Genomic DNA, 144,179 nt, shown 5'->3' with positions numbered 1-144,179 from the left:
AAATGGTGATGAAGCCAGGTATTGTGGGACTATTGAAGGATACTAAAGGTTAGTTTTAGAACCTTTCATACCTTCATCTTTGAGTGCAAGTGGTTTGAAAATGTGTCTAGATGACATGAGAATGGGCTCTACATGGTGGAATCTAGTGTGTACACGGGGAGATATGACGACTTAGTTTTGCCACGCAATTGTGAGCAGGTGAGTTTTTGCCACTAATGAAGTGGAGACCGTCTTCGACCCTCTTCCACCTACTACTTTGGATTAGGGTGAAACAAGGGACAGAGAGATCGATGATTCAAGTCCCAACGCCTCCAATCTCCGTGAGGATGATTTCCATGATGACAATGATGAGATGGAGGATGATGAGTTCAAGGATGATGAAGCCAGCGAATCCACAAACAAAAGTTCAATTTCTCTCTTTATTGATTTAGGAGCCATGGGTAGATTTAGATCAAGCTACTTGTAGAGGTCTTTTGAAAGAGGATTTATAAACATTTTGTATATCTTATTCTATAGAAATTTTTGTCTTGTCACCCATTCATGGATCTCTCTCTCTCTCTCTCTCTCTCTCTCTCTCTCTCTCTCTCTCTCTCTCTCTCTCTCTCTCTCTCTCATTCATTTTGTTAAGCAGAATGAAGAAGGTTCTTGCAAAAGTACAGGACACTTGCACATTGTTGCAAGATAGAGATTGAAGAAACTAACATAGGTGCTACCATCTGGTAATGTGGGTACACTTTACGCTATCATGGTGAAAATTGAAAAATGTGGGCTCCGAAGGGGCATTGAGCAAGCAGTGCCATGATTACCTTCAAGGTGAGGATGCTTTGTTGAACAGGGGGCTTTTTGGTTCATCACAAAAGCAGGCCATCCCCAATCCACTTGTAAAACAGGCTTGTCCGTGTTTTGCTATAACGAGATGAATCAATTGCCTCAGTTTGTGAGAGCCAATCCAAACCATGATGGATGGATTTTGTGGAGATCGAACCTTTGGGCACACATATACGAATTCCAAGAAAGTAGTGCCCATGCCGTCCATGTTTGGCTTCTCATCTCTGAGGGTGCTTGCTTTACATGCACGTGCATGCATAACTCTAGGGTGGAGTTTCCTCTTGTAGTTTCATGCTTATACACATAGCCATTGTTCCATATTTTAATATCTTTTTTTATATTTAACTTTAAAAAATGTGATTTACTTTTTATTCACAAGAAAAATAGAGGGAATTTCCAAAACTTGAATGTTTAAGCGCTAAAGCGAGGTTCAATAATAAGCGTGGCAATTTTAGCAGCAATCACTGTGGTAATAAATGTAGTAATTTAAGAGTTAATAAATATGATAATATTTGAAATACAAAGAAATGTCATCCCGCCCCCCTCTCTCTTCTTTGGCCAAACCATTTTGGACTTCTCTCTCTACAAAACGCAATAAAAGATCACGGTAAATGTCTTGAGATTTTCAAAAGTGAGTGTTTGGCTAGCCACTTAGGGCTAGCTTCTTAGGCTTAGCGGATTTTGGTTTTTCCGCTACAAGTTTTACAGTTTAAGAGGGTTGGGGTCTTTTGGCTTGGCCGCTCTAAATTGGCTTAGGATTTGATCGCTCTTAACCGACTTAGTGTTAGAACCACCAGCGATAGAATCTAACCCACAAATAGTCAACTTAGTTAATCAACGAACCGCCCTGTTAGAAGCAGCTTTAAATCTCCTTAGCTGATCAACAAACCGACTCGTTTAGGTTTTGGTTAGGCCTCTTGGAGTTTTAGGTTAGAGTGTCAAAGCATTAGGGCTTGTCCTTTACATGCATTGTCATGTAGACATCGATGCTTATGTTGCACCCACAAGTATATGCATTGACCAATAAAGACGAAACTATAACTTGGTGGTCCTGATCTCCGTGCACCTCTAGACCAAGGTTTGCAGGATCGGGCATGGCTAGAGAATGTGAGGTAGTTTACATTGTGCCAATGTAGAAACTATAAAGGGCTAGTGGCTTTTGGTTTGGCCGCTTAGGGTTGGTTGTGCTTGGCCGTTTAGGATTAGCCACTTATGGTTGGTGTCTTTTGGTTTGGCCACTCTAAAATGTCTTAAAATTTGAGGGTTCTAAATCAACTTAGTGTTAGCGGCGTTAAATCACGATATTTACTTTGGCCACTCTAAATCGCAGTTGGCTTAGGGATTGGCAGTTTCAAGCCGCTTAGGGCTAGCAAACTGTTTGTTCAAACTTATGTGTGAAATGTTATATATTGTAATAACAATCCGCACTCACTATTACTATTAATTTTTTGTTTGATATCTAGATTAATTAAGGATGATAGGATGGTGGGCATGCCCTTGTATGTTATGTAAGCATGAAACATTTTGAAAACAAAAGATATATGATCAGCATATACAAAACAACGATTTTTTTCCTATAGAGCAATGAGAAGATATGTGTTATCAATCTCATGGTCAGGAGACAAAATGACAATCCCAGTCTTAGATATTTCCACATGAAAATATTTTTACATTAAGTCTCTAATATTTGTTTTATGTGTTTGTAGTATTGAAAATACAGAGCATTGTGGTCACATGGGCGACACTTTAGAGTGCAACAGATAGAAAAACGAAGGGTCACCTTTGACAATGGTGTTAGGGCAAGATCTATTCAAGAAAGTCACAGTAGTTCTTGCTAGGGATGACAATACATAGATTAGCCAACTTGAATACTTTTGGCTACATCCAAGACATCTAGAAAGTTTGGTATTTTTATTTTTGATGTGAAGTGGTTCAAGGTTATTACTAGTGATCCGAATACAATTGTGTGCAAAGATAGGAGTGGACTAATTCAAGTGAACTCTAGGCGGGTGTGGACAGATGATTGGGATACATTTGTTCTTTTGCAGCACGGATTGTGAACAGGTTGTGTTTATCATAGATCCACTATGAAAGTAAAAAGATGAATAAGATTTGACTAATTTGCGATGGCTTGTTGTTGTCCAAGCTTCTCCACGGAGTAAACAAGTTTGTGAAAGATTGGACGTTGAGGACAAAGAGACACATGAGCAGCATGCATGGATTGTCAATGATCATGATGAGGATGTTGAGCTTGAAGTCGGTGCTCTTGGTGAGTAGATGCCTGAATGTGAAGATAAGCAATCAAATAATGAGATAGATGCAAAAATGGATGAAGCCGTGGAGTTTGATGGCAAAGATGCAGAAGTTCAGATAGAGATATACGTCTTTGGTGCATCATCTCTCATAGAAGATGAGAGATTGACTAATGATTTTTGTTAAGAACTCTCTTTTAATGTCTAACTTTGATTAATGGATTTTAATTAATGTTCAACAGTGAAAAGATAGTGATTTGTGTTACTTAAGCTGATTATTTATGATTAAATAAACTAACGTATTGTATGTATGTTTTAACTTAGGTTTTGTAGCCATGGCAAATAACAAGGAGACATACTCTTTGAGCATTTAGTTTTCAAGTTACTTCAGCCAGCATGTGACTGTAGCAAATGGCTACATTTTTCTCATAATTTTTCACTGCATACGGACAGTAGTTTTGGAGAGCTGGTCCTTTCAAACCATATATACGACTGCTCCAATCTCTAAAACTAGTGTTCTAGTCACATCAACTGGTAGTGCCACATCTTCAACGAGCATCCCAATTACACCGATGGTCGAGCTACATCAAAGACTACACTCTCTTGTTCTTCTTTGAGGTGACGTAGGTCTCGTCATTCAGGTGGTGGTGGTGGTGGTGGTGGTGGTGGCGCTACAAATGCATCCACACCATCAAGAGAGCATCCATCTCTCTCTTGAGTAGAGAGTACACCACTTAGCACACCATGTACACCTTGAGGATCACATGAGTTTGATCCTAGCAAGGTGTACAAGACCAGGGATGGATGCCAGTTATGAATAGGGTCGGAAAGGCCATGCGACAGAGGGTTTGTCAGCTCTATATGGTGCAATTTGGACACTCCGTGGTGGAGCATTAGGATACTCAAGATCATGAGAGGAATAATTAAATCATTGATTCCATTCACAAAGAGTACATGCTAGCAAATGTGTATGATCCAGTGTCCAATGATTGGATCCTAATCGTGGTTATTATGATGATTCCACATCATCAATCAGAGGTAAGATATCAATATAAAAATAATGAGTCAAAGTCAGAATGGTTGGACGCAGAGGAGTAGGCGAGGATCATGCAAGAGGTGCAGGAGCATCATCCTGACAGGTTTTAGGAGCATAGAGATGGAGCTAGAGTACACGTGGAGTCTGTAGGATCATATCATCTTGGGAGTGGAGGCTATGAGACTCTTCAACATGAGTTTTTAAGTGACATACACTATTTAAATAGTGTATGTGCATATATTTTGTTAATACTTATCTTATGGTTAAGTGTTTACCAAACAGGATCTTGTCATGAAGCGTCCTCCGACACGTCGAGAAGGAAATAATGGATTCAAGCATGGATTGTAGACTCTACAGTTCCAGACAGGATACATATATTTTGTTAATACTTATCTTATGGTTAAGTGTTTACCAAATAGGATCTTGTCATGAAGCGTCCTCCGACACGTCGAGAAGGAAAATATGGATTCAAGCATGGATTGTAGACTCTACAGTTCCAGCTTCAGGATGAGGGAGAGGTCGTCAACTAGGAGGCATTACCTTGACGAGTATAGTTATGTATATGTTTTCATTGAGTATATTTCATGAGAGTTAGTTATGGTTATGCTTTTGGTTCATGTGTATACTTAGATGTTAGTTATGGCTTTGGTTATATCCATGTATACTCAGTTTTGGTTTTGGTTATGATTATGAACTTTGTTATGGTTATGGTTACGATTTTGTTCATGTCCATGGTTATGGAATTCTTGTTTGGTTATGGAATTGTTGTTTGATTATGGTTCTGAAAATTTTTTATGATTATGGTCATGGTTTTAGAATCTTGTGGTGGTTATGGTTATGGTTTTGAAATCATGTTATAGTTATGGTTATGGTTTGGAAATTGAACTATAGTTATGCTTTTGGAATCCGCTTAAGGTTATGGATATGATTTTGGAGTCATCATGTTATGGTCATAGTTATGGAATTGCTCTCTATTTATGGTTTTGGAATCATGTTATGGTTATGGTTATGGTTATGGTTATGGTTATGGTTATGGTTATGGTTATGGTTATGGTTATGGAATCATGTTATTGTCATGGATATGGAATTGTCTTTGCTTATGGTTTTGAAATCATGCTATGGTTATGATTATGGTTTCAAAAGCTTGTGATAGTTATGGTTATGGTTTTGGAATCATGTTATGGTCATGGTTATAGTTTAAGAATCTACACATTATGTCAAAAAAAATTGCAGGTTTTGGCATCGGTATAGGCGTCTGTATAGGCATCAATATACACGTTTGTATAGATTCCAGTATACATGTCGATATATTTCAATGCATATGCCGATGCTTAATATACCGACGGTATGGTACCGATACCTATTAAGGTTCTTATACCAATACTCTAAAATTTTATAAGCTGTTTATTTTTGTCAGCATAGTCATCGTATCTGTGCGACGTGTTGTAGTGATTTTTGGACAATAAAAGTACATCTCTACTCCCTTTACGAGTATCTTGAATCCCTCTATGTCCTACACAAGGAGAAGCATGAGATTCATACATAATTTTTTCATGAAAACCATGTGTAACACATAACCTATTGTTTCCATAGAGAAGATGACCGTCTTGGACATTGTATGGTTTCTATTTCTTCTCGTGCAATCCTTGGCGTTACATCTTTGAAGTCTACATCCGTAGCATACTCATATATCATTGAGGATAGATCATTATGAGTAGCTATTGATATAGCATTCACACTTGGTCTATATGAAAGAGCATCGACTGCTTAGTTGTGCTTATTAGCTATGTGCACAACATGAAAATTAAACTTTGAAAGAGAATTTTCCTACCTCATTTTCTTGTCACTCAATTTAGTTTGCACCATAAAGCACTTAAGACTTTGATGATCTGTGTGCAAATAAATGGAGTGCCTAGGAGATAATGCTTCTATGCATGTAAGGCATGTAAGATAGCTAGTAGCTCTTTTTCATATATGCATACATTCTTTTCATGTTCATTCAATCTCCTAATCTCATATGCTATGGTGTGGCCTTCTTGAAGTAGCAGAACCCCCAAAGCAATGTCCACAAACATTACATTGGACTTCAAAAGATGTTGAGAGTTCTGGGTAATATTTATACGAGTTGAGAGATAAGCTTTGCTTTAAGGTTTTTAAAAGATTCATTTTCTTTTGCAATCCATACAAATTAAACATTCGTTTTAGTTAAATCATATAATGGTATTGCTATGAGTGACAATTTTTATATCAAGCATCTATAGTATGCACACATTCCTATAAAGCTTCTTAATTCATGCAGATTGTTGGTATAGCCATCCTTTTATTACCTCCAACTTTTGAGTGTCCATACAGGTCTCTGCTTGGGAGATATTAATATGACCTAGATATTGAATCTCTTTTAAGAAAAAATCACTTTTCTTTTTATTAACATAAAGCTTATTATCTCTCAAAACTTGAAATATTACTTGAAGATGCTATTGATGTTCTTCAATAGCATCTTCAATAGACTTGTAGATGATGATTTCATCAAAGAACAATTTTGTGAAGCTTCAATGAGGTCTAAAGTGCTTCTCCATCATTCAATTAAAGATGGTTGGTGCTTTAGTAAGCACAAAAGGGAGTACTAGATATTCATATAGGCCAAATATTGTACGAAAGGTTGTCTTATGAATATATTCAAGCACAATCCTATGATTTGATGATAACCACTTTTGAGATATATTCTACTAAAGTAGGTAGAACCTTGTAGCGTGTTGAATAGATTCTCTATCGGGGTGCCCTTAGGATAACATCTTCATGTTTGAGTAGGGAGAGAAAGAAATCTTCTTTATCTAAATTTCTTTGCACATGGAGCCTTAGCAAGTCAACCAATGGAGTGACTTGGCCTTGCCCCTAAAAGCTCCATTTGCTTTCACAACATCCCCCATCTCAAAGTCATGGATTCTTAGCTTAGTAGCTAGCTCGATAGAGATAAAATTGTAGGTGGCGTCAGGATCAAAAAGTATGAAAGCATCTTTGTCTCTTACAGGAGGGTCATTATGTTCGTTTCTCTTAGGACATACACGTGAAACATGTGTTTGCTCCCCACACTTGAAACACTTGTTATCCTTATGATAATGCTCTACCTCTTCATGTGAAAGTTTCTTTTTACCTTAGTAGCCTTATTCCTTCGCCTTTACTTTGTTGTTGTTGCCATTATCCTTGGGAGAATTTTGCATCGCATTGTTCTTCCCCTTTTTCTCAATTGGTTCCTTAGCTTTCATATTCTTGGGGCCCTTCTTACTCCCTTGTTGGAAGTGAATCTTCGGGGCCACCATCATGTGATATACAACCCTTGAGATAGTTTTGGGCCTTTCTAAGTTCACTTACTCACTCATCTCCTCAGATAGACCGGCATAAACTTGTTCGTTTTTGTTTCATAAAGTTTATTTTCTTGTAGACACTGGCTTTGAGATGTAACTCCCAAAACTTATCCACATACATTTGAATAGACCCACATGTGCCATATTGAGGGGGTTACTATATTTAAAACCTAAATATCATGTCTGTTCAAGCACTATTTATAAAACACCTTGATTGAGAATTTCTCACCAATAAAAGGAACCCTTTCTCTATTCAATCTGTAAAAAAATTTCAACAAAATTTTTTCAACACCTTTTTCTATCTAAAAATGTGAAAAATAATAGAATAAAATAATGTTGAACCCATGTGATAGTCATTTTTTTCTTCAAGATTCACCATTCTGTAAGGACTTTGTGTTTGGCATCGCTGGAGAGGAACTGCTTCATGATAACAATCCTCAAGGTATTCCATTTCTTTGGAGCTTCACCTTGAGCACAAAGACTTGCCCACCATGACAGGTCGATTTTCATAGAGATGTTATGTAGTTTTGAAGATTCCGACTCCTGAGAAATATTCATCACCAAAAGCCACGTCAAATTTTTGTGGATAAAAGCAAACACTTTATCAATTTCTCCAAAGTTTTCATTGTATGTAAGGAAAGTGATGTTCTTTCTTCCCTCTGTAAATCATGTGTGACCTCTTTCATGCCATGTAGTACCTCCGTTTACCTCTCCTCTTTGCTTTCTTGGGTGATGAGTCACTACTCTCCTCATAGGAAGATGGTGAAAATGAAGAGGAGGAACAAGAAGAAGGTGACGATGGTGACCGCTTTCTCTGCTTCCTCCTTCTTGGGTTGTTTTCTTCCTTCTTAGGATGGGCATGAGAGGAAGTACCTGATGACTCCCTCTTCTTCGGAGGACTTGGTGACCGCATTGCACGCCACCTTCTTGGGGCTGCCTCACTTTTAGAGGTAATGAAAGTATCACTTCTATACCTCTCTCTCTTGAAATTTCTTGACATGTACATCTTCTTGGACAAATTGCCAATGGAGGTCAATCCCGCATTTCCCCTTCATTACCCAAAGAGGTTCCTGATTTGGAGGTCTCAATAGGATGCCTCATAGGAGATCTCTCTTCTTGGGAACTTGGAGAAACTTGAAGAACATGTAGTTGGCTTTGAACCTCCGCTTGTAGGGTAGGATTACCCATTGCTTCTTGAAGCTTCCCAAAAAAGAAGTTGACAATTCTTCATCCATCATTAATGGTTACATCATGTGTTAAATTCACGCTAACAATATTAATCATATTCTCTTTATTATGATTGTGCCATGAATAGAGTTCCTTGTATGTGGATGCTAGCTTTTTCTTTGGCACTTTCAAAACCTTAGTTGCTACTCCTTTTAGCCCTTGAAAATAAGCACTCAAAGTATCCACACACTTGGTTTAGAATCTTGTTAATTGCAAAGAGTAGTAGAGTGGGTCTAATGTTGCTAAGCTGACATCAGTTCCTATCGAGCTTGCTAATAGCTCAATAATGGTTAATCCATAGGTAAGTCTAAAAAGACTCCATTATTAAGTCCATAGTTCCCGTCGATGGTGCACCCCAAACCCTACGAAGCATGCATGCCAACAAAGATAATAAATCCTAGTTCCACTTACCATATTGTAGTGAGCAACTCCAACCTTTAATAGATTACTCGAGGACCTCTCTTCTTAGGCAAGAAAAGGAAAACCTTGGCTCTGATACCAATGTCAAAGTATCTAGTATTTTTCATTCAATCACATCAGAATGGTTTTTTTATCGACACACAAGAGGGCCCACTGGGGGAGGGCTTATCCCTTCCAAATATTAGCCATGTTACATGGTCGGGTGGCAAGGGCCATGTACCATCAGGCAAGAGCCACATGTAGGTATCACCATGGCCACCATTAAGAGAAACTTGGACTCAATTTTGGGCCCTGTAAGAAACGCCAACTCAACATAGAAAGAGAGGTAATTTTGAAAAATGCAAAAGTAGTTTTTTGGAATTCTATTTCTCATAGTATATACGTAAAAGTTTCTCGATCACTTAAATGCATGCTCGTACAAAACGATTTTCAAGAGCCCAACTTAAGTGTACACAAAAATCCATGTCTATGAATTTTAATGAGTGATGTGATATGCGATAAGAGAAAACACATAAGAGATGTTTTCAAAATACAAAAAGAATACCACACATAACACAATAAGGGCCTCTATTCGCTGGGTACTGACCTCATGAGGCCCTATGCTTTAAAATGCTATATCTTGAGCTAGAGACGTCAGATTTCAACGTTTTAAAGTGCTACCCTAAGGTTTTGGACATTCCGGATGCATCCATGGGCTTAAAAATGCTAAATCTTAAGCTTAGGACCTCATGAGGTCAGAACCAAGCTAATAGAGGTCCCAGAGGCCCCTCAAGGGCCTCTATTCGCTTGGTTCTAACTCCTTCGTAGTCTTAAATAGTACCTATCAATCGCTATCAAGTACGATCAGTTTGAATTTCAATTGCGAGTACTTCATAAAAAGGTGATTGATGTTTGTGCAAGATGCACAAGTACAAGTACTTCACTTTATAGGATAGCAACAGCGGCTCATAAAAAGGCGTTCGGTGCTTGTGCAAGATGTCACTATCAAGTGCCTTACTTTTATGATGATAGTGACAATATTACCAAAATGGTTTTCACGTATATTTTCAAAATAAGAAAAAATGCTTTTTTTACGTACCGTTAGCCTTCTTCCTATTGGCTAAGGAGCATTCTCTCACTAGAGCTAAAAAAATGAGTCCATTTATTTCCTAATGCTAATTGATACACCACGTGCTGGGAACGGCAAAGAGAACTTGTAGCAACGAGCTAGGCACCTCCTCCTTGGGAGACTCACCCCAAGAGGAGGATGCACTCGAGTGTCCAAGGGCAAGACCCCTAGAAACGTGAACACTAGGTGAGCACAAGGTATCCCTCTATCGCGTCACCCAACGGGAGATTTGAACACATAACTCGTAGGTTGAGAGGCCATAGCCGTACCGTTAAACCAACTCTTTGGGGACTGATATAGAGGAGAACCGTAGGTAGTGCAGGGCCAATTTCACTACATCTTTTAAACATTAAAACATCAAATCGTGAAACATAAGTTGTAAAGAAAAACACATTAAGATTGACAACTTGTTGAGGACCAGATTTGCTTGGAGCCCCCCCTCCCCCCCAAAAGGACTTTTGTAAATTCTCTCAAGGAGATCTCTGATTACAATATAAGCTTGTGCTCTTGTGGAGCTTCTTTGAACCAATGAAGATGGTAAACTTCATGGTTCAATTAATCACACATGGTGTAACCCTCCTTCCCAAGCCCTAAATACCCCAGCTAGGAGAAATAACTGCGAGGATAGAGGTAGATGAGGGTGAAGAGAAGTAAATTCCAAGAAAAGGAGTAATCTTTTGTAGTATGCTTATTGCATGAGCAAGCTTTTAGAATAGCTTAAATAATAGAGAATAAGAAGACAATGAGCTTTCATGTATCTACTTGCTTGGATTTGCATCCATAGCCAAGACCTTGAGCTCCCATATGAGAGAGAGAGAGAGAGAGAGAGAGAGAATGAGAGAGAATGCACCAAAAATCCCATAAGTCCTCTCTTTTTTTCCTTCCCTCAAGTCTTGCCAAAAATCCCAAAAGGGAATACCAGGTACATGGACCAATCATAAGAAAGGGCTTAACAAGAAACTAAGTGCATGTGATAACACTTGTCTCCCTCTTTCTATTCTTGAAAAAAATATCTCTCTCTCTCTCTCTCTCTCTCTCTCTCTCTCTCTCTCTCTCTCTCTCTCTCTCTCTCCTTCCTTGACTTGACTTGACTTTGGATAAGGTACACAAGCACACACTTGCCCAATTCCCATTAAGCTTGTGTGAGCTACTTTGGACATGTGGCCTAGCCAAACTTGGAAGAGAAGAACTAAAGTCAACTTTCCAAAAATGTGAGGACAGATATAATCTTAGTGTTGGAATTAGGGTTGCAGAGAAACACACACAGCTTGGAGAAGACGAAGGAAGCTCGAGGCACACAATAGAGAGTGTGTTACTTAGTGTGCAATGGAAAGATAGATAGCCCTAGAGTGATGGGCGTATATATAATGCACGGGGGGAAAAACCTCCTAAAGAGGGAAAAAATGCCCCGGCGGTCCTAGTGTGTTCACACACATCACTACCACATGTATATGGTAACAAATCCCCCCTGGAGTGATGCGGTGAACGAGAGCTGGCACATGAGTAAAGGGAAGTGCCATGCCCTGAGGACAGGATCAGTCCACAAAGGGGAGTAAGCCCAAAGCTTTGCGAAAAGCTTCAAGCTTCTCACGAGACAATGCCTTTGTGAAAAGATCTGCAAGGTTGTCCTGTGTTGGCACATAAGCCAAGCTGATCTCTCCTGCTGAGAGCCTCTCCCTGACATAGTGGTAATGCACCTCAATGTGCTTTGTGCGAGCATGAAAAACTGGGTTCCTCGCAACTGCCAATGCGCTCTGACTGTCAGTGTAGATAGTGTTGGCAGTGTCCTGTCCAACACCCAAGTCAGCCATAAGGCGTCTGAAGCCATACACACTCAACCGTAGCTGTGAAGACTGCCCTGTACTCAGCCTCACAACTCGAAGTGGCCACAGTAGGTTGCTTCTTGCTCAACCATGATATACATGAACTGCCAAGCATGAAACAAAAACCACTTGTGGACACTCGCGTGTCAAAACAACCAGCCCAATCTGAGTCCGAAAAAGCATGTAAGTCTGGCGGCAATGATCCCCCTTGGGATAAAACAAGCCAAGATGTAAAGTGCCACTAAGGTAGCGGAAAATCCTCTTGACAGCCTGCCAATGCTTAGACCCTGGGCTATGCATAAATCTGCTGACCTGCGAGACTGCAAACTGAATATCTGGCCTCGTGTTGCATACATAAATGAGGCAGCCAACAGCAGTTTGGTAAAGAGTGACATCAACAGGATCGCCAGCATCATGTAGACTCAACTTCAAACCTGTTTCCATGGGAGTGGCAATAGGTTTGCAATCCTCAAGTCCAAACTTACATAGCAATGTCTCTATGTAACTTTTCTGACACAAGGCAATACCACCATCACACTGCTTAAACTGTATACCCAAGTAATGATGCAACAACCCCAAATCTTTCATCTTGAAAGTAGCATTCAAATCAGCCTTAAATTCAGCAATATGTCTCTCATTTGGTCCAGTGATCAGCAAATCATCAACATAAAGAACCACAATGAGAAATACATCATCCTCACGCTTTACATACAATGTGCTTTCTGTTGGACTGTTACGAAAGCCTCGTTTAACCAAATGAGTGTCAGCTTTCTCATACCAAGCACGAGGAGATTGCTTCAACCCATACAAAACCTTCTTACATTTGCACACTTTGTCCTCTTGTCCTTTTATGACAAAACCGCGAGGCTGCGTTACATAAACTTCCTCAAATATGTCACCATTCAAGAAAGCAGTAACAATGTCTGATTGATGTACATCCCAACCAAAATGAGCTGCCAATGCACATAGAAAACGCACAGTAGTCATACGACAAGTGGGAGCAAAAGTCTCTTCATAATCTATGCCTTTTTGTTGTGCATAACCCTTTGCAACAAGTCGAGCCTTATGGCGATCGATCTCACCATCCGGCTTGCGTTTCAACTTGTAAACCCACTTCGTACCAATGGCCTTTTTGCCAGGAGGCAAATCACATAAAGTCCATGTGTCATTCTCTATAAGTGCATCATATTCTGATTTCATGGCAGCAATCCAATTTTCTGAATTCTTTGCTTCATCAAAAGACAGAGGCTCCTCAACATCATGTAAACTAGACACAGCCAAAGCATAACAATCTGATGCATAAGATGCATGGCGAGAGCCTGAACGAGTACGACTAGATAAAGGTGCATCCAATTTACTGTCACGCAAAGTGTGCACCAGCCATTTTGGCATACCTCTAGCCTGCTCATTTTCAGCCCTTTCCTCATCAAGTACATCATGTACATCTGCATCAGTGATAGGCTGTTCTAAAACATTTTCAGAAACCCCCATAGGCTGTACATTTGCCTCATTGGAACTTACATTCGTATTTCCACCACTGAAAAGAGGCAACAAAGTGTCATAAATGTCCTGTGAGCTTACATTACTGTCTCTAGTACATGACAGCAAGGGCTGAACAGAGTCTTCCACAAACACTACATCCCGTGAAACCAGAATACGTTTTGTTTGCGGATGATACAACCTGTAACCTTTGCTTTCAGCACTATAACCAACAAAAATACATTTGACAGCCTTATCATCCAATTTTCTGCGCTGCACTTGTGGCACCAAAGCATATGCCAAACAGCCAAAAACACGCATGTGCTCAATAGAAGGTTTTCTATCATGCCATGCTTCATATGGAGTAATAGACTGCAAAGCTTTCGTAGGACACCTGTTAAGTACATAAGTGGCACACATGATGGCCTCAAGCCAAAAAGAATGCGGCAAAGCTTGACTTTTGACCATACATCGTGCCATTTCCATTAGTGACCTGTTTTTCCTCTCAGCAACACCATTTTGCTGAGGTGTATAAGGCACTGTACATTGGTGTTTTATCCCACGACTAGCCAGAAATGCATTAAATTCATGAGACATATACTCCCCCCCTCGATCGGAACGGAGGGTGCCCATAGTACATTTTGAGACATTTTCAGCCATAGCCAAAAATTGTTTGAAGCACATAAAAACTTCGGACTTCGCTTTAAGCGGAAATACCCATGCATGCCTGGAGTAATCATCAATGAAAGTCACGAAGTACAGGTAATTGCCCAAGGACGGAGTTTGCATGGGCCCACAAACATCACTATGCACAAGCTGCAACCTGCATGTGGCCCTAACTGAACCATCCTTTGGAAACTTAGAACGCTGCATTTTACCCAGAATACAGCCTTCACAAACATGTTTGATAGGTGCTTCAAGAGGCGGCAAAGAAGCAACCATATCAGATTTCTGCAAACGCAGCAAACTGGCAAAATTCAGATGACCAAAACGTGCATGCCAAAGTTTTGCATCTGAAATAGCCCTTGAATCTGCAACAGCATTTGCAAAATTTTGTCCACACTTGTCATACAAAGTGAGCTTATACAGCCCACGGCACAAAAGCCCAGATGCAACAATTTCATCACCAAAACTGAGATCATGAACTGTACATCTGTCATCCACAAATTTGACTACAAGTCCAAGTCTAGCAAGTGCGGATACAGACAATAGATTCTTCTTGATCCCAGGTACATAAAGTGCATCAACAAGTGTGAAGGAACTGCCATTAGCAGCAGTGAGCACAATCTTTCCAACTCCGTGAACTGGATAAGAGGCGTTGTTGGCACAAGTGACTGAATTCCCATGAGGGACAGACTCGAGAGAGGTAAACAATTCACGATGTGAGGTAATGTGCTTTGTAGCACCACTGTCGAAATACCACACATGTGAATCTGCAGCAACTGACAAGCATGCATCATGGACAGCAGGATTGTAGGTGCACTCTGCGCTAAAAGCCCATTCTGCATCAACATCAGCATCACAATCTCCTTTCACAGAAGACTCAACAATGGCTGCATTTGTAGTGGAACCAGCATTTGCAGTGGAACCACCCTCTTTTTTCTTAGCCTCTTTGGCCTTCAACTTAGGACACGACTTGATCAAGTGATCATTGGCTTTACAATAATGGCAACGCATCTTCTTTTTGCCCTTATCACCAAAATTGCCAGACGAAGTGCTGCCAGAAAAAGCATTAGGAACAGAATTTTTGCCACTCGCAGCAGAACCATAAGAAGTGGCTGCATTACTGTTACCACCCTTTCTTTGAGAAGCAATAAAAGCCTGTTCAACTGCACGCTGCCTAGTCCTATTTTTTCTAGAAAGTGACTCTTGCAACAGCAATGTGCATAATGCATCAAACTTGACAACTTCACGATTTCCTTGGGTCATCAGTCTCCAAGTACTAGCAAAAGTCTGGTAGGAATCTGGTAAGGCATCAAGAACAGTCTGCACAAGGGAACTGTCCGAAATGACTTCACCTGCAGAAATGAGTTGCTCATTGATATCCTTGACACTAGCAAGGAAAGTGTCCATATCATCTTCCTCATGCATAATCTTCGACTCTAGCTCTTTACGCAGCAAAGCAATTTTAGCCTCATTGCGGCTTGCATAAAGACCTGCTAGAATATCCCAAGCCTGTTTTGTCGACCTGCGAACGCTTGCCAAAGCTCACTGAAATCGGAGAAAGTGAGCAGGCGTGTGCTGGAGCAGCTGGCGACTAAGCCCGGTAGGACGTGACCTGCCTTGATACCAATTGTTGGAATTAGGGTTGCAGAGAAACACACACAGCTTGGAGAAGACGAAGGAAGCTCGAGGCACACAATAGAGAGTGTGTTACTTAGTGTGCAATGGAAAGATAGATAGCCCTAGAGTGATGGGCGTATATACAATGCACGGGGGAAAAAACCTCCTAAAGAGGGAAAAAATGCCCCGGCGGTCCTAGTGTGTTCACACACATCACTACCACATGTATATGGTAACACTTAGTATTTTTCTTTTTCTTTCATTATTTAAAAACCATAGTCTTACCTTCAATTTAACTAGCTCATGTGCAAAACCTTTGCACTATCCTTTGGAGGCTCTGTAAAGCTGACTTGGGCTCTCCTTGGGCTAGAGTCTTACCTTTAATTTACCTAGCTCATGCGCAAAACCTTTGCCCTATCCTTTGGAGACTCTTTGAAGCTAACTAATCTTTACCAAAGTTCGTCTTAATTTTAGCAAGTTCTAAATCAGTAGATAGACTCTAGCGCAACATTTACTCGTAGGCTTTGGAGCTTCACCTCCTTTGTAAACCTTAGCACAATCCTTTGGAGGTATTAAAAGCTGGTCCTGCAACCTGCTAAATTTAGACCTACCAAATTTAAACTATCACTTATATGTTCTAATTTTACTCTACGGCTTCACGGATTTCATACTTAGAGCCGGATTTCATACTCAGACTCTAATTAGTGAATTTGATTACTTAAAATTTACACAATTAATTTTTATTGTTTTGAAACTCCTATAATTGCTCTAATTAACCCTCTTTGTCATGTACCTTTGATTAAGGTTACTCGGGCTAAATTTATCCTTTCTTGACATATAGCTTTGACCAAGATAAATTAAATAGCAATTATTTTTGCTCTTTTATAGACTTCTTTCCTTTGGTCCCAAGCTTTTAAGCGAACCAAACCTATAAGTACTTTAATCCATTTCGCTTGTTCTCTTTTATTTTCATTAAACTTAAGTGACCAATTTAAAATGCAAAATAATTTTAGAAAGTTAAAAATTAATTTTCATGAGATACATTGGACATAAATCAAAGTTAAAACGAGGTATATTAAAGATAAAACCAAAGAATTGAGATAAATCAACGTTTAAAGGAGGTATAGGAAAGATAAGACCAACGAATTGACATAAGAACACACAATAAACTAGACAAAGAGAATATGAAAAAATCTCAAATTAAGAAAATTAAAATGATAATTTCAACACAAAATTCAACAAAGCGAGTCTATGAGAAAAGTGAACAAAGGTTGAAGAGATTTGGATCACCTAGTATTTTTTAAAAACTAAATTATATGACTCAATTGGTAGGATTGTATTATTGAATTTTATGGAGTAGGGTGGACCACATGGTTTATTAACGGGTATCTACAAAGATACCAAGCAAGTTTTGGAACTGAAAGAACAAGTGAAAATTTCACGAGGCCTGCCAATTAAAGGTGATATAAGTATAATTGTTTAGCATGCCGATAGCAAATGAAGTTAACTTAAGAAGCCCTTAAGCATGATAAGAAGTGGTACATTGTAATCGAGATCAGCTTTTGAGGTTCTTGAGAACAATGAATACGGTTCTACCAACCGAGCAAAGAATGCAATTTCACATATATCATAGACATAGCTTTGAAGCCCAAAAAATTACATAACCTATCAAATAGCCTTAAAAATTTGTATAACAGCACAAAGCTAGCCTAAAAATTATGCAAGCTTTCAAGAGACCTTGAAACATCTTTAAACATGTGGTATAGTGGAAGTGGAAAACTGCTTGGTGGACTCAATCGAGCATTCAAAATGTTGACACTTCTTTGATAAACACAATAGTACTACACTACTAGTGTAGAACCTCCTAAAGGTTGAAACTTATATTTAAAGTTAAGTATATGTCAATGAGTGTACTAGCGGAGGGTGCTAAGTGGGTGGCAATGGCAGGCCCGTGTGCAAATCTTCTGGTGGAGAGTGAACGCCCATCTCTGCTTTTCTCCCCTTGCAATCTTGTTAAACAACATCTCTTAGACAGTGCCAATATCGTGTATCTACATCAACCAGAGCTCCAAGTTGTTCAATGATATCCTTTCACTTTAGAGGAGGCCATCTTTAGAGTAAGCGAGACATGTCAGCAAGAGAAGCTTATTATTGATCTCATGTAAAGCATGATCTATGTTGTAAAGTAGGCTTCCTAAAGTGCTCTGGCACAAAGTACGTATGAGTCAATGCTTGAATCTGATGTAAGAAAAGCCCTCCAATATGCAAGGAGTCGACATACATGCAGCATTAGCTGAAGTCCAAAGAAAAAGAACTCTTGGAAACAAAATTTTCTAGCAGCTAGAGAGGTTGCACTCATGAGAGAACAAAATTAATGTGTCCGTTGGGTTGGGTGTTGATCTTTAGAGCACAAAGAACATCACCACATCCACCATTCTGCATTGTGTGCTGCTATTGACTGATCTGTCCCTCAAGGCAAGGAATAAAAAAATTATGGGTAAGCAAGCAACATTGGCAACTCCATCTTTGCTTTTTCTTCTCCTACACACATCTCACAAGCTTCCATTTCATTCACCATCGCTACCCGACCGTTCAGTCGAATGCAACTGCAAGATGTATTGGATCCACTGTCAAGGAGGAACAGGGTGTGGTAAAGCGGAAGCATGTACGAAACTCGGTAAGATTCAAGAGCCTTTGATCCCTCTTGGCTTCATGTCTTCCATAGGTCGAAAACACACAGACTTGTCCTCTCACTGGCCGACTCCAACACCCCAAAGGGAAAACCTTGCAATGCTCTCGCTAGCTGGATGTAGGCCAACTCCTCCTTTCATAATCAAGGCAGCTCTCACTTTGCTAGCCCCCCCATGCATGACTGCTTTGTTGGAATTAGGGTTGCAGAGAAACACACACAGCTTGGAGAAGACGAAGGAAGCTCAAGGCACACAATAGAGAGTATATTACTTTGTGTGCAATGGAAAGATAGATAGCCCTAGAGTGATGGGCGTATATACAATGCACGGGGGAAAAAACCTCCTAAAGAGGGAAAAAATGCCCCGGCGGTCCTAGTGTGTTCACACACATCACTACCACATGTATATGGTAACAAATCCCCCCTGGAGTGATGCGGTGAACGAGAGCTGGCACATGAGTAAAGGGAAGTGCCATGCCCTGAGGACAGGATCAGTCCACAAAGGGGAGTAAGCCCAAAGCTTTGCGGAAAGCTTCAAGCTTCTCACGAGACAATGCCTTTGTGAAAAGATCTGCAAGGTTGTCCTGTGTTGGCACATAAGCCAAGCTGATCTCTCCTGCTGAGAGCCTCTCCCTGACATAGTGGTAATGCACCTCAATGTGCTTTGTGCGAGCATGAAAAACTGGGTTCCTCGCAACTGCCAATGCGCTCTGACTGTCAGTGTAGATAGTGTTGGCAGTGTCCTGTCCAACACCCAAGTCAGCCATAAGGCGTCTGAGCCATACACACTCAACCGTAGCTGTGAAGACTGCCCTGTACTCAGCCTCACAACTCGAAGTGGCCACAGTAGGTTGCTTCTTGCTCAACCATGATATACATGAACTGCCAAGCATGAAACAAAAACCACTTGTGGACACTCGCGTGTCAAAACAACCAGCCCAATCTGAGTCCGAAAAAGCATGTAAGTCTGGCGGCAATGATCCCCCCTTGGGATAAAACAAGCCAAGATGTAAAGTGCCACTAAGGTAGCGGAAAATCCTCTTGACAGCCTGCCAATGCTCAGACCCTGGGCTATGCATAAATCTGCTGACCTGCGAGACTGCAAACTGAATATCTGGCCTCGTGTTGCATACATAAATGAGGCAGCCAACAGCAGTTTGGTAAAGAGTGACATCAGCAGGATCGCCAGCATCATGTAGACTCAACTTCAAACCTGTTTCCATGGGAGTGGCAATAGGTTTGCAATCCTCAAGTCCAAACTTACATAGCAATGTCTCTATGTAACTTTTCTGACACAAAGCAATACCACCATCACACTGCTTAAACTGTATACCCAAGTAATGATGCAACAACCCCAAATCTTTCATCTTGAAAGTAGCATTCAAATCAGCCTTAAATTCAACAATATGTCTCTCATTTGGTCCACAAATCATCAACATAAAGAACCACAATGAGAAATACATCATCCTCACGCTTTACATACAATGTGCTTTCTGTTGGACTGTTACGAAAGCTTCGTTTAACCAAATAAGTGTCAGCTTTCTCATACCAAGCACGAGGAGATTGCTTCAACCCATACAAAGCCTTCTTACATTTGCACACTTTGTCCTCTTGTCCTTTTATGACAAAATCGCGAGGCTGCGTTACATAAACTTCCTCAAATATGTCACCATTCAAGAAAGCAGTAACAATGTCTGATTGATGTACATCCCAACCAAAATGAGCTGCCAATGCACATAGAAAACGCACAGTAGTCATACGACAAGTGGGAGCAAAAGTCTCTTCATAATCTATGCCTTTTTGTTGTGCATAACCCTTTGCAACAAGTCGAGCCTTATGGCGATCGATCTCACCATCCGGCTTGCGTTTCAACTTGTAAACCCACTTCGTACCAATGGCCTTTTTGCCAGGAGGCAAATCACATAAATTCCATGTGTCATTCTCTATAAGTGCATCATATTCTGATTTCATGGCAGCAATCCAATTTTCTGAATTCTGTGCTTCATCAAAAGACAGAGGCTCCTCAACATCATGTAAACTAGACACAGCCAAAGCATAACAATCTGATGCATAAGATGCATGGCGAGAGCCTGAACGAGTACGACTAGATAAAGGTGCATCCAATTTACTGTCACGCAAAGTGTGCACCAGCCATTTTGGCATACCTCTAGCCTGCTCATTTTCAGCCCTTTCCTCATCAAGTACATCATGTACATCTGCATCAGTGATAGGCTGTTCTAAAACATTTTCAAAAACCCCCATAGGCTGTACATTTGCCTCATTGGAACTTACATTCGTATTTCCACCACTGAAAAGAGGCAACAAAGTGTCATAAATGTCCTGTGAGCTTACATTACTGTCTCTAGTACATGACAGCAAGGGCTGAACAGAGTCTTCCACAAACACTACATCCCGTGAAACCAGAATACGTTTTGTTTGCGGATGATACAATCTGTAACCTTTGCTTTCAGCACTATAACCAACAAAAATACATTTGACAGCCTTATCATCCAATTTTGTGCGCTGCACTTGTGGCACCAAAGCATATGCCAAACAGCCAAAAACACGCATGTGCTCAATAGAAGGTTTTCTATCATGCCATGCTTCATATGGAGTAATAGACTGCAAAGCTTTCGTAGGACACCTGTTAAGTACATAAGTGGCACACATGATGGCCTCAAGCCAAAAAGAATGCGGCAAAGCTTGACTTTTGACCATACATCGTGCCATTTCCATTAGTGACCTGTTTTTCCTCTCAGCAACACCATTTTGCTGAGGTGTATAAGGCACTGTACATTGGTGTTTTATCCCACGACTAGCCAGAAATGCATTAAATTCATGAGACATATACTCCCCCCCTCGATCGGAACGGAGGGTGCCCATAGTACATTTTGAGACATTTTCAGCCATAGCCAAAAATTGTTTGAAGCACATAAAAACTTCGGACTTCGCTTTAAGCGGAAATACCTATGCATGCCTGGAGTAATCATCAATGAAAGTCACGAAGTACAGGTAATTGCCCAAAGACGGAGTTTGCATGGGCCCACAAACGTCACTATGCACAAGCTGCAACCTGCATGTGGCCCTAACTGAACCATCCTTTGGAAACTTAGAACGCTGCATTTTACCCAGAATACAGCCTTCACAAACATGTTTGATAGGTGCTTCAAGAGGCGGCAAAGAAGCAACCATATCAGATTTCTGCAAACGCAGCAAACTGGCAAAATTCAGATGACCAAAACGTGCATGCCAAAGTTTTGCATCTGAAATAGCCCTTGAATCTGCAACAGCATTTGCAAAATTTTGTCCACACTTGTCATACAAAGTGAGCTTATACAGCCCACGGCACAAAAGCCCAGATGCAACAATTTCATCACCAAAACTGAGATCATGAACTGTACATCTGTCATCCACAAATTTGACTACAAGTCCAAGTCTAGCAAGTGCGGATACAGACAATAGATTCTTCTTGATCCCAGGTACATAAAGTGCATCAACAAGTGTGAAGGAACTGCCATTAGCAGCAGTGAGCACAATCTTTCCAACTCCGTGAACTGGATAAGAGGCGTTGTTGGCACAAGTGACTGAATTCCCATGAGGGACAGACTCGAGAGAGGTAAACAATTCACGATGTGAGGTAATGTGCTTTGTAGCACCACTGTCGAAATACCACACATGTGAATCTGCAGCAACTGACAAGCATGCATCATGGACAGCAGGATTGTAAGTGCACTCTGCGCTAAAATCCCATTCTGCATCAACATCAGCATCACAATCTCCTTTCACAGAAGACTCAACAATGGCTGCATTTGTAGTGGAACCAGCATTTGCAGTGGAACCACCCTCTTTCTTCTTAGCCTCTTTGGCCTTCAACTTAGGACACGACTTGATCAAGTGATCATTGGCTTTACAATAATGGCAACGCATCTTCTTTTTGCCCTTATCACCAAAATTGCCAGACGAAGTGCTGCCAGAAAAAGCATTAGGAACAGAATTTTTGCCACTCGCAGCAGAACCATAAGAAGTGGCTGCATTACTGTTACCACCCTTTCTTTGAGAAGCAATAAAAGCCTGTTCAACTGCACGCTGCCTAGTCCTGTTTTTTCTAGAAAGTGACTCTTGCAACAGCAATGTGCATAATGCATCAAACTTGACAACTTCAGGATTTCCTTGGGTCATCAGTTTCCAAGTACTAGCAAAAGTCTGGTAGGAATCTGGTAAGGCATCAAGAACAGTCTGCACAAGGGAATTGTCAGAAATGACTTCACCTGCAGAAATGAGTTGCTCATTGATATCCTTGACACTGGCAAGGAAAGTGTCCATATCATCTTCCTCATGCATAATCTTCGACTCTAGCTCTTTACGCAGCAAAGCAATTTTAGCCTCATTGCGGCTTGCATAAAGACCTGCTAGAATATCCCAAGCCTGTTTTGCAGATTTTACTGAACGGATGTGAGGAATAATGGTGCGCTTCACAGACAACGCAATCAATGCATGAGCCTGCGCATCCTTAACATCCCAACGAGCTTGTTCTGCTGTAGGCAAAACAACTCTAACAGCTGCAATCCTTGCAGCAAGACCTGCAACATCCTCAATATCGCCTACATCTTCAGAACCAGGACGTACATCAATGCCCTGCACAATGTTCCAGACACCTTTTGACACAAGAACGTGTTGCATCATATAAGCCCACATAGGGTAGTTGTCCCCATCCAACCTGTCCTCAGCAGCAAACATCTTGAACACATCTATGTTGTTGTTGTCAGCCATGGTAAATGCTGCACCTGATGTGAAAACTGTCCAAAAATAGGAGAAATGGAGCGGGAACAACTTGTGCTATATAGCACAAACCGTAGAAGACTATAAGGCACCTGTTATGCAGAAAACGGCACTGACAGAAAATCTGCACAGAACGACGAAATAGCCTGTGCAATACTGCCTGTAGTGGAAACGGAGGCCGAAATGAGCCCAAATCAAAATTCTGAGCAGACCAAGCTCCTCGAGCTTCCCCAAAATATTTGTCGACCTGCGAACGCTTGCCAAAGCTCACTGAAATCGGAGAAAGTGAGCAGGCGTGTGCTGGAGCAGCTGGCGACTAAGCCCGGGAGGACGTGACCTGCTCTGATACCAATTGTTGGAATTAGGGTTGCAGAGAAACACACACAGGTTGGAGAAGACGAAGGAAGCTCAAGGCACACAATAGAGAGTATATTACTTTGTGTGCAATGGAAAGATAGATAGCCCTAGAGTGATGGGCGTATATACAATGCACGGGGGAAAAAACCTCCTAAAGAAGGAAAAAATGCCCCGACGGTCCTAGTGTGTTCACACACATCACTACCACATGTATATGGTAACATGCTTTCTCTACTAGTGATATTTCCTCTAATTTTAGTCCTACTTTGCACGCTTGCTAGCCCCCCATGCATGACTAGTTTCTCTACTAGTGATATTTCCTCTAATTTTAGTCCTACTTTGCACGCTTGCTAGCCCCCCATGCATGACTGGTTTCTCTACTAGTGATATTTCCTCTAATTTTAGTCCTACTTTGCACGCTTTGCTCCCAATTTTGTCCCATCTCCAAGCTCCACATTTCCTTGTGGTGGCAACCCTGGACAGTGCGGGCTGGCAGGAATGCTCTTCATAATAGTCTCACTTATACAAAGACGTGGCCGACTCGCAGTTAATGATCTATCTTGCCCCTCTTCCATGGCACCTATATCGTGCACTGAGCAAATTCCCTCGCATCGTGCTCAATGCCACCACAATAGTCACGTCCTTTCACAATCTCACTTGCTAAAGAAACAATGCTCAATCGCCAAGCTGAAGGGACACGGACAGACATGTAGTTGCTAGACACATCACAAAGGAGCAATTGACTCCTTGAAGCTTGTTATAGAAGAGCTTCAGAAATCCTATGATTCTGAGATGGATTAAACTCATGGGGATGGCACCCACCAGCAAGTCGAGCCCCATGCTCAACATCATTAGGGCAGTGAGATAATCATATCTTCGGGTATGTCGCCCTCCAATTCATTGCAGGAGAGATCCAATACCTATGTGGTACTAAGGTCTGCATCATTGTTTAAGAGGTCCTACGTAGTCCGGAGGAGTCACAAGAATTCATCATTGGAGTTGGAGCGAGAGTTTTTGGTGTTACGCCTGCAAACTGCCCAGTTCTCTACTACAACCACTGCCCTGGATTGATCTATTAAATGCGAACCCTTGACCATGGAGGCAATCTTCGGGCAAGAGGAGCAGGGAGCTCCAAATCCCCCTTGGCCTGTATCCTTTCTCTTGCAACGCCACCCTGTCAGCTTGCTTCAGTGGGCCCGCGTTGCTATTGTTGCAATAGCCCATCACCGCATCATAGCTGTAGTTACATGAGTTGCTCTACTATCGAGGCTACTGAATGCCACACCAACGACCTTCAATGAACTTTGGTTCTTTAAGACCCTAAATTGCTGACAAAAATGGAGAAACCTGTGGTTGACCAGGCCCTCTCAGCTTCTTGTACACATAGGTGTGTGCAGTTTCAAGAGACCACAAGCAAAGGAGCAGGAGAGATGGGCCGAGGCTCTCAGATCACCCTTGTTCCAATGGATGCCCAGCCCACTGCCGTTCCTGCTACACTTGCTAAGCTTCAGGTCAAGAAGGACTTCTTCCGATGCCCCCAAAAGCTTGACGATGAAGACCATCTTTGTAAATGACCAGTACAGGAGCCCTTCCCCAAGAGCTTCTCACACTGCCCTTGACTATGGCAACCTCGCTTATATTATCTCTGGAATGGCGACCCCTTCTTTTCGCCCAGAGATATATAGCCCAAGATGCCCATTGACGTCGAGATCAATAACTAGAAATCTGGTGGTATGAAATAGGGTATTGATTGGGGGTGCAGATGACTCGTCATCCCCATAATTCTATAAAGTTTATGCTTTGGGAGTTCGGTCGCAAGCTATTGGTCGAATTCGGGCGCAGCAAGAGACCAGGCTGGAGGTGGACTGGATAGAGAGACAGAGGCATGCAGATCAGATCGTGACAGCGGACAACAAGCGAGACCTCTGAATGAGAAGGAATCTAGCAAGGCTCAAGGCATGTGGCTCATGGGGTGGGTGGTTAGTGCTATGGCGTGTATGATCAGAGCAGGCCCGCAGGGCAGAGAGAGAGAGAGAGAGAGAGAGAGAGAGAGAGCATTGTGTGGGAGTTTGGTAAAGAGAGAGGTTATAAAATATTCGTTCCCTCCTCATCTGTCTGGGCTCGTGCTCCTCAACCCCCATTCCCTCCTTCGCCATGTTTGCTCCATCCACCTTCTCCGGTTCCCGCTCAATCCTTTCTTCACTACCATGCTCAGGCTCGACTCTCTCTCCTTGCTCGCTTCTACGGCTGCTTGAAAGTCCTTGCAAGAGCGCAAACTTTCTCTGGTTGTAGGAGCTCGATTATAGAAAGCAACCATAGAGCTTTGCAGCCATTAGAGATGGTTAAGAAAAACACTTGCTGCAGGTTCATCAGTGCTTAGGTAGAGATAGAAATGGGCACGTAGCCGCCAGTCTGATGCGCAGAGAGAGAGAGAGAGAGGCTGTTGAATATGACTGATACGCGGAGAGAGAGACAGAGAGACTGACTGTTGAATATGACAGCATCTCTACAAAATATTCTCGATCATAGTGACCAGTTTCTCGACTTCATCACTTATTTAATGTGAAAAATCGTGATACAACAAACTCCACGCTATGGAGTCCTTAAAATGAGTGTCTTTTCTCTCTCTCTCTCTCTCTCTCTCTATATATATATATATATATATATATATAGCGACCAATCAAAAAATCTCACCCTTTTGGACAGTCAAAAATCACTATGGCCTCAGCCTTTTGGACGGTCAAAAACATCTAAAATAAAATGTTATATTTTTTAAAAAATAATCTTCTCTTTTTCATTAGCAAAAAAGAAAACCATCACTAAAGCTTTCCCCCTTTGGGACAGGCCAAAAAGGGAAGATAAAGATGGGAGCATTGCGGCCAACTGAAGCTGAGGGATGGCCAACCGAAGCTGAGGGATAACTAAGCAAGCTTTGAAGGTGGGCAGGGCAGTTGGAAGGAAGAGAGAGGGAGAGAAAAAGATATTATCATCAATAAGTGTAAAGGTCGGAGAGCCTCATTCATAAAGCACACGGGGTGCACTCGAGGGATTAACGGCCCGAGTGCATCCTACCGTTGGATCTCAATTGGGTGGATTAAAAAAAACGCGCTATCGTCCCACTCCCTGCTCGAGCTCCAACCTCCTCCCACACACTCGCGCACCTCATCCATCCCACCTATCACGTGTCCATGCAGGCATTGTGCCTTTAAGCGTATAAAAACTTGCCCCCTCTGGACGCGTAGGGGAGGGCACGATATGGGACGGACGGGGTGAGTGTATGCAGGCCGATGCAAGTGCTGATAGTTGCGGAGGACATAGAGTCGACCGGACATACTGCCTATCATAGAGCTGGATGGGATAGTGCCTAGGCTAGCGAGTGGCAGCATGGCACCACAATACGAGACAGAGGGGTAGGGGTCTCTCTCTCTCTCTCTCTCTCTCTCTCTCTCTCTCTCTCTCTCTCTCTCTCTCTCTCTCTCTCTCTCTCTCTCTCTCTCTCTCATAGACTGCGCATGAGCACAGTAAGGCATCCATCTCTTACTGCCATACTTTTTGTCGACCATTGAGGAGTCCTGAGAGTCAGAAGGCAGTAGCAAGTTGGACGTCATGGCCACTATAAGATGCCAAATTGACTAAATTAGTTAAACCAAGGGAGAATCCAAAGTCATCTTGGAGCTACCAAAATGTATTGGACTTTTTTTTTCCGGCATACCTAAGATTTTGGGGGAAAAAAAGTGGGAAATTTTGCATGGCATTCAAACTCTTTGTCTCCCTACGAGTAGTATGCAAAGAAAAAAAAAAGGGGGGGGGGGGGGGGGGGGTTGGGGGAGCTCCATCTTCTTCATCATGGTTCTTTGGCTTGGTTCCAAAGAGTTTTTCCACGAATTTCCAAGCTTGTATGGTTGAGGTACACCTTCATGCAAACAGTGGATGAATTTCTAATCCAATGATTTAAGGATGATCCCAAAGCTTGGTCATCCTTGGCTTGCATTTGGGTTGCATCAGTTGAAGTAGCTACAGTGCCATATTCTTGAGATGATGGATTTCACAATGCTCTAGGGATCTCTATTCATAACATTCCCCTTTGGATTTGGCTTACTAAGTGTGAAATCCAACTCCTTCGAAATTATCAAGGAAAATTTTATCCTTTGTGCTTCAACTTTGCTACGTAGAAGAGGTCTAACCAAGACTCACTCGTCTCCTATCAGTAAGGCTAATATTATCCTTTGTGATTCAGCTTTGTGCCGAGAGAGGTCTCCTCACATAAAAATGGCTTGATAATTTAATTATCTGCATAGAATGATAAAACCTGTTTTTGGTGGTTGGTGGTCAAGAGACTTCAAAGAGAGTTAATGAAGTGCTCAGCTGAACTTTTACAACTTTATGAAAACGACAGCATTATCCAAAATAGAGATAGTTGGCCTTGGAAACAACTCTGCCAAGACAATAATCCTCTACTTTCGCCTGAAGAGCTCCTCTTGTGATCAAAATCAACCCCATTGATCTTGGTTAACTTCAAGGAGACCTCGATGATGCTTTGAGAGTGCTTAACAATACAATGATAAGTCAACTGGAAACACCTTTTACTATAACAACATTGCGATTCTCATGCTTCTACCATGGTCACCAAAGGTGTGCAGCAAGTATTCAAAGGATTGACTATGATGTAGATTCAATTGAAGTGATTGAAGGCCTCCACTTTGCGCTACCCAAGAAGTAAGGTAAGGAGAAAACTAAAGTTATCACCAATTAATGAAGGTGACAATAAAAAAGCATAGTCATGGACTCAAAAATGTACTAGATGAGGGTGATGTTAAAGAATCCACTAGACTTCATAGGCCCTCTTTTCAATGATTGTTGTGATGACAAAAGCTAGGAGAGGGTTTTATCAGTAGAGAGCAAGTCACTGCTTAATACAAATACAAGAGTGGCATGGAAACAATCCATCTACCAACCAATCCTTTTTATTAGTCATTAATCAACTCCATTGCTTGAAAAGTTTACAAAACACGTCTTTATTGACTGTTTCATACTCGATCATAGTTTCACATTACTTTCACGGGTGCTATTGGTGCAGGTTTTGATACAAACAGAACGAGCTTTCAAAATTAACAAGCATATTTTGTGGACGGACAGCTGTTTATCTTCAATAGCATCACTTATAGTTACTTTTAACATTAGCTGATGCAAACTCCAAGCCGCGAACATGCCCATAGATCTTCTTGACATAGTTAACCATTTTCAAACTTCTGTTCCCCATTTCCATCCCAACTTCCCATTCTGAATCCCCATTCCGTGTTTTAGACGCGAGTATCCATAACACAATGGAAATTCATGTTCATTCTGCATTCTGCATTCTGATTTTCCCTTCCTGATAGCTATGCTTCTTGAGGACTCCGAGGTAATCTTTACTACAAGGATGAACATGAAAAAACGCACATAATACTAAAAAGAACATAAAATGTAGTAACAATTATTAACGAGCTACTTCGTACACAACAACCAGAGATGCTCTACCTGAGGCAGTCACGTATCAAAAGTTACCTACACCTTGTGCGTTCGAGAGACCACTATACATATGTTAGAATGGGAAGGAATTCCCTTTACCATCAGACGTTCCAATTGCACCATAGCATATGGTCTAGTTTTAGTAAAGAAACCACCCTTGGATGATCCCATGAGAATTCTTACATCCATGCCCCCCTGCAGGTCTTCTTCAAGTTGGATCTGACATATATATGCAACAGTAGCATTGCTTGTTGTTGCACTATGCTCATGGTGTACACATCGTAGATGACCTTGTTAATGTTAGGGAAGGCAATATCTAACATCCAATCTCAATCTAACCACAAACAAAATCCTTGAATAGAAGGCTACATATCAGATGTAAAAGACACCAGGTCTTAGCTCCAACTTGCTAGAGCCTTGCATTTGAATTGAGACTAGCAATTAATGTCATTGCACACCAGGCATTGTTTAGTGTTGACAAACTATGGGGGAGGGTAGTGTGGTTTTCCATTTACCATGCCTAACCTGTCCAGATGTGTAATTATTGAACACTGCTTTCATGGAAGGGTTTCATAAATGGCCCATAAGAATAGGCTCACCTTGAGATGTACCTAGGGCTTGCACTCCAGGTCTTTCACTCCCACATTCAAGTGTACCAACTAGTGTTGATATTTCGTCCTCGGCATTCCTTGTTGGACATGTACGAGATGTGCCCTTGGTCTTCACACTTAAATACCGATTCTCAAAATACCTCTTGAAAGAGCGATAACTAATTTTTACCATTGAACCTTTGTATTCCTTTATACACCTCAAAAATCCTTGGCAGACAATCACAAACAGAGAAGGTTGCAGCACCATTCCCACTCCAGCTCCTCTTCGGAAAAGTTCAGTTGACCCCCCTTGCTGCTGGAGCAAGCTTGCTCATGCAAAAAAGCAGCAATGCAAAACACAGGGCTGCAATCAAAGTTCTCATACAATTAAAAATTTGAAGAAATATTCACTCCAATCATGATAGCACAGATGATGCTCACCAAGATATGCAACTGTTGCACCAGAAGTTGCTCTGCCAAGGGCTGAGAAGAAATACAACGAGACGGCCACCTGTCAAACAACATTCTCAGACACGCCCAAAAAAAAAAAGACAGCCTTTGCGTTGTCTGAGAAATGACCTAAAACAACATTCTTAAAGAAACTAAAGCAACCATGTATTCAACATAGACCGTACTGCTTAGCCAAGGTAATCGAGAAGATAAAGATGTAGAAATGAAACATTTAATTGTTTTAGTCGCATGATAGTGGTGTAATTGTGAAAGATTATGCTAACAAAACTGTTCACTATATGTAAGGAAAAGCCCCCAACATGAAATGACATGACCAGAAAAGGATCAAAACTCTTCACATGGATGTTACGTGCTCGGTGGCTCTATATGCCACATGGATACTTAGGATTTTGTCAGTCTGAACCCTCGTTGCATAAATGGTTTGTACACGTGCTTAACAGGTGTTGTTACACTTTGGTGGGCATCCGGCATAGCCTAGGATATTTGGAATCCCATGGTCAAGTTCCCCAGTCAAATGCATCACTAGATCAGGAGATTCAAGGAAAACAGTACCCTGAAACTTACTGTGTGTAAGTGACCAAGGGTGTTCCGGCAAAGATCTGACATGGCCTCGATGGATAAACCCCTGGTACACACAACTCCAACTGCTACTGCTACTGCTCTACTCCTATACACAAGACCACCGACTCGGCCTCCACAGGGGTACCAACTCTAACATGCTCTGAGAGCATATAGATGTGGTGCACCTCCTGCTGGCAAAAGAATAGATCCACAGGGAGAGAGACATGTCGCAAGGCTGCCTCAGAGTGTGGCTGCCCTATAAAGATCAACAGCATCTCCTCTCCATGGCTTGCACCTCAGGTGTAGTGCTCTGCATCTGGATAATCACATCGCCTTTGTCTAGATGCCCTGAGAAGAAAAACGCAAGGAGGGTCTGCCCATTGACAATCATCTCCTCTCCACGGCTTGCATCTCAGGTGTAGTGCTCTGCATCTGGATAATCACATCGCCTTTGTGTAGATCAGTGTTACCGGGGAACACAAGCCTGGAACGTCGGAACAGCGTTCCGACAGAGCTTGGTGATGTGGAACGGCTCGGAACGTCTGGGTGTTCCGGATGGGGATCTGGTACCGGTACGGCGCGGTCAGAATGCTGGGGAACTGGCCGGAACGGCTCCAACGGGCAAAAATGGGCAGCTTGCAATGGGCAGAAACGGGCAATTTTTTAAAGTTTAACCATGGGACGGGAGCAAAGCTTATAAAATGCAACCCCCCTCACCCCTTTCCTTCACTCAAGCTCTCAAGCTCTCAACCAAAGCTCACACGTGTTTTTTATGCGTCCCATTACACGCCGTTCCCATTTTGGACCCCTCCCTTCCGTAAGTAAAAGGAACCTTGAGCACAGTTCGGAGCACTCATCTTGAGCAAAGTTCAACATTCATTCCGCTGCACCTTACAATACGGGTGAAGATCCGGGACTCTAGTTTTGTAACTTTACCCTCTAAAGGAATAAAGAAATACCGAAAGGGGCGCCAATTTTTGGGGCCTACAGTTTGTCGACGTCTGCTCGGAGCATTCTAGCTTCAAAGCCGTGTGTGCTTTGAAGTGTTAATTCCCGTTACAGGTTCCTTCTGCAAGGTTTCTTTGGGTGTAGCTTAAAGTAAACTTTCGGGTGAAAGCCAAAGTCTATCGCCCTACGGGCCAGTATTATGGTTTCTTGCCGGGACAAAATCACTTTTTCCCCAAGAAGTGAGCCTCCGTTGGTTTGGTGAAGACACAGAGTACAAGAACGCGGGATTACACTATGGCCGACAAAGGGAGGGGTATTATGGAAGAGGGTTCCTCTTCGAAGGACAGGCAGGAATTTCCTACAGTATTTGAGGTTGGTGAGAGTTCACGGTCGCCCTGATCTGTACCTCCTGTTGATGTGAATGTTCCCCCAGTGCAGGGCTTTATGACTGGGCAACTTGAAGATGATGCGTTCAGGACTTAGTTGCCGCTATGAACGTGTTTTCTCAACTTGTGCAAAACCCAAGGTTTATGAAGTTTTTGCAAGTGCCACAGCACTCAAGGCAACTCACACAGCCCGTGGAGCCTGTTGAGGCTCAAGCCCAAGTACTTCATGCATCTCAGCAGGAGAGGGAGCACTCGCATGTTGCGGAGTCACGGGCTCCAAAACAGGTTCCTTCCATCCATGAATAGGTGGTTAGAATGCCTACTCTACACGCTTTGCCAATTCAGCCCACCACCTTTCCAAGCCTGCATGTTGCGTTACAAGGACAAGAAACCAGTTTCCAGGCAATGCATTAGGTTTTTCCACCACCCACCGTACATCCTAGGTATTTCAGAGGTGGATCAGTGTTCCAGAGTATGGCTGGTTATGCGCCTGGAAACCAACATTATATGCCAGGAACAGTGTTTGGGGGTATGCAAGGCATGATGCCAAACCCCATGTATGGTAGCACGGCATGCAGTAAGGCTTTCAGAGCAACCAGGGCCAGTTTGGGGTGCCACAAGGTATTTGGCATGGCTGGTTTTTCTGGACAGCAGCCAGATATGGCAGCTATGACGCAAAATGTCAATGACCAAGACGCTCCGATGATCCCTATCACAGTGCCCATGTTGCAAGCAATTCCCTATGACAATTTGGGGGCACTGGAGAAACCAAAAGTATACAAACAAGGTGGTGCAACTGTTAAGTTTGAAACTTCCAACGGCTTTGAGGATAAGACGAAAGCTCTCACTTTCCTCCAGTAGTCTGATACAACTTATGCGGGGGGAATTTTACAGAGGCCTCCAAGGTTAGGAAAGTTGCCACCTTCTTGAAAGGCAATGCGCTTACATGGTGGACAACCCTCTCGATGCAAAGACAGGCACCCGCCACATGGGTATACTTCAAGCAAATGTTTGCATCTACGTGGCTGTCAAATGAATTTGAAGCCGACATCATGACGGATTGGCACCAACTCACTACGACTACTTGCAGAGCCTACAGGAGTACAATCGGTGTAAATCATTGCTCTCAGTAACCTCCTACACGTTCGTGCCATTGACAGAGCAGATAGAGAAGTATTGTTGTGGGTTTCCTAAAGGGCTTCAAGATTACTGTACAAAGAACAAAGTGGCTACCCTCACTCGGCTTATGGAAGTTGCCAACACTGGTCTTGCCTTGTTGAAGGGAGAGGATAGTGGATTTCCAGCCAACGTGAAAGGGGGGCAGCAAAAGAAAAATTCAACAAAGAAGCTCTTTGCAAAAGCGGCTCTTGAAGCATCACAGGGGTCAGAAAAGGACAACAAGGATAAGGACTCAGCCGAGACTTCTAGAGCGCATGCAAATAAGCCAAAAAGGAAGCCTTTTGTGTGCGAGTCGCTCGAGGAAAAGAAGGTCTTGATGGCTGAAAATAAAAGCTTTATATGTGAGCAACCTGGTCACTTTGCTGCAGATTGTCCAATGTCCACAAAGGAAAAGGCCAGCTGATTCAGATGATAAAGAAGATAAGAAAAGAAAGAAGCCTAAGCACACGACAGTTTTGGTGCCAGATATGGTGGGTGACAGGCCAAGCACAGATGCCAGCGAGTTATGCAGAGCATGGGATAAAGTCAAAGATCAGACGGCACTCATCTTCTTTGATCCAAATGCCAAAGCAAACTTTATCTCACCAGAGTTAGCTATGAAGTTGGGCATCAGAGCTGAAGAGATGGGGTACACGGCAAAGGCAGGGTTGGCATGTCCTGCCACTCAGAGTGTGTTACTCCCATCATTGGAAAGTTGTGTTTGCATGTTCAGTCGTATGTGGACACAAAAGAATTTTATATCATGCCGCTGGAAGGGTGCGATGCGCTACTCGGAATTCCGTGGATGTTCCAAACACATGGCGTGTTGTATGTTTGCAACAAGACGATCACCCTTCAACATAGGGACAAAACTCATGTTTTGGATGTAAAGCTTAAAGGGGAGTCTGTCCCTATTGTATTTGCTTTAGCTATAACTTCTGTAATTAAAAATCATCTTTCTGTGTACCCGTTTGCTGAACCTGCAAATAATGGTCCATATACCATCATTCCTTGTTGGCGTTCTGGGAAGATCAAAGATAAAGTCCACAGCAATGCTTTCCCATGGCTTATCCGGAATCGGCAGTGACTGTAACAACCCCGGTGCCTTTTGCCTGTCAAACTTGACCTTTTGGCAAATCACACATGCTCGCACAAAGGTACCCACATCTCTCCTCAAAGTAGGCCAATAAAAGAATGTCTCTACTGCTTGAACTATCGCATCAATACCACGATGCCCTGTATACGGTGGGACATGACTTTCTACCCTGACCTTAGGTCGCAATGGCCTAGTGACATAAAGTCTGCCATGCATCATGATAAAACCGTCTCTGAGGAGGTAGTGCTCATGATGTTGCCCCTCTTGCAACTGTTCAAAAATTCTTGCGAAGTCTTCATCTGTAGCATATTGTTCCTTCATGTCATCAAGTTCATGATGATAAGGAATTGACACAACTGGAATCTGTGGCGTTTCTTGATAATGCATCAGCACAACATTCTTCTTGCCTTCCACATGCATAATCTGGAAGTGGAACATAGAAAGAATGTTTGCCCATCGCATATGCTTTTCGGATAGCTTTGACTGTGTCAAGAAGAATCGCAAGGTCTGATAATTTGTCTGGACAACAAAAGCAGCACCTAATAGGTAGTGCTTCCAACTAGAGAGCGCATGAATGACGGCCAATAACTCTTTCTCATAGATTTGCATAGTCTTTTGGGGCCCTTGCAAGATTCTGCTCTCATAAGCTATTGCCCGTCCATCTTGCATCAGCACCGCTCCGATGCTATTGCCACATGCATCACATTGGACCACAAATGACTTCTTGAGATCAGGTAAAACAATCACGGGATCTGAAGTCAATTTTTCCTTTAAGAGACTAATAGCTGAAATCTCTTTTTGGTTCCATCTGAAAGTGATCTCTTTCTTTTGCAAAGAGCGAAGAGGTGAAGCTATCTCTGCAAAATTCCTGGTAAACCTTCTATAGTATGAGCACAATCCCAAGAAGCTTCGGACATCATACAGTCTTCAAGTCTGGCCATGTCTTAATAGCTTCAACCTTTGCGGGATCCATTCAGACACCATCCTTTGACACTATGTGGCCAAGAAAGGGGATCTCTTCCAAGAAGAATTTACTTTTCTTAGGATTGACAAGTAACTTGTGACTTCGCAGCTCTTCGAACACAATGGTCAGGTGACGCCTATGCTCCTCTTCATTCTTCGAGTAGACTATCATGTCGTCAAAGAATGTGCCAACAAACTTCTGATGCGAGCGGAAAGTCACTCTACTGAACGTGGTAGGAGCATTTGTAAGACCAAATGGCATCACTAAGAACTCATACTGACCAAATGTCGTTCTACATGCAGTCTTGTGCACATCCTCTGGCCTTTTACGAATCTGATGGTAACCACTCTTAAGGTCTATCCTGCTTAAAATTGGAGCACCCTCTAAACGGTCAAGAATATCATCTATCCTTGGAATAGGAAACCTGCTCTTGATGGTATTCTTATTCAATGCACGGTAATCAATACACATGCGCCAAGACTGGGGAGCAGAAAGGTGAAGAACCAGGCTGAATCAGCCCCTTCTCTAAAAGCTTCTCTACCTAGCCCATAATCTCTTTCTGCTGCGCCGCAATAACCCTGTAGGGAGGTCTGTTCGGTGGGCTACACCCTGGCTTCAAATCTATCGAATGGTCCTCAGGTCTCTCCAGCGGCAATTGCGACAGTAATGAATCAGAAAAACAATCATTAAACTCTCCCAAACAAGCTGACCTTTCTTTATCTAATATAGATAAATTTGACTGACAATTATCTGAAACATCACGTGCAAAGATCTTTCTCAAAAAGCATCCGTTTTTCCTCAAAGTTTCCTCTGAACCCATCTTCATTCAAGTGCTTGCCTTTCCTTGTGAACAATTCTAACACAGTTAGGAATTTCCTCCCGACTATGGATATTCCCTTTCCGATGCACCCATCACCCACCTTGTGACGCATCAGGAATACCCATCACCTAGTCCTTTCGTACCGAACTTACGGTACAATCTCTTTCACGATGCTCTATGTCACCCATCCTGTGACGCATCAGAGATGTCCATTCCCGGATGGTCGGATACTTCTTTACAATGCTCCCTGTCACCCATCCGATGTGACGCATCAGAAGTACCCGTTCCTGGTGGCCTTACAGATATTCTTCTTCTCAGTGTTCCCGTCATTACTTTAAATGACGCACTAGGAATACTCTGTACTCCGATGTCTCCAGTGAGAAAAGCCCTCTCACTTAAAATTCCAATAATTCATTTAGAATTATCCCTATCAGGATGAAGATTAAATCTAATCAGATGGCACGATTATTTATGTACAATGTGTTCAAGTACCATGGTATGCCACAATCGATTGTCAGTGATCGTAATCCTCCCATGACAAGTTTGTTTCGGAGAGGATTGTTTGAGAACATGGGCACTACGCTCAAGTTCTCGTCTTCGTTTCATCCACAAACTGATGGACAGTCAGAAGAGGCTAATTCTACTGTCTTGGATCTGCTGAAATGTTGTGTGTCAGATAATAAGGGCAAGTGGGAACAATATTTGCCTATGCTTGAGTATGCATACAACAATACGATGCATTCGTCAACTGGCAAGGCACCTTCTGAGATTGTTGAAGGCGGCAAGAAAGTTCCTCCTATTTTGCATACAAAGGACAAGATCTTTGAGGCATATCGGTATGTCGAGAGCATGGATGAAAAGAAAATTAAAGTTGCCCTGGAGAAGACTCCGGCAAAACAGAAAAGGGTTGCTGATCAACACCGTCGTGAACTGTTGTTCCCACCTAGTGATTGGGTACTTTTGCGATTTGAAAAGGCAAGGTTGAAGAAAATGAAGGGCAAGGAACGGTTGTTTCCGAAGCTCAACATGCATTACTATGGGCCTTTTCAAGTACTTGATAAGACCAACGATGTTGCTTACAAGCTGAAATTGCCTGACGCTTGGAAGATTCATAATGCGTTTAACCTGAGTCTTCTAAGACCCTTCGTGGGTGATGTGTCAAAAGATATGCCAGATAAGGACCAGCCAGAAGTTGAGGAACTTGATGAAATTTTGGTTCCTGAGAAAATTTTCGCACATAAGGAAAGAAAAGTTAAGGCACAGGTTGCAAGACGCTATTTCGTGAAGTTCAAGAACTATCCACCTATGGATGTAAAGTGGATGGAAGAGCAGGAACTGTCAGAGTCACCAAATGAATTGTAGCTTTACCTTGAGGCCTTTGGGTTACAACCTACGTATACCCCAACACAACGTGTGCAAAGGAGAGGTAAAGACAGAGCTAGTACATCAAATATACATATGGATTCAGTGTAATAGAAGTGTGCATTGCTCTTTAAGTGTTAAACGTATAATGTTCACTTCTATCATAGATGGAAATGACAAAAGTATGAAGGTCTCATTAAGTCATTTCTATCTATGGATACATGCGATGCTAAAAGAGTGCTAACAACACAAGATCATCAATGGAGTGTATTTATGGTATGCAATCGAGGACGTTTGCAATTTCAAGAGGGAGGTATGTCACGAGAACGTGGCAACTGCTAACCTTAGTTGTTGGTTTCTTTCCGATGACTTTCATTTAATTTTTGAGACCCTCTTTTTGAAGTTGCAAATGGCCGGACATTGTATGGCCAGTGTGAAACAATGGTTTCACCCGCGGACGTGAAGTTGGTCGACACTAGAATTCCAGTAGTAAAAGGGTGTCTAGGCTTAGTTCGAAGTCATCCACGTCCCCTCCCCGCACTTAATAAGTTGGTGGATACTAGGAAACTAACTCAATGGAGGCACAGTGCCAAGGTGGGGTCACCAAGAGAAAATCACCCGAGAACTGGGCTACATCGCATTTTTGGACGTGGTCCCAGTGATGAAAGATGGTCAGATGACTAGTGAGAGTCCAATGGAAGCATCTCCTAAAATTTAGGGAACTGCTATTTTAGGCCACGAAATCTGTTCGCGTCATTAGCTTCAAAATGACAAGGGAAACATTTTATTACTCTGCCGCTAAGTCAACTCAGCAATCGGTTGAGATATTTTTAGACCGGAAGGCACAAAACGGGAAAACCATGCATGAGTGCCACTTGGCACATTTTTGGGCATTTTCCACCTTAAGAGAGAGAGAAGCGTTGAAATAAACGTGGGGGCTGCATTTTTCATCCGCATGGTGGATTGTTGCAAGTACCAAAGCTATTGTGTGCAAACTTTCCCTCTCATGTACAGTGTAGTGCAAGAAGTGATGTCCTGCACCTCTCTTTCTCCCCCCTACGTGCAGTAACGTGATGCCCCACAAGAGGGCTCTTCATTTGCCCTATGAACAGTTGTGTGGTCTTATGCTTCTGCGCCCAAGCAAGAGCCTCTTTGAGCAGGAACAGGAGTAGCTAACTGCTACTCCAAAATAGGCACAGATGAAGGTGATAACCTCATCTTACAGGTGCATTTTCAACGCTGGTTATGCACTGTTTTTGGACTGTTTTGCAGCCGTATGGATGCCGAAAACATTGGGAACAATGCCCCACTGTTAGAGGACAATTCTGGGACTGTTTAGGGCTGAAAACAGGGTAAAAACCAGTAAATACAGCGAGCTGTAATTGCTGTTTTTGGGTTGAAAACAGAGGGTTTATATCTTTGGAAGCGAGTTCCAACAGGGGAATTTGTTCAGGGCGAGTTTTGGGGCCGTTATGTTGCCGAAATTTTGTCAGAACACGTGTGATCTAGTCGGATACAGGTGAAGATCCCCAGGACTCTAGTCTTGTAACTTTACCCTCTAAAGGAATAAAGAAATACCGAAAGGGGCGCCAGTTTTTGGGACCTACAGGTTGTCGGCGTCTGCTCAGAGCATTCTAGCTAGCTTCCGAGCCGTGTGTGCTTTGAAGTGTTAATTCCCATTACAGGTTCCTTCTGCAAGGTTTCTCTATATATTAAAGCTTACAGGTTCCTTCTGCAAGGTTTCTCTATATTACAGGTTCCTTCTGCAAGGTTTCTCTATATGTTAAAGCTTAAAGTAAAGTTTCGGGTGAAAGCCAAAGTCTTCCGCCCTACGGGCCGGTTTCACCAGATGTGTGCCTTTAGTGAGAGAGAAGAAGCTTGCTGTTTTTCTTGATTTTTCTCCGGTTTCGGGCTGGTTTGGGTATGTGAAGGGCTTGGATCCTTGTCTACGACTTCCCCGTCTTTACCCCTATTTACCCCGACCTCGCTTCACCGAGGGGAACCCGATAGAGGTGTCAAGATTTCTAAGAGTTGGATTGCTTAGGTCTTCCCAAATGGAGTCATGTTGCCATTCCTTGTCCCAAGGGGAGCAACCATATGGTTGTTCATTTCCAGCTGCTTTTTCAAAGAGAAGAGTTTGGATTGTGCTAAATTGGCTTTATCTGACTAGAAAAATAATTCTAAATGAATTATTGGATTTATAAGTGAGAGGGTTTTCTCGCATGGAACACCAAGGAAAAATAATTATAAATGAATTATTGGAATTTTAAGTGAGAGGGTTTTTCTCGCTGGAGACATCCGAGTACAGAGTATTCCTAGTGCGTCATTCAAAGTAATGACGGGAGCACTGTGAACGGGAATATCTGTAAGGCCACCGGGAACGGGTACTTCTGATGCGTCACATCGGATGGGTGACAAGGAGCATCAGTAAGAAGTATCCGACCATCCAGGAACAAACATCTCTGATGCGTCATAGGATGGGTCACATAGAGTATCGTGAAGGGGATTGTACCATAAGTTCGGTAGGAAAGGACTAGGTGATGGGTATTCCTGATGCGTCACAAGGAGGGTGACGGGTGCATTGGAAAGGGGATATCCATAGTCGAGAGGAAATCCGAACTGAAAAGAGGAATACGCGTAAAGACGCAAGCATAAGAATAAAGATGGGTTCTGAGAAGCTTTTCTTAAAAAGCGGAATATTTTAACGAGTTTTCCGGGAAGAGCATACGCTTTCCCACGAGGAATCTATGTTTGCATTGCATTCGTGCATGTGGTTGCATCCAAGGACACCTGGGAAGTGTTGTGAAAAGCATTGTTTTAAACTTAAAAGGTTTTATTGAGTTTTTGGGCAGGTTCATACCAATTTTAAAATATGCCGCCCGCCCACTTAATAAGTGGGCAGCCACTTGGAAAATAAAGCAACAAAACCAGCCAACGAATTCTCTCTCCCTATTTTGGGTAGAACAACAGCACACACAAAAAAAAAAAAACGGCCGCGAACTCTATGCGAGCAGCTATTCGTGCCGTGGCCAAGGAGCTATAAAAACACCACATGCCCTCATGAAAAGGAGTTACCAACGTCAGCAAGAGAAGACTCTGCCGCCAGATAACGCAAGAGATCGCGAGACTACGAAGCACGGAAGTCGCTTTTCGCGCGCAAGAGCGACAGGTATCAATTGTGGATTCGCCATACGAATTGTTGTCGCGTGTTTGCGTGTGTGTTTGCAGGTACTTCATCGCGAAGGAGAAGCGAGAAGGCTTCGGCCTACGCTTGGGAATTCCGGAAACGAAATTCGGAAATTGCTTACGGAGTCTCAACTCCAAGTACATACGGAAAAAGGATTGAGAGCTTGTCTCTCGGATTTCCCTTATGGGAAGGAACGACCATCGAGTCAGAGAATTAGAACGGAGGGGTTTTCTCCGGTTCTTGTGCTTGTAAAAAGATTCTCCCTAATAAAGGATTCTCTTTAAGGGGGGAGACCAACCCATCTTCTGGTCCCCAGTACTATGTCGATCTTCTCTCTCTCTCTCTCTCTCTCTCTCTCTCTCTCTCTCTCTCTCTCTCTCTCTCTCTCTCTCTCTCTCTCTCTCTCTCTCTCTCTCTCTCTATATATATATATATATATATATATATATATATATATATATTTCTCTCTATATCCTTTGGCTTCAATATTAAGTGATAAATTCTATTTATCCGAGTATATTTTATATTGTTATGCGCTCCCATTTGTGACAGTGGTATCAAAGCATGGTCTCCTCTCTTTCTTTGTAAAGGAGGACGACTCTGGGAAGATGTGGGAAGAAGCCATGACAAGCCAGGAGAGAAATAAGCAGGCGGAACCCTAAGTCCTGCAAGAAAAAGCTCGCAGAATTGGGAAAATTTTTCTCTCTGCAAGAAGTCGACACAAGACTTGGGATTCTCTGCGAAGGTGACAAGAGAATGATGCTCAAGAACCTAGAGAATCCAAGGAGCGGAATGCTCAAGATACTTCAAAACCCAAAAGATATCCATGAATATCAATCCAGAACCATAGCCAAGAAATCCAGTCATTTCGGGAAGGATAGGAAGGTCTCTAGACCTAGGAACACTCCAGTCAAGTTTGATACTTTTGACGGAAGGAAAGATGTCCTGAAAGCTACCGCTTTCATTCGAGAGTTTGAAGTTACCTTTGCCAATGGCAATTTCTAAAAAGCGTCGAAGGTGAGGCATGTGGGCAAACACCTCAAGGGGATTGCAAGTACTTGGTGGTATACCAAAGCTCTGCAAGGAACTTACAACAAGACTTGGATTCAATTCAAGGCTGAATCTTCTAACAAATTTTTTTCCTCTATGCTTTGAGGAAGGCATCCAAGAAGATTGGGATCGGTTTGCCCAATAGGAACACGAGCGAGTCAAAGCAAGTAGTGGTTCACTCTTGCCAAGGTAACTCCACTCTTGATCCTCTCTGAGGAAGGAAAGATGAACAAATTTAACAAAGGACTTTTGCCCGAATTTTGTAAACCCATTTGCAAGATACTTTGCAGCAAATGGTGGAGTCACCAATAAAAGCTGAAAGTGTACACCTTAGTGTACATAGAATACAATCCCCGCAGTGGGACGAGAACCATTGAACACAAAAAAAAACGAATTTTTGTTACCTCTCCTCGAAGGATACATTGCTATCCGGAGAAAGTTTGAAGTAAGGGAATTCAATCTAACTCCTGAGTTTTTGAATAGAAGACCCTCAAAACTTTAAGTGAGAGGGCAGGTCTTTGATCAAAGTTAAATCTTTGAGGAACTCATCAACTGCGTATTGCTTTTATGCACGAGATATGCACGTGTCTAACCAAGACAATCACTCTCGAGTGTTTATGAGAGTAAGGTTGAGTTAGAACATTGTTTTATACGATGAACTGCTTTGCTTAACCATCTGGAAGGTCCATGATTGATCTAGTATCCGGTAGTTCTCCAACAAATTACCTGCTACTGCGGGTAGGAAATTATGAAGGAACCATTCTGAGCTTTCAAGCAAAGAAAAGCTTTCATGAAGCTTGAGTACTCTTTAAGCCCACACCCCTTACCCGGTAAGGGAAGATATAGTAGTGCTTTTCGCACAAATGAAGGAATACTCTCTTTACGAGGGAAGGAACAAGCGACGACTACGGCCTATGATCAAGGAATCCAAGGAATAAAATCGTAAGTTTATTTGATGAGCGGGTTTTGCTCTGAGATTGAGCCAAGGGATCGTCAGGTTGAGCATCTTCGCTCTAAGGATCTTACGAAGGGAAGGTAATTTCCCAGGCTCACTGAAACTTAGGTACACCTTTGGGTACATGGATAACACACGAAGATGCAGACCTGTGCTAAGGTGGGTCATCTACCAAACGAATTTTTTCTTGCTGAACGGAATGAGATGAACCAACTTACTTTTCACAAACGGGACGGGAGTTTGTTATACTCTCTTGAGCGCCTTTTTGCGCGCAAGGATATTCCGATACGAAAATATCTATTTGAGATGTGTTCCGTAGAAGGACTTTGAGTCTCTTCGGAGAAGAGGTTTTCTGATGATCGTTGATCATTGAGTACGCTTTTACCATTACAGAAGCAACTTTTGGTTGCGGTATATGTTTCTCCATGAGCAGGTCAAGTAGCATTTACACGCTGCTGGAATAAATTCGAACTATTAAGTTCGTAAGAATATAGTTTGCCAACCGTTTCAAAATGGTAAGAATTACAATTGGGAGAACATCCATGAGAATCAAAGAGGGTTCGCTATATTGTGAACCGGGTTTGAACGTACATTCAGAAAATGCTATGGCTGGAATCCTATCTGCCTGAGATTTGGCAAGGCGTCGTTGATGCTCGCAAGGTGAATCAGTTTTTTTTTTTTTGAAATGTAAGGAAGAGACTCTAATGGGCGTCTAGAAAACACTGTTGGTGGTAATAACTCGCAGGAGGAAAAGATTGGAAGGAAGTGCACAAGGAATCTTCGGATTGGAACCGTTGTAAGATGGCACACTTTGTCTACCACAGGAAGATTCACATGAGCTTAATGCTCTTGACATACCCTATGCGAGAGGACAGAAGAGGTTTAATATCCTCAGGACTAATAGACAAGGTTATGCGCAAGGACATAGACCTAAATTGATTTTTAGGAGGATTATTCTTCTCAGGATTGAGAAGGTGGAATTGAGTTAACAGATTCTCGGAAAGACGCGAATAACGAGTTCTTACATGGCTCGTAAGTTTGATGAATGGTGAAGGATATCCTCGAGGTACTAGAGGAACGACATGAACCGGTAAGGTAAGTATTGAATTATTGAACTTTTGCTTAATTTAATTTTTAAAAAAGGACCCGCTCAACTCACCATTGAGCAAGATTTGGAATCTTTCCGATTTCTCCCCGGCAGTTCAGTTGGACCTCTACAGTTGAGGACAATTGTTTATAAGTGAGAGGGATGTTGCTAAATTGGCTTTATCTGACAGAAAAATAATTCTAAATGAATTATTGGATTTATAAGTGAGAGGGTTTTCTCCGTTGGAACACCAAGGAAAAATAATTCTAAATGAATTATTGGAATTTTAAGAGGGTTTTTGTCACTGAAGACATCCGAGTACAAAGTATTCCAAGTGCGTCATTCAAAGTAATGACGGGAGCACTGTGAACGGGAATATTTGTAAGGCCACCAAGAACAGGTACTTCTGATGCGTCACATCGGATGGGTGACAGGGAGCATCAGTAAGAAGTATCCAACCATCCGGGAACGGACATCTCTGATGTGTCATAGGATGGGTGACATAGAGCATCATGAAGGGGATTGTACCGTAAGTTCGGTAGGAAAGGACTAGGTGATGGGTATTCCTGATGCGTCACAAGGTGGGTGACGGGTGCATCGGAAAGGGGATATCCATAGTCGAGAGGAAATCCGAACTGGAAAGAGGAATACGCGTAAAGACGCAAGCATAAGAATAAAGATGGGTTCTGAGAAGCTTTTCTTAAAAAGCGGAATATTTTAACAAGTTTTCCGGGAAGAACATACGCTTTCCCACGAGGAATCTATGTTTGCATTGCATTCGTGTATGTGGTTGCATCCGGGGACGCCTAAAAGTGTTGTGAAAAGCATTGTTTTAAACTTAAAAGGTTTTATTGAGTTTTTGGGCAGGTTCATACCAATTTTAAAATATGCCGCCCGCCCACTTAATAAGTGGGCAGCCGCTTAGAAAATAAAGCAACAAAACCAGCCAATGAATTCTCTCTCCCTATTTCGGATAGAACAGCAGCACAAAAAAAAAAAGAACGGCCGCGATCTCTACGCAAGCAACTATTCGTGCCGTGGCCAAGGAGCTATAAAAGCACCACATGCCCTCACTAAAAAGGAGTTACCAACGTCAGCAAGAGAAGACTCTGCCACCAGATAACGCAAGAGATCGCGAGACTACGAAGCACAAAAGTCGCTTTTCTTGCGCAAGAGCGGTATCTATTGTAGATTCGCCATACGAATTGTTGTCGCGTGTCCCCCTGTTCCCGCTCAAGGAGGCTCTTGCCTCAGCACAAAAGCATGAACCCACACAGCTGTACCTCAGTCAAATGAAGAGCCCTCTTGTGGGGCATCACATAACTGCACGTAAGGGGGAGAGAGAGCACTGTGTAGTGTGCAGGGCATCACTCCTAGCACCACATTTTACATGAGAGGGAAAGAAAGCACTCCGTAGCTCTAAACCTGTGACAGGTTCTCAATGAAGCATCCCCCGAGCATAAATCGAGCGCACCCTCTTCTACCCTTGACCTGTAATGCATCTGTGAACAAATAGATGCAAAAGGGGAAGATTTCCATGGCTGCCAAAACCTGCGTATCGTTGAAAACGTAGCAAAACAGCCCTGCAAACATGCATCTGATGCCTTCCAATGCTGAAAATGAGCTCATTGGACCTAGGTAAAGTCACGGGAAGCTCAAAAATGGAGAGAAATGGCTGAAAATCAAAGTTATCAGCCTCAAAAACTGCTCCAAAAAGTCAGTTACGAGTTTTGTTCTCCCAAACTTGGTAAATTGGCCAAAAAGTGCCACTTGGCACTCATGCATACAATTTCCCCGCATTGGGCTTCCTGCTTAAAACTCTCTCAACTGCTGCATCAGTTGACTTTGCAACAAAGTAATAAAGTCATACCGGAGGTAATGACGCGAACACATTTCACGACCCAAAATAGTAATCCCCTAGTTTTTAGGAGATGCTTCCGTTGGGCTCCCATTGGTCATCTCACCATCTATCCTCATTGTAACCCCATCCAAAAGTGCAATGTGGCCCAACTATCGGATTTCTGTTGGTGATCCCACCTTGACTTTATGCCTTTATTGAATTCACTTCCTAGTATCCACCAACTTGCTAAGTGCGACGAGGGTACCTACATGATCTTGAACTGAGCCTAGACGTCCTCTTACTATACGAATTCCAGTGCCGACCAACTTCCCGTCTGCGGGCGAAACTACCGTTCACATTGGCCATACAATGTCCGACCATTTGCAACTTCAAAAAGAGGGTCCCAAAAATTAAACAAAAATCATCGAAAAGAAACCAACAAGTAAGGTTAGCAATTGCCACGTCCTCGTGACATACCCCCCTCTCGAAATCGCAAACGTCCTCGATTGCGTACCATATATACATGCCATAGATGATCTTGTGTGGTAAGCACCCTTTTATCATCGCATGTATCCGCAAGAAAGATTGTCAAAACATGTGGACAAATGACTTAATGAGACCTTCATACTTTTGTCAAACTGTACACTGCTATTGCACTGAATCCATTAGTACATTTGATGTGCTAGCTCTATCATTACCCCTCCTCTGCAGACATTGGGTTGGGGCATACGTAGGCTGTAACCCAAAGGCCTCAAGGTAAAGATGCAATACATTTGGTGACTCTGACTGTTCATCCACTTTCCATCCATAGGTGGATAGTTCTTGAACTTCACCACATAGCATCTTGCAACCTGTCCCCTCATGCTCTTCATCCACTTTCCATCCATAGGTGGATAGTTCTTGAACTTCACCACATAGCATCTTGCAACCTGTCCCTTAACTTTTTAACTGTAAAAGAGGCTCTTGCCTTTGCAAACGAGCATAATTCCGCAACACTATAGCGTACTAACCACGACCAAGTAAGCTCAAATTTCAAGATGATTTAACAATGCGTCAAAGAATCCAAGCAATCGCCTCAGAGAATCGGTAAGCAACGTGCCACTTGGCAGACCCACATCACTCCCGCAGGAGATCTAGTGGCCAATCTACCACCATGAGACCTCTCCCTATCTCATCTTGGTTCATACTTGCAAACCATAAAAACGCAGCAGAAAATCAGCCCTAATTTGACCACTTTTTGGCAAGGCGTACATGCGGAATTTCCTGTCTGTCCTGTCAAGAGGAACCCTCTTCCATAATTCCCTTCCCTTTGTTGGCCATAGTATAATCCTACGTTCATGTACTCTGTGTCTTTACCCAAAACAATCGAAGCTCACTTCTTGAGAAAAAAGTGATTGGTATCCCAGCAATGGAACCTTGAAACCGGCCCATGGGGCGGTAGGCGTTGGCTTTCACCCAAAATTCTTTACTTTAGACACACACACAAAGCACTTTGCAAAGGGAACCTGCGACGGGAATTAATACTTAAACACACACGACTCGGAAGCTAGAATGCTCCGAGCAGACGCCGATAACCTGTAGGCCCCAAAATTGGCGCCCCTTTCGGTATTTCTTTATTCTTTGAGAGGGTGAATTACAAAGTAGAGTCCTAGGAATCCTTTACCTCTATCCCGCTAGATTCTACCTGATTTGGCCAAATTTCGGCAACATAACAACCCCAAAACTTGCACGAAATCAATTCCCCTGCTGGATCTCACTTGCACTAGCGTAAAAACCCTCTGATTCCTGCCCAAAAACAGTAAATTCAAATCGATATATTTACTGGTTTTTGCCCTGTTTCCAACCCTAAACAGTCCCCGAACTGTTCTCTACCAGTGGGGCATGATTCCCAAAGGTTCTGGCATTGGTATGGCTGAAAAACAGTCAATTTTCTGCGCATACACAGTGCTGAATTTTCACATGTATGGTGAGGTTATGACCCTCACCGGTGCCTGCTTTGAACATGGCTACAAAGGACCTATCGGACATGGCCAGAGTGGTCGGAGAAAACCCTCCAGGTTTGTAAAAATGGTTAATGTTAAATTGTTCTCTTTAGCAATGCATGCAAGATATATTTAATCATATGTTAGGCATACAGATATGCATGTAGAGTAGAGCCATGCCACCTTGCAGTGCATGCTTGTAACAGACTTGGACACTCCAAGTCAAGAATCAAGAATCAAGAATCAACCGCGACAGCACCAAATAACCACTTCAAAACAATTCACAGATCACAATAGATTTGCACTGGCCCGGCGGAGTTCCGTGCCTAGAGATATTGGCCCCAAAGACTGGCACCCCTTTCGGTATTTCTTTTTATATTAATCAATCATCAAAGTACAAGAGAGCGGTTAGGGTTTCACTCTCAGACTCTGCGTCCAGATGCTCTGAGAAGTGAGGCCCTCACCACTAATTTAAAGGTTACAAGGGATGCCCAAAAGCAGAGCCCCAAAAGCTTCAAATCAAAAGCAATTGCTCTCTCTCTCTCACAGAGAGTCAAAACATGAAAGCAAAAGCATTCTCTCTCTCTTTCTCATTTAAGTAGAGAAAAAGCGAAATTTGCGTCGCTCGTCTTTTTTTTTTTTTTTTTAAATCTAAATTTCAACCTCTGAGATTTCCGGAAATTAGGGTTTTTGGCAGAAATTAGGGTTTGCAGGAATATTTGGGTTTCTGGCAGAAATTAGGGTTTCTGCTGTCCGCCACGTCGTCACTTTGTGACATACCCCCCTCTTGAAAGCATTGTAATCGACCGCGATTACGCCTGCAAAACCGACAAAAGCCATAAACCGTCTTAGCAGACACTGACTGTTAGTACCTACGTACTAGGAACACACATCTAGCACATGTACAAAATCGACAGTCACATCACACGACATCACAGTACATCACCAAACATCACAGGACATCACATGACATTCAACATTCATTCGGATCTTAGACCATGATTTATCAGCAATGTAGCTAGCAATCACATCTAGGTCCAATCGGAACCTCAACGATGTCCGATTGACTAACCCCTATTGCAACCATGTCTATTCGAGATCAATCAGACCAAAATGCTGCAGTCATTTCGGCTATCAGTTCCTGCACTCACAAGAAGTCAAGAACAAATCAATATCATAATCAGGAATTCCATTTCATAAAGTCATCCAGCAGAATACTGTCAGCTCTCAGTATCCCTGAAGCTCAAAGAGACATCAGTGACTTTAGTATCAAAATCGAGGCATCTGTTGACAAAGGAGCGGAGTGTTAGGGAATAAAGGCCTAAGTGCCTTGTACTTATTAACTTATAAGTTAAAAGACTTATAAGTGAGGGGGCCCAAGTGTGAATGGCCCCCTAGTCACTTACTCATATACTCAAAGGTCAAGCCCAAAATGGAACTATCGTGACTTTTCCCAAAACTTCTACGAGTTCTCTCTCTCTCTCACGTATTCTTCTCTGCGTGTGCTTCTTCTGCGCCACTCTCCTCTTCTCCTTCACTCTCATTGCATAGAGTAGCAAGTGGGCTCTCTCTCCTGCTCCCCCACACATGGTATCAGAGCTTTAGGGTTTCCAAGAGAGCCATTTTCGCAACACAGATCAGAATTCTGTTCTTGCTTGCTGCGGGAAGGATATTCAACCGTTTTCGATCAACTCTGTCGCGAAGGGATCCTCTCACCGTGTAAAATCGACCTCCGGTGACAGTTTCCCCAAAATTAGGGTTTCAAAAACTGGCGAACAGCAGCCTATTTCTGCTGAAATTGACCAATTTCGGGGTCAATTTGATGCAATTTCATTAGGGCAAGTCTCACAGGTCAATCTTACAGGTGTTTCCACCAACGAGGTTCTGAAAATTCAGCAAAACAGGTGTTTACAGGTCTGATTTTTGCCCTAAAACAGGGAATTTCAGCAAGCAAATGATGTATACACCTTGTGGAAACCTTTGGTAAGGGTTTGGTAGTGAATGTACGCCGTTTTGGGGTGATTTCGCGTGAAATTTGCTCGCTGTTTTTCTGTAACAGCAAGCTGTTTTCTACCCGATTGCGCACAATTGGACGTGTTTAAGTCGGCAAAACAGGGTTTCAGTGTTTGCAATCACTCAGAATGGCTTCTAGCAATGAAAGTGGCAATTTGTTGCACATTCGCAAGCTTGAAGGGGCCCATAACTTTGCTATATGGAAGAAGCAATGTTATAATGTGATGTTGCAGAAGAAACAGGCGAAACCTATTAAGTTACAGGGTGTGAAACCGGATGATATGGAGGTTGAAGAATGGGAAGAAGTGGACGAGTTGGCTCGCTCCACGATCATGCTTTCGGTGTCTGACAATTTACTCTTCAATGTAGAGAATGAGCAGACAGCATGGGGCATGTGGAAGCGTTTAGACGAGTTGTATGCACAGCAGAGTGCTGCCAGTAAAGTGTATTGGCTTAAGAAGCTTATGGATCTCCGCATGAAGGAGGGCATGCACATGTCAGTGCACCTCAATGAATTCAATTCTATTTTCAGCCAACTGACAGAGCTGAAATTCACGATTGATGAGGAGTTCAAAGCTACTTTTCTGCTATGCACATTGCCCGAGAGTTGGGATGTATTCCGGACAGCTCTTAGTAACTCAAGTGCGTCACTTAAGTATGCAGATGTAGAGAGTTCTCTCTTGATGGAAGAGATGAACAGGAAGAACACCACAGGTGGGTCTTCTAATGCATTGCACTTGAGAGGCAGGTCTCAACAGAGGGAGAAATCTGACAGTAAGGACAGGGCACGCAGCAAATCTCGTAGGAAAGATGTTGTGTGTCATCATTGTGGAAAGAAAGGGCATTATAAACGGGAATGCTATGAGTGGAAGAAAGAGAAGAACAAGGGTGCTGAAACTGATGCAAAGGACAAGGGAAATGCCAAGAAGAGCACTGTGTTGATTGAGGAAATCAATGTTGCTAGTAGTTGTGACAGTGACAGCAGCACTGATGGACTCAATGTCTCTTCTGTGGATGCACATACCCTTGCTATGGGTTCTGATGTGGACATGCATACTTGGATTCTTGATTCAGGTGCCTCCTTTCATGTAACACCTCATAGGGATTGGTTTACACAGTACTCAGGTGAGGTGCAGGGCACTGTTTATTTGGGAGATAACTATGCATGTGACATTGCAGGTATTGGCAGTGTCCAGTTTTCCTTTGCTGATGGTATGACTTTTGTTTTGCACAAAGTGCGCCATGTGCCACAACTCAAGAAGAGTTTGATTAGTACAGGGCAGCTAGATGATGCAGGCTATCACACCACTTTTGGTGATAGCAAGTGGAAAATTTGTAAAGGGGCCCGGATTGTAGCCAAGGGTTGTAAATCGGACACTTTGTATCCTTTGCATGTATCTAGTGTGCGTGACCATGTTGTCGCCGTAACCGAGCAGCCAAGTGTTTCTTTGTGGCATGGCCGGTTGGGACACATGAGTAAAAGAGGAATGGAAACTCTGTCTCGTTGTGGTTATTTGCCATGTTTGAGGTATGCTGATTTTTCTCATTGTGAGCATTGTATTTATGGTAAGCACAGTCAAACACTGCACAAAAGGTCTCTTTCTTTGAAGTCTGACAGGTTAGACTTAGTGCATTCCGATGTATGTGAAATGCCACAGTTGTCCTTAGGGGGAAAGAAATATTTTGTCTCGTTTATCGATGATGCTACACGTAAGGTGTAGGTGTATCCAATACGTGCTAAAAGCGATGTTTTGGATACTTTCAAGAAGTTTCTTGCGTTTGTTGAGAATCAAACTGACAAGAAGCTTAGGTCTTTGCGCTCAGACAATGGGGGGGAGTATGTATCAAAAGCATTTATTGACTTTTGTGCTACTAAAGGTATTAAAAGAGAGCTCACGGCTCCTTTTAATCCCTCTCAGAATGGAGTTGCAGAGAGGTTGAACCGGACTATCCAAGAGAAAGTTCGGAGTATGTTGTCACATGCTGCATTACCTCATGGTTTTTGGGCAGAAGCTGTGCAAACAGCTATTCACTTGATTAATCGCTCACCTAGCAAGGCTTTGGGTGGAAAGGTGCCTGAGGAGGTGTGGTCTGGCAAGCCACCCTCATATGCACATTTAAGAGTGTTTGGTTGTGAGGCCTATGTTCACATCCGGAGTGAACTGCGCACCAAACTAGAACCAAAGTCTCATAAATGCATTTTCCTAGGATATGGTGAGGATGGTGAAATGGGGTATAGATTATGGGATCCCGCATTACGGAAAATCATACGCAGCAATGATGTCATCTTCAATGAGAATTGCATGCACAAACAGCCCACAAAGGTCGAGGAAGTGCGCCGGGTTGTTTTTCGTGAAGATGTTACATATGGACAGCCAAGAAGGCCCAATGTTCAACAGCCTTTACATGCTGAAAATGGTGCTGAAAATCAGCCATTAGCTGCTGAAAATCAGCCCCAACAAGTTGCCATTGATGCACCATAGGTAGGGGAACAGGTTGATGCTCCTAGACCGCCCGTTGTTGCGATGCAACCGGCTGAACAGCCTGCTGTTTTTGATGGTTTACAGGCTGAAAATCCACCTGTTATGGATCATTGGGTGCGTAGGTCTACTCGGGTGACAAGGCCCCCCAATAGATATGAACCGTCTTTGGACTATGTCATGCTTACTGATTGTGGTGAGCCGTCTTGCTATAAAGAGGCTATGCAACAGGAAGACAGTAAGAAATGGTTCAAAGCAATGGTTTCGGAAATGCAGTCTTTGGAGAAAAACCATACATGGGACTTGGTTGATTTGCCTAAAGGGCATAAGGCTCTGCCATGTAAATGGGTTTACAAGACCAAGGTCACATCTGATGCTTCTTCTAAGTACAAGGCACGTTTGGTTGCTAAAGGGTACAAGCAAAAGCATGGTGTGGATTTTGATGAGATTTTTTCTCCTGTTGTAAAGCTTGCCACATTACGTCTTGTTTTAGGCCTGGTTGCTTCTGAAGATATGGAGTTAAAGCAAATGGATGTCAAAACAGCGTTTTTGCATGGCGATTTGCTTGAGATGATCTATATGATGCAGCCAGAAGGTTTTGTGTCAAAGGGGCAAGAGAAGAAAGTATGTAGACTCTTGAAGAGCTTGTATGGTTTGAAACAGTCTCCCCGTGCATGGTATCACAAGTTTGATACATTCATGAGGTCTCAAGGATACAAAAGAAGTAATTCTGATCACTGTTTGTATATCAAAACGGCAAGTGATGGATCTCTTCTATTGCTGATTTTGTATGTTGATGACATGCTTATTGCGGGTAAAAATGTCACAGAGTTGGATGCATTACAGCAAAGCTTAAAGAATCGCTTTGACATGAAGGATCTTGGTGATGCTAATCATATTTTGGGCATGCGTATCTCTCGAGATAGACCCAACAGGCGTCTGTATCTATCTCAACGAGATTATGTTAATAAGGTGCTACATCGTTTTCATATGGATGGGGGAAAGGCACTTGGTACTCCGCTGCCTCCATATGTAAAACTGACTGCACATGACTGCCCAAACACAGATGATATGCGGGCTGAAATGGCTAAGATTCCTTATGCATCAGCCGTTGGCAGTTTGATGTATGCTATGGTTGCTACACGTCCGGACATTGCATTTGCGGTGGGAGTGGTAAGCAAGTACATGAGCAATCCTGGCAAAAAGCATTGGGAAGCAGTGAAGTGTATCTTGAGATACTTGAAAGGCACTAAAGACTTGTGCATTTGTTTTGGGAAGAGTGAGACATCTGTGCATGGTTTTACAGATGCAGATTTTGCTGGACATCCAGATTGCAGGAAGTCTACCTCTGGATATGTGTTTACATTCACAGGAGGTGCAGTTTCTTGGATTTCTAGACTGCAAAAATGTGTTGCTTTGTCTACCACTGAGGCTGAGTATGTGGCTGCCACTGAGGCATGCAAAGAAGCTTTGTGGCTCATGCGTTTGGTAGAAGAGCTTGGCATTAAGTCACCGGTTCCTGTGCTACACTGTGATAGTCAGAGTGCTATTATGCTTGCAAGGAATCCTGTTTTTCATGCCAAGACAAAGCACATAGAGGTGAAGTATCATTTTATCAGGAGTGTGCTTGATGACAAGAGCATTACACTTGTCAAGGTGCACACAGATGACAATCCTGCAGATCTTTTGACCAAGAGTCTTCCAGCAGAGCGGTTTGCATATTGCCGTCAGATGATGGGTGTTGGATGAGTAAGTGCATGATCAGCTGATGTATCATAGTTAGCTGATTCTTTGATCTCCCAAGGTACATTGCCTTTAGGTGGGAGGTTGTTAGGGAATAAAGGCCTAAGTGCCTTATACTTATTAACTTATAAGTTAAAAGACTTATAAGTGAGGGGGCCCAAGTGTGAATGGCCCCCTAGTCACTTACTCATATACTCAAAGGTAAAGCCCAAAATGGAACTATCGTGACTTTTCCCAAAACTTCTACGAGTTCTCTCTCTCTCTCACGTATTCTTCTCTGCGTGTGCTTCTTCTGCACCACTCTCCTCTTCTCCTTCACTCTCATTGCATAGAGTAGCAAGTGGGCTCTCTCTCCTGCTCCCCCACACGGAGTAACTCCCCTCTTGTGCATCCCACTGCACCAGATCTTCGGCCAAGCTGAGTTTCTGGGTTCCGTTTGGAGTAGACTATGCTAAACCAAAACATCGAGGTAAAGTTTCACAATCCGAGGAGTATCTGCTAGGTCCTCCTCCTCCATCCACTTCGCATCAAATGCAGGAAAGTTCTTGAACTTAACCAAGAACAGCCTTCGGACTTTACCTTTCTTCGTATCATTATGTGCCAAAATCTGTTCAGGAACAAGGATCTCCTCGTTTTCTTCCACTTTGGGTTGCTCATCAGGCTCCCCATCATCAGGCACATCACCCTTAACAGGTTTCAAGAGACTCACATGCAATGCATTGTGAATCCTCCAAGTATCTGGCAGTTTCAATCGGAAGGAGACATCATTTATCTTGTCAGTGATCTGGAAAGATCCGTAGTATCACATACTAAGCTTTGGAAAAAGCCTCTCCTTTCCCTTTTTCTTTCTTAGGCGTGCCTTCTCAAAAGTAAGAGCACCCAATCATCCTCCTTCAGTTTCCAGTCGCCACGATGGCGATCCGCTGCCTTTTTCTGTCGTTCTTGAGACTTCTGCAAAGTCTCGCGAACCTTGGCAAAAGCCGTATCCAAGTCTCGCGAATATTCATCCGCTTCAAATTTCTAATCTTTCGTGCTCAGGAAGGATGGAACCTTCGCAGCACTTTCAACAATCTCACATGGCGTCTTCCTCGTCGAAGAGTGTATCGTGTTACTATAGGCAAATTCCACCAAAGGTAAGTTCTTTTCCCATTGAGTCTTCTGATCCGAGGATACAAGACTTCAATAAATCTAAAATCACTTAATTGGCAATCTCAAATTGCCCGTCAGTCTGCAAGTGGAACGATGACGAGAACTGCAACTGCGTGCCAATGTTCTCTCAAATTGCCTTCCAAAACAAACTCATAAATCTGGGGTCTTTGTCGAAGACAATTGTCTCAGGCGTGCCATGTAATCGGAAAATCATCGTGATCATTCTGTATTCTCGGGAGATTAAAAAAAATGAAATCCATTTCAATATTTTCCCAGGGGCGGGTGGGTATGGGTAAAGGCTGTAACAATCCCTGTGCCTTATGCCTGTCAAACTTGACCTTTTGGCATACCAAGCAACTGCGCACAAACTCTTCCACATCCTTCTTCAGTCTCCGCCAAAAGAAATCTCTCTCTACCCCTTTCATGGTGGTAGCAATGCCGCAGTGACCCGTAAAAGGTGGACAGTGGCAATCAGTCATAACCTTTTCCCTCAACAGCTGTGTAACGCACAACATAGTCTTTTTCATCAAGTAGCCTTCCCGAAGGGAGTATCCAGCTACTGTCTCCCCATCCCGTATCCGTGTGAAAATATCTGCAAAATCTGTATCTGTGGCATACTGATCGACCATATCCTCAAAGCTCCTATGATGTATCGCTGAAATAGCCAGAACCAACGGTTTTCGAGACAAAGCATCTACCACCACATTCTTCTGTCCCTGCACATAGACAATCTGGAAGTGAAACTGTGACAAGATGTTCACCCACCGCATCTGCTTTTCCCAAAATTGCTTCTGTGACAAGAAGTAGCGCAAACTCTGATGGTCTGTAAAGACAGTAAAATCCGCTCCGAGTAGGTAATGCCCCCACTGAGTAAGAGCGTGGATAACCGCCAAAAGCACTTTCCCATAGATCTGTGCTGTCATCTCCGGCCTAGAGAACAAACGGCTCTCGTAAGCTATGACATGGCCTTCTTGCATCAAGACCGTACCCAGACTACGACCACAAGCATCACAAAATACTTCAAATGACTTCTGCAAGTCCGGCAAAGTCAAATCTGGTCCTATAGTGAATTTCTCTTTCAATGTCCGAAAGGTAGTAACCTCTGTGGGTCCCCACGAAAAAGGTACTCCTTTCTGTGTCAAGGTATGCAAAGGGGAAGCAACCTCTGCAAACTTTCGTATGAACCGCCTGTAGTACGAACACAGTCCCAAGAAGCTTCTAACTTCATGGACATTCCTCAAATCGGGCCAATCACGGATAGTCTCTATCTTGGCCGGGTCCATTTGCACTCCTGCCGTGCTGCTGACACAATGTGTCCCAAAAAGTGTATCTCTGGTAGGAAAAATTCACTTTTCTTAGCATTAATCACTAATGTGTGATCTCGTAATGCCTGAAAGACTTGAAGCAGATGATCTCTGTGTTCTGCCTCGTTCTTGGAGGAAACAATGATGTCGTCAAAGAAAGTGCCAACAAATAGCCTGTACTCTCGAAAAATACTGTCCATCATCCGGTTAAATGTCGCAGGAGCATTGGTTAAGCCAAAAGGCATCACCAAAAACTCAAATAACCCAAAAGTCGTCCGAAAAGCTGTCTTGTAGACATCTCCTGGTGCTATCCTGATCTGATGATATCCACTCTTCAAGTCAATCCTGCTAAGGCACGAGGATCCCTGTAACCTGTCGAGTATATCATCGATCCTAGGAATCGGAAATCTGTTCTTGATGGTGATTTCGTTGAGAGTGCTATAATCGATGCACATTCTCCAAGATCCGTCTTTCTTCAAAACCAACAACACTGGAGAGCAATACGGTGAAGTACTAGGCTGGACAAGACCCTTTTCCAAGAGGTCTTTCACTGAGTTCATAATCTTTTCATTCTGTACTCGGCTCACGCGATAAGGTGGCCGATTCGGTGGCGTGCTTCCAGATATCAGATCAATGGTATGATCTTCAGGCCCTCTCAAAAGCAATCGGCATGAGCGTGGAGAAAAAAATCTTGGCGTTCTTTTCTTCAGGTCAAAACATATTCAACCTTTATCCATCGTTCAGTTCTCCCAAAAGAATGAGTAAGAAAACTGAAGTTCATCAAGTACAATCTCTAAGCCCTTCATTTATCAAAGTCGCTTTCTCGGCCCGGTAGTCAACCACGGCGTAGTTCTTGTGGTACCAAGGGATCCCAAGTAGAACGTCACTCGCGTGCCCTGAACACCCCTGTCATTGCAAACAAAGTTTGCCAATGCTCGGTGTAATGGCAACATCCCATCCGGGTCCCAGTCGAACTACCTCCGCCTGTGGCGTCAGTCTGTCGGGCGTAGTTCCAAATCGAGCCGCCAATTCCAAGTGAAAAGAAGTTGGCCTTGGCTCCTTCAAAAGAGCTTCCTGATCCTTCACTTTGCCCCGAAAGCGGCAAAGTTTGTACTTTCATTCATTAGATTCGGTGCAGGTCCCATGCCATGTGGCACCAGTTCTGCTTTTCTATCTGCCTTTTCTGCCACATTCCTCAGCTGCTCTCGAACTCTCAGGCCCGTCGTCGTTCTTATCATTCTGTTCTTTCTGTGCCTTATTAGGGCACTTCGCGGAAATATGTCCATGTTCCCCGCATCCAAAGCACTTCCCCTCTCTGATGAAGCGAGCTCTCTCCTCAGGAGTAAGCTTGGGTCGTGCATCCTTTTTTTTTCTCTGGGTTGCTCTTTTTCATTCTTCTTTCATTCCTAGAAGTCTGTTCGGCTCGTTGTGTCATGGCCTCATCTGTGGGGTAGGTCAGACTGCCAGAGTGAATGGCAAAGCTCCGCTTCGCATGACTCATCAACTCCTGAACAGAAGCTGACTTCTGTTCCAAGCAGTGATTTCGGATCTCTGTAGGTAGACCCAAGGTAAACCGCTCAATCTGTTCTCTGAACGAGATCTTCTTGAATGAAGAGGCGGGTAGAAAAGAGTTCCAGAATCTTTCACAATAAGCATTGATTGTATCTTTCTTGGTCATCCGAAGATGGTTCCAAGCAGCTCGTACATCTCATTCATATTCTTGCGTCAACCAAGAAGAAATAAAAAGCTTCTTAAATTTCAGCCATTTAACTGGCGCAGTCTTGTTTAAAAGAAGCGTGGACCACCAAGTACGAGCATTCCTCTTAAAGTAAGAGGCAGCTCTCTGAATCTTGGAGTGCTCTGAATAGCGTCCTCCCGCGAAAGCGATGTCAAACTGCTGAAAAAAGACACAGCTTTCGAAGCATCCGAGTATCCTGAAAAAGTATCAAACTTGATCGAGTGGCCACCTTCCTTAAACTCTCGGACTTTCTTGCTTTTATCTTCGAGAAAGTCATACTGGTTGGCTTTGTAAAAATTCTTCTTGTTCGCATAAAACTTTCCGTCATCGGAATCTGAGCTGTCTGTAGACGAGTCCTCAGTAGAACTGTCAGTCTCTGGGCGAGATGTAGCCTTCTTTGCCTTTTTCTTGCCCGTTCCGAAGCTTTGTGTCTTGCTTCGCTTTTTGCTTTTTCTGTCTTCTTCGCTCTAATCCGAGGAGCTAGAAGAACTGTCAGAAGAAGAAGAAGAAGAAGAAGAACTGGGTACTCCTTCAAACCGAACACCCTTCTTCCATTTCTTTGCCTTGTCAAATGTCAACCGACGACCCAAATATCCCGGGAAGTCAGTGCCTTTCTTCTGCTTTTTGCCGTGCTTTTTGTCTTTCTTTTGCACGTCGAAAAGCTGAGCAATCCGTGCATCAACCACGTTCTCCAGTTCCTGCTCCGTATATTTTCTTGGAGGCAGAAGGTTTCTTGAGAGCGGGTTTCGGGAGTGGTGTTGTGGTTCTCTGCCACTCCATTTGTACCTCTTTCAAAGAGGTCTGGTTCATATATTTTGCCATCTTCGGATCCTCGGCAAAATTGAGCATCATCTTTGTTGCATCGCCAATCAATTGACGACGCTCCATCTCTCTTTGCTCCGCTTGAGTAGGCCGAGGCGGGCCATACTCTCTATCTGAATCTTCGTTGTGATCCCAGCCCACATCTCCAGATGCAGAGGGAGTCGACTAATCATTGCCTGAAGCAATAGGTGCCGCGGAAAAAAATTCGGGGATCGGATTTCCCGTAGAAGAGAAATCGGCCGTGCTCTGATACCACTGCAACAGACTTGGACACTCCAAGTCAAGAATCAAGAATCAAGAATCAACCGCGACAGCACCAAATAACCACTTCAAAACAATTCACAGATCACAATAGATTTGCACTGGCCCGGCGGAGTTCCGTGCCTAGAGATATTGGCCCCAAAGACTGGCACCCCTTTCGGTATTTCTTTTTATATTAATCAATCATCAAAGTACAAGAGAGCGGTTAGGGTTTCACTCTCAGACTCTGCGTCCAGATGCTCTGAGAAGTGAGGCCCTCACCACTAATTTAAAGGTTACAAGGGATGCCCAAAAGCAGAGCCCCAAAAGCTTCAAATCAAAAGCAATTGCTCTCTCTCTCTCACAGAGAGTCAAAACATGAAAGCAAAAGCATTCTCTCTCTCTTTCTCATTTAAGTAGAGAAAAAGCGAAATTTGCGTCGCTCATCATTTTCCACAAAAAAAAAAAAAAACTAAATTTCAGCCTCCGCGATTTCCGGAAATTAGGGTTTTTGGCAGAAATTAGGGTTTGCAAGAATTTTAGGGTTTCTGCTGTCCGCCACGTCATCACTTTGTGACAATGCTAGTGTCAAGTGCTTGGCAAAAGCTATTCCTGATGTGGTATGCAATGACAGGTAAGCCATGCTATTTTGCCTTCCTAGCTATGTCCACAATTTTAACAAAGATTTTGTGCAAGTCTCTCCATTCAGTACGTAGATTCTTGGGCTCTCTATCAGAGATAGGGCAGATGAAACTCAATTTAGCATTGGGTGGCATACATTTGATGTACATGGCCTTTCCCATACACACTAGGCCACATGCAGCTGGCAAGGGTGGAGTTCCTTTATGGAACCAATGGGATATCAAGCTATGGATGCAACTTTCCTTCTCGCAACCGAGTTTTTTTGGGCAAATAAGCAGCTAACTACCCCTGTTCTTGCTCAAGGAGGCTCTTGCCTCAGCACAAAAGCATGAATCCACACAGCTGTACATCAGTCAAATGAAGAGCCCTCTTGTGGGGCATCACATAGCTGCACGTAAGGGGGGAGAGAGAGCAGTGTGTAGTGCGCAGGGCATCACTCCTAGCACCACACTGTACATGAGAGGGAAAGAAAGCACTCCGTAGCTCTTAACCTGTGACACGTTCTCAATGGAGCATCCTCCCAGCATAAATCGAGCGCCCCCTCTTCTACCCTTGACCTGTAATGCATCTGTGAACAAATAGATGCAAAAGGGAAAGATTTCCATGGCTGCCAAAACCTGCGTATCGTTGAAAACGCAGCAAAACAGCCCTGTAAACATGCATCTGATGCCTTCCAATGCTGAAAATGAGCTCATTGGACCTAGGTAAAGTCATGGGAAGCTCAAAAATGGAGAGAAATGGCTGAAAATCAAAGTTATCAGCCTCCAAAACTACTCCAAAAAGTCAGTTACGAGTTCTCTTCTCCCAAACTTGGTAAATTGGCCAAAAAGTGCCACTTGGCACTCATACATGCAATTTTCCCGCATTGGGCTTCCTGCTTAAAAATCTCTCAACTGGTGGATCAGTTGACTTTGCAGCAAAGTAATAAAATGTTCCCCTTGTCATACCGGAGGTAATGACGCGAACACATTTCATGGCCCAAAATAGCAGTTCCCTAGTTTTTAGGAGATACTTCCGTTGGGCTCCCATTGGTCATCTGACCATCTATCCTCATTGGGACCGCATCCAAAAGTGCAATGTGGCCCAATTGTCGGATACTTTCTATTGGTGATCCCACCTTGACTTTATGCCTTTATTGAGTTCACTTCCTAGTATCCACCAACTTGCTAAGTGTGACGGGGGTACCTACACGATCTTGAACTGAGCCTAGACATCCTCTTACTATACGAATTCCAGTGCCGACCAACTTCTCGTCTGCGAGCGAAACTACCGTTCACATTGGCCATACAATGTCCGACCATTTGCAACTTCAAAAAGAGTCCCAAAAATTAAACAAAAATCATCGGAAAGAAACCAATAACTAAGGTTAGCATTTGCCACATCCTCGTGACAATGTGCCCCCCAGGCTGTCTGTGTTTACAAAGAGAGAGAGAGAGAGAGAGAGAGAGAGAGAGAGAGAGAGAGAGAGAGAGAGAGAGAGAGAGAAGTTTTGGGAAGTGAATTGTGGGGGGGGGGGGGGGGGGGGGGGGAGGGGTGTGCGCACACACGCATTGGAGTGCGTGCAATCAAGAGACTGCTATTGGAAAATCGTGTTTATGTTGGTGTTGATGAGAGGATAGGGGTGTTGTGAATGCCCTGGGCTACCGAGAGGCAATTGTGTGCGACATGCATCCTGGAATAGAGCGGATTTTGGACAAGAAGAACTTGCGGCACAAAGCTATGGGCCAATTTTTACCGAGAGGAGATAAATAGGATGTAAGTATTTTGGCCAGCAAGAGGGCACATGGAGAAAGGGAGATAGAGACAGAACGCAAAATTAGAGCCCACAAGGCAAAGAGAAGGTAGATGAAGGCAACGAGCAGCCAAAGACAAGCAAGAGGAGAAGGCGTCGCAGAATCAAGGAGACGGATTTTCAATTGGGGCGAGGTTATCTTGAATATGATCTGGTGAGTGATGGTAAAAGTCAAAAGGCTAACATTACATTTGGGTAGTGGTTAGCTTTGAATCCCACGCTGAGGAGGCAATGGTCTACTAATGTCAGGACTCACTACTAGGCTTCCACGGGTCGGGGGGGATATGCATGTTGTGCAGAACTTGGCCTTAAGGGTAGGGAATCCAATGGATGTGCTCCCTCTCATCGATGCGCTTATTGAGAAGATGCAAGTACAGGCATACATTGATGGTGGAGCCCAAGTATATGTTATGACAGAGACTGTTATGAGGGATGCAAGAGTTAAAGTTGTGGTCAAATCAAATGTGTGGATGAGGATTGCCAACCATGCCAAGGCGAGGCGTTTGGGAAAAGCTCACGATGTGAAGGTAAAAGTGATGGGTATTGGATGCCTCATAGACTTTTTGTGATGAAAGCACGTGATAATGCCTATCCTATTATTTTGGGGAAGCCACAGCTACTTGCAATAGGAGCCAAGCAGGATTGGGAAAGAGAGGTTTCACTCTGCGAGACAAAGAGAATGGCACGCAGGTAGTGTGAAACCGGCCTGTTCAATCCAAAAAGGGCGGTAGACTTTACTTTAAACCTTGATTTAGCTTTCACCCATTATTAGTCGTCTATTTTACCTGTACTTTCAAGACACAACAAAGGGGAGAGGGATACAGGCTGCTAGATTGCACCTGTATGAGTAGACGGACACCAGATTGGCCCCTAACTTAGGCGCCCCTTTCGGTATTTCTTTATTGTTCAAAAGAGGGAATAAACGCTGTGGTTCCCTACAAGCTGCCCCGCACAAACTCGGCTGAATTTCCACTGTTCCAGCCTGATTTCGGCAGCATAACTGTACTAGAACCCTTCACGGTCAGTATTCCCACGCATTGACTGACTTTCCCGACGCATACGGGCACTTTGCAAAACCTGGCGAGAATCTGCAGCACGCTGAATTCTCTGTTTTCAGCCCTGAAAATGCGCCAGATCGCCTGTACAGCGGTCCCCTTGCGTCCCCGAACCTCCTGGGGGTATTAGGGTCCGTTTAGGGCCAAAACCCTAAACCTGCAAAAATACACAGCAGGCTGTAATTCACTGTTTCGGGCTCCGTTTCGCGTGCCGGTCGCATCCCTAGCAAGTCCTCGAGCTCCCGCACCTGTAGGGCTACTTGCCCTTTGAATCGGACGAGATTTCTGGCGTGAAACCTCTCCGAATTCACCTGTACCTGCGGGGGGATTAGCCGCTAGCTAATCCAGTACCTGTGCAAGAGGCTCTTGCCTCGGCAATCGCGCATGAACCCACACAACTGTACATTGGTCAAATGAAGAGCCCACTAGAGGGGCATAACATACTGCCAAAGGGGAGAGAGAGGGCAGTGCGTAGCGTGCAGGGCATCACTCCTGGCACCGCACTGTGCATAAGAGGGAAAGCAAGCACTCCATAGCTCTTAACCTGTGACAGAGACTTGCAAAATGAGCCTCCCAACTATAAATCACGTTTTTGCCTTCTCTATAAGTAGTAAACTGGCCTCAAAGTGCCAAGTGTCACTCATTTGTGCATTTTCCCGCTTTAGACCCTCGGGTCTAAAAATATCTCACCTGCAGCCTCTGTTGACTTGGCCACAGAGTAACAAAATGATCCCCATGTCAAACTGCACGTAATGACGCGAAGACATTTTCAGGTCCCAAAATAGCAGTTCCCTAATTTTTAGGAGATGCTGCCATTGTATCTTTCTAGGTCATCCGACCCTCTTTGTACACTGCGGCCACATCCAGAACTGAAATGTAGCCTCTGTAGCAAAGGATTCCACTTTGGCTAGTCAATGACCCCACTTGGCTAACCATAGTCCTTGTCCAACCTTAGTGCTCTCTTGCCCTCAGGCCCGGACTCCCTCTGGACAGTTCCACACTAGCTATGCAATGCAGGGCAGTTAGATTTCCCGAGGGGTGTTTCCAAAAAGTGAAAGTAAATAGATAATAAGAAAGAAATCAACAAAAAGGATAGATAGTAGTCACACGCTGGTGACATACCCCCCTCTTGAAATCTCAAACGTCCTCGTTTGCATCTATGTCGTCCATGCTTACTGTCAACACTGATGTATTCAACACCTGTCGACACATATACGACACATACATGCTCATTGTCAACCCTGGTGTATTCAACACCTCGTCGACTCATGTATTGCCTGCGTGTGAACCCTGTCCCAATGACATAGTGGTAGCTTCGCACTCTGCCATTGTTTTGAGTCACTAACTTTCCAATGACAAAATGGTAGCTGCACATTTTGCCACTGTCTTATAGTACACGTTGGATCCCGTAACACTTTCGAGCATACCCAAACCGACAGTTTAAGAATGCAGTTACACATGTACTCTTCAATAGAAGCAATCACTGTATCCTTGACAAACTGACAAGAAATACTCACTTCTATAGCACTAACCAAACTTTTGGACATTTCATAAGAGCAATTGCCAAACTGACAATCTGTACAGCTCTAACATTCATGTAACAGGTATTTCATTTGAGCTCACTTTAAATACCATGTACATCATTTGTTTCAGAAGCCATTGTCACACTGACAATCCATGTAGCTTTGAAACTCAAGGGGTCAAGGTAGGTTGCAAATCGAAGGCTTCCAGGTAAAGTGATAACACAGTTGGTGACTCTGCAAGTTCACCTTCTTCCATCCACTTAGCATCCATTGGTGGATAGTTTCTGAACTTTACCAAGTAACGCCTAGCAACCTTGCCTTTCACTTTCCTTTCTTTGTGTGCCAAAATCTGTTCAGGGACCAAGATTTCGTCAAGTTCCTCGACTTCCGGCTGATCTTCAGCTGGTATATCTTCTGGCACATCACCCACATAGGGTCTGAGAAGACTCACATGAAACGCATTGTGAATCTTCCAACTGTCAGGCAATTTCAGCCTATATGCAACATCACTGATTATGTCGCACACTTGAAAAGGCCCATAGTAACGCATGCTGAGCTTTGGAAACACTCTTTCCTTGCCCTTCATCTTCTTTAACCTTGCCTTTTCAAACCGTAGAAGCACCCAATCACCAAGTGAATATACCACTTCACGACGGTGACGATCAGCTGCTTTCTTTTGCTTTGCCTGAGTCCTTTCTAAGGCCACTTTGACCTTCTTGTACATTTCATCCATGTCTTGAACATACTTATCTGCTTCAAATATCTTGTCCTTTGTATGCAGTATGGGAGGAACTTTCTTGCCACCTTCAACTATTTCAAAAGGTGCCTTGCCAGTTGATGAATGCACTGTATTATTGTATGCATACTCCACCAATGGCAAATACTGCTCCCACTTTCCTTTATGCTCTGACACATAGCACTTCAGCAGATCTAGGACAGTAGAATTTGCCTCTTCTGACTGTCCATCTGTTTGAGGATGAAATGACGAAGAGAATTTGAGCGTGGTACCCATATTCTCAAACAAGCCTTTCCAGAACAAACTAGTCATGCGTGGATCACGGTCGCTAATAATCGACTGTGGCATGCCATGATACTTGAAAATATTGCTCATAAACAAGCGTGCCATCTGATCTGGCTTTATCTTCTTCCTGACAGGAATAAAATGAGCCTGTTTGCTGAATCTGCAAATAATGGTCCAAATACCATCATTTCCTGTCTGCGTTCTCGGAAGATCAAAGATAAAATCCATAGCAATACTTTCCCATGGTTTATCTGGAATAGGTAGTGGTTGCAATAACCCTGGTGCCTTTTGCCTGTCAAACTTGACCTTTTGGCATATTAGGCATTCTCGCACAAAGGCATCCACATCCCTTCTCAATGTAGGCCAATAGAAGAATGTCTCTACCGCTTTAACTGTAGCATCGATACCACGATGCCCTGCATACGGTGGGACATGACTCTCTTCCATAACTTTGCGTCGCAATGGCTTTGTGACACACAATCTGCCATGCATCATCATGAACCCGTCTTTAAGAAGATAGTGTTCATGACGTTGTCCATCCATTAGTTGCTCGAAGACCCTTGCAAAATCTTCATCATTTGCATACTGTTCTCTCATATCATCAAGTTCATGATGATAAGGAATCGACACAGCTGAAATTTGTGGCTTCCTTGACAAGGCATCAGCCACAACGTTCTTCTTGCCTTCCACATGCACAATCTGAAAATGGAACATGGACAAGATATTTGCCCATCGCATATGCTTCTCAGATAACTTTGTCTGTGTCAAGAAGTATCGCAAGGTCTGATGATCCGTTTGGACAACGAAATCTGCACCTAGCAGGTAGTGTTTCCAACTTAAGAGCGCATGAATCACAGCCAGTAACTCTTTCTCATAGACCTGCATGGTCATCTCTGGCCCTTGCAAAATTCTGCTCTCATAGGCTACTACCCTGCCATCTTGCATTAGCACAGCACCAATGCTACTACCGCAGGCATCACATTGGACCACAAATGACTTCCTAAGATCTGGCAACACAATGACTGGATCCGAAGTCATCTTTTCCTTTAAGAGATTAAAAGCTGAAATCTCTTTTTGTGTCCATCTAAAGGTGACTGCCTTCTTTTGAAGAGCATGTAAAGGTGAAGCAATCTCAGCGAAATTTCGGATAAACCTTCTGTAATAGGAGCATAGTCCCAAGAAGCTTCGGACATCATGCACCGTCTTCAAATTTGGCCATGACTTGATCGCTTCAACTTTTGCAGGATCCATTCTGACACCATCCTTTGAGACAATGTGTCCCAGAAAGTGAATCTCTTCCAGAAAAAACTCACTTTTCTTTGCATTGATGAGCAACCTATGACTGCGTAGCTCTTTGAACACAATGGGCAAGTGATGCCTATGCTCCTCTTCATTCTTTGAGTAGACTATCATGTCATCAAAGAATGTACCAACAAACTGCTGGTGTGGACGGAAAATTCTGTCCATCATCCTATTGAACGTAGCAGGAGCATTTGTGAGACCAAAGGGCATCACTAAAAATTCGTAAAGGCCAAACGTCGTTCTAAAAGCAGTCTTGTGCACATCCTCTGATCTAATGCGGATCTGATGATACCCACTCTTTAGATCTATCCTGCTAAACATAGCTGCTCCTTCTAATTTGTCCATAATATCATCAATTCTAGGTATAGGAAACCTATTCTTGATGGTATTCTTGTTCAGTGCACGGTAGTCGATGCACATACGCCATGAGCCATCCTTTTTCTGCACCAACAACACTGGAGAACAGAATGGAGATGAACTGGGCTGAATCAGCCCCTTTTCTAACAGCTCCTGTACTTGGCCCATTATCTCTTTCTGCTGAGCCGCACTAACCCTGTACGGAGGCTTATTTGGTGGGCTACAGCCTGGCACCAAATCTATCGCATGGTCCTCGGGTCTCTCTGGCGGTAATTGAGACGGTAATGAATCGGAAAAACAGTCACTATACTGTTGTAAAAACATTGACCTTTCTTTATCTAGCACAGATAAATTTGATTCATCACAATCTGACACTTCACGTGCAAAAACCAAGTACGCAGAAAGATGCTTTTTCATTACAGAAGTAATAGCAGAAGCTGATACAGTAGGAATAGACTCCCCTTTAAGCTTTTCATCCAGAATATGAGTCTTTCCCCTGCTCTGTACAGTGATCTTTTTGTTGTAGGCATCCATGATTCCCTGTACACGAAACAACCAAGGAATACCTAACAACACATCACATCCGTCCAGTGGCATGATGTAAAATTCTTCAGCATCTACATAGGGCTGGATATGTAGACGCAACTTTCCGATGATGGGTGTCACAGCCTCTGTATGGCCAGGACATGCCAAACCTGCCTCTGCTGTATACCCCATCTCTTCAGGTCTGATTCCCAACTTTGAAGCCAATTCTGGGGAAATGAAGTTGGCTTTGGCACCTGGATCAAAGAAGATAAGCACTGTTTGATCCCTAACCTTTCCCCATGCTCTGCAAAGCTCACTTGCATCTGAATTTGGCTTGTCGCCCACCATATCTGGCACTAGACCAGCCATGGGCTTCTTTCCCTTCCTGTCCTCCTTGTCTTCAGAATCAGCTGGCCTTTTCTTTGTAGGACAGTTGTAAGCAATGTGGCCAGGCTGCTCACATATAAAGCATTTGTTCTCTGTCCTCAGGACCTTCTTTTGCTCTTCTGACTTGCGAGGAAAACGTCTTTTCCATTTCTTTGCGGGTCCTTTTTCTGATTCAGCCGTAGCTTTGTCTTTCCCTGCGTTGGCCGACTCCTGAGTCCCTTTAGGAGCCTCATTGGGAACGTGCTTCTTGGCTGAATTTTTCTTGCCTGATCCTGCCTTGACGCCAGTGTTAAATTCACAATCTTCTCCCTTGAGCAAACCATTGCCAGTGTTTGCTACCTCGATGAGCTGCGTCAAAGTAGTGACTTTGGTCTTTGTGCAGTATTTTCTCAATCCTTTGGGTAGGCCACAACAATATTTTTCTATCTGTTCTGTCAATGGCACAAACCTATAGGAAGTTACTGGAAGTAGAGCTTTCCAAAACTTCCGATTGTAATCATCCAGATTTCTGCAAGTGGCAGCATTAAGCTGGTGCCATTCTGTCATGACATCTGCTTCGAAATCATCAGATAACCATGCTGCTGCAAAAATCTGCTTGAAGTAAATCCATGTGGACGGAGCTTGCCCTTGAAGCAATAAAGTTGTCCACCATTGTCCCGCATTCCCTGTCAAGAAAGTGGCTGCCTTGCGGACCTTTGAAGCCTCTGTAAAGTTTCCCCCTGCATAGGCCTTGTCAAACTGCTGGAGGAATGAAAGAGCCTTCTTCCTGTCATCAAACCCTGTAAAGGTCGTGAATGACACTCCTTTGCCACCTTCTTTGTACGGAGTTGGCCTCTCCAGCGGCGTTAAATTGTCATATGGAAGTGACTGAAACATGGGAACACTATTAGGGTTCATTTGTGTTCCTTGGCCGCTATTAACTTGACCTGGAAATGCCATATTTGGCTGCTGATTTGTAATTCCAGCCATACCAAAATTTGCTTGTGGCATCCCAAATTGTCCCTGAGTGCTTTGAAACCCTGGTTGCATACCCATGACACTGTACATGGGGTTAGGCATCATCGTTTGAGCACCCCCAAACACTGTTCCTGGCGTATAAAACTGATTTCCAGGTGCATGACCAGCCATGCTCTGAAATACCGATCCACCTCCAAAATAGCCAGGGTGTACTGAAGGTGGTGGGAAGACCTGTTGCATAGCCTGTAAGTTGCTTCCCTGCCCATTAGAACCAGCTATAGGCTGTTGAAAGGTGGCGGGCTGAATTGGTACAGCTTGAAAAACTGGCATCTCAGCCACCTGTTCTTGCACCTTAGGCATACGTTGTGGAGACTGCATGTTCTCCGTCAAGTGTACAGGTGTTTCCATTGACTGTGCGGTATGAATCACCTGTGTTCGAGCCTTAACAGGCTTTTGAATATGATCCAGTGACCCAACTTGCTGAGACGGAACAGGAGGTTGCAGAAAGGCTAAAAACCTTGGGTTCTGCATTACTTGTGTGAACATAGCCACAGCAGTAGCCAACTGGGTCCTGAATATATCATCATCAGTCTGTGGTGGTCTTGAGGACTCACCCACTTCATGTGTCTGTTGACCCTGTGAAGAGGAAACCTCTTCAGTCACATCATCTGGTCTGTCAGCCATAATTACAATTCCCTGTGTCTCGTCTATGATCCCCTGTGTCTTCAAGCCCAAAACTGCCCAAGGCTCACTTCTATGGGAAAAAGTGATTTAATCCCGTCGATGGAACCATGAAACCGGCCTGTTCAATCCAAAAAGGGCGGTAGACTTTACTTTAAACCTTGATTTAGCTTTCACCCATTATTAGTCGTCTATTTTACCTGTACTTTCAAGACACAACAAAGGGGAGAGGGATACAGGCTGCTAGATTGCACCTGTATGAGTAGACGGACACCAGATTGGCCCCTAACTTAGGCGCCCCTTTCGGTATTTCTTTATTGTTCAAAAGAGGGAATAAACGCTGTGGTTCCCTACAAGCTGCCCCGCACAAACTCGGCTGAATTTCCACTGTTCCAGCCTGATTTCGGCAGCATAACTGTACTAGAACCCTTCACGGTCAGTATTCCCACGCATTGACTGACTTTCCCGACGCATACGGGCACTTTGCAAAACCTGGCGAGAATCTGCAGCACGCTGAATTCTCTGTTTTCAGCCCTGAAAATGCGCCAGATCGCCTGTACAGCGGTCCCCTTGCGTCCCCGAACCTCCTGGGGGTATTAGGGTCCGTTTAGGGCCAAAACCCTAAACCTGCAAAAATACACAGCAGGCTGTAATTCACTGTTTCGGGCTCCGTTTCGCGTGCCGGTCGCATCCCTAGCAAGTCCTCGAGCTCCCGCACCTGTAGGGCTACTTGCCCTTTGAATCGGACGAGATTTCTGGCGTGAAACCTCTCCGAATTCACCTGTACCTGCGGGGGGATTAGCCGCTAGCTAATCCAGTACCTGTGCAAGAGGCTCTTGCCTCGGCAATCGCGCATGAACCCACACAACTGTACATTGGTCAAATGAAGAGCCCACTAGAGGGGCATAACATACTGCCAAAGGGGAGAGAGAGGGCAGTGCGTAGCGTGCAGGGCATCACTCCTGGCACCGCACTGTGCATAAGAGGGAAAGCAAGCACTCCATAGCTCTTAACCTGTGACAGAGACTTGCAAAATGAGCCTCCCAACTATAAATCACGTTTTTGCCTTCTCTATAAGTAGTAAACTGGCCTCAAAGTGCCAAGTGTCACTCATTTGTGCATTTTCCCGCTTTAGACCCTCGGGTCTAAAAATATCTCACCTGCAGCCTCTGTTGACTTGGCCACAGAGTAACAAAATGATCCCCATGTCAAACTGCACGTAATGACGCGAAGACATTTTCAGGTCCCAAAATAGCAGTTCCCTAATTTTTAGGAGATGCTGCCATTGTATCTTTCTAGGTCATCCGACCCTCTTTGTACACTGCGGCCACATCCAGAACTGAAATGTAGCCTCTGTAGCAAAGGATTCCACTTTGGCTAGTCAATGACCCCACTTGGCTAACCATAGTCCTTGTCCAACCTTAGTGCTCTCTTGCCCTCAGGCCCGGACTCCCTCTGGACAGTTCCACACTAGCTATGCAATGCAGGGCAGTTAGATTTCCCGAGGGGTGTTTCCAAAAAGTGAAAGTAAATAGATAATAAGAAAGAAATCAACAAAAAGGATAGATAGTAGTCACACGCTGGTGACATAGTGTTGGATTCGAAGAACAAGTAAAGCCATTTCCATCCTATGGTGGGAGGCGATGGAGGTAATTCGGTGACAAGCTATGAGTACAAGCATATTTGGGTAAGTTTATTAGGGTCTTTATGGATAGCATAGGTTGCACAGTTCTAGAGTTGATCATTTGTCGAAGTTAAAGCTTGTTTTCAAAGGGTGGATGAGGAAGGTGGTCAATCGAATCCCAAGAAGTGCGAGTTGGCTCAACCACAAGCTCATTTGTTCGTCATGTGGTCTCACAGAATGGTATAGAGGCTGATCCTGAAAAGGTGAAGGCTCGTGTTCACAGTACTGAGTATGTGTATCCTCTTCAAAAAATGAGTGAGCATCTTCATGGTTTTCAGTGGACTGAAGATGCACAGGTAGCTTTTGACAGGGTGAAGGAGATCCTTTGTCAATTGCCTACGGTTTGTCCCATAGTTACTGGGGAACGCCCCCTAGCCCCCGTTCCGGCGTTCCGGGGGGCAGTTCCCTTCCCGAACGTTCCGGAACGCCCCGGAATGTCTGACATTCCGGGTGGCCAATGCAAACCGGAACGGCCGTTCCGGAACGTTCCGAAACGCCCCCAGACCGTTCTGGAATGCCCCTGGAACGGCCAACGGCTACAAATTTGGCAAAATTTGAAAAAATTGAAGTAAATGTTTGGGCTTCTTTTGAAAGTGTGCAAGGCCTCAAGGACTCATAAAATGCACCCCCCTCCCCCTTTGTCTTCACAAGCTAATCCTCAAGGCTCAAGCTCTCTCCCTCTCACTCTCAAGATCTCTCCGTCTCAAGACTCACTCTCTCAAGGCTCAAGGCTTCAAGCCTTCAAGCTCTCTTCCTCTCCCTCCCACTCTCTCAAATCTCTCCCTCTCCATCTCACTCTCTCTCTCTCTTTTCTCTCTCTCTCTCTCTCTCTCTCTCTCTCTCTCTCTCTCTCTCTCTCTCTCTCTCACTCTCATCATCTAGTCATAGCAAGGTTGAATGGTCTTCAAAACGAGTTTTTTGTGAGTATTAGAGTCAAAGCACTCTAATACTCCTTGTATTTAAACACAAGGAGCTAAAAATTGCACTATTTGGGTGTTTTTTATACCTCCCGTTCCGCGACGTTCCCGTTCCGGACCCCTAGCCGTTCCCCCGTTCCGCGGGGATCCCGTTGCCGTTCCCGTTCCGCGTTCCGGGTAACTATGGTTTGTCCTCCCAACCACGAGGATGAGTTCTATATTGCTATGGTCCAAAAAGCAAGAGGAGAGGTGGTGATATAGGATCCACAAGGTAAGGTTATCTTTTCCAAGGCTTACGATCTTAAAAATGTTCACACAAACAATGAGGCCGAGTACTTGGCTCTCCATCTGGGTTGTTAGGTGCAGCGGAATGAATGTTTAACTTTGCTCAAGATGAGTGCTCCGAACTGTGCTCAAGGTTCCTTTTACTAAAGGAAGGGAGAGCCTTCCGTTCTTTAATGAGAGAGTGCAATGGACACAAACAAAGGTAATGGACACTGTGCGTGAAGGTGCATGAGACGGAGAGCGAGAGAGAAGAGAATACGACACCAGAGATGTTGTAAAACCCTCCTCCAAGGGCCCCACTCTCGATGGCGAGAGTGGTCTACTATTGATTGCACAATCTGGTACAAGTGTAGGTGGAAGCTAACTGATGCAAGTCTAATGGGCTATGTCAATGTCGACGGTGTGGACGACGAGGACGAGGCTATCTGCTATCGAGACTTGACGTGCAACAACGATGTCTTTCGTGCTTGCAATTCACTGGATTTAATGCTCTTCTGTCTGCTGAATTGGCTGATGCAAAACGCTGGAATGCTGTTCTTCTATCTGCTGAATTTGCCTTGCTGCAAACTCAGGTTTGGGAATGCAAAAACGCTGTCTGGGCTGCTGAAATCGCCCTATTGCTGTTGACAGAAAACGCTAATGGCTGGCTGAAATGGCTGTGCAAAACACAGGTACATGGCTGTCCAAAACCGCTAATTCTTGCAGTGGAAAAACGCTGGTTCATGGGCTGCAAAACGCTGATGAGGCTAGGTGAAAAACACCAACCCTGAGGCTCTTCTTCTTGCTGAAATTGCTATGATGCGGAGTCTTTCAAGTGCTTGCGACTGAGGGTATTGGCGATGAAGATGGCTGCTAAAAACGCCAGGCTAAGGGCTGATCCAAAACGCTAGCATCAAGGGGGGTCTATTCTTGCTGAGAGGGAGAGGGAGAGGGAGACACCTGCTGCAAGGGGGCCTTGCCTGTGCACTTCCCTCTTCTTCTGCCAGATAGTGCTAGCCTTAGCTTGCTTATGTATTATCTTAGCAAAATTGCCCTACCTAGTTCCCAACAAAAGTCACTCAATAAATAAGTGAAAAATGTCAAAAATAGGAAAAATAGGTTTAATGCACTAGAAAATTCCCCTTATGGATTCTGATGGGAATGCTGATGATCATGTTGTGTACAACCGGAGGATATGCATCTAATCTAAGTGATTGGTCATGCACGGTCTGCGATCAGACGTACAAAAGTGCCAAATCACTTCCTACTCTAGACTGACTTAACTGACTGAACCCTGGTCATGTTGTAGCTTGTCCATGGACACATAGGGTTGGATGTGTCACGTGACATCTCCTCCTTTTCAAAGTGAGATACTGGTACCGAACTGTATGGCGTCAAGGGAGATCGCCAACAACATCCGGAATCCTCGAAGAGGACTCTTCGCCGGCCCACTCTGAGGTGTGAGTCGTGCGATACTTGAACTTCATAAAGGTCTGCAACGCTTGCTTCTTTGGGCCGCGCCGAAAGCCACACAAAGTCATTTGTGGCTCCTTCAATGCTTCAACTTCGTCTATAGTCATGCATCTACATCCTTCAAGAATCTCCGAGGCTGAAAATTTCTAAAACCACTTCCAACACAAAAACCTGAACATACTTATTCCATGTAAAGTGACTGGAAAAAATCGCGTCTATCTAAAAGACTGTGCATGCAATGTAGATGAACAAATAGACGGCGTGCCAAACCGTTCACCACACACGCGCAAACAACGAGATCGAATCTTGTCCTGTTGATCTAAATCAATTAACTGTGGCAATTCACAACGGAAACGCCCATGCTTGGTGCTCATACTTTCTAGTGCTCTTTCTACGACTGTGTCGTGCCAAGGAAGAGACATGGAATGTGACTTCCTTGAATACATACTTGTCAGCTTTTCATGAATAATCCGCATAGATCCGTGCTCATTCATGAGCAAAACGTGCTCAACGTACAAGATGTCATGCCTAGGTGTCACGTGACACATCCAACCCTATGTGTCCGTGGACAAGCTACGGCACGACAAGGGTTTAGTCAGTCCAGTCAGTCTAGATTAGAAGTGTTCTGGCACTTTTGTAAGTTTGTTCGCAGACCATGCATGCCCAGGCACTTAGTGTATATGCATATCCTCTGGTTGCACACAGCATGATCATAAGCATTCCCAACAGAATCCATCAAAATCCTTCAGGGGAATTTTCCAGTGCATTTAGCCTATTTTACCTATTTTTGACATTTTTCACTTATTATTTTTAAGTGACTTTTGATGGAAAGTAGGTAGGGCAAATTGAGTAAGTTTGTATATAAGCAAACCTAGACTAGCACTAATTGGCAGAAGAGGCAGCAGGAGCACCAGTGCTCAACAGGCAACTTCTCAACAAGAACCTTCTTTGGTGACGTTTTTCCTCCAAGCGAGATAGTCCCAGTCCCTAGCGTTTTTCATCAACATCAGCTTGGCGTTTTCCTCAGCAGATACCCATTGCCAAGAAGACCTCAACACTAGCGTTTTGCAGCAAGATCTCATCGCCAAACCTTCTCAACCCTAGCGTTTTCCAGAACCACAGATCGCCCTCCCATTGCATGGCGTTTTTCAGCATCACATGATCGCCCACATGCATGGCGTTTTCAGCCCTAAAGACCAGCAGTTTTCAGCCATTAAGAACCTGCCCACATCAACGATTTTGGTGTCAGATCATTTCAGCCATTAGCGTTTTTTAGGACAGCAGCCATTCAGCCTCAGATTTCAGCAATAGCGTTTTTGGGACAGCAAATAAAGAGTAGCAGATTTCAGCCATAGCATCGGTCTCGCCATCCCTGTCGTCGTCGTCATCGATCTAGCCTAGACTTGCATCAGTCACATGCATTCAGTTTGTACCAATTTGTGCAATCAATAGTAGACCACTCTCGCCGACGAGAGTGGGGCCTTCGGAGGAGGGTTTTACGTCTTTGGTGTCGTATTTCTCTTCTCTCTCTATCTCTTAGTCTCATACACTTGCACACAGTGTCCATTCACTTTGTTTATGATCATTGCACTCTCTCATTAAGACCGGAAGGCTCTCCCTTCCATAAGAACAAAAAGGAACCTTGACCACATTATGGAGCACTCATCTTGAGCAAAGTTCAGACATTCATTCCGTTGCACCTTACATTGGTATCAGAGCTTTGGTAGTGTTCTGTATCACTCAAGGAAAGAACCACAAGAATCACAAGATTTTTTTTTGCTTGTTGCGGTCGCACGAACCCAAGTTCGCTTGGACGTGTCGATTCCTAATCGTGTTTTTGAAGAGTGATAGGAATCCCAGGAAAGAAGGGCTTGTCCAACCTCCCCTTGTGCCTCTTTTCACTCATTGAGAGCGGACCGTGCACTTAGCAGCCGGCCAATCGACGTGAGGTGGGAAAAAGCAACCTTGGTGTGAGCGCAAGGCCGCCAAGGGATGCGCACGCGGAAAAGAGCAGAACTCGGGTGAAGAGAAGATCCTTCTCAAACACAGATTGCAAGCGAAAGAAAACCTCAAGACGCTCAAGAACCCAAGAACCCAAGACCCTCAAGAACCCAAGTTCCTCGTGAACTTAAGAACCAAAGATCATAGTGCATGGTCGTCACCGGAAGCGGAATGGATACTTCGCATACAGGTGATGAGCATGAGAGAGGCGACGAAGAGTTTTCTCCACCAAGAGATTTTTCTGACCCTCCCCCTTCTCCATCTACGCCACGAGTGTACCAACTTCCATGGAGGCGATGGTCAAGTCGATGTTGGACATGATGGCTCAACAACAAGAAGCGAATCGCGAGCGCGAAGAACGCAACGAAAGAAATACCATAAAACAAGGAGCCACTCGTATTGCATTGAAACGCGAGCGCGATGAAGGAAAAGAAAGAAAAGCACAACGACAAGAGGAAGCTGAAGCAAGACGAGCGGCCTTAAGAGGCCGATCGGGAGGCTCAAAGAGAAGCAAGACGAGCGGCCCTGGAGGCCGATCGGGAGGCTCAAAGAGACCTCCGCACTCAAGAATCGGTTCGACAAGTTCTTGCCTCAAAATCTGAACCAGCCAAAGATGTTGGTAGTTCCTCAAGTGGCGCAAGCCGGGATGCGGAATCCAACAATCCGGTCACAGAGAAGTTGACTTTCAGTAAGTATGATGGTAAGATGGATGCTACGGTTATTTATTCATGGTTGCATCAATTTAATGCTTATTTTGCGACAACTAAGAAAACAGGGAATAGCAAGGTTCTGACGGCAGCTATATACCTTGCCGGTGATGCCATCAATTGGTACCACATGGCAAGAGGCACAGTTAGCCGCGCACCTAGAGGAAGCCGACGAATTCACGCCCCTTTCCTTCAATTGGGCTGATTTCCAAGACAAGCTCAAGGCACGGTTTATGCCACCGCAGTACCTCGCACGATGGAAGGACGATTGGCGCGCTCTCGAGCAAAATGGTATGCCGGTTATGTCTTTCTCTAATCGTGTTTTGCAGTTAGGTACCCAATTACGCAAGTCGGATGATGAGCGCAAAGAGGCATTCCTTTTTGGGTTAGACGAATACATCAAGTTTGATCTAGAAGTCTTCGATCCAATCGATCTCAACAAGGCGGTAGCGATTGCTCTCGCACAGGAGATGAAGCACTACAAGGGAAAGCCTAAGGAGAACAAGACTTCCACAAGTACCTCGCAGACTTCTCAAAACCCTCAGAACGGTAAGAACGATAAGAATGGTAAGAATGATAACTCTTCTAACCAATCTTCCAACAGTCTCTCAAAATCCAATGAACGTAAGGGTAAGGCTAACACAATTGCTAAACCTGAGCTCACTCCACATGAAAAGGTAGCACAAGGAATTTTATGAGGATACATCACGTCGGAAGAGCAAAGCACTTATTCTAAGGAAGGTCGTTGTTTTCATTGTCACATTAAGGGTCACATAAAAAGAACATGTCCTAAGCTTGAATCGAATGAATCTAAAGAATCCACCGAACCCACTTCCTCTATCAATGCAGTTAATGATAACACAAGTGTGCCCCAAGTTTCTCCTGACTCTCCCATTGAAGATTCTCTCATTAAATGTTATGGTCATATGACGGGGCAGCATTTTGTCATATTGTTTAACCCAGGTAGTATGCATGATATGATCAGTCGCTCTCTTGTTGAGAAAGCCCGCCTAGAGGCAAGGTGGTACCAAACGTACTGTACGTGGCGTATATGTACGTACTGTACGTTGTTCCGTACAGGAAAAAATTTTATGTACGTAAAAATAAGTACTCTTGGTAAAAAACGGCAAAATACTCATTTTCTAGGACTTCTCCAATATAAATCAAGAGAGAAGCCAACAACTTATAGAGACATTCAAAGACATGTTTTACAAGACAACCACATACTGTGTAACTACTGCAAGAGACTTAAAAGTTAAGACGACATTGATAATTGAACAAGAACATCAAGGCTCAAGAGTCAAATGAGATCTGAAATAACAATGAACACACTAATGTTGAAAACATCAAATGACAAAGTACCATAGGTGATAGCCTACAAGGCCCACGCCATAACAAAAGGCTCATCAGCCATCATAACTGAAACCATCCTACTCAAAAAGTCTATCTATATAGTAGTAGATACTAGAAAGCACTAAATAGCTAGCTCAAAGCTAGCACATCATCCATGTGATGGCCCCATCGTCAAAAATCATCATCAGATGCAGATGAAGACTCTGTTGAAGACACCAAGTCCCCATCCGTCAGGACATTGCCCTCTTCGTCGTACTCTGGCTCTGCCATCACGGACATCTGTGCCACATGTAGATCATCCTCTACTGCCTCTGTCGAAGCCTCAATGAGACGAACAGCCTCGTTTGCCCGTTTCCGAGAAGAACGAACACGTAGCTTCCCTTTACGAATGCTCTCTCTTCGAGCACTATCTGGATCTGGATCATGCTCACGTAGAGGAATAGCCAAAGCTCGTGCGCGTGACCTCGTCACACGCCAATCAACACTCTCCAACTCCCTGTGAAGCAATCGAATAATCTCCTCCTGCTCATTTCTGATTTGCGCCTCCACCTCCTCTATAGCAGCAGGATCTGCCACCATCTTCACCTTGGTTGGGTCCACCTGTTGAAAAATGAAAACAAAGGAAATATTATTTAGTATGTACTAAGTACTCAATGGCCGAGTGTATCATGATTCATGACTCAATCATTCATGTGAAAATTAATAGTAGACCTGCTTGGGTGTTCCCAAAGCGTGGTAGGCTCGCACAAGCCTCATATTTGCTCGGCAATAGACTAACTTCTCTAGTTGAGAAGTGCTGAGACGATTGCGGATCTTCGTATGTATCAAGGAATAAGCGCTCCAGTTGCGCTCGCATGCACCAGCCGAGCAATCCTACAACAATGAGCATTGAGATTTAATATATGGCAATAGTAAGTACTAAGTACATTGTGCAAAAACTGTAAGTCTCAAGATTCTCAATTACCTGTGAAAGTACTCGGAAAGCCAGATGTGTAAGCGTTGGAAGACCTTGTCTCCCATAATTCTGCCACCATGTAAGAGGGAACTTGGTAGCCTCTGGCCTCAACACCACAGCTCTAGCAAAGGATGGTCCTAGATTGTTCATGAAGCTGATCATCTCTGCATCAATCTCCAGCTGATCGTCCATGTGGTACATCATATTGATGTAATCATCCTTGAGCTTTAAGAGAGTCCTCTCATGGAAAAGCTCTAGCGTCTTGTAGAAAGGATGAAGCAATGCAGCCATCCCGTGAATGGGACGACTCATGAAAGTCCATCTCCTTTCTACAATGGCCATGATGTCATCTCGGCTGAAATTTTCAGCAATAAAACAAAGTTGAATTGGCAAATTCAAATGACAACAAGTCTACTAGAAGATTTCAAAAGACAAGTACTTACCAGGTCTGTGTCAGAGACACACACTCTGTAAGGTGTCTCTTCATCTCCATGAAGAGATGATAGACTAGGCCCAATGTAGAGCCCTCCATGTCTGTGACTCGAAGAAGCACATACACTGGCTGCAATGCCACTGTCAAACTCTGAACCTGTGTCCAAAAGGACTCATCGAGCACCCGTCGCTGTATGTATTTAGTGGGCTCTGTCTGCGAGTGATGCATCAATCTCCACTTCAGGTCCACGACTGTCTGGAGAAGTGGATCCCTCAATTTGAAGAGTCTCTGTAGCACTAAATACATATAAGCAAATCTGGTCTTTGAGGGTCGCACGATATCAAGTGTACTGTGGCTCCTGAAGATAGCTAAAGCTTGATGTTTCTTGCGGAAAAAGGTGGTCATCTTAGTGGCATCTGTAACAATAGGCAATACCCAAGGCAACTTGCCTATATCCTCCATAAGTAAGTCAAGACAATGTGCAGCACATGGAGTCCAAGAAATCCGAGGGTAAGCTGCCTCGACCATTTCACCCATAAGTTTACAATTTGAGGCATTGTCAGTCACAACCTGTACCACATTATCCTTCCCAACCTCATCTATAGCTTTCTTGATGTGCCCAAAGATAAACTCACCACTGATGTGCTCTCCGGCCTTGCCTGCATCCACAGCGCGCAAGAAGTATGTGCCAAGACAAGACGACACAAGAATATTAATGATGTGCCGCCTACAAACATCACTCCAGCCATCTGATATGATGGTGCACCCAAACTGCTGCCAACCGGCCTTGACCGGGACCAAAGCCTTATCTATCAAAGCCTTCTGCTCATCAAGCATTGTAGTGCGCATCTTCTTATACTCCACCCCTGCCCATGAATCTGTGTGACCAACATCAGCTATAGCCCGGACCATCCTCTTCCATTGCTCAGTCCTCAAAACATTGAAGGAGATGTTGCACTCAATGAGAGTACGCGCAATCTCCATCTCAACCACCTTTTGACGCTCCTTCACCCAAGAGAGAGAGTTCACACACGAAGGCAAGGTGCTTTGCCTACGTGCATCCATATCACCTCGATCTTCCTCCTCCTGCACAACTCGAGCCCTCTTTCTACTAGAACCAGCAGTGGGATGATCCTCTTGAACCTCGGAAGATGAACCACCAAAATCCCCAATAAGAGCATCATGAAGAGCATCATGTGTGTGCTGGCTACCTGTATTTTCTTTTGGTGTTGGTACTTCGGGAAAATTCTCCGCAATCAGCTTGTCCCTAATATCCTGTGGAACCTTTTTGCACCCTCCACAATTGTTGGTCGTGCCAATGCCCGTCAGATGCTTGACGACACGAGAAATTGTACTCGTGAGCTCAAAATTACAGTACTTGCATTGCCATCGCCGAGTGCCGCAACCCGCTTGGCCTAGAGTGTTGATAATGCGGATGACATTGGTATGCTCCTTCTAATACGGGTTGCATGGCTTAGGCATGATGAATCTGTCGCAAACAATAAGACACACGCGACACGAGTGAGACAAAGAGACAGAGAGACAGAGAGGGGGAGCCCCGGAGCCTGCAATAAGAACTTGGAGAAGAGAGAGAGAGAGAGAGAGAGAGAGAGAGAGAGAGAGAGAAAGAGAGAGAGAGACTTTACCTGCACAGTGACACTTTGTTTCTCTGCAGAGATAATTGACTGCGTTACTGGTTTTCTGCAACCCAATGCAAGCGCCTAAAAAATAAGGCCAAAAAACTGGTCGCCTGGGCCTAGCGAAACCCTCATGCTGGAAAGGGGGCAGAATTTTTTTTTAAAAAGGACCAGCACCGTACGGATCGATCCGTACGATACGGATCCGTACAGATCACCCGTACGGTACGAAAAGGATCCGGACGTACGTGTTGATCCTACCTTGCCTAGAGGTTAGCAAGAAATATCCTCTCAAGGTCTCTGGCTTTGCTTCCGGTATGGACTCTCTCATCACGAAAGAGTGTCTGGTGTGTTGTTTACAGTTCAACAAGCTACTTTCCGTAGAAAATTTTTTGTCTCTCCTCTCTCAAGATGTGATATGATTTTGGGCATTCGATGGTTTCGTGAGTATAACCCTCTCATTGATTGGGCGGAAAATACGTTCACTCTCAATGCCAAAAGTGACTCTCCCATTGTCATTCGTGGAGAGGAAGTTGTTCATTCTCCCTCTCTCATTGCAAATATGCAGGCAAAGATTGAACGGATTCAGGAGAAGGAGACTCTCCCAGTCTCTTCTTCTCCAAAGCATGACACACATGATTTGCATGACAATGATAAGCATGATGATTTGGATGACAATGACAAGCATGATGATTTGCATGAAGATGATGTGATTGTTCACGTAGATGATGTGTTAGTGGATACTTTCTCTATTGAAGCTAACCTCATTGCAGATTCAATCAACCACGAAGAACCGATCTTGGCCCTCGAGTCAAGGTCCAAAGAACCCACTCAAGAAGAAGCGATATTGGCTCTCGAGCCTCGGTCCAAAGAACCCTCACAGGAAGTATTATGTGTTCGCATGATTAGTACGCACGCATTATTCGAGTGTTTCATTCGTGATCGTTTCTTGTATTTTAGTCAGCGTCTTTATGTGATCCCTTTTCCTAGGCATGACATATTGTACGTTGAGCACATTTCACTCGTGAATGAGCACGGATGTATGCGGATTGTTCATGGAAAGCTAAAAAGTAGTCTATGGCGAGAGCGGTCTACTTATGATTGCACAAATCTCTACAATGCTTGGACTTGCCGACCATGTCAACGACGATGAGGACGACGACGAGACGGGCTGAAATCTGAGAATGCTAATGGCTGAAATCTGCAAATCTTTCTCTGCTCAATTCTGACTCTATGTCGATGACGACGGTGATGACGACGATGCAACGACGATGCGCTGAAAACGCAGATGCTGAAATCTGCGTTTTCCGGGCTGAAACTGCAAACTTTGCGGGATCTGACCGTGCGGCGAGGATCTGCTGTGGGAAGGTGAGATCTGCGAGGTTTGGGGGTTCTACTGCGGGTACTGATTGCTAAAAACTGAAAACGCTGATGTTTCTTGATGTTCCGTCGTGGTGAATCTGCAAAACGCTGAAGTGTGATGCTAATGCAAAGGGTACCGTCCCTTAGCTTGAAAAAAATCGTGGCCACTAACCCCCAATGGGGTTGGGCGCCCGTCGGGTATGAAAATCACCTTGCTCACTGGCTATGGCAGCCCGCAGACAACGTGCGGGGTTGAGCAAAGCTCCCCCCGCCTCGTATGATGGTGTAGGCCGCCTATTGCAGACACGGGAATTGATCCCCACACCGACGCGATGCCGTAGAGCCCTCAAGGGCACGATTTTGTGCAGGTCGCCGACGACAGGTGGTTTCTCCTCGCAAGGGATGTTGCCCACGCCTTGGGCCCTGTCGTCCTCCTCACAGGGGATGAGCTCCACGCCTCCTTGACCCCGACATGCAAAAAGACATGCAAGAATTGTGTGGCTCCCCTCCTCCACGGCTGTGAACAAAGCCATGTATACCTGGCCAGTAAAACTGTCATCCTACGAGAGCATAAGTTTTTCTAATACCCGGGTCCCCTGCACTTGGACTATCATGACATTCATAAAGAATTTGGCGCCGAATGTCTGTGTCTGTCGGTACACAAACTCTCCCCTTATGGAGTAGGTACCGGTACCCCTTGTCGATGGTAGTAATGTCAAGACAACGGCAAGGCCGGACTAGACAAGGGCAAGGCCGGGCTAGGCAGTGTGGAAAGGGAGTCCAACTAGGGCAAAGGGCTAGGAGCCATGCTATATAGTGGGTGGTTGGGAGGTGGACTCCTAAGTTCTAGTTCCCCTTGTCTAACATTGGTATCAGAGCAAGGTTCCTTTTTGGGAAGGCACAGCCGTGGAGAAGGGGAGCCACACAATTCTTGCATGTCTTTTTGCATGTCGGGGTCAAGGAGGCGTTGAGCTCACCCCCTGTGAGGAGGACGACAGGGCCCAAGGCGTGGGCAACATCCCTTGCGAGAAACAACCTGTCGGAGAACTGCACGAAATCGTGCCCTTGCGGGCTCTATGGCATCGCGCCGGTGTGGGGATCAATTCCCGTGTCTGCACAGCAGGCGGCCTACACCATCATACGAGGCGGGGGGAGCTTTGCTCAACCCCTCGTGCTGTCTGCGGGCTGCCATAGCCAGTGAGCAAGTTGATTTTCATACCTGACGGGCGTCCAACCCCATTAGGGGTTAGTGGCCACGATTTTTTTTTTTTCAAGCTAAGGGACGGTACCCACAGTGGGGTACCACCCCCTCCCTCTTGTGAAGCCTCGACGAAGCTCGACATCCCGACACGGCCAACAAGTACATACACCACACACATTCTCTGTGTATTAACTGCAGAAAATCAGTGATTTCATAAAGCATCTCAAGGGGAGTTCAAAGTGACGTTATTTCTCACAATCGATTACGGTCGAATGCAATTCTACCCATAATCGATTGGGCTACAAGGGATTAAGGAATTCCCTACACGGTTGACATTTAGGATCGATTTCAACTTGGATAATATCGACATCGATGGGATTAGCAAGGCTAATTAAACGGCTGACATTTCGGATCGATTTCGACTTGGATAATATCGACTTCGACGGGATTAGCAAGGCTAATTAAACTTTGCAAGTACTCTCAATCTCAGGTATTTTTCTGACTATTCCTTTCACTGCACTGTGTCGCCATGGATTCAGATATCAATATGACTTTTGATTTTGAGCAAAGTACGCTTGATCCTGCCCATGATGGTCCACGGCCGGATGCTCTCAAGAAGAGTACCCGCGACGCTACGGCAGGTGATGACACTTATGAATTGCTCGACATTCAAGAATTTCGTGCACTTCAGACACGCATATCAGTTATGGAAGGAAATTTTAAACCTTTAAATGAAAATGTCACTACATTATCCACATTAGTGATTCAATTAATGCAACAACAGTCAAGGGTCCTGCTGACACGCACACGCATGAGCACGTTGCTACACAGGGGCAAGGCCCTTCTAATCAAGGACAAGGTCCAACGGCTGATACTTTGCACACTCTCATTGCAAAAGAGGTGGATGAGTTGTTGAAAAACACCAAACTACCCACTTTTAAGAGAGAAGACCGAGACCGCAATAAAGATGCAGTGAATATCTTTCTCAGCAAGCGGATGGAATTCACGCCTTACGGCGTACTCCGGACGCAGTCAGAGCACTGCAAACGAGCTTAACTCTAGAAGGCAAGGCCTACAAATGTTGGATGTCTCTCAAGGAGAAGAATATCATACCACAGAGTTGGGCATCTTTTGAAGCTATGTTTCGCAAAGAATTTTTGCCTACAAATGAGGCACATCGGAATTGCACGGCTTGGGACACGTGTTCCATGCACCAATACCCATCATTACTTGAATATATATCTCACTATCGGATGTTATCCTCAAGTTGGAAGGCTTAGATAACTTTCAGCAAGTACGGGGATTTATACGAGGTCTGACGCCAAAGCTTAAGAAGCACGTCAAGACCCAAGACCCTAAAACACTTGAGGAAGCCATAGTGAAAGCACATATTCATGATGATCCAGATGAAAACAAAGCACATAATACTCACGTGTCTGCTAATACACATGGTAATACACGCACACAGTATGGACACAATAAAAGAAAATTTATAGTAGCCAATTCAGAAGCATCTAAAAAACCAAAGGGATCCAGAGGTCCTCTCTCTCCTGAGGACTTTGATAAAGCTAAGAAAGAGAAATTATGTTTTCAATGTTTAGGAAGCGGTCAAGGCAAAAAGGATTATCCCAAGGGGAAATCTGCTACCCATGGCAAGGAGAAAGCAGTGCACACGTTGCAACTGCTGCCTCTTGAGTCTTCCTCACGATTCTCTATAGTGGAAGTAAACACACCGAGGTGGTGCATGAATGCTGTCTCACAGCTTCCATGTGGCAACAGACCTTCGGACCACATGAGTTAGTACGTATGCACGGATCTCTACAAGGGCACAAGGTGCGCATCTTGATAGATGACGGTGCTACTCACAATTTCATCAATTACGGATTGGTGAAAAAGCTCAAATTGCCTCAAACTCCGAGTACCCACCGCTACAAGGTAGCAATGATGAATGGACATGATACTGAAATCTGGGATACTCAAGTCCGAGCTGTTCCATTGGAAGTACAAGGTTACTCCACATCCTTGGATTTTCAGGTTATGAACATGGAGAGGGCAGACGTGGTCCTTAGTAGGGAATGGTTGCATAGACTAGGACCTTCACTGAAGCGTAGCTATGAGCACAACAGCTTGATGTTCGAATCCCATGGCGCACATGTGTTGTTGTTAGGAGAGAAGGATGTACCTTTTTCACCATTGATATGTACAGCTGAGCTTATGCAACTCGTTTCTGATAATGAAATAGATCAAGTTTTTTTGTGTTACTCGTTGTCTCATTTTCTCTCTAACATTAAATCTGTTGAACATTCCTCGATGCTTCTCTCTCATCTCTTCCACCAATGGCTACTTCCAAACAAGCAAACATTACTAGTGAGTTACATAAATTATTGAAGGAATTTCAATATGTTTTTCCTAATGATTTGCCACCAGGATTACCACCGACACGATCGGTGCAACATAGCATCGATGTGGTTGCAGGCTGTAAACCTGTCAGTAAACCGCCCTACCGTATGAGTTACTCTGAAGCTGCTGAGGTGGAACGTCAGCTTGCCGACTACCTTAGCAGAGGGTTTATACAATCCAGTTCTTCACCATTGGCTTCTCTATCCTATTAGTGAAGAAAAAAGAAGGCAGTATGCGCATGTGCGTAGACTACCGTAGCTTAAATGCGGTTACGGTTAAGAACAAGTACCCATTGCCACAAGTGGATGAGTTGTTCGACAAACTCACTCATGCTTTCACGGCACGGTCATTGGCATCCGTTTCCAAAACGAATGGTTTCAAAGAATCTACAATAGCTAGTATGGGAGCTGTAGCTAATGCATCCTTGAGCGTATCGAAACTGTGTTGTTGAGCGGGTCCCCACTGAAAAGCTTTGCCTTTGCCTTTCAGTTGATTCGTCATGGGAACGGCAATATTAACATAGTTTTTAACGAACCTGCGGTAAAAACCTGCAAATCCTAAAAAAATATGTAACTCTTCCAGATTTTTAGGAGAAGGCCATTGCCAGATTATATCCACTTTGGATTGATCCATATATAGCCCATTAGCTGAAATAACATGGCCCAGATAGTGAATTTCTTCTTTCAAAAAATCATACTTAGATTCCTTGGCATATAATTTATTTGTTCGTAACAACTCGAACACCTGCCTGAGACGTTGTAAGTGTTCTTCTTTAGAAGCACTGTAGACTAGAATGTCATCGAGAAAAACGATGACAAATTTGCCAAAGTACAGCTTCAAGACACTATCCATAAGTGTCATGAATATTGCGGGCACATTGGTTAACCCAAAGGGCATCACCAAGAACTCGTAGTGTCCAAACCTTGTTCGGAATGCAGTTTTGGGTATATCAGCAAGTCGAATACGGACTTAGTGATAACCAGACCGCAAGTCTATTTTCGTGAAAATGCGAGCATGAGTGAGTTTGTCGAACAACTCATCCACTCGTGGCAATGGATACTTGTTCTTAACCGTAACCGCATTTAAGCCACGGTAGTCTACGCACATGCGCATACTGCCGTCTTTTTTCTTCACTAATAGGATAGGAGAAGCCCATGGTGAAGAACTGGGTTATATAAACCCTCGCTAAGGTAATCAGCAAGCTGACGTTCCAACTCAGCAGCTTCAGAGTAACTCATACGGTAGGGCGGTTTTCTAACAGGTTTACAATCTACACACATCGATGCTATGTTGCACCGATCGTGTCGGCGATAATCCTGGTGGGAAATCATTAGAGAAAACATCTTGAAATTCCTTTAATAATTTCTGTAACTCACTAGCAACGTTTGCTTGTTTGGAACTAGCCATTGATGGAAGAGATGAGAGAGAAGCATGCGGCGTTGAGGAATGTTCAACAGATTTAATGTTAGAGAGAAAATGAGACAATGGGTAACACAAAAAAACTTGATCTATTTCAATATCAGAAACGAGTTGCATAAGCTCAGCTGTACATATCAATGGTGAAAAAGGTACATCCTTCTCTCCTAACAACAACACATGTGCGCCATGGGATTCAAACATCAAACTGTTGTGCTCATAGCTACGCTTCAGTGATGGTCCTAAGCTATGCAACCATTCCCTACCAAGGACCACGTCTACCCTCTCCATGTTCATAACCTGAAAATCCAAGAATGTGGAGTAACCTTGTACTTTCAACGGAACAGCTCGGACTTGAGTATCCCAGATTTCGGTATCATGTCCATTCATCATTGCTACCTTGTAGCGGTGGGTACTCGGAGTTTGAGGCAATTTGAGTTTTTTCACCAATCCGTAATTGATGAAATTGTGAGTAGCACCGTCATCTACCAAGATGCGCACCTTGTGCCCTTGTAGAGATCCGTGCATACGTACTAAGTCATGTGGTCCGAAAGTCTGTTGCCACATGGAAGCTGTGAGACAGCATTCATGCACCACCTCGGTGTGTTTACTTCCACTATAGAGAATCGTGAGGAAGACTCAAGAGGCAGCAGTTGCACCGTGTGTACTGCTTTCTCCTTACCATAGGCAGCAGATTTTCCCTTGGGACAATCCTTTTTGCCATGCCCGCTTCCTAAACATTGAAAACATAATTTCTCTTTCTTAGCTTTATCAAAGTCCTCAGGAGAGAGAGGACCTCTAGACCCCTTGGGTTTTTTAGATGCTTCTGAATTGGCTACTATAAATTTCCTTTTATTGTGGCAATACTGTGTGCGTGTATTATCATGTGTATTAGCAGACACATGAGTATTATGTGCTTTCTTTTCATCTAGATCATCATGAATATGTGCTTTCACTATGGCTTCCTCAAGTGTTTTAGGGTTTTGGGTCTTGACGTGCTTCTTAAGCTCTGGTGTTAGACCTCGTATAAATCCCCGTACTTGTTGAAAGTTATCTAAGCCTTCCAACTTGAGGATAACATCCCGATAGTGAGATATATATTCAAGTAATGATGGGTATTGACGCATGAACACATGTCCCAAGCCGTCTAATTCCGATGTGCCTCATTTGTAGACAATAGCTTCAAAAGCTACCCAACTCTGTGTTATGATATTCTTTTCCTTGAGAGACATCCACCATTTGTAGGCCTTGCCTTCCAGAGTTAAGCTCGTTTGCAGTGCTCTGACTACGTCCGAAGTACGCCGCAAGGCGTGAATTCCATCCCACTTGCTGAGAAAGATATTCACTGCATCCTTATTGCGGTCTCGGTCTTCTCCCTTAAAAGTCGCTGGTTTGGTGTTTTTCAACAACTCATCCACCTCTTTTGCAATGAGAGTGTGCAAAGTATCAGCCGTTGGACCTTGTCCTTGATTAGAAGGACGTTGCCCCTTTGTAGCAACGTGCTCATGCATATGCGTGTCAGCAGGACCCTTGGACTGTTGTTGCATTAATTGAATCACTAATGTGGATAATGTAGTGACATTTTCATTTAAAGATTTAAAGTTTCCTTCCATAACTGATATGCGTGTATGAAGTGCACGAAATTCTTGAATGTCGAGCAATTCATAAGTGTCATCACCTGCCGTAGCGTTGCGGGTACTCTCCTTGAGAGCATCCAGCCGCGGGCCATCATGGGCAGGATCAAGCGTACTTTGCTCAAAATCAAAAGTCATATTGATATCTAAATCCATGGCGACACAGTGCAGTGAAAGGAATAGTCAGAAAAATATCTGAGATTGAGAGTACTTGCAAAGTTTAATTAGCCTTGCTAATCCCGTCAAAGTCGATATTATCCAAGTCGAAATCGATCCGAAATGTCAACCGTTTCATTAGCCTTGCTAATCCCGTATTATCCAAGTCGAAATCGATCCGAAATGTCAACCGTGTAGGGAATTCCTTAATCCCTTGTAGCCGAATCGATTATGGGTAGAATTGCGTTCGACCGTAATCGATTGTGAGAAATAACGTCACTTTGAACTCCCCTTGAGATGCTTTATAAAATCACTGATTTTCTGCAGTTAATACGCAAAGTATGTGTATGGTGTATGTACTTGCCGGCCATGTCGGGATGTCGAGCTTCGTCGAGGCTTCACAAGAGGGAGAGGGTGGTACCCCACTGTGGGTACCATCCCTTAGCTTGAAAAAAAAAAAATCGTGGCCACTAACCCCGAATGGAGTTGGACGCCCGTCGGGTATGAAAATCACCTTGCTCAGTGGCTATGGCAGCCCGCAGACAACGCGAGGGGTTGAGCAAAACTCCCCCCGCCTCGTATGATGGTGTAGACCGCCTGCTGCAGACACGGGAATTGATCCCCGCACCGGCGCGATGCCGTAGAGCCCGCAAGGGCACGATTTCGGGCAGGTCGCCAACAGGCAGTTTCTCCTCGCAAGGGATGTTGCCCACGCCTTGGGCCCTATCGTCCTCCTCACAGGGGGTGAGCTCCACGCCTCCTTGACCTCGACATGCAAAAAGACATGCAAGAATTGTGTGGCTCCCCTCCTCCACAGCTGTGCCTTCTCAAAAAGGAACCTTGCTCTTGATACCAATGTTAGACAAAGGGAACTAGAACCTAGAAGTCCACCTCCCAACCACCCACTATATAGCATGGCTCCTAGCCCTTTGCCCTAGTTTGACTCCCTTTCCGCTAGGGGCTGAGTTCTACTGCTGGGGAAAATCCACTTACGCTAGGGCTGATCTACTGTCGTGAAGGGGTTCTGTTGTGTTTGCTAATGCTGAAGCTGCTCTGCTATGCAAAATCGCCAAGGCTGATCTATCTTGCAAAAACACTAGCTTGATGCTCAGTTGCAAAAACGCTAGGTCATGCAGTTGGGGGTCCTGCTGAGAAGGTGCCTGTTGAGCAAGTGCTCCTGCTGCGTCTTCTACCAGAGAGTGCTAGCTTTGGTTTGCTTATATCTTATCTTATCAAAATTTCCCTACCTAGTTTCCAACAAAAGTCACTTAATAAATAAGTAAAAATGTCAAAAGTAGGGAAAATAGGTTTTAATGCACTGGAAAATTTCCTTGATGGATTCTGATGGGAATGCTGATGATCATGCTGTGTGCAACCAGAGGATATGCATCTAATCTAAGTGACTGGTCATGCACGGTCTGCGAACAGACTCACAAAAGTGTCAGATCGCTTCCTATTCTAGATTGACTTGACTGAACTCAACCCTGGTCATGTTGTAGCTTGTCCACGGACACATAGGGTTGGGCGTGTCACGTGACATTTCTCGATTTTAGAGCCCTTGATTCGCGGTCGAGGGGTGGCCGAAATGCAGAGCAGGAGTTGGGATTCAAAGCCCGATACGCAAGCTTTCAGTAGTAGTTTACAGATGGTTCATTGGACAAGGGAGCAAGAAATGGTGGGGGTCCCAGATGGCCTGAAAATTTATTTTAAGTGGACTTGGGGTTTTTTTTGGAGATTGAAAGGAAGGCACAACCTGGTGATGCAACGTAGCGGGCCACTAACCCACATGCGTTGTGGAGGCACCGGGGACGAAGATATATATATAAGATCAAAACCTCCCATAAGGTATCCAAGAGAGGCGAGAGAGCTCGTGGCTATTGTCACAAATGATGACGTGGCAACTCACCGATTGATCCAGCTTATGGTACCCCATTCAAATGGGCCTAAAGAGACAAAAAGGACATTAAAAAGAAATAAAAACCCTAGCACTGGCTGCTAATGTAGCAGGAGGCTATACGGACGCCCGAAAAACGCACTGGATGGTGATGTGGCAGGATTGTACGGTTTTTTCGTAAATCACACATGGAATAGAAATTCCCTCAATTACGACATAGTCCATAGCTCAAGATATGCACGGGTTGTAGGCTCTTACGGGTTCATGCTAGGGAGCAGACATTCAAGTTCTAATCAGATAGGGCATAGTACCTCAGAGTCCAAGAATTCATCTCTCAAGATTCACATCAAGAATGAAGGTTTCTTCAAAAGTAGTGTTTGCCCTTAGATCCGACAGCAAAGGCTCCCAAGACCATCTAAAATACCATGCATAAGTACAAGTAGAAGAAACATGGTGCCCCACCTTCCCTTTTATATGCTTGGATACTTTTCTCTCCAGTAATCAAATGTACTCTTCAAGGTTGCCGGCGGCCGCCCGGGGGGGGGGGGGGGCACCCCCACTGTTTGACAGGGGCATTCACTAGAGCAAATGCTTGAAGCTAAACAAGAGGAATGAAACAGAGTAAAAAAGCACACAGCTCGCACCTACAAGAGAGCTTACAAGGGTGGGGAAGAGTTAATTTTTTTAAAAGAGGGGGGATTATGGTCTTCCTACTTCTCTCAGAGTGAAACAAAGCACACACATCTTACATACAGTGGTGACATGATATCTTGATTTTAAGGTGATCTTCGAGCTTCGTCGAGCCAGCTAGACACTTTTCTACAAGGAAGTTGGCACAATGGTATGCAAGGATAAATGTTATCAGAGACCTATTCCTGATTCATGATGAGTCAAGACTCCACTTAGATATGTCACATGCTATGCAAAGGACCATGAAGCAGCTCAAATTTCTCTTCACAAATGTGATTGAGTTGCAAAGAGCAGTTGGAATACCACACGAGTTATAAAAGTTCTGCCACGATGAACTGGAATCAGCGAGCACTTTGCACATCCAGTTCATCAAGCAGCACTTTCAAAAATATGTTTGAGATGCCCTACCATCAAGGTAGATGTGATATTCTCCTTGTAGAAAACTCTTGAGCATTGAGAATAGTGATGAAGCACCAAGATTGTCAACCTCACAGTTCATAGAGGGCGTTCCAGTCTCCAGATCCAATCTCAGGTAAAGTCATCTTGACAACCACAAGTGTCTAAGCTTCATGCAGAAATACCACTATATCTATGGCTCATTCAATGACTGCTAACAAAAAAGGAGACCTGTGACAGCTCAAGCCAACCGGTGACCATATCTACTAGGGCCCCAGCCTCAATATCAAACACAAACAATTGGCTTGAGGAAAATGCCGAGGAGCTGTAAACAGGTAGATGCATCATACCGCTCAACAAACCATCACCACATCTGCACGAACAATGTAAAGTGCTTCAAACTACACATAACTGCCTGAAAGCCTGTCATGTGGTGAATGGGGCACTGCCTTTGGAACAATAGACTCAAGCCATCTCGTCAAAAAGTACATATTTTAATGCATCACCAATATTGTTCCATACCTGGCAGTCTCACGATCATAAGTTCCGAGGAGATGCCAAAGGCCAATTTGATCATTCGACACAAACACTCTCATAGCTTTTTCTTCGCTAATGATAGACTGAGTTGGTCCTATGGGTTTTGGCCCCCTAACATTGTTAAAATCTTACTTTTTCCTCTCTCTGTTCTTACCCATGCAAGCATATTACGAAATAGAATAATTTTGCCATAAATAATAAACGATTGAAGATTGAGCCAACCTTGAGAAAAAGTTTCTTATCTTCCCCTTTTGCAGCAACACGAAGAACAGACTCAGCAGCACCTACAACGTTGGCAATGCATGCAGCGACCCGATTGGCCGTGTCCTGAGACACTTCCCATTCCAATGGATCAATGGGCACACTGAAAAAATGAAATAGGCGGATGGAAAATCAGATTGAAGCTCAAAATGCATGAACAAAACATTGCATATGTTGATTGCATATGAGGGATACTCACGAGATATTGCAGTAGCGGAAGAGAAGACCAAGCACGGAGAGGGAGCAAAGGAGAACAATGAGCACGTCTGCGGCAAGAGAGATAAGAGGATAAGTTCGGACGGTGCAGTGATAGTAGACGAGGGTACCGCAAGTCAAAAGAACAGCCCCCATTCCCAGTCTGCCGAGGTTAAGCTCGCCGCCGATAGCCATGCTTGCTTGCTTGTAGCCCTCTCAGCGCGCTAACATGCATGTATGCAAGCCGGGGGGGGAGGGGGGGTTTGTTTGTTCTTGTCTGTGTGTTTTCTCGCGCGTAAATCTGCCTTTCAAGCTCAAGAAGAAGACGAAGAAGAAGAAGAGTATTTAAACGTCGTGGGAAACTATCCCAAGAGACCTTAAAGCCTGAGTCAAAGCCTGAGTCGACCTCTTGGCAACACCTTCACCCCACAAAAGTAAACCCAAATCGTGGTTAGGCTAGGATGTGAATCGTCTGCATTGCCTAATCACACGAGGGCCTTATAATTATACTAAACTAGAGTAGAGGGGCCAATTACGTGACGGGGCCCAATTTTAGCACGAAAGTTAATGGCGGGGAGGGGCCTAAAAATGGCTCTCATAATCTAGTGCCCAGTTCGAAGTCCATAGCCAAGAGTGTTGGTGTAGGCTCTCAACCTCTCTAATTGCTTGGGGAAGGAGAGGGAGCTCTTGCACTTTGCACAATACACAATGAGAGTGTGTGGGAAAGTATACCATCAAGCAACCCCCTAACATGCTTTGGTAGACCTCCCCTTGTAGCTCATGCTTAAAGCTCATTGGACCCCTCGAGGCCTAGCCAATCACAAGCAGGGGCATATCAAGCAAACTTGATAAATGCTAAAACAATTAATTAAATTAATTAATTTATCATTAAACCCCTAGGGAGGCGAACCAATAGGCTTTAAGCACACCATGAGGGCAACGTGAGGAGGAGCTTGACAAGCGTCCCTTTTGCCTTCTTTGTACCAAGCTTGCCTTGCGTGAGGGTGTGTGTGTTCTCTCTCTACCCCCTCTTGTAGGGCTCAGCCCCTCCTTTTAGGGATAGATGTTGACTTTTGTACACCTTACCCCCAAGCATGACAAAGCACCTCAAGCCTGGGTAGTGTTCCCACAAGCACCCCAGGCTCCCTAGTCGGCAAGCACGACAAGCACCTCAAGCATCTTAGTCATCAAGCACCTCAGCACCTTAGTCAGCAAGCACGACAAAGCACCTCAAACATGGATAAACCTATATTGCTATTCAGCAATGTCAATATGGTGGAGACTCAAAAGGACGGATGTAAAGGATGAGGCACAATCCTCAAAGGTTCAGATCTAAAAGCTTTCAATGATTTAGCAAAGCAATTTGGTCATGTAGATATTGGGGATATTGGTGACTTCTCATGGCAAAACTATAGCTCAAGGGCCCTCTATGTAGGAAGGCTAGATAAAATCGATGTTATATCTCTACACCTTTACTCTTTTCCTAGTTGGTAAATGGATAGTAAGATATTTTTATCCCCCAGAATGTGATTGGGCACAATTGATTCATAGAGATGTAGAAAAGTTCTCCCTAACTTAGGTCCCCTTCTAGAAAAAACTCACGATGGTGTGCTTGCTCACTAGTCCCTTTCAAATTAAGAGCAAGATCTTGAAAAATGGTTAAGGAAATCTGGAAATCTTGGAGCAGCTACAAAAAAAGATATTTTATTTGGAAAATAGTTTGCCTATCTATTAGTCTCCCCAATCTCAAAAAAAAATAAAAATCCAAAACATATTAAGTGCATAAGTGAAGGGTGAGTTTAGGAAATGAAAAGACAGGGGAAAGTGAAAAGTCAAAAGACCTTTTCTGTCCATGTAAAGAAGTGTTTCTCCTCCTTGATTTTTCCTTTAGCGTTTTCTTCTCCTCAAAGTGTCCTCTCTCTCTCTCTCTCTCTCTCTCTCTCTCTCTCTCTCTCTCTTAATGTTGTATCCGCCCTTCCCAACTAATACTCTTGCAAATGTAGGAGCTTCGTCGTTGCTTGTTGCTACATGCTATAGACTAGCGCATCGTTTTTGTTGTTCTTGAGGGAATCTTTGAATTCGGAATATCTTTTAATTTTTTTGAAGCCATTAGGAATACCTTTTAATTTTAATAATTACACCTTCCAATTAATGCCTATGTTGAACCTTATGTAGAATTAATGCTTATGTTGAACCTTGTGATGCCCTGCTACCATAATTAGTGCTTGACTAGAAAAAAGTTACTATACATGTACACATCCAAGCACACAATGAACTGCATTCTCATAGCAAAGTACACATTGCACTGCATGCTCAATTTCACCTTTTGTGCTTGAGAATAATAACAGAAATTAGAGAAGCAAGAGTTTTGAGTGAGTTTAAGTACTCAGTTGCATGTTGCACACAAGGAGAGCCTCTTTGCCTCTTCTTGGGAGAGCAGCTGTCTATACTTGCCATACCCAAAACCTCATCTTGCTCATCTCCAAGCCCTTTGTTGTTGTTCACCTTTGCTCATGTTGCCCATCTGCATCTCTCCATTCAGCACCATTCTTCAACAATACACATGGTCCTTAGTTGCTCGTCATTCTTTAGCAAGAACCACTGTTGAGGATGCTCTCATCATTCAATGCCGCAAGCAGCATTCTTAAGCTTGAGCACCATTCTCAGCATTTAACAAAGCAAGCAACATTCTTGAGCTTGAGTTTGAGCATGCTCTCATCATTCAATGCCGCAAGCAGCATTCTTGAGCTTGAGCACCATTCTCAGCATTAAACAATGCTCATTCCCTTCTCCTACAGCACGTCTAATTTGCTGCTATGCACGTTTGCTGCTACTAGTAGGCGAATGCGCACGCAGAGGATAACAACCAATAACAACCCTTTGACATGATAGTAGCGTTGCTTTGTTTTCCTATTTAAATAGTAGCCAATAACAACCCTCTGATGTAAGACACAGGGGAGACAGACCTGCGATTATCCACCCAACCGTCCTATATATAGGCCCCTCGTCCTTTGGCTCTTAGCTATATATAGACCCCCGGAACTTTGCTAGGGTCGTGCCCTCCTAGTCCTACCCTTGGCATGACATTACTCCCCCCTTGGAGAAGCGTTTTTTGTCCTCGAAAACAAAAAGTGGTAAGACTGCTCAAGAACACTAATGTTTTCCATAGTGGCACCTCTCAGAGGTCTAGTTGTTCATGTGACCGGTACACAGTTCAGTAGGAGGTTCAATGAAACCAAGAGAAACATCTTGATTTTCCACATTGTTGTCCATGTGTACTCTTGGTGTAAGGCTTAATTAAATCCAACATAGTGTGTAGATTATATTTATAACTCACTTGAGTATTGTAAACGAGTTACCACAACTAAGAGGTGTTTAAGTGAACGACTAGGAGTTTTTGAAAATACTAGAACAATCGAGAATATCATGTTAACCTTTACGGACACCCTATCCCCTTCGATGGACACCTTATCATTTATTTGAGTCATGGACAGGGCTTGTCGGTCCAATAGGTGTGTAGGTGATTACCGATGAGAGGCGCACCACTTATCTTATTTTTACAGTATTTTTGCAACAAGCGGCCACTGTGGAAGCCCATGTGTGAATGTGTCAAATTGTTCTAAAAGGTCTATTTTGACATAAAATCCTCATTCTTTGAGGTGCATGCTAAGAAGTGCTCTTTCTCTACCTCTATCTTCTGCTCCTTCGTGTGCTCACGAGTGTGTGTATGTGTGTATACTTGAGAGAGAGAGAGAGAGAGAGAGAGAGAGAGAGAGAAAGAGAGAGAGAGAGAGCATCGGCGACGGCAAGGCGGTTGAGCGCGGTGTTGGTGGCTCTTTCTTCTTCGCAGCACATGATCCTTCACGATAGAAATCATTGAATGGTGAGTGACACACCATTACCTCTTTAAGCTCGCTAGGGCTGTCTAGTTGTGTGCTTGCAGCCATTCGTGGCTCGCACATGGTGTTTTAGCAAGTTCCCAGCCTCTGAAACGTGTGTCAAAGCGCACATTTTTGGCATCATTGTTGGGGACTGCAATACATGCAAAATACGGCAACTCCCTCTGCGTTTTGTGTGGCTCGTATGGTTTGCTTCTACCACACAAAATCCTTGTCAAAGTGCTTTTGTCAAAAAGCCTACAATGCCTCACCAAGATACATGCCACAATCACGTGCGGGTAGCTTCTTTAACGTGGAGTTATCAATCAAGTGACATTTTTCGCAATTACCATTGGATAACATTCTTAATAACTTAAAGAGAACAAACAGTGCCTTCAAAAACAGATAGTACATACTCCGAAGGACTATTCTACGCTTGTGCAACCTCGAAGACTCTAAAGGGGGTCATTTTGCAACCCTTCTCTTCCCAACCCACAAAAGAGATGCATTTTTGAAAAAAATCTGACTGTTCTATCAGTCTGTAGTTTACTGTGTTAGGCAGTGTGTGAGTAGCTCTGTTAGCTGTAGACAGATTAGACAGAGCTATCAGGGACAACTATGTGAGTGCGTGAGCTCGTCGCCCACGCACATCATTTTTTTCAAAAAGTTTTTTTTTTAATTATTAAAAAATATTATTTTAAAAAACGCTCGAAAGACCAAAAATAAAATTTAAAAACAAAAGGAGAAAAGAAAAAAGCTTATTTTAAAAGGAAGGGATTGGGATCTTTCCCCAAGCCCAAGCCTAAGCCTAGGGCACATGCCCAAGCCTCAATCCTATGATATAGTATAGACACAACTATATATATAAAGACTATCACTTCAATTGAGGGGAGGGCATGTGAGACAAGTTCCTAAAGTCCTCCACCTTTCCCTTCACACTTACCCTTTGGACTTACTAATTTTAGCCTTCTTCTCGACTAAGAAAATATTGTTTTTGGGATTTAGGGCTTTAAGTAATCGAATCGAGAGCTGTAAAGCATGACACGTCCCTCTAACCAAGACGCTCATTTTGAGCTATCACACGCCATATTCCGTGGCTTGGTTAGAAAACATGACCAAAAATAACAAAAAATGTGGGTTGTAAACACCTAAAAAACTAGATGGGTGGCCTTCACGGGCACTCACTAACACTTCTAAAGTGTTGAGATCATGTGCACGTACGTTTTAGTCGTGTGCTAGAGAACGATCACATAGAGAGTGTCTCCGTTTACGTGGACACTCATTATTCCTCCACATTAGGCTCTAAACCCAAGGTAGTACCACTCAAGACCCACATATTGCATTTAGTGACTCTTCCTCTAACTACGACGTCATGGAAGGTTACCCGATGCCTAATCCCAATAATTCAAGCCAAGATATGCATACCATGGGCCCATGGTCTGGGCCGAGTGTGTTTAGCCGCTTGAAAGAGACTTTGAGTAGAGCCACTCACTCCGAACATGGAGCTAGTGATATAAATGAAGGGGGTGGGGTAGTAAATTCACCATTTATGACCAATGTAGACCCCATGCCCCTGGAGAGTGTGCATGTGAATAGTGCATTCACTGCATCCCCTGACTCTTCAGAGCTATTCCCCTCCGAGGTTATATTACCCGATGGTAGAAGCCTTGCCGAAGTGCAAGAGGTTGAACGATATGTTGGGAAATATGACATAGCTAAGTAGATAATTGAGTAAATTACTTAATGGAGAGAGATAATTTTCACATACAAGAGATTATAGAGTAAAGAGAGAGAGAGAGAGAGAGAGAGAGAGAGAGAGAGAGAGAGAGAGAGTACACACGATATACGTGGTTCACCCAATTTGGGCTACGTCCATGGGAAAGCAGCCACTCAATGGCTTTAGTACTTCAAAGCAAGAAGTAGATTACAAAGGGATTATACCCTTTTGGAGCTTCCGCCTTGCTTCACTCTCACCACTTCACACCCACCTTGTTGCATCAACTTCACACTATGAAATGTGTGTAGAAATGGCCTCCTTTTATAGGCCAAAAGGGCTGCCCTCTCTCACGAGAGGTAGCCATGTGTAGCCGCCCTTGTGTAGATAAGTCCTGATCGGACTCTCCAATCCACCCATGTGTCGCCGCCCTTGAGAAGACAAGTCCTCCTTTGAAATTGGCCACCGGCCCCACCTGCCATTGACTTCTGACCAATCAGCCAAAACGATCGGCTGTTTTTTGACCACTTTTTGGCCGTCGGTCATAATATTCTGACGAAAAGGAATTTTCGGCGAGGGCTCGAAACTGGCCGTGAAAATTTTGATTTTCGAAGAGTGATTTTATTTTTTGGCGACTTATTTTTCTTCACACACGATGGCTTCTCCTCATAATGGGGGCCTTACAAATGTGCATTTTTAACACAAAAAATTACAAGGGGTAGATCAGGCTCCATACTTAACAATCTCCCACTTGGAGATTGATCTCCAAACCAAACCTGTGATTGCTTTCCATCCTGGCTTCTTATTCTTGAAGGCCGATTGAAGATGAGCAAACGCTCAACTTCTCCTTGTTGACCACCTTTGTAAACACGTCTGCAGGATTTTCACTTGTGTGCACCTTTCCTAGCTTTAGTTGTCTCTCTTCCAAAAGAGTGCGTATGAAGTGATATCTCACCTCAATGTGCTTTGTCCTTGAATGAAAGGCTGAGTTCTTTGCAAGATAGATAGTACTTTGGCTATCACTGTACAAGACACAATTGTCTTATTTGAATCCAAGCTCTTCTAAGAATCTGTGAAGCCACATAATTTCTTTGCTTGCCTCCATCATTGCTACATACTCTGCTTCCGTGGTAGAAAGTGAGACCACTTTCTGTAGCTTTGAAGCCCAACTTACTGCTGTGCCTCCAAATGTGAAGACATAGCCAGTAGTGCTCCTTCGAGTATCTTTGTCACCTGCCATATCTACATCAGCATACCCTTTGAAGAAAAATATCAGTTCCTCCAAAATACAAAGCATTTGTTGTTGTCCCTTAGATACCTAAGTATCCACTTCACAGCTTGCCAGTGCTCTTTACATGGGTTGTCCATGAACCTACTTACAACTCCCAGTGCGTATGCAATGTCTGGCCTTGTCCAGACTATAGCATACATAAGAGAACCTACCGCTGCAGCATATGGAACTTTATAGGCTATCTCTTCTTGTGTCTTTGGACACATATCCTTGGTTAGTTTAAAGTGACCAGCCAAAGGTGTAGAAACTGTTTTTGCATTTTGCATTGCAAACCTTTGTAGCACCTTCTTGATATAATCCTCTTGAGATAGCTTTATTGTCTTCTTCGTTCTGTCCCTTGATATCTTCATACCAAGTATCCTCTTTGCAGCACCTAAATCTTTCATTGAAAAATATTTAGATAACTCCTCTTTTAGGTCTTTTATGTTCTGCATTTTAACACTCGCAATCAACATGTCATCAACATACAACATCAGGATGATGAACTTTCCATCTCCTAAATTCTTTGTGTGGACGCAGTGATCTGAGTTGCATCTTGTGAATCCATGATCCAAAATCCATCGATCGAACTTCAAGTACCACTGTCTTGATGCTTGCTTTAGACCATGCAAGTTCTTCTTTAATCTACAAACCATTTTCTCCTTACCTTTTACTTCATACCCCTTTGGTTGAATCATGTAGATTTCCTCCTCTAAGTCACCGTGAGGGAATGCCGTATTTATATCCATTTGCTTGAGATTTAAATCATGAGCAGCCACAAGGCTTAAGACAAGCCTAATTGAGTTCATTTTTACAACTGGAGAAAATATTTCATTGAAGTCAATACCTTTCTTTTGAGAAAACCCTTTTACCACAAGCCTAGACTTGTACCTTTTCTTCCCACCTTCTTCTTCCTTCAGCTTATACACCCATTTGTTCTGCAGTTCCCACTTACCTTTAGGCAACTCAAACAACTCTCATGTTTGGTTGCGATGTAATGAGTCCATCTCCACTTGCATGCTCTTCATCCATTCTTCTTTGGATTTGTGATGCATAGCTTCTTTGTATGATTCCGGCTCTCCAGAATCTGAGATGAAGAGATGGTTGAAGGATGGAACGAACCTTTCTGGAGGCTACTTGCTCTTGTAGATCTTCGGGAAATTGGTTGAGGCTCCTCATTTGGTTGACGTTGTTGCTTATTGTCACCGTTTGTAGTCCTTGAGTCTTCACCGTCCTCAAGCTCCATGTACTCATCACCTGTTTCTTTTGTTTGTTTCTTTCCAAGTAATCTTTGTACATATTTTGTTCATTGAAAATTACATCCCTACTTCTAAAGATTTTACCATCTTCATGATTCCATAGGTGATACCCAAAGTCACCTTCTCTATAGCCAATGAAGAAACACTTTTTGGACTTTGCATCTAGCTTTGACCTTAGGCTTCTATCTATGTGCATGAAAGCCTCACACCCAAACACTTTGAGGAATGCATAATTCACTGGTTTATTTGTCCATGCCTCTTCTGGAACTCCCCCATCCAATGTCGTTGAGGGTGATAGGTTGATTAAGTACACAGACGTACTTACAGCTTCCGCCCAAAGCTCAATCAGTAGGCCTACATGTAGACGCATGCATCGTGCTCGCTCTATGATTGATTGTTCATCCTTTCAGAAATGCGTTTTGTTGAGGTGTCCTTTGGGTTGTTCTTTGCCTCCAAATGCCATTGCTAGCACAAAAGCTTTCAAAAGCTTGGCTGCAATATTCGCCTCCATTGTCGGATCTAAGACATTTAACCTTAGTATTTGTTTCATTCTCCACAAAGGCTTTCCACCTTTGAAATATGGAAAACACATCGGATTTATTCTTCATCACATAAACCCATGTTTTCCTAGTCGCATCGTCTATGAATGTTACATAGTATAATGAGCCACCAAGTGATGGTATACTTGCAGGACCTCAAACGTCAGAATGAACCAACTCAAGTTTTTTTTTTCTTTCATTTCCAGATTTTTGAGATTTTATCCTCTTTTGTTTACCATAAACACAATATTCACAGAACTCTAAGTCCACTTCTTTCAAACCTGATAGAAGCTTCTTTGTTTGAAGGATTTGCATTCCTTTGGCACTCATATGCCCAAGTCGATAGTGCCACACTGCACTGTCGACTTTTGTAGCTATTGCACAAGTTGAAGATTGCGTGCTAACAGTACACAAGTAAAGTGTACCGACCTTTTTTCCCTTGGCAACCACCAAAGATCCCTTTGAGATCTTCCACCGTTTGCTTCCGAATGCAATGTTGTGACCTTCATCGTCTAGTTGTTCTGTAGAGATCAAATTTTTGCAAAGAGAAGGAATATGCCTAATATCTTTAAGCTTCCATTCATTTTCGTTATCAGTTTTGACACAAAATGTACCTTTGCCGACAATTTCACAAGCTTCATCATCTCCCAAGTATACATACCCAAAATTACCTTTGGTGTAATCTTGGAAATGTTGCTTGTGTGGTGTCGCATGGAATGAAGCCCCGGAATCTACTATCTAGGAATTAGACACATTGTCTGATGAGAGAATTAGAGCATCTTGCTCTACTTTACTTGACACGTTGGCCTCCGATGTTGACTTGTTGTCTTGAGACTCCGACTCCTTCTTCTTCTTGGACCAGCAATCCTTCTTGATGTGGCCCTTCTTGCCGCAGTTCCAACATTCAAGAAGAACTGACTTTGTGCGTGACTGGCTCCATCTTGAGCGGTCACGACCCTTTTGGGTTTTGAACCTCTCCTTAGGCCTTCCTCTTGTTTCCACTAACAGTGCAACACTTGATGATTCTCCTGTGCTTATCCTTCGCATTTCCTCGCTTAAGAGAACACCCACAACATCATCAAACTTAAGAGCATTTGTGCCAGAAATAGAATTACCTACAGCCATCACAAGGCTGTCCCAACTATCCGATAGAGACGATTGTATAAGGAGAGCTCCCACTTCGTCATTGAAATTTATTTTCACTGATCGAAGTTGACTTATGTTGGTGTTAAAGTCATTTAGGTGTTCTGCAACTGAACCATTCTCTGCCATCTTTAGATTGAACAAGCGCTATTGGATGCCGATGGTTTCTCGTAGAAGTCGTCAAGTGACTTCATCAAGTTCTCCTCACTCTCACCACCTCACACCCACCTTGTTGCATCAACTTCACACTATGAAATGTGTAGAAATGGCCTCCTTTTATAGGCCAAAAGGGTTGCCCTCTCTCATGAGAGGCAGCCATGTGTAGCCGCCCTTGTGTAGATAAGTCCAAATCGGACCCTCCAATCCGCCCATGTGTGGCTACCCTTGAGAAGACAAGTCCTCCTTTGAAATTGGCCACTAACCACCGGCCGTTGACTTCCGACCACCGACCAACCGGCCAAACGATCGACCGTTTTTCGACCACTTTCCGCCCGCCGTCCGGTCATAATATTCTAACAAAAACGAATATTCTGATGAGGGCTCGAGACTGGCCATGAAAATTTTGATTTTCGATGAGTGATTTTCTTTTTCGACGAGTTATTTTTCTTCATGCAAGATGGCTTCTCCTCATAATGGCGGCCTTACAAATGTGCATTTTTAACACAAAAATTTACAAGAGGTAGATGAGGCTCCATACTTAACACGATATATCATTGTGGCTAGGGAAAAGGAAATCAAGAGCCTATGCAAGGTAGAGCAATGGAGAGAGCTAAAAGTGAAGGTCCCTATGTCAACATCCATGCTAGGTGACCAATCGAGTGCTCCTGAATTAACAACCACTAAGAATCAACCCATAGAGAGATACATTGCATTTAGTTCAAAGGACACCCCTATCACCTCAATCCTAGATGGAGCGTTTCTAAATGAAAACTGGGAGAATGAACTATGAACGGAGACTTTAACCGACCTATACACATGTCATACCTATCACGTGAGTTGGTCAGATGTCCTACAATCCACAACGGGTGCTACTAGTGCAGAGGATCAACAACAAAGATTTTGTGATGTCATCCATAGGGTTATTGAGCTGGAGAGATAGAACAAAGGGTCTCATGAGATTCTTGGATACAGGGAAGTCTAAGCAACCAACGTTATTGCAAATGGAGACTCCCTCGATAAGCCCGATGGATCCTCCATATGTTGTTTGACCAGGGGGTCTCAGTACAATCTGAGCCCAAAAGTGATTGCTTTACCTTTCCAAGTTTAGCTCATCTTTCTCTTGATGACACCACAGCTACCATGCCTACCCCAGCAATGGGCATGAAAAAAAACATGCCATGGACCTCATTCATTAATAAAGCACCGCTACATGGTGGCCCAATGCCTACAATGGTACCTACAAATGTGTATCAATCAAATGCACCTATGGACCCTCGTGCTCATGTAGCTCCTACCCCTCCCATTGTTTCAACAACTTATGCTCCATAACCACAACATCCAAGCCCTTATTTGAATGGGACCATACTAGCTGATGTTAGCATGTCACATTCGACGCCTGCTATGTGTAGGGCCACACATATGAACTTTGAGCCACCACATGGCACAGCATCGTACCCAACTTGGAACCCAAGGGCTACAAATACGCCCAACTCAATGCCAACCACCATTCCACATGCAATCTAGAGAGCACCTATCCCCACTATACCTGTTCACTTGGGTGACTTGGCAACATTTGCTCAAGGTATTGGTCGATCCATTGCTGAAAATATGCGTAACACGCCTACTAGAGAGCCTTGAAGTAAGGTAGTACAAATAGCCAAGCTCACACAAAAATTTACTAGAGACGGGGATGTGAGAAAGCATATCGAAGTATTTGAACAAATATGCGATTCCCTAAGAGAACACAATGACATGCATAAGAGTAATGCTTTAAGTCTGACCTTGAGTGGAAAGGCTAGGGATTGGTATAGAACCCTAAGGGTGGAAGAAAAAACGATTTACCCTACTCTTAGGAGACCGTTCTTGAAAGAGTACATACAAGAGGGAGTACTTTGGGGTGTAGCATCTCAGCTCCAGAAAGCCCAACGAGAGGAAGGAGAGCCCGTGAGAGACTTTATTAGTCGCTTGAAGCATTTGAATTCGCATCGTAATCCAAATGAGTGCTTCAAAAATAACCACTTACTTGACAGATTCATTAGGGGATTACGAAATGAGGATATCTACATTGGCCTAGTCATTAGAGGTATCACCACTTGGGAAGCAGTCACCCCACCAATGCGATCCAATTGGAGGATAATTTAATGATTCAAGGAGAAAGAGTGTCTGTTGAGCCTAAATCTACTAGCTCGCAAGCATCGAGGCATCGGGTCAATGACCCTAAAGCCTATTGCTTAGGAGCCAAAGATATATGAAATGACATTAGCAGATCTCACCAAGGCCATTCAAGAAGGCCTTAGAGACAATCGTGGTCCACAAAACAATCATATGTATCCAAGAAGGGAGCAACAATGGTGCTCGGTTTGCTGTGGTCCGCATAGTATCAGTGAATGCCCTACATTTAGAGTAAAATTTAATGGCAATTGCATGCATGTGGGAGGTATGGTCATCAAGCCAGGGATTGCATAGTATTTAAACACGCGACGGCAAATAGACCAACCTTAGCATGGACGGACACTCGTCAAGTGCCTGCATTGATGCCGGTGGTGCAGCCAAAGTGTGTCAACCCTACCAGATGGCACAAACATTGATGTGTATGCTTGTAGATGCATGGCAAAGGACTAGAGGAGATAGAAAGAACTTGTACATGCAAGTGGCAGCGGAGATGTATGCTTTATGTGGTTTTTGGGCCAAAAGGGCTCTAAATAGGGCTTGACACGATATCAAATGAAGGGTGGTCAAAGTGTTGTTTTTTGGTCGAGATATGTAGAGCTTGAAGTGCTGAAGGAGGAGGTCCAGACGGCTCATAAAACCGAGCTTCGGAGCCCAAGATATTGGAGTTTGAAGGTGCGATGTGTTGCAGATCCTTATCGGATAGGGCAGCTGGGGACAGGTGGCCCAAGAGAGTGTCAGTGTATGGACACGTAATGCTCAATTTATGGAGCATACCTGTCTTTCAGATTGCAAATCAGAGTTATGGAATGCGAATTGTGCCCAGTTGAAGTTTTATCGGGGGCTAGGTTGGTGCCCACTTGGCCACCTCGGGAAATGTGCATCTAATGATTTTGGAGTTTCACCCGGGTTTGGGTGCCAGGTATGTAGTGTGAGGAGGCCACTGGAAATGACTGCACGTAAAACGGAGCCCAGAGCAGTTAGATATTGAAGTTTGAGTTGCCAACAAGGCTCAGCTGTGGAACATCTGATGCTTCTTGCCAGTTTTTGATGTGCGTCGTTTGAGGTCGTCAAACTGTCAAAGGGAGAAGCATACAGGTGAAGGTGATCTCCTGGACATTAGCTTTTGGTGAGTTCAAATGGCCCGATCATCGGATCGGTGAGCACCTATTTGCAGAGGGGAAAAGCCAGAAGAAATAAGAAAAAAAAAAACTATCTTTGTGCTTGCCTTGAAAATCACGAACTTTGGGGGAAAAGAGGGCTCACATGGGGCAGTGCCATGTGGCTGCCGGGTATATCCCACATGCAGGGAGGCAGGTCAAATCCGCGGGGTACATATGCTGCAGTGTGCCCCATTGGGAGTATCGGAAGGGAGCGGAGAGCTCTCTAGAGCGTGGGCTACGGTGGCCTGCCCGATGGTCATTGCGTGGTGGTGCGTTCGGCATCCGTTGGCGGCCTTGGGTGGTGCTATGCACGAGGCGGACATGGCAGCGACGTTCCCGCGCCCTATCGGGCCAAAAGTTTTGACAGCAAAGGAGGGATTCTCACGGGGGTGTTGTTGGGCTCAAGGAAAACCCGTGAGGGCCGCTGTCACATGCAAAAAAAGAGCCGCTTAAAATAGAGAGAAAAAAGTGGGTGGCTCGGGGGCATCAAAAGAGCCCTTTTTTGGTAGTTGGGGTTTTTTTTTTTTGCATGAACGTGAGAAATGCTTGGAGAAGAAGGAGGGAGGAGGGAGGAGATGGCAGAGCACAAAAGGCGAAGGTCCTTTTGTTTGCACCTCCAAGAAGAAGGCCGGACGAGGCCGAGGCGGCATCCGTGTTTTTCCAAGCTTCTATGTTGTTCGTCATATTGGAGATTGCTACATCGTGTGTTAGCAGGAGATTATCAGAGTTGTAGTCATCTTTTTTGTCGTTAATCAAAGAAATCCATAGCCACATTTGGTGTCATCTCTTTGCCTATTTTCCCCTTCTCGTCTTTGTTGTGCCCCTACTCTGTGGTGCCGGTTGAGAAGTGTGTGCCTCTCCAGACCTGTCTTGTGTGTGTGTGTGTGTGTGTGAGAGTGTGAGAGAGAGAGAGAGAGAGAGAGAGAGAGAGAGAGAGAGAGAGAGAGAGAGAGAGAGAGAGAGAGAGAGAGAGAGAGAGAGAGAGAGATTCTGGTTTGTGTTGAGTGGGAACTAACACTAAGCTGTGCTAAGTGTGAAGGCTGTGCTTGCATGGTTGTGTGAAAGGTTTGTAGACGAATTGTGTGAGTTTTGAAGGTGAACTCCAGTGGGTCGGGGTGCAGTGATTATCCTGGGCTATAGAGAGGCTTACAATTTATTGCCGGGTGTGTTCTCCTTTCCCCCCATCCATCTTCTGGTGCCCCCACTGAGGAGCATCTGATTGCTCTTTGGATTTGATCAAGGACATTTTTTTCATTAAAGAAAGATGGTAGCACGAGGTTATGGTTCGATTTTCACCGGAGAGGAAGATCCGGAGGAGTGGATGGCCGAATTTGAGCTATATATGTTGTCATTGCATATGCCCACAGAGGATAACAAAATGCAGACGGTTCCACTACTGATGTGAGGAAGGGCAAAAACTTGGTTCTATGCATTGGAGGGCAAACCGAGATTTAGTGGCCAGCATTGCGGACCCGATATCTGCAGGACTTTCATAAAGAGGTATCTCCTGTTGATTTAGATGCAAAACTGAAGAATTTGAAGCAGGATGTGAACGAAGAGTTTGGAATTTTTCTTGCCCGCTTTGAAGAGCATTGGAGGGATTTTGCAGTCGCCATGCAGTTGGCAGGTGGTGGTGAATACTTCAAGTTGGAAAAGTTCATGGTGTGTCTACACCCCAAGATTCGAGAAAAAGTGGATTTTGAAAGCTCAAAAAATTATAATGAGGCTGTCACCATTGCATGAGCCAAAAGCAGGAAAGTAAAAAAGAAAATCAAACAAGGTGCATTGGGGTACGAGTTGATGGTCCCGAACCCTGCTCGAACTCTAAGGGAGGAAACTCAAGTGGACAACCAAGGGAACCGAGGGGGGGTGGCGGCAATTCCTCAATAATGGGTACGTAGTATTGTCCAAGATTTAAGTGAGCAATTGCAAGAATTGCGCTTGAACGTGATGTACAGAGGTCAACCAAGAGCGGGAAGAGGCGGGGCCAGGCAATTGTCGGGTAGGTGTTACAATTGTGGAGAAGAGGGCCATTATGCTCCGGATTGCCCTTACCCACTGAGGGAAAGAGGTGGCATGTACCCTCTATTTGGTCGAGGTAGAGAACATGCACAGTTTAATGGTCAAAGGGAGCAACCAGCTGTTGAAAATTAGACACTATCGGTTCCGCCAGGTAATGATGAAGTGCAAAGAGTGAATATTATAGGTGTTGATCGACAGGAAGTTGATGTTATGGCCAATAAGAGAGCAAGAGGAGGAAGGGAGAAAAAGACAGAATGAGAAACCAGAGCGAGGAAAGGGAAAGAGAAAGTGGGCAAGGGGAAAGAGTAGCCTGAGTCAAGCAGACAAAGACAATGAAGGAAGAACAAGCAAGTAGATTTTTAGATGGGACGAGGTCATCCTGAATATGATTTGGTAAGCGACGTTCAAAAACAGAAAGCTAACATCACTTTTGGGCAGTTGCTTGCATTGAACCCAAGATTAAGAAGACAGTGGTCAACCAGTGTTAGTACAAGGCTACCCCGTGTAAGAGGTGATGCACATGCGGTGCATAATCTAGCCTTAAGGGTGGGGAGTCCCATGGATGTGCTTCCAGTGGTGGAAGTTTTGGTGGAAAGGAAGAAGTAGGTGCAAGCATATATTGATCATGGTGCCCAAGTCTGTGTGATAACGAAGTCTGCTATGAAAGATATCGGCATCAAGTCTATGGTTAGGTCTAATGTTCAGATGAGGATGGCCAACCATGCCAAAGCTCGGTGTTTGAGGGTGGCCCAAGATGTGAAGGTAAAAGTTATGGGTATTAAATGCCTCATTGATTTTTTTGTTATGAAGGCAGGGAAAAATGTATATCCAATCATTTTGGGGAGGCTGTGGTTGTTGGCAATCGGGGCCAAACAGGATTGGGGAACAAGGGTTTTTACTCTACTGGATCGAGAAAATGACGGACAAATTGTACTTGACTTGAAGACCAGGGAAAGCTGCTTCCACCCAGGAGCTGAGGACGGTCAAGATGGCTCCACTACAAGCTACGAGTATGAGACTAAGTCGACCTATGATGAAGGCTCGATAATGTGGAGGAGGAAGAGAGTGATGAAGATTCGCTAAAGCTTGACACGGATTTGTTTGGAGTCACAGTTGATTCTACTAAATCCTCTAACGGTACGCAGGCGCTGATTTGTGGTTTGGAAGCTGGCGAGGTAGAGAACATGTTGGGAAAGGATCTGACCAAGCAGGAAAAGGACAGCTATATGAAGCTATGTGCATCGTATCCCGTTTTGTTTTCCACGGAGTACAAAGACTTGCGGGGAGCCAAAGGAGTGGAGCATCGAATTCTTCTCAAGCTCGGGTGCAAGCCAAAGGCACAGAAACTAAGGAGACTGGGAGACATTCAAAAGGAGGCTTTGTGGTAAAAGTCAACAAGCTGCTGGAGGCAGGTATTCTATATCCAGTAAAAGAGGCTGAGTGGGTTTCCCCTGTTGTCATTACACCCAAGAAGAATGGGAAATGGAGGGTTTTTGTGGATTATAAGCCATTAAATGCTGCTACCAAGTGGAACCACTACCCTTTGCCATTTTAGGATGAGATTTTGAATCAAGTGATGGGACATGAGCGGTATTCCATTATGGACGGTTTTTCTGGTTACTTTCAGATTGGTATCGTGTTAGATAATCAATTAAAGACTACATTCATCTCACCATGGGGATGCTTTGCCTATCAACGGATGCCTTTTGGATTGGTGAATGCATATGTGACATTTCAAGATTGGATGAATAGGGTATTCGGACCATATCTGGGTAAGTTTATCAGAGTTTTATGGATGACATTGGTTGCTATAGTCCAGAGCGGAGCACTTGTCCAAGTTAAAGTGTTGGGGTATAGGCGTCTGTGCCTTGCCCGGCCGCCCAGAGTCTGGGCGCCCACTGACTTGTATACCTTATACATAGCATAAGTGTATAGGGGACTGCTCACTCTTTTTGAGTCTCCCCACCCATATCTGTGTGTCGTGTGTCTCCTTCTCTCTCTCTCTCTCTCTCTCTCTCTCTCTCTCTCTCTCTCTCTCTCTCTCTCTCTCTCTCTCTCTCACTCTCCGTCTGTGGTGCTCCCCGATCCCCTTCAATTGGTATCAGAGAGTAGGTGCGGAGGGAGCGCGTATGTGCACAGTCACGACGACAGCGAAGAGCCAGTTTCATTCCCGAAATCGTGTCCGCGCGCGCACTTTCAAGAGTGCAAACAGGGTTTCGACTTCAGCATCGGCAAATTCAGCTTTCCGAGAGCGTTTCCACCGAGCGTCTTGGCGTTTTACCCCCTTTTCGAAGCCATTCGAGCTACGGTTGAGGAGCTGCATTTTTCAGCCCTCTTTTGGCAGTTTATGCTGCGTTTTTGGTTCGAAACGGAGGTTTTTGGCATAGCTTTCACACCCGGACTCGGATACATGTGATCCAGGAGTCTACCTTGGGGTTTTGGCATGCTCCGGACGCGCTCGTCATATCAGAATTTTAAAATTTTGAACGCTGAATTTTTTGCAGTAGCAGCAGTTGTTTATTGTGTGTCGAGGATTCCACACATGGTTTGCTCTCAAATGTGAGAGTGATATTTGCTGCAAGTTTCCTCACAGGTGGGAGGATACAATGTATGCCTTATGTGGTTTGATGCTCAGGGAGACTAATGTGATTGCATTTTGAGCTCGACAATGTATGCCTCGAGCATGTTTTTTGGCAGTCACAGGTAGAGCAGATATTTGTGTACTAGATTTGCAGGTGTTTGCAATGATGTATGCAAAGTGTGGAGATTGGTGCATGCATTTGGAGTGCGGTTTGATGCGCTTTGGTTGCTCATGGTTTTGAGCGTGCAATCAGTTTGGTTACTGGTTTTGTGGCCATTTTACTGACGAAACTCTGGTGAAATTTTCCCAGGAGTTTTATGCGTATCATTTATGTGATCTAGGTAGAGATTGCAGGTTGCACTCAACATTTGCGTGCGGTGTTCTCTGCAGGTGGGAGATTTGTGCGTGTGTATGCATCGATACCGCACAATGTGGGCTTGGTGATTCGCTCACGGTTTGATAGGCGTACAGTTATCTTGGCACACTCATAGGAGTGAGTATTGTGATGTATGCTTGTGTGTCTACGAGCTAGGTAGCCGGATTCGAGCACTAATGGCTTGAGGTTTTTCAGCAGGTTTCAGCTACAGGTTTACAAGTTTACAGGCAGGTTTGAGGGCTTATTTGGGCGCTGAATTTTCAGCCATTGTTTCCTCTTTGCAGGTGTCCATGTATGACTCAGTTGTAGGCTGATTTGGGACATGTTTGTGACTTGTTTATGCAGTTGTTTAAGAGCTGAATTTTGGGGCTGATTTGTAGCCATATTTTACAGCCATATTTGCAGACTTTTGTTGATGCGATTCGAGCCAGTTTAGGGCTGATTTGGTTGACGTTTGCTACTCATTGTTGGTTGCTCTTTTGCGAGCATTATGGCTGATTTTTCATTTGACTTCCAGCGTTATGGTCTGACACAGTTTGATGGTGTAGATTTTGTTGCTTGGAAGGAACATATGCTTGTTGCATTGGCGGATTTGGGGCAGGATAAACCCTTGCGTGGTTTATCGGCGAAGCCCAATTCTATGTGTGATGATGATTGGCTGGATCTTGATGAGTTAGCCATGTCTACGATTTGTTTGCATCTGGTTGAGTCTGTTTACTGGCAGGTCTCGAGGGAGACTACAACTCATGCTTTATGGCAGAGTTTACATGCTATGTACGCGGAATCAATGTCTACTGGGGAGTCTAGTCCCACTTCTATGTCCATGGGAGAGATTGGTCCCACACGCAAGTCTCGACGGCATACAGACTTGACATGTTGGCATTGTGGACATAGAGGGCACATTAGGCGTCGATGTTTCAGGAGTTTGAGACAACGGAGGCGACACATGCGTGATGCAGACTTGGGCATGACAGATGCTAGTGAGATCAGTACGGTGGTTACTGAGTATGCTTGTGACGGCGATGTCACATTTACATCTAGCTTGTCTTCAGACGATCTTATGTCTACGGATTACATATCGGATTGCACATTGTCTTCACATTGGTTACTAGATTCAGATGCTACTTTCCATGTCACATCGCATCGTGAGTGGTTTAGCACGTTTTCTAGTAGGAGACTTGGTTGTGTGCACATGGCTGATGGTGTTGTGTATGACATTGAGGGTACAGGAGACGTATGTTTGTCCTTGCCCAATGGTATGAGATTTACCCTGCGTCGTGTGCGTTATGTGCCAGATTCGGGATTTGATCTCAGTCAGACAGTTACGGGATAATGGATGTCAGATTTCGCTACGAGAGCGAGATTTTGTGATGCATTTGGGTTCGCTAGTGATTGCGAGAGGTGCCAGAAGTGGTACAGATTACCCATTGCATGTGGATCACGGGAGAGACGGTGTTGTCTCTGTGATCACGCAGCCAGGTAGAGAGCGAGAGAGCAGGCGAGTCTCTTTTGCTTGTGGGTTGCAGGATGCTTTGCATGGAGCGCAGAGTAGTGAGCTCGTTGTGTACACAGTTGGGGCACGACTTGAGCAGGCACACAGAGAGGTGACAGAGTCAGACATGCATGCTTTGCTAGTGACTGAGCAAAGCAGAGAGTCAGTTGTGCAAGATACTTCTATGTAGGATAGACAGGTAGAGCGGTCTTGCTCTAGTGAGTCACGACAGGAGGACGTTGTGCAAGAGTCTATGCATACGGAGTTAGAGCATGAGAGCTCTAGTGAGTCACAACAGATTGAGTGGTCATGTTTGCAGTGGATGATTGCAGAGGAGACTGAGATGTCAGCGATTATGCAATCATTCCTTTCTATGCTCGACAGTGACCATGGGGATATAGTTGTGCAGGATATATCTTCCAACAGACACCTAGAGCAGCTGGTTTGCTCTGAGGTTGCGCGACAGGTTGATGCGTCTTTTGCGGACAGTCAGGAGATGCATGTGGCTGACACGCCTCGTCAGTCAGAGATGCCTATTGCCAAGGATATATATGTTGATGCATGCTCCGTAGAGCTACCAGGGCTCGCTAGCATTGCATCGGCATTCGGTGGTCTCATGTATGAGATGCTGATCTTGAGACCGGATATCGCAGCTGTAGTGGGAGCATTTGCAGTTGGGGTTGTCAGTCATTTGTTGACTGATGATGGCATAGTGCATGAGGGAGATATGCAGGTATTGCGTACATACTTGCAGTACGTGTGCGGTACGTCTAGTGGTGTATGGACTTACACGGGAGCAGGACAGCCGGATGCACACGATCACAGCCAGCCAGTGGGCATCGGTTGAGAGCGGTTTTCTCTCGCCTTTTGTAGTCTTTAGACTAGGTTCTCTTGCTTAAAGGCACAATCGCCTTTAAGTGGGAGGTTGTTGGGGTATAGGCGTCTGTGCCTTGCCCGGCCACCCAGAGTATGGGCGTCCACTGACTTGTATACCTTATACATAGCATAAGTGTATAGGGGACTGCTCACTCTTTTTGAGTCTCCCCACCCATATCTGTGTGTCGTGTGTCTCCTTCTCTCTCTCTCTCTCTCTCCGTCTGTGGTGCTCCCCGATCCCCTTCATAAAGTTGTGTTTCCAAAGACTAGATGAAGAAGGAGGGCAGCTGAACCCGAAGAAGTGCAAGTTGGCACAGCCACGGGCTCACCTTTTAGGCCATAGAAGTAGATCCTAAAAAAGTGAAGGCTTTAGTTCTGATGGATCCTCCCACTGATGCGATAGGTCTGACTTCTTTTGTGCACAAACTCAAGTATTTGGCTAGGTTCTTTTGGATGCTCTCCCAATATGTGTACCCTCTATAAAAGTTGAGCCAGCAGGTTCATGGTTTTTGATGGAATGAGGATGCACAGATAGCCTTTGACAAAGTGAAAGAGATATTGTGTCAATTGCCTACGGTATGCCCACCTAACAATGAGGATGCTTTTTATGTGGCCATGACGGTGGGTACGATTTCTATAGGTGCCGTATTGATGCAGAAGGTAGGTAAGTGCTACAAGCCAATCTGTTTTGATAGCAGAGTGATTAGCCCAGGGGAGAGATCTTATATGGAAGTTGAACAGTGGGTGATGACCTTGGTCTTTGCCTGCCGCCACAAGTTCAAAGTGCATTTTATCATGCGAAAGTTTTATGTGCTTACATCTAACAATTTGTTGCCTGAAGTGGTGCTTCACCTACAGCTAGGGAGGAGAATCAGGAAATGGGTGCTAGAATTGTAGGAGTTTGAGTTTGAATTTAAAATTGACCATACCAGTAGGTCTCATTTGGCGGATATCCTGGTCAACAAGGATGCGGACCTACCCGAGGGTGGTGGAAGAGGATGTCGTAGAGGAACCAGATTTGAAGGAGGTTTTACCATGTGGTTTGATGGTGCTTACAGAAGGGTTGTGCAGAAAGCAGGAGGTGGTGTAGTCATTCAAGACCCCCATGGTGATGTATTTTTTTCCAAAGGCCTATGATTTGGAGGGTGTTCACAGGAATAATGAGGTGGAATGCTTGACTCTCCATTTGGGGCTCAAGCAGTGTGTTGAATTTGGCATCTCCAGGTTAATAGTTAAGGGGGATGGCCTCTTAGTCATCAAATAGCTTTTGGGGCAGTGGCAAGTAAAAAGAGATTCTCTAAACAATTGGTTTTTTCCATAAAGAAGCTGTTAAAGTTTTTTGAAGAAGTGCAGTTCAAGCATGTCAGGAGAGAGCAAAATCAAGAAGAAAATCGGTTAGCTAGCATTCGAGTGCAAACTCAAGTGCCAAGTCTATATGTGGCACCGACTACTTATGCAGGTAGGGAAACTCTCAAGGAAGTTGATGATTGTTTGAGTACATGTTAGTGTTCGGAGGGGTTATCAAAGCTGTAAAAGAGAAGAATTGTTCAAAAGGCACGGAAGTTCACTCTAGTGGGAGAGGATTTGATGACCCCCACGGAAGAGATGGAGTGTTGACAAGAGTTCTTTATAAAGAGGAGATCAGCATGGTATTGGCACAATGTCATGAGGAAAGTGGCCATCAGGGTCAGGATCAAGTTTTGTTTCACATTTTAAGGGGTGCTTTTTGGTGGCCTTCAATTGTACAAGATGTACACTACTGGTGCAAAACATGCCTACCATACCAAACGATCGGTGAAAGGAGGCTAGTAGTTGAACCACAAGGGGTTGTCATAGCTCAGGATGCATTTGAGAAGTGGGGATTGGATGCATCGGTCCACTACCTAAGTCTGCAAGTGGTAAGAAGTACATTGTGGTGGCCATTGACTATCTTACCAGGTGGGTTGAAGCAAAAGCAGTAAAGGAGGTAAATGCCCTTACAGTTTCTCAGTTTGTTTTTGATTGCATATGTTTCCCTTTTGTAGTGCCCTGGGTGCTCATTTCTGATCAAGGCCAAGGTTTTAGAAGCAAGTTGTGCACTAGTGAAAAAGTTGGGGATTCAGCGTATATTTTCATCTCTATACCATCCTCAGTGCAATGGTTTGGTTGAGAGTGCAAATGAACAGATAGTCAAAATGCTCACAAAGTACATATATAAACAGGTGGAAGAGTGGGAAGCTAATCTTGATAAGTGTTTATGGGCATACCGAACCTCTTACAAGGTGGCTACCAACTTTACCCCCTATGAGTTGGTCTATGGCAAGGAAGCGGTGTTGCCGGTTCATGTGTAGCTAGGTGCACTAAGAGGTATGTGGCGGATCAACAAAAGGATATTTTGCAGGATAAGATAACCAATCTTGAAGCTCTGAAAATGGATCGCGAAGCGGTATAGTAGATTTCTATGTGAAGCAGTGGGAGAAAAGAGTAGCAAAGTTCAACCAGCACTTGCTAGAGAAGCGAATAGAGAAGGGGGATTTAGTCATGAAGTATGAAAGCTATCTAGATTTTACCTTCCAAAAGAATTTCAAGAAGAAGTGGATAGGGCCTTACAAAGTTCATCAGGCCTTTCCTAATGGTACTTATTTGCTAATGCGGACGAATGGTCGTCTTCTCAAGGACAAGGTGAATGGTGTGCGTCTCAAGCCATATTTTGAGAGGGAATTGGTGCCAGTAGTGCATCAGGTTTTGATGGAGAGGGTTGGGCAACCAACCTGAACAAAATTTACACTAGCCGTGAATAAGACCTTGCACATACAATAGTGTTTTGGTTTTCTCTCAATTTTGAAAAGTGTTTATCATCTTTTTGCAGCAGGTAGAAGAATAAATGTGCTTTTTGGTTGAACATAAATGTTCAACAAGAGGGTTGGGCAATGATGGTGCAGCCAAAGTGTGTCAACCCTAGCGGAGGGCACATACATTGATGTGTATGCTTGTAGATGCATGGCAAAAGAGTAGAGCAAATGGGAAGAACTTGTGCATGCAAGTGGTAGCAAAGATGTATGCTTTATGTGGTTTTTAAGGCCAAAATGGCTCCAAATAGGGCCTGACAGGGTGTTAGATGAAGGGTGGTCCAAGTGTTGTTTTTTGACTGCGATATGTAGAGCTTGAAGTGCTGAAGGAGCAGGTCTAGACGGCTCATCAAACCGAGCTGCGGAGCCCAAGATATTGGAGTTTGAAGTTGCAATGTGTTGCAGATCCTTGCGGGTAGGGCAGTTGGGGACAGGTGGCCCAAGAGAGTGTCATTGTATGGATGGATAGTGCTTAATTTATGGAGCATACCTTTCTTTTCAGATTGCAAATCAGAGTTATGGAATGCGAGTTGTGCCCAATTGAAGTTTTGCCGGGGGCTAGGTTAGTGCCCACTTGGCCACCTCGGGAAATGTGCATCTAATGTTTTTGGAGTTTCGCCTGGGTTTGGGTGCCAGGTATGCAGTGTGAGGAGGCCACTGGAAATGACTTCACGTAAAACAGAGCCCATATCAGTCAGATATTGAAGTTTGAAGTTGCCAACAAGGCTTAGCGGTGGAACATCTGATGCTTCCTGCCAGTTTTTGATGTGCGTCATTTGAGGTCGTCAAATTGTCAAAGGGAGGAGCATAGAGGTGAAGGTGAGCTCTTGGAAAATAGCTTTTTGTGAGTTCAAACGGCCTGATGATCGGATCGTTAGACCTATTTGCAGAGGGGAAAAGCCGGAAGAAATAAGAAAAAAAAAACTATCTTTGTGCTTGCCTTGAAAATCATGAACTTTGGGGGCAAAGAGGACTCGCATGGGGCGGTGCCACGTGGCCGCCGGGTATATCCTACATGCAGGGAGGCAGGTCAAATCCACGGGGTACACAGGTTGCAGCATGTCCCATTGGGAGTATCGAAAGGGAGTGGAGAGCTCTCTAGAGTGTGGGCTATGGTGGCCTGCCCGTTGGGCACTGTGTGGTGGCGTGTTCGACGTTTGCTGGAGGCCCTGGGCGGCGCTATGCGCCAGGCAGGTGATGACATGGCAGCGACATTCCCACACCCGATCGGGCCAAAAGTTCTGATAGTAAAGGAGGGGTGCACCGACGGCTCCGTCGGTGCCCCACTTGGAAAGAAGAGGGTTCTCACGCGGGTGTGGGGCTCAAGGCAAACCCATGAGGGATGCTGTCACATGCAAAAAAAGAGAGGCTTAAAATAGAGAGAAAAAAGTGGGTGGCTTGGGGGCATCAAAAGAGCCCGTTTTTTGGCACCTAGGGTTTTCTTTTGCATGAACGTGAGGAGTGCGTGGAGAAGAAGGAGGAAGGAGGGAGGAGCTCGTAGAGCACAGAAGGCGAAGGTCCTTTTGTTTACACCTCCAAGAAGAAGGCCATGCCAAGGCGGCATCAATGTTTTTCCAAGCTTCTATGTTGTTCGTTGTATCAGAGATTGCTACTTTGCATGCTAGCAGGAGATTATCAGAGTTGTAGTCATCTTTTTTGTCGTTAATCAAAGAAAGCCATAGCCACATTTGGTGTCATCTCTTTGCCTATTTTCCCCTTCTCGTCTTTGCTCTACCCCTACTGTGTGGTGCCGGTTGAAAAGTGTGTGCCTCTCAGGACATGTGCTGTGATGGAGAGAGAGAGAGATTGTGGTTTGTGTTGAGTGGGAGCTGACATCAAGCTGTGCTAAGTGTGAAGGCTGTGCTTGCACGGTTGTGTGCAAGGTTTGTAGACAAATTGTTCACCTTTAAGTCTTGAAGGTGAAATACAGTGGGTCGGGGTGCAATGATTATCCTGGGCTATAGAGAGGCTTACAATTTTTTGCCCGGCCCCACCTCTTGAACAACCGTCACAACACATGGTCCCTAGGGCCCAAAATGTTGTTCAAACAACACCCTTACCACGTCCAATGCTAGGACCACAACCTCCACATCCGAGGATCACTTCTGTGAATAAAGTGGGCTGTGAGTAATCCATTACATGTTTGGAAGGCTGTGAGGAAGATATAGACCCTATTATTGCCTATGGGATTGATGCACTTGAAGAAAGTCTACAATACTACATGGACGACTATTGGGGACAAGTCAAACCTATCTATCAAGTAGCTGCTCTTGTAGTAAGAGGTCAAAATATCAATTACATTGCCAAGAGACCCCCTCTTCAATGCTACAAGTGTGGGGGTCCACATCGTGTAGCCGAGTGTCCTATTAGACTACAAGAATGCCACACTAATGCAAACCAATCAAGCGAGCACATCTACAATGCTGATACTCATGTGTAATCAATGTGGCACAGATCATTTGATTGCCCAATGTCCTAATAATCCAAATGAGCCAAAGATAAAGCCATTGAACTTAATTGAGGTTACCGAGGAGCCATCACTGAGTACACCTGTGGTACCAATAAATGTACTCACACGATTGATGCTCCAAAACCAAAATTATATTGTTGAAAAAAGAGACACATCATCAATTGCCCAATCTCAAAAGAAGAAGAAAACACAAAGGAAGAGATCGCAAAAAGCAGCAAAGTCAGACCCCAGTTCAAAGACCAACATAGGGACTGGTGCCAACCTCGTATATGTGAACGACGTGGAAAGAGGATTCTGATACAGGTGAGACCATGGAGGCTAAAACGACCACTTGGAAAGAAAAAAACAAGGGAGATTGTGAGCCACAATGGCGAGGACCCTAGAAAAAGATAGGAACGTATCCAAACCCTAAAGAGGAGATCAAGCAAATCAAGCAATTAATGGGTTTGGTAGAGGAGACCCAAAGGGATCTAGAGCCAGCACCTAGGCAGATCCAAATTACTGACACAATGTTCCCTACGCAAAATCAATCTCACAAAGTCCATAGACCACTAGCCATACCTAGTGGGCATACTCCCTTCTTGTTGGAGAGAATGTTTACAGAGGGATTACCTGACCCTATCGAAGAAATGGAGATCCCATCTCCCCTACGTCAAAGGGACTGAAGCCCAAAAAGTGCCGTTAAATATTTCCAAATTGATGGATTTCATGGCTTCAGAAGTTAGAACCACCATCATGTCTAAACTATAAGGAGACCCCGAGCTATTCTTAGCTCTTTGAGCTTTCGTCAATGGAGAACTGAAAGTTAGGCTACCACAATTTGCAGAGATGGATGGAGCTAGGGAGGTGCCAATAGAGGAGGAACACTTAGATCCACAATCCAACCTAGATGAGAACTCTGTTGTTGAAATACTCGTTAACAAGTTGGGATAATATGTTGAAGGCAATGAATCCAATGAGACCATAGCAATCACTACCAAGGGATTAATTGTGAAGGAAATCCTTGATGGTGGCGCTGTGGTTACCATTGTAACTAAGAATTGTTGGGAATCTATGGGAAGACCTCACCTTGGGACTACAAACATAGTGGTAAAGATGGCCAATGGCAATATTGTTAAGCCTATTGGGATGCTAGAAGATCTCAAGATCAAGGTCTTTGGACACAACATAAGGCATACCTTCATTGTTATGGATTTTTCCAAGCACACTATGTCATCTGAGATGATCTTAGGATGTCCTTTCATGAGGGAAGCAAAAATGGTGCATGACTAGTCTAAAAACCATGTCTACTTGCAGTTCCAAGATTCTATCATTCGAGTGTAACCTATAATAGGTCGAGCACATCCTCTAGGAAATATATTTTCAATTGATCATAGATCAGACACCACAATTCACTCGGCCCCATTGCAGTATTGTTACACGTGTAAAGTGGACACTGATGTTGGGGAAGATTCTCCTTATATGGATGTTCTACATGGGATGACTGAGCCTGATAAGTGGATTGGGTCCACCTAGAAGCAACCATAGACACTTGGAAAAATAGGGGGACAACTTGAGTAACACCTCAGGGGGATGAAATGCCACCACTTGTACCTTTAAATATGATAAGAGCAATGCATATAGATTCTAATGACCGACAAGATGAAGGCTTGACTGACATTGGAACCAGTAGCATCTCAAAAGACTATAGCCCACATGATTCGGAGTCAGAATCATCAATTGAAATTGACTATGAGGATGAAGAATCTGAGTTAAATCTTGGTGCAAATGTGGGGACAAACCATTCAGGGCCCAGTGGTACCCGAGATGACAATCTATCCGAGAGAGGAGAAGACACGAGTAGCGATTCATCTAGTGACTCTTCAGTGGAGATCAGCCATAATTGAAAATTAGACAAGAAGAGTAAGAGATATAAGAGGCTACGATATCGAGCAAATGTGCGTGCTAGAATAAATGAAAATAAATCTACTACAGAATGACTTAATTATATAGGGACATGTGATGCTCATCGAAAGCTGGTAGACCATCTCATTAAATCCTTTCAAATGCCAATTTTGGGTTAAACATGGAGTTATTTTAGGGCATATAGTGTCCAAAAATGGTATTTTCAACAGATGAGAGCAAAATTAAAACCATTTCCAATTTTCCACTACCTACAAACTATAAAGGAGTTCAAAGGTTCATGGGCCATGTTGGTTATTACCGGTGGTTTATTTTAAACTTTGCCGAGATAGCTCGCCCATTGTACAAACTTCTTATTGAGTTCCACTGGACTGCGGAGTGTGACCATGCTTATGAGTTGTTGAAAAAGGCCTTGATAAGTGCTCCCATTCTACGAGTGCCCGATTGGAATGTAATTTTCCATGTGCATATTGATGCATCAAACTTTGCTATTGGGTGTGTTCTAGCTCAAACAAGAGAATATAAATTGGACTACCCCGTTAGCTTTGCAAGTCGTCAATTGAATGATACTGAGAGGAACTACACCACTATAGACCGGGAAGGTTTAGCTATGATTTACGCAGTAAATAAATTTTGCTACTACCTTCTTGTCAACAAGTTTGTTCTCTATGTTGATTATCAAGCTTGTTGTATGTAGTAAATAAACCTTGTTCCACGGGAATTAATTACACAACAGTTGTTAATTCTTCTTGAGCTTGATTTTATTGTTGTGGTGAGACTTGGTAAAAGACATGTCATGGCAGATCATTTGTCTCTCATACCCAATGGTGAAGCCCCTACTGGAATCAATGAATAATTGCTTGATACTTCCCTGTTCCTAGTCGAGACCATGCCTGAATGGAGTGAGAAGATTGTGAACTTTTTAGCTAACGAGTTTCTACCCAAGGAGCTTCAAAAGGATATAACTCAAAAACTGCTAAAGGAATGCGAACCTTATTCTCTAATTTCAAGAACTCTCTACAAGCTAGGGAAGGACAATATTCTTAGATGTTGTGCTCATGAGGATGAGTATTTATAGATACTGCAAGAAGCCCACATGGGTATAGCTGGAGGACATTTCTTAGGGCATTAGGAAGAGAATGGGGTCTAGGAGGGCCTCTTTATTTGGTAGTTTAAGGAAGTCAAAATCAATCAAAGGAGAGATTTTGAATTCAAATGGGCAAAACGGCTAGTTTATTTGAATTCAAAATTTCCCCCCAAACTAAAATTTAAAATCTAGCTGGCAAAACTATATCAAATAATTTATCTACGAAAAGAGCTCGGCATGTAGATTATAGATCTAATCTCTGCTCTAATCGGAGATCGTATGTATGAGTTATGGAAGGCCAAAAATCATAAAGTTGTCCCCCCCCCCCCCCCCCCCCCCCCTCCTCCCCCTTTTTTGGGGGAAAAGGGCATCCTTTGACCATTCTTACACTTCTCTTACACACCCACCATTCTTTCACACATGGCATGCACCTATTCGTCAAAATTTTAATCACCTTCATACTCTCATGGCAAATAAAGAGGCCCTCCTAGACCTCATCCTCTTCCTAATGGAGCGCACTGCTAGAAAGGTGTTGCAATCAGGCTATTGGTGGCCTACCTTATTCAAGCATGCATCACTTTTTGCAAAAGGGTATGATGAATGCCAACATTACAAGATCACACAACGAAAGGATAAGATACCCTTACATCCTGTTAAAGTGACTCAACCATTTGAAAAATGGGGTTTAGACTTTGTAGGCCCATTTAGTCCGGCAGTTCGTAACACTCAATCTTGATATATTATTGTTGCCACTGATTATGTGACAAAGTGGGCAGAAGCCAAGGTGACACGCAACGCTGATGCAAGGTCAACTGCCGAGTTTCTCTTTGAGAACATTATTACAAGATTTGGTTGTCCCTTTGAGATTGTGAGTGACAATGGTACTCATTTTATAAATGGGGTGATAAAGGAACTCACGACAAACTTCATGATGGCCTGCCATAAGTCCACGCCTTACTATCCACAAGAAAATGGACAAGCTGAGAGCACTAACAAGACCTTAACTTCTATCTTGACCAAAACAGGGGAAGCTCATCGCATAGATTGGGATTTGAAGCTGACATCAGCTCTATTGGCTTATCATACTGCTTACAAAGTGGCTATTAATTGTACACCATTCAAGATGGTATATGGCCAAGAAGCAGTTATGCCATGGGAGTTGATAATTCCTAGTTTGCGAGTAGCTTCACAAGAAGGTTGGGATGGTAACCCTTTAGTTGAGCATTTATAAATCCTTGAGAGGTTAGATGAAGAAAGACAATTGGCTGTGCAAAATGCACTTGTGGAGAAAGACAGGAGAAAGAAATGGTTTGACTGTCATCTAAAGAACAAAGATATCAAGGTTGGGGATAAAGTCCTTATGTATGGAGTGCGTAACGAGAGGAAAAAGTCAATATATGCGAGAAAAGGACCCTATAGAGTATGCGGAATCACCCCACAAGGTACCATTCGTGTGGAAACTCTTGATGGAGTTGAAACCATTGGATTGCTCAATGGGAGTAAATTTAAAAGATACTATGATCCTTTAATTGAAGAGGAGCTATGTGCCATGCATCAAAAAGGCCAGCCAAGGCACAAGTAGAGTTGAAAAAGATACAAGCTCAAGCTGAGGCTAAGGATCAATAACAATGTATAAGACGCCAACGAGAGACCAACCTTGGAGTTACACATGCATTTCACATTGAAACAGAGGATGATTGGTTGGACTCTATCTATGACACCTTATTGAGCTAAATAGCACCTATAGGAAAGTGCTATATAATGCTTATTGGACACGGATGCTAATTATAATCTGCTATCATATGGAGTGTGGTGTCAGTTAGGAAAGCCATCTCTAGCTAAGAGGACTATCCAAGTCAAGGATATCAACAAGAAAAAAACTACGGTTTGTGGAACCTGGCACACTTCGGTCAGTTATTACAATGGGGTTGTAGCTTAAGACTTTTTGGTCATGCCTACTAGACCTATGGAAGGTAATATAAACCTAGGACGCACGTGGATGATAGCAACCAAATTCACTATTGATTAGGAGACTGGGAGTGTCACAACACAAAAATCAACTCTTAGCCCCGCCACCCAAGCCATAGTTCCTGAGATATTACCTCCTGAGGATATAAAACCCAAAACATTGCATGTCCAAGGGGTTGAACCATCTATACCTATAGCATAACCCTCTAGAGTTTCAACTTCTATAGCTAAAACAAAGCTTGAGACACCCAAGACTCATCATCATATAACAAAGAAAACATACAAATGGATCCCTAAAGCTTCTTTAGCGACCATTTCTGATGCTAAAAAGCAGGAGCCTTGTAAGAGATGCCCTATTTGCTCCAAGAAATGTAAGAAAACATTGCGTTGGATTACTAAGCGACTATTGGAAGCCCAAGGCTACTATGAAGGGAATGATCAAATATGGGTGCCTAAATGTAGATTGTGTTCTTACGTGTCACCTATAGACCCATGTGAGTCAAATCTTGTAACGATAAAGCCGATTGAAGACCGTGGGAAGGGAAAGATCACAGAACACTATACACCTGATCTGGAGCTAGTTTGGGTATCTAAGCGAGAACGACTTGTTTTGCTCAGCTCAATCGTAGAAAAAACAAATGAAGCTTCTTGCTCTTCATGTAGTTCTTATACGAAAATACAAGCTTCGACACAACCTCCACCTACCATTGTGAATATCCATACTAACAACAAAGAATTTGCACCTCCCGTTGTAATTTCACCACCTACAACAACATTGCAAGTAAAATCATGGGGGAAAGTACCTTACCACCCTTACAACTAGATGAAACGCCTAGAGTGATAAAACAATATTGGTCAAAGTCTTCACCCATAACAACTTGGAACAATTGGTTTCAAAAGATGACGACATCTTTCCAAAAGGTACGATCTATCCAAGGAAGGGGGGAGTGTTTGCTGACATCCATCATTCACTTGCTCCCATCTTAACCTTCCTCCCTGACCTCTCAATCTCCCAATCTTAGGGAATGTGTATATAAAGCCCTATACTCAAGAAAAAAGAAGAAGTAAAAGAGCAAGAGCCACCAAAAAAAAATCTGGAAACCTACAAATTTCAGTACAAAACCCAAAAATCATAAAAACACATTATGCATAAGGACACGAACTTTTGACAGGACCCTTATAATATTTGCACACTAACAAACATCTATTTGTGTGTACATATATGGCTAGCACGCTAGAGTCATACACTCCTACCTTGGGTGAGAGGTACCCTCTTTACTTTTCACAAGTGTTTCACATAGCCTACCCGATGCTTGCTTCTGAATGGGATTTGGTAGATACACTAGCGTGTGAGAAGAATTTCGAGGAATTAGAATGTCTAATACGTCTCTTAACCATGACTGATCCCTACTTAGTAGAGAACGTCTCTCTGATTGCACACACTTATCCTTTTGACCAAGATGAATATAGACGTCTAGTGACATTTTTAGTGAACATTTGTGCCTCCAATGATGAGGAAGATTTACATGATTACACAGATGACATGTATGGTCTCACGAATGGTGACTTTGTTTTTCTCAATGATGATGAGGATAGGGATTTAGACCTAGGGCTAGCCACCCATCTATTCAATATCCCGTTCCCTTGAGACTCTAGGGGGTGCAAATAATTAGGTTAGGGTTCCTTATGTTGTTCTGATTGTGCTCAATAAAGGTTGGTGCCTCTTCCCATTGATGTGCCTCCTAGAGGTATTCCTTATGTTTTCTAGTGTGTGCAGGAATGCATTGTAGTTGTTGGAATTTTGAATCTTTGTCTAGTTCATGAAGGAGTACGAGCGAAAGTGCGACGCGAGAGAGAGTGCGAGAAGAAGAGCACGACGATATGGTGAACTCGCTCTACTGTAATGTGTAGAGCATAGTGAGTTCTTATTAGGTTTTTACAAAAGAATATGTGTACATACCTGGCGGCCCGCCCACTTACCTGGGCGACCACATTGGGCTTTATACCCCAACAACCTCCCACTTAAAGTCCAATGTGGTACTTTAAGTGTGAGAGAAGCTACTATACAAGCTAACATACAAGAGATGTAGAGAAGGGATGTACTACCCTACACCTAACTGCTTGCGAAAATGCGCAAAGCTCTCTGAGGGAAGTCCTTTTGTAAGTAGATCAGCACGATTTTCTGTGGTGTGAACTTTGACAAGCTGAAGTTGCTTATCCTCGAGCATTTCCCTGATGAAATGATACTTCACATCCACATGCTTTTTCTTTGAGTGATAAACTGGATTGCGAGCCAATTGTATAGCACTTTGACTATCACAATATAACACAGGCATCCCTTCGTTGATTCCCAAATCTGTTACTAGTCGATTAAGCCAAATTGATTCTTTGCATGCCTCTAATGCTGCAACATATTCAGCCTCTGTAGTAGACTGAGTAACACAATCTTGTAATCTAGAACGCCATGATACTGCTCCACCAGCCAATGTAAAGACATACCTTGACGTAGACCTTCGGTTGTCTAAGTCACCTGCATAATCTGAGTCTGTAAAACCCTTTACACTTAGCTCCTGACTCCCATAGCATATACGCATACTCTTTGTAGCTTTCAGGTATCTCAATATTCCTTTCACTGCCTCCCAATGTTTCTTGCCTGGGTTTGACATGTATCGACTTACTACTCCCACTGCAAATGCAATGTCTGGGCGAGTAGCAATCATTGCATACATCAAACTACCCACTGCAGACGCATATGGAATCTTATCCATTTCAGCCTATTCTTCCTCAGACACAAGACAATCTTGTTTGCTAAGTTTCACATATGGTGGCAATGGAACACTCAATGCCTTTCCCTTCTCCATATTGAAACGTTGCAAAACCTTGTCAATATACTCTGTTTGAGATAATTAAATCAACTTCTTTGATCTGTCTCTCTCAATGCGCATACCAAGTATATGACTTGCCTCACCCATGTATTTCATGTCAAACGATTTTGCCATCTTTGACTTCAAAGCTGAAATTTCTTCCAAGTGCTTGCCAGCAATCAACATGTCATCCACATACAAAATAAGGATCAGCCAACTACCATCCTTAGCCTTCTTTGTATATAGACAGTGATCGAACTCACTACGTTTGTAGCCTTGAGAAAGCATAAACTTGTGGAATTTATGGTACCATGCCCTCGGTGATTGTTTTAAGCCATAAAGACTCTTTAACAACTGGCATACCCAATCTTCCTTGCCTTTCTCAACAAACCCTTCTGGCTGCTGCATGTAAATTTCCACATCTAAATCACCATGCAAGAACGCTGTCTTGACATCCATTTGGTGCAACACCAAATCTAATATGGCAACCAATGCAAGAAAGCATCTCAATGTAGTTATCTTGACCACCGGAGAGAAGACTTCATCAAAGTCAATGCCTTGTTCTTGCTTAAAGCCCTTGACAACAAGCCTTGCTTTGTACTTTGGCTGACTATCATGAGCGGTGATCTTATACCTGTAAACCCATTTACAGGGTAGAGCCTTTTTGCCCCGTGGTAATTTAACTAGCTTCCATGTCTGGTTTTTATGCAGAGCTGTCATCTCTGACTGCATGGCCAATTGCCAATTCCCGGAGTCCTTCATTTGCACTGCTTCCTTGTCACATGAAGGCTCATTGCAATCAGTCAACATGACATAGTTCATAGATGGAACAAAACTATCAGGAGGTTGCGTGACACGTCCAGATCTACGCACAATAGGTGGCTCAGGCTCAGCCACAACCTGTGGTTCCACTCTATCCTGTCCTTGCTCCTCTTGAGCCCTGACATTTTGTCTTGCATGTGCAGGTCCATCTTCTTGGAAGACAACTCTTCTAATATCCTCAACCCTCTCTGGTTTAGAATGATATTTGGATTCATTAAAGTGAACATTATTGCTGCGGACAACCTTTCTGGATTCGGGATCCCAAAGTCTATACCCCATCTCACCAGAATTACCATAGCCTAGAAAGATGCACTTTCTACTCTTTGGCTCAAGTTTGTTCCTAAATTCCTTTGGAACGTGAGTATATGCCTCACAGCCAAAGACTCTGAGATGCTTGTATGAGGGCATTTTGCCTGACCATACCATCTCTGGCATTGAATCCTTCTGCAAAACCTTGCTAGGAGATCTATTTACAAGATGAACAGCTGTTGATACAGCTTCAGTCCAAAACCCATTTGGCAGCTGTGCATTAGACAACATACTTCTGACCTTCTCTTGTATGGTCCTATTCATCCTCTCAGCAACACCATTTTGAGGAGGATTGTAAGGAGCAGTAAGTTCACGTTTTATACCTTTTGACTCACAAAAGTCCTGAAAGGCCTTTGAAACATACTCTCCACCATTGTCAATGCGTAAGTATTTAAGCTTCTTGCCACTCTGATTCTCCACAAGTGTCACAAACGTTTTGAAAACACTGAACGCTTCATCCTTGTGCTTGAGAAAGTAAACCCATACTTTCCTCGAGTAATCATCTATAAATGTCATAAAGTAAGAAGCTCCCCCTAGAGATAGGTTAGGCATAGGTCCACACAAATCACTATGAACAAGCGCCAACTGTGTATCTCTTCTACTGCTTCTATGCTTATGTGGCTGCTGTGTTTGCTTACCATACAGACAATGTTCACAGAATTCAAAATCATTAAATGAAAATCCAGGCAAATAACCAGAACGAGACAAGATTTCCATTCCCTTCTTGGACATATGTCCTAACCGGCTATGCCACAAAGAAACGTTCGGCTGCTCGGTTACATTGATTACATTTTTAGAGACATTTGATACATAAATCATGTAAAGTCCTCCAGACTTTACTCCATGTGCTACTGTCATAGAACCCTTGGATATCTTCCACATGTTCTGTCCAAAAATGGTGACGTAGCCAGCATCATCAAGTAAACCTGTGCTGATCAAGCTCTTTGTAATTGCGGGAACATGTCTCACATTCTTCATCGTGAAAGAAGAGCCATTCTGAAACTTCAATTGAACATCTCTAACACCTAAGATCTCACATGTATGCCCATTGCCTCGCCGAACATGATCTTTAGTGGTCACATAAGAAGTAAACCACTCCTTGTTTGGAGACACATGAAGTGATGCCCCTGAGTCTATAATCCAGTCACTCAGTGCATTTCCATCAGATGCTGTAAGAAGAGCTGAGTCCATTGTATTCTTCAAGAAGTAGATGTCTCCTGACACTAGACTGTCATCCTCTGCAACAGTGTTTGTCACATTTATTTCTTGAATCTTCACTGAGGACTTGTTCTTCTCACCATGGTCTTCAGCTTTCTCTTTGCCTTTTTCTGCTTTCCATTCTCTGCAGTCTCTTTTCATGTGACCCTTCTTGCCACAATGGTAGCATTCTATGTCACTCTTGCCTTTAGCACTGCGGGACTTGCTACGAGATTGATTCCTCTTTCCACCTTTGTACTTTTCTTTGGTCCTTCCCCTGACAACTAAGGCTGTTCCTTTGCCTTTGTCCATTGTCTTTCTATTGGTTTCTTCAGTAAGCAGACTCCTTTCTACACCTGCTATGTTCAAACCATCTGGAGGTGCAAAATTACTCAAAGCTGTGCGAAAAGTGTCCCAACTTTCCGGCAATGTGATCAACAGGAACATAGCTCTAACAGGTTCATCAAACTTGACACCTTGAGCTGTCAACTGACTATAGATTGTGTTGAATTCATTCACATGATTGGACATAGGTGTCCCTTCTTTCATCTTCAAGTCAACAAGCTTCTTAAGCCAGTATACCTGTGAAGCTACACTCTGCTTCTCATAAAGATCACTCTGCTTTAACCATACTTGATAAGCCGACATCTCGTCTGCTACATTGAAGTAAACGCTTACTGCCAAAGTCAGCATAATGGTAGAAAGTGCCAATTCATCCATTTCGCTCCATTCATCTTCGTCCATATCTTCTGGTTTTATCCCCTTGAGCTTTATAGGTTTTATCTGCTTCTTTTGTACCAACACGTGCCAAATCTGCTTCTTCCACAATGGGAAATTGGTTCCATCCAGCTTCTTGATATTGTAAAGAGCAGTGTCCTGTGATGCAGCCATAGCTACGCTTCACAGTAGTTTACTTTTTTGGGAAAAATTCGGCAGAGTTTCCCCTGTAAACTGACCTCTAAACCAATATCAACCTGTCAAATGAACCAAGAAAGCTTCAGATTCTGCATAAATTTTGGCAGAGTCTCCTTTGTAAAATGGCTCTAGTGTACTAAAAACAGACCAAAAAACAGCTCAAAAAACACAGTCTCTCTGACACTGTAAGCTGCAGGTAAACCTGTCCTGCACCTCTACTGTCTCTCACTGTCCTGTCACTATCCTATAAGCATAGACTGTGACAATGCCTCAACGGCAGTAAAGCAAAGATGCAATCCCAACTGTCTAACTCACAGTCAATACATCCTAGCTGCCTATCTAAGGGTGCTCGAGGGATCGCTCCAAGACCTGTATCACCGAAAGGATCTCAACATTCGAGAATCCCCCAGCTCAATAAAACCTCAATCGACCCTCAACAAAGGCTGCAGTAAATCTGACAGTACATAGACTTCCCACAAAGTCATACATCCACAAATTTTCCACTGTATGCTGTAACCGCTGCGGCGGTTGTTTGCTGCGTGACTCACAGCCAACAAACCCTCAACAGACATACATCATCTCTGACAATACATCCCATAAGGAAGTACCTGCAATGTTAGGATGAAATCTAGAATATCAAGCAGCAAACACAAGCTACTTGATGAACTAGTGGATGTCGCCTACAGTCTGTGTGTAGATGCGCCCGTGTTGTATGTGACACGCCTCCAAGAACTGTGAGCCATCCTTCGATGTGTAGACAGCCACAAATCAACACTCTGAGAGTGTCGATATTTTCAGCACCTGCAGTCGTAGGCCAAAAACCCCAAATTTGCAGAGTCGGATCTGCACCCGTCGAGACCACATAGTCGAAAATGGCCTGCGCAGACCTTTGTCGAAGCCGAACGGTGGCCGAGATAACCTCAGAATGAATTTTTGACAACACCAAGTCCTTCGGGCTTGCCCACGAGATTTGGGGCCGTGTCTTCGCCTGTCGAATTTCACTCCAATTTGAGCTGGTGACTCTAGCCTCCTGCACTACTGCCGCGAGCCTCGATCTAAGCTCTGATACCAGTTGAAGGAGTACGAGCGGAAGTGCGACGCAAGAGAGAGTGCGAGAAGAAGAGCACAAAGATATGGTGAACTCGCTCTACTGTAATGTGTAGAGCATAGTGAGTTCTTATTAGGTTTTTACAAAAGAATATGTGTACATACCTGGCGGCCCGCCCACTTACCTGGGCGACCACATTGGGCTTTATACCCCAACAGTTCACACTTCGAATCGAGCACGATCATCAATCCAAATAGGTGTTTCTTGTTCATTATCATTGTCTTTTTTTTTTCTAGCATCCATGTTTGTCTGCTTTAATTGTGATTGTTAGCATAATGTTCAGTACATTTGCTTGGTATTAAACATTAGATTCAATATAATTTTATGTCATAATTCCTTGTTTAGGTTCATGAATCAAGCAGTCTCACTAAGCTTTAACTGTGATTGGTAGCACAATATTCAATACATTTGCTTAGTATTAAACATTAGATTCAATATAATTTTATGTCCTAATCCCTTGTCTGGGTTTATGAATCAAGCAGTGTCACTAAGCTAGTTTGACCAAGATAGGTGTTATAGATATCTTCTCTTAATACCATGGGAAAGGCCTTTCTAATTGTTAATGGTTACTTTAGGTTCTTAATCCGATTTAGGCAGAATTGTGTGCTATGTACTGGTGCTTTCTACTGGGCTTAACTCCTCTTGACCTTTAGTTTTACTATTATAAAGAGAGTTTACTATTGTGATGAGCCTGGGTAGGATAACAATGCAATATGACCCCCCAAAGTTACAAAATTAAAAGGCAATGAAAACAAACAAACAAAAAACAAAAGTGCCAACATTGTAAAATCTTAATTTGGCACTTCACTCACATGTATTGCCTATGGTACTAGAGCCCTAGAGGTTCCTAGTGTGGGCGCTTTACCTTGAAAATAAAAAATCCCAAGGCATACAAATAAGCACACACATCAAAGACCGAATCAATGCGAAAAACTTTGGGGGGTCAAACAAAGGGAATAGTTCAGGAAATGATTTCATAAGCAATTTTTTTATCGTAGCTGAACTAGACAGTCTTCTAGGTATAGCCTCTAGTCAGCCCTCGAACATGAAATACTTTGCTCTCGCGATTAAACAGCTTAATTGACCATAGAGAATTGAGAAGCTTGCCCATGATATTAATAGTTGACCTCTAGTGCCTCTCAACCATTAAACTAGCGACCCCAGGCTTGTTTATTTTTTGATCTTTACAAATGTTTATGAATTCGATTATATTAGAGTTTAATGTTTATTGCTGAAAAATTGTGTAATATTATGTTATTCTTAACCCTCACGGACACCCTGTCACCTTCGACAGACACTTTATTATTTCTTTGATTGAGCCGTGGAACGGGCTTGTTGGTCCAATAGGTGTGTAGGTGATTGCCGATCAGAGACGCACCACTTATCTTATTTTTACAGTAGTTTTGCAACGACACGCCACTGTGGGCGCCCATGTGTGAATGGGTGAAACTCTTATAAAAGGTCCATTTGACCTAAAAATCCTCATTCTTGGAGGTGTAAGCTAAGCAGTGCTCTTGCTTCATCTATGTCTCCTTCTTCTTCGTGTGCTCCCATGTGTATGTGTATGTGTATATGCTTGAGAGAGAGTGTGTGTAATCGAGCATTGCAGCGGCATCGACGGTGGCTCCTTCTTCTTTGTAGCACAGGATCCTTCATGATGAAAGCATTGAGCACTGAGTGACACACCATTTTTTCTTTGAGCTTGCTAGGACTGTCTAGTTGTGTGCTTGCAGCCTTTCGAGGTTTGCACACAGTGCACATGCAAGTTCCCAGTCTTCGATACATACGACAAAGTGTACATTTTTAGCACCACTGTCGAGGACTGCCTTGAAATAAGCTTAAGGAGCACTCAATGCTACCTTTGGAAGCCTTTCTTCCATCTGTTTTCAGTTTTTGTCTGAGTTTGTGTAGATCTGACAAGTGACTGTAATGCGCAAGTTTAGGAGGATTGTTAGCATCTGTTAGTGTTGAAATGTGCAGGTTTTCTGTTAGATTTGCTAAGATCTGTAATGTGTAGGTGTTAGTAGATTTGTTAGGTGCTGTAAATTTGTAATGTGCTCTGTGAGTAGATTGAGTACGCTGTGAGTGAGCAGTTTTGCTGTGTTAGTTAGTGTAGACAGTGAACAATAGTGTAGGTAGTGAGAAGTAGAGTAGACAGTGAGCAGTAGAGTTGACTATCTATGATTGTGCAGTTTTGTGTTAGAGAGTGTGTGAGTAGAGGTAATTAGTGGTAATTAGTTGTGTTAGCTCCAAGGAGGTTAGAGCAAGCAGTTAGGAGCTTCTATGTGTGAGCGTGGGTCCACGCGACAACATTATCCTAAGAAAAAGATTTTTTTGAAAAAAGTTTAAAAAAAAAGCTAAAAAATATTGAGACAAAATTCAAAACAAAAAAGAAAATTAAAAAATCTCATTTTAAAAGGAAGGGATCGGGATCTTCCCCCAAGCCCAAGCCCAAGCCTAGGCCTTAGTCTTATGATGTACTCTACACACTACTTTATATATAAATACTAGGACCTCAAGTGAAGGGAGAGCATGTGAGGGACAAGTTCCTCAAGTACTCCACCATCCCCTTCACATTCACCCTTTGGACTTACTAATTCTAGCCCTCTCTCCACCTAGGAAAAGACCATTTTTAGGATTCCAAGGGCTTTATGTAACCGAATTGGGGGTTGTAAAGCACGGCACGTCCCTCTAGCCAAGAAGCTCGTTTTGAGCTATCTGTTATGAGTGCGTATAGAGCTAGAAGAGAGCAAGAGGAGGCGCTCACAATGTACAAGAACTTGGATTTGATGATAAGCTTAATATTGATTACAAGACTTAATACTTTATTAAGAGAGCTAGATACAAGACTTGGATTACATGACTTGAGTACAAGACAAGGCTTGATTGCAAGGACAAGACTTGAATATAAGAACTAGAAGAGGGATTTTCTCATAGGAGGCTCACAACTAGTGTTGGAAAGACTGAGGGGCTTGTGGCCCAAGACCCCTATTTATACTAGTGCTTGATGAGGTTAGGACTTTCTTGAGGAGGTTAGAATCTTCTAGAACCTTCTTGATCCTTATAGTTCTTCTAGAACCTTTTGGATCCTTCTTCAACTTTCTAGAGCTTTCCAGAAACTTCTAGATTCTTTCAGAATCTTCTCCAAGCTTCTAGAAACTTCTTGATCCTTCTAGATCCTTCTAGATTCTTCTAGAGCCTTCTGGATCCTTCTAGAACCTTCTAGATCCTTCTTAAACTTTCTAGAGCTTTCCAAAAACTTCTAGATTCTTCCGGAATCTTCTCCATGTTTCTAGAAACTTCTAGAATCTTCTAGATCCTTCTAGATTCTTCTAGAGCCTTCTAGCGATGATGTAGGCGATGACATAGGTGTGATACAGGCAGCGTATTCGTCATGTCCTTGAATCTCAACCGGAGGAGGTGGTTGTAGGGCTCTTCCTGGGATCTTAGATGTGTGACAAGGTTCTAGGACTGAGACATGAAAGACCGGATGGATTTTCATCATGGATGAGGACAATGGGAGTCAATAGGTGACTGGATTGACTTGATGGATAATTTTAAACGGGCCAAGCCTTTGATAATCAAGATTTTGACAGGGACGAGATAAACGCAGATCAAGTCGGAGGAGCCACACTTTATCCCCTTCTTTGTATTTTGGATGCTGCATGCGATGGAGATCTGCACTTTCCTTATACTTGGATTGAGCTTCTTTGATATGAATCGTAAGTTCTTTGTGAATTGCAGATAATTGTTGTGTAAGATGAATAGCAGCTGGATTCTTGACTTGATAGTGTCTGTGGATAGCCTGTTTGGGATATTGACCATAATTAGCAAAGAATGGAGTGTGACGGGTGGAGGCATGAAAACTGTTATTATAGGAGAATTCTGCTAGCGGTAGGAGCTCGACCCAATTATCCTGGTGATAATTGATAGTACATCGGAGATACTGTTCCGAAACTTGATTTACTCTCTGTTTGTCCATCACTTTTTGGGGGATTGGCTGAGAAGAGGTTGATATGTACTCCGAGTAGCTTGAATAAGCTTTTCCAAAAGCTAGAGATGAATTGTGACAATGTCATCCGGTAATCCGTGATAACGGTAGATATGATGTAGAAAGAGTTTGGCGGTACCTTCGTTGGTGATGGTTTTAGTGGTTGGAATGAAGTGTGCCATTTTTGTAAACTGATCCACGACTACTAAAATGGAGTCGAATCCTTGTGACAAGGGTAGCTCTACAATGAAGTCCATGGAGATGGATGACCATGGTTTGGTTAGAATGGGCAAGGGGTGGAGTAACCCATGAGGATGATGATGAGGGGCCTTTGATCTATTGCAAGTGTCACAAGTGCCTACATACTCCTTGACAAGCTTCCACATTTGAGGCCACCAAAAGTCATGGGAGAGAAGCTCAATTGTCTTATTAACCCCAAAATGCCCTGCTGATGGAAGATCATGCCGTTGTTGAAGTACCTCCAAGCATGTTGGTCCTAGCGGAATATAGAGAAGACCCTTATAGTAAATTAGTCCATCAATTTCTTGAAAGTCCTCATTAACCTCTTGTCCTTGTAGTTGTTGTCTAATATTCTGAGAAAGTGGGTCTTTGGCAATTTGCGTCTTCACCTTAGAAAGAAAAGTAGAATCTTCAGGAGCTTGGCTCATGGTCGCGTTTAGCTTAAGCTGCTCAGGTTTCAAAATCACCGACTCTTGTTGATCATATGCTGCATCGCCTTCTCTAGGTGCAAGGTAGGATCTTCTTGATAAGGCATCTGGCTTAGCTTGTTGACGGCTAGGTCTATAAGAGATAAGAAAATCAAACCTTGATAGGATACCACTCCACCTGGCTTAGTGAGGATTCAAGACACGGGATGTCATGAAGTATTCCAAATTCTTGTGATCAGTATAGACATTGATCTTGTGAGGAGCTCCTTCAAGTAGGTGACGCCAAGTGTCAAAGGAGTCGATGATTGCTAAGAGCTCTTTGTCATGGATTTCATAATTGATTTCTGTGGCTGAGAACTTGTGGGAATGAAAAGCCACTGGATGTAGTGGACCATCCTGTCCTACTTGGGATAGAATAGCGCCAAGGGTAGAATTTGAAGCATCTGTTTCTAGGATGAAAGGCTTGTAGGATCTGCGTGAATTAGAATGGGTGCGGTCGTGAAAGCTTGCTTGAGAGTCTAAAATGCTTTCGCGACCTCTGAGTCCCAGACAAACTTATTATGGCCTGTCAACCTTGTGAGTGCTGTAACCACCTTGGAGTATCCCTGTATAAAGATATGATAAAAATTTGCAAATCCCAGGAAACATTGAACATCTCTTACTGAGGTGGGTGTCTCCCAATCAAGGATGGTTTGAACCTTGTTTGGATCCATGGAGATTCCCTTTTTAGAAATTACATAACCAAGAAATTCCACCTTAGATTGACGAAAAGAGCACTTCTCCAACTTTGCATATAACCCTGATGCACTAAGCTTTTCAAGCACTAATCGTACATGATGCTCATGCTGTTCTTGATCCTTGGAAAATATCAAGATATCATCCAAATATATTACCACAAAATAATCCAAATACTCCCGAAAGATATCGTTCATTGAATGTTGAAAAACAGCTGAGGCATTTGTGAGACCAAATGGCATGACGGTATATTCAAAGTGGCCATATCTTGTCCGAAAGGCTGTTTTCCATTCATCACCTTCTTTGATTCTGACTAGATTGTAAGCACCATGAAGATCTATTTTTGTAAATATTCTTGCCTTGACAAGGCTCTCAAGAAGCTCTGGGATCAAGGGAAGGGGATAGCGATTCTTGACGGTGATCTTGTTTAGGCCCCTATAATCCACGCACATTCAGAGAGTTCCATCCTTCTTTTTACAAAGAGTATTGGAGCTCCTGTTGGGGACTTTGAATGCCGTATGAACCCCTTAGCAAGATTCTCATCAATATTTTTCCGTAATTCTACCAATTCATCTTGAGATAGCTTGTATATTGGGCCAAAAGGGGGTTGGGTTCCCTCCTGAAGCTCTACAGTACAATCATAGGGTCGATGCTCCGATAAGAGGTTTGCATTCTTCTTCTCAAAAACATCATTGTTATCTTGATATTGACGTGGCAATGCCTCCATGACTTTTGTTGTCGACGTGTTGATTGGTGTTGCAAATATCAAGAAAGTTGGATAATTTTTGGCTGCACGCATGAAGACCTTGGCTCCAAGATATATAGGCCTATTATGCCTTCCCTTCTTCTTTTGGACTTTTCGTGGTTCAATTCTCCGACCCCTCCAATCGATGTTAGGATTATGTAATTCAAAACACGGTAGCTTAATAACAATTGGACTGCTTGGGCTTTGTATAATATTGAACGCTATTCTTGAAACATGCTCCTGCAATGTTAATTCTATGGGGCGAGTTTCATACCTGACATCACCTGAAGCGAGGTGACGACCATCAATGACTTCTACGGTTGATGGATTAGACTTCTCCACATGTGGTATGCCTTGTTCTTTTGCAAATTCTTTGTCCATGAAGCACGCCGTTGCGCCCGAATCTAGTAACGCTTCAAAATCCATGTACCTACCAGGCATATGGATCTTGACTGGTAGCATAAAACTTGAAGTGGAATCAACGGGAAGAAAGAGAACTTTTTTTGCTTGTCTTTTGTCCAAACGGTCGGTCTCTATTGGGGTTGGACGTCCATGTTTTCCGAACACGTTGAGACCATTGCACCATGAACCTTCATCCTTCTCTTCCTTGGACACTGTCGAACTATGTGCCCCTGCTCTCCGCAATACATACATAGCCATTAATGCGTAGTCTTTGCTTCTCCTGGGCCGAGAGAGGTTGAAACTGTGCTGAATCAATTTTCATGGGCTCAATGCTTGATTCATGGCCCTGTTGAGGTGTGTAGCCATTATATGTCACTTATGTTTGGGGTCGCAATGTTGCCCCAAGATGCCTCTCTTGTCTCCTCTGAAATAGTCGATTATCACATTCTATTGCTTGAGAGATGAACTCGCTTAGTGTGTGAACCTTTGGCATAGTCAATAAAAGATCTTTTACGTCATCCTTTAATCCCCACCGAAATTGGCTAATGAAATATTTCTCATGCCAAGTCAGATCACAAGTAAGCTGTTGAAATTTGGATGCATAGACGGATGCAGGTCTTGATCCTTGGCGGAGATTTCTAAGTTTGGTTTCAACAACCCTTGCTCTATCAGTATCCCCAAAGATTGCAGAGAACTCCCACACAAAAGCTTCAAAGTCATGAAGGAGAGGAGATTATTTTTCAAGTAAGGGAGAAAACCAAGAGAGAGCGTACCTAAGAGGAGGGTCCCAATAAGGCCTACTTGAGAGGCATCATCTGGATAATGCTCTCGTTGCATTCGAATGAAGAGACCCACTTGTTGGAGAAAACCTCTAAACTTTGATCTAGTCCCATCAAATTTTTCAGGCATGCTGACCTTCGGCTCCTTCTTATGTTGTTGAGAATAGCTGGATCTTGCAGCTTGTGCTTGATGTGTGCTTGTCTCTTGAAGCTCTTGAATTTGACATTGAAGATCTTGCAACGCCGGTCCCAAGATTTGGGGTTTCCCTGATTGAATTTGAGCGTTACTCTTGCGAAGTTCTTGTAAAACTGAGCTTGAATGCTTTGCAATGCGTTGATGAGACCTTCCATCGTCGGCTCCATGATGGCTTGAGAAGATTAAGAGATGGCGGTCTTGCCAAACTGTCATGAGCACGTATAGAGCTAGAAGAGAGCAAGAGGAGACGCTCACAATGTACAAGAACTTGGATTTGATGATAAGCTTAATATTGATTACAAGACTTAATACCTTATTAAGAGAGCTAGATACAAGACTTGGATTACATGACTTGAGTACAAGACAAGGCTTGATTGCAAGGACAAAACTTGAACATAAGAACTAGAAGAGGGATTTCCTCATAGGAGGCTCACAACTGGTGTTGGCAAGACTGAGGGGCTTGTGGCCCAAGACCCCTATTTATACTAGTGCTTGAGAAGGTTACTTGAGGAGGTTAGGACTTTCTAGGTTCTTCTTGAGGAGGTTAGAATCTTCTAGAACCTTCTTGATCCTTCTAGTTCGTCTAGAACCTTCTGGATCCTTCTTCAACTTTCTAGAGCTTTCCAGAAACTTCTAGATTCTTTCGGAATCTTCTTCAATCTTCTAGAAACTTCTTGATCCTTCTAGATCCTTCTAGATTCTTCTAGAGCCTTTTGGATCCTTCTAGAACCTTCTAGATCCTTCTTTAACTTTCTAGAGCTTTCTAGAAACTTCTAGATTCTTCCAAAATCTTCTCCATGTTTCTAGAAACTTATAGAATCTTCTAGATTCTTCTAGCGATGATGTAGGCGATGATATAGGCAATGATGCATGCAGCGACTAACTCTCAAGCATCCATGACACTATCACACACCATTTTCATGGCTTGGTTAGAAAAAAAGACCAAATATAACAAACAAATTGGGTTGTAAACACCTATAAAACTAGGTGAATGGCCTTCACAGGCACTCATCAACACTTCTAATGTGTTGAGGTCACATGCACCTATGCTCTAGTCGTGTGCTAGAGGATGAGCACATAGAGAGTATGAACTACAAACGAAAACTCTAACTGACCTATACACAAGTCACACCTATCACGTGGGTTAGTTAGATGCACCTATGCTCTAGTCGTGTGCTAGAGGATGAGCACATAGAGAGTATGAACTACAAATGGAAACTCTAACAGACCTATACACAGGTCACACCTATCACGTGGGTTGGCTAGATGTCCTATCCACAACGGGTGCTACTAGCGTAGAGGATCAACAACAAAGAGTTTGTGATGTTATCCATAGGGTTATTGAGCTGGACAGGCAGAACAAAGGGATCTACATGCCTTCAATGGGTCTCATGAGATTCTTGGATACAGGAAAGGCTAAGCAACCAACCTTATTGCAAATGGAGACTCCCTCGATCAGTCCGATGGATGCTCAATATGTTGTTTCACCAGGGGTCTCAGTACAATCTGAGTCCACAAGTGATAGATTTACCTTTTCAAGTTTAGCTCATCTCTCTCTTGATGACACCACGGCTACCATGCCTACCCCACTGATGGGCATGACAAAAAACACATCATGGACCTCATTTGTTAGTAAAGCACCACTACATGGTAGCCCAATGCCTACAATAGTACTACAAGTGTGTATCAATCATATGCACTGACGGGAGCGAACCGAACCCCGAACCCCGACGGCTTCTAAAACGCCGGGGACCGAATGGCGTGCTTCCAGCATGTCACGATAAAGCGAACAGGGGGGCACCACATAGCTTTGAGAGGCTAGGAAGCAAACCACGATGATATGAACACCGCAAACTTACACACACACACACACAGAGAGAGAGAGAGAGAGAGAGAGAGAGAGAGAGAGAGAGAGAGAGAGAGAGAGAGAGAGAGAGAGAGAGAGAGAGAGAGAGAGAGAGAGAGAGAGAGAGAGAGAGTTAATTCAGCGCCTTCTCAGGCCCGCGAGGGAGAGAGAGAGAGAGAGTTTATTGCGGGCGGGTTGGAGTTGTGTGTAGAGCGCGAGGGAGAGAGGGGATGAGTGGGGGGAGAGAGAGAGAGAGAGAGAGAGAGAGAGAGAGAGAGAGAGAGAGAGAGAGAGAGAGAGAGAGAGAGAGAGAGAGAGAGAGAGAGAGAGAGTGGTGTGTGTGGAGATAAGGGGGGAGAAACTCCCGTTCCTTGCGCGCCTTTACAGGCTAGGACGAGAGAGAGAGAGAGAGAGAGAGAGAGAGAGAGAGAGCATGCGGGCGGGTTCAACGCCAGAGAGAGAGAGAAAGGATGGGTAGGTAGGAGGGTGTGTGGCGCTGGAGCCTTCGGGTTGGGTCCGGGAGAAGGAGAGGGGAGGTGGCGGCGTGGCGACAGAGGGTGATGGGGGGGGGGGGGGGGTTGCTTTAGTCAACGGGCATCTTGGGGTTATAGAGAGGGAGCATATAATAAGGGCAGGTTCCCACCGGGGGGCGGGGAAAGAGAATGTGAGTGAGGGTGGAGATAGGGAATGGGTGAGAGAGGATGGGGGGAGGGGGGGGGTGTGTGTGTGTGTGTGTGAATGAGAAGGGAATGAGAGAGAGAGAGAGAGAGAGAGAGAGAGAGAGAGAGAGAGAGAGAGAGAGAGAGAGAGAGAGAGAGAGAGAGAGAGAGAGAGAGATTCCTTCCATGGTCTGCGGGGCCACTCTCCCAAGAGAGAGAGAGGATGGATAGGTCTAGGTGAAGATGGGGGGGGGGGGGGGTATAAAGCTGGTGGTCCGCCAGGGTTGGGGAAGAAAACAAAGGGGGGGGGGGGGGGGAATATGGCCGAAGGGGGTGTGGAGGAGAGGAGAGGTAGGGGTAGTGGGCCAAGGGAGGGAGAATGAGGCCGAGGGTGAGGCGAGCGGGGGTGGGGAAGAGAGAGGGAATATTTTCGGGTTTTCGGCTTGCATAGAGAGCAAGGGAGGGAGTTGTTCTATGGGCTCGACACAGTGGGAGCGCGAGAGAGAAAGCGAGAGAAGGGGGGTGGGTGCTCAAGAGCTGCGTCTGGCCGAGGGTGGCCTGCTGGGGGGGGGGGGGGGGTTATTGGGGTTGACAAGGTGTCGGTAAGGGAAAGAGAGGATATTAGAGAGAGGTATGTAGGGAAAATGAGAGAGAGAGAGAGATATCTCAGTCGATGCCCGCCGGGGGAATAAAACTATAGGGAGAGAGAGAGAAGGGGTATCTGAAACCGAGGGAGGCCAGCTAGGCTACAAACCACGAGCGGGGGGGCATGAGGGTGATAAGGCCGGCCAATCGAAGGGGGGGGGGTGTGCCATGCCCGTAAAAGCGTCGGGAGGTTGACCAGGCATTGCCGAACCTTCCAACAGTGTCACCAAGGCTTCGACAAGGGAAAAATAAGTTTTTTTCTTCTTTTTTTTCTCTTTGATTTTCAAAAATCGGCCATCATTAGCCCTCTCCTTTTGGCTAGAGGCGTTCATGGTTCTAGCCCTTCCTCTGCATCTTTAGTTGTGGAGTTAGAGGGTTCTCCTTCCTCTGGAATGTCTAGCATGAATTCTGGATCAAACCTAAGAAAATATCTTTTCGGTCTCCATCCATTGACCCTAGTCTTGTGAATTTTCCCATATGCTTCCATCAGCTTATAGCTGCCGTTGTCATAGCATTTCTTGATGATGAATGGTCCCTCCCATCTGGGTTGAAATTTCTTGTCCTTCCTGGTGTCAAATCTGTTGTCGTACCTCAACACTAACATACCTTTTTCCAGTCCCTTTTCTTTAAACCCTTGATTGAAAGTGAGCACGCGTCGTTGTGCCTGTGTTGCATAGTGATTGATTGCTTCTTCCCTATCTAGTTGGAGCCTCTCCAGATCCAAGATGTGGTTTCGAAGATTTACAATTGGGCGATGTATCTGGCTAGCCAAAACTCGTAAGCTGGCTATCTGTACCTCAATGGGTAGAATTGCCTCCTTCCCATAAACTAGATGGAAAGGGGTGAAACCTAGTGATGTTCGGAACGTTGTTCGGTAGGCCAAAGAGCTCCCATGAGATGTTTATCCCAGTCCCTTGTGTGATTGTTCACCTGCTTTGTGATGATTTTGCAAATCATTCCGTTTACCTTCTCCACCAGACCATTGCATTGTGGATAATATGGTGTGGAATGTCGGTGTGTGATGCCTAACTTCTTCATCAGTTCTCCCACCAAATCACCTCTGAATCCTGGTCCTCTATCTGATATTATCTCAAGAGGAGTGCCAAAACGGCAACAGATATGCTCAAAAATGAACTTTTCTACCTCTTGGGTTGTAATGCGGGTGGTGGTTGTTGCTTCTGCCCATTGAGTCATGTAGTCTACACCCACTATGATGTACAATTTACCTGATTGGGCCCTTGGTAAAGGATCGATTGCATCTATTCCCCATTTCTCAAATGGACCATATGAGATGATAGGAGTTTGTGGCTCGTAGGTTAATGTGCGATCACTGGCCACTTGACAGGCCTTGCATGTCTTACACCAATGGTGTACATCCCTGTTCAAACTAGGTCAAGAGTATCCTGCTTGTAGAATCTTCCTATTGGTGATATCCAGAGCACAATGACCGCCGCAGACGCCATCATGGCAACTTGAAATTACCTCTGTGATCTCACTGGAGGTTGGTACCTGCCTGAGAATTTGATCCTTGCCCTTACAATACAAGTGGTCGTTTACAAGGCGGTATCTAGTAGCCTTCCTGACCAGCCACTGTTTCTGGCCTTTGGTGTATCCTTCCGGACATTCTTCTGTATCTAAAAAAATGACGACATCAAGCATAGCATCACTACCTTGAAAGAGGGGTAGCTTCAGTTTGATGGCTCCTACGGGAACGTCTTGTATTCTTTCTTTGGCTAGAGCATATGCCTCCTGATTTTCTGCTCTGGGGACATGAAATAGTTTCACTGCTTCAAACTTCCTTAGAAGATCCTTAACTTGGCGTAGTTGCGCAAGTAAAACCTGATTCTTACAAACCCAAGTGCAATTTATCTGCCTTATCAAAAGCAAAGCATCGCCAAACATGTTTAGGTGCTGAATTCCTTGTGAGATACATTGTTCCAACCCAAGAATTAGGGCTGCATACTCTGCTTCATTGTTGGAGTGGGAGTGTAATAACTGCCCGATGGAGAATACTCTTTCTTGTCGCTCGTTGAAAATGACTATGCCTGCTGCTGCAGACTTGTCCATTCTTTCTTGTATGCTACGTCAAAGAAAAGAGAGTGAGTTCTTTCCAGCCTAGGACTCTCTACCATTGGTGTTTCTTCAACTTCTTCTCATAATGGCGATGAGTGAGAATTCCCGCTAAACTAGCTCTGGTGGAGTTTTCTACTTGCATGGTGTAGTCAAACTCTTGTAATCTAATTAACCACTTTGCGATCCTAGATGGGACATCCATGTGTCGCATTACATATGGGAAAACCTCTTCCATTGTCATGATTACAAAGGGTCTAGGCAGGAGATAGGAGTGGAACTTTGTGGTAGCAAACATTAGTGCCAGAACCATGTGTTCTACTTTGGTAAATCCCTTTTCTGATGGTGTCATGACACGACTAGAGAAGTAAATAGGACGCATGAAAGAAGTTTGGGGGTCCTTTTGCATTAGCACGGCTCCGAGTGT

General features: G+C 43.9%; 2 protein-coding genes across 2 annotated transcripts; both read right to left on the bottom strand.

Moving 5' to 3' along the window:
- Window positions 1-29,486: 29,486 nt before the first annotated feature.
- Window positions 29,487-93,323, bottom strand: LOC147447298 (reticulon-like protein B22). Its single transcript, XM_086524295.1, has 4 exons — window positions 92,910-93,323; window positions 92,672-92,813; window positions 30,183-30,252; window positions 29,487-30,105 (listed from the first exon to the last, which is right to left on the bottom strand). The coding sequence occupies exons 1-4, from the start codon at window positions 93,098-93,100 to the stop codon at window positions 30,038-30,040; spliced, it is 471 nt and encodes a 156-aa protein (XP_086380421.1). The 5' UTR covers window positions 93,101-93,323; the 3' UTR covers window positions 29,487-30,037.
- LOC147447299 (uncharacterized) lies at window positions 77,910-92,508 on the bottom strand. The gene is made up of 8 exons (XM_086524436.1): window positions 92,435-92,508; window positions 92,144-92,285; window positions 92,009-92,058; window positions 80,773-80,827; window positions 79,137-80,458; window positions 78,703-79,048; window positions 78,450-78,611; window positions 77,910-78,338 (listed from the first exon to the last, which is right to left on the bottom strand). Exons 1-8 carry the CDS (start codon window positions 92,506-92,508, stop codon window positions 77,910-77,912), a joined length of 2,580 nt encoding a protein of 859 aa, XP_086380562.1.
- Window positions 93,324-144,179: the final 50,856 nt, after the last annotated feature.

This window comes from Adiantum capillus-veneris, chromosome 11, assembly GCF_014529385.1.
Source record: "Adiantum capillus-veneris isolate H3 chromosome 11, ASM1452938v2, whole genome shotgun sequence".
NCBI classification, from domain to species: Eukaryota; Viridiplantae; Streptophyta; class Polypodiopsida; order Polypodiales; family Pteridaceae; genus Adiantum; species Adiantum capillus-veneris.
Note: the sequence above shows the minus strand (reverse complement) of the source record. Positions and strands in the feature narration are given on the sequence as shown.

Bases quoted from the DNA above. Each gene is read 5' to 3' on its own strand.
- LOC147447298 (XM_086524295.1), bottom strand. From the start codon at position 93,100: ATGGCTATCGGCGGCGAGCTTAACCTCGGCAGACTGGGAATGGGGGCT. The intron at 92,814-92,909 runs GTGAGTATCCCT...TCATTTTTTCAG, and splicing joins TTCCGCTACTGCAATATCTC to TGTGCCCATTGATCCATTGG. The intron at 30,253-92,671 runs GTTGGCTCAATC...GTTGTTTGACAG, and splicing joins ATAAGAAACTTTTTCTCAAG to GTGGCCGTCTCGTTGTATTT.
- LOC147447299 (XM_086524436.1), bottom strand. From the start codon at position 92,508: ATGAGAGTGTTTGTGTCGAATGATCAAATTGGCCTTTGGCATCTCCTC. The intron at 78,612-78,702 runs GTAATTGAGAAT...TCATTGTTGTAG, and splicing joins CTTTCCGAGTACTTTCACAG to GATTGCTCGGCTGGTGCATG. The intron at 78,339-78,449 runs GTCTACTATTAA...ATTTTTCAACAG, and splicing joins CTTTGGGAACACCCAAGCAG to GTGGACCCAACCAAGGTGAA.